Here is a 142922-nt window from a genome sequence, read left to right as displayed (position 1 = left end):
AAACCATGCATACTCTTTTTGCTCTTCAGTTAATCCATCATATCTGTCATTTCATTTTACCAAGGACTGTACCAACTGTTGGTTTGGTTCAGGGGATGTATCATTTCCCTAATTTCTATGTTTGCTATAGATTCATGTAAAGCAGAAACTCCACTTTTGCCTGTTTTAGATCTGTTTTGAATGTACCATTTCCATTTAATGAGCCTCTTGTGCATGTCCAAGTCTGTGGGAAGCTGGGGTACTCATTACCCAGGTCATAACTGGGATTTCAGGCCTAGAGTCAATTGTTCAGTCTATACCAAGGACCAATATGCAGCTAACAACTGTTTTTCAAAAGAGGAATATTGAACTCCAATGAAGGGAGTTTCCTAGACCAAAATCCTAAGGGTACATTTCGACTTTATTGTTTTTGCCATAAACTCCAGTTTGCATATTCATCCTGTACTTGTAATTCCACCAGTCACTTTGCATAGGTCATAAATTTAGGGCCAATGATATAGTAGCCTCGGTCTCTTCAAAAGCTTTACTCTGCTCAAGTCCCCAAACAAATTCATATTTCTTCAGAATTTGTCCTAAATGTGGTATGTGATGTTTCTAAAATCCAAATAATCCTATAAACTTTTGGGCTGTTTTCTTATTGGTGGGGATAGGAAAATTCTGAATCTTTTGTCCTGCTTACAGGAGAGTCTCTTGCAGACCCTTATTCTATTGTATGCCTAAACATTTTACTTTTTGAGCTGGTTCTTGAGTCTTTGCAAGGTTAACTTCCTACCTGTTGCTTTTCATATGCTCGGTTAAAAGCATCAAACTCTTTTCCACTTCATTTACATTTTTCCCTGTTTCATAATATCATCTATGTAGTGGGTTAACTGTATACCAGGTAGTTCTAAATCATTCAAATATTCAGCCACAATCCTATGGCAAATAGTAGTATGCAGATACCTTTGCAGCAAGCAGATAAAAGTATATTGTTTGACCTGTCAAGTGAAAGCAAACTGGTTCCACTGTTTAGAATCTATTGGAATAGTAAAGAAAGCATTGATTAAATCAATAACTGTGTACCAAGTCCCATCATATTTCTAGATCCTTTCTTTTAAGGTAACGGTATCTGGAACAGCAGCATACAAAGTGGGGAGTAATTTTATTCAATTGTCTATAATCCATTATCATCCTCCACGTCCCATCAGACTTTCATACTGGCTAGACAGGATATTCCATTGAGTGGTTGTAGGGACTAACACTCCTGCCTGAATATATTCCTTTTTAGTCTTAGTGATTTCATCTTACCCACCTGACACATGATTCTGCTTTAAAGTAATTCAGAAGATACAGGTAAAGTGATTATTTTACCCACTAAAACTATATTAATTCCTATCTTCCTTATTGCAAATTGGTCTCTCCCTTCAGGTAAATTTACAGTAATATCTACCTACCTACCTATCTACCTACCTACCTGCCTGCCTGCCTGCCTGCCTGTCTGTGTGTCTATCTATCTATCTATCTATCTATCTATCTATCTATCTATCTATCTATCTATCTATCTATCTATCTATCTATTCCAATGATGTATTTAGGAATGGGTACAATTACCATGGTATATATTCTTTCTTAGGTAATTATTCAATTTTCATCATTAGTTTGATTTGTCTGACTGATATTTCAGCCCCTCTCAGTCCTGTGATGGTAATAGAAGTTTCATGTTTAAATTTATCAGGGTTTCCATATATAACAGAGGCCTCTGCCCCAGTATCTATTAGTGTCCCAGTTACAGTAGTTGTTCCATTTTTCCAGTATATGGTTAAACTGGTATGGGGTCTGTAGTCCCATCTGTGTGTTTCTTTAATTGAGCTAGAGGACTTGGCCAATTTCCTATTCTCCCTGAAGGTGTGACAAACGTGGATACAATGATTCTGGAGGATCTGTGGGGACAGTTCTCACTTCACTATTCTGTCTAATATTAAGTCCCTTATCTTGGTATATGTTGTATAATTCATTAGTTGGAATACAATCTATTCTTCCAAAATATATCCCTAGTCTTAATAAGGCAGTACATATTTCTTTCTTATTAATCTATTCTGACTTTGAATCTGCTAGCTATTTGATCTTCCCTCTTAAAGAAATTCATCTTTACCCCATTCCCCTAAGTCACCTAACTATGAAATCATATATATATATATATATATATATATATATATATATATATATATATGTATATGTATATTATATGAGGAACTGTTGTGGGAGTACTATGATAAGTGTTGGCATCTCCAACCATTATTGCAGTTTTCATTGCCTCTTTCTTTAACTTTCTCATACAGTCCCTATGTGAATACCAGAATCTATCTCCACTAGGCCACTTAGAGTCAGTGGGATATTGCTTCCTGCATCCCTTTGCAGCTAAAGTTAACAAATTAGTCCCATTGTTACCTCCTTAAATATGGCAATCCCTAAAAGATTGTTCTACAAATTCCAAAACCTATGAATTTCAAACAATCTATGTTGTCTATCCATACTCCTCCTGCCCCTTAGTCACAGATTCTCACTATCCAAGATACTAATAATTCTCCCATTTTTGGGGGTGAATTGACTTAATATATCTGTGACCTCCTGCTAAGTAAAATTTTCAGTTACTTCTTTAAACAATTTGTTGCCCCCCGGTTCTCTTGTTTTCTTCATAGTTTTGGATGAGCATCCCCATTTCTAGAAACCCCCTTATCTGAATTTGCTTTATCTTCCTCCCCTGTGTCTGCATCACTATCAGGCTCTGCCCATGCAAAGGTTGCATGCACCTACCTCTTGTTAACTTTTCTATTCTTTTTCTGAACTACACTTACAGATGCCTTTTTTTCTGTCACCTGATACTTTCTAACTTGCTCTTCTAAAGGAAAGTTCAGAGGCTGTAGCATAGAAAGCTTCTCATGCAAATTAGCTAACTCCTATTCTACCCAAACCTTTTCCTCCAGCAATTTTTTTCTGCTTTTACATATAATATGATAACTTGTTAACAATGCTCATCCTCTTCAACACACTCCTGCCATTTCTTTCCCCAGTTCTATTGCAAACATCCTTGTAAATCTCTAGGTTCTCTCTTTTGTAGCCTCAATTCCAGTTTTCATAAAGTCCTATGCTTTTAGCTCATCCTCTTGCTGGGGAAGAATAAGGTAAATCCCCCCATCCTGGGATACCCACTTCTTTCCCTATAACCTTCCTGTTTCCAAATAGAGGTTTTATATTTTGCAATCCCATCCTTTTCCCAAAATATATTGACAATCAATACCCACAGAAGCTACTATGCATATGCAGGCATATTGCCAGGGTTGAATAGCAAAGCGTAACAAATTCCCTTCTTCAAAGACGAAAACAAGATATTTATCCAGATACCAGAAAGCCAATTCCACCATGGTAACAAAGAAGTTTATACACATCACCAATCCATGAATCACGGACATCCCTAAGTCTTCCCTCCATTAGACCTCCCCACAAAGAAGCTCCCCTAGGCAAAATTCCTCCCTCTCTCATTCATGCTGGCTTCTCCGCCTCAGCTCTGCCTTGCTTCTACTTCCTGCTCCACCCACTCACCAAGCTCCTCCCACCATGGGCTCCATATGGCTCAGGTTCCATGTGATTCAGGCTCCATGTGACTCAGGCTCCATCATAGCAGTTAGGTGGGTCTGAGCTCAAAGCAGGTCACATAGATCTATTAATGGGCAGGAAAGATCTTCCCATTCCATGAGCATTACAAGTGGTTACAGTGAAGGATAGTACTGTGAACCTGGTGTAGTTTTTGCATTCAGAATTAATCTAGTCAGCAAACTTGTATGTCTACCAAAAAAAAAGGTGAATGACACACTCTTAACAATGCAATTGCCACTTGTGGAAAAATAAACAACACTATCATCAGAGTGTGTATGGCCCCTTAACACTTGGATTGAAATGTAATATTATATACTTTATTTTTCATTAGTTATGCAACAGCATCCCAAACAGGAAAAACTGGACTAAGGATTATCTCAGACATGTGACTCAACTTGAATGTGATGACATATTTTAGCAAAAACAAATTTCATACAGTGGTGATTCTTACCTTATTTTAAATCATCTGGCACATGTGTACAAGCACATGAACTAGGCTACCAAACCAGTCTCCTGAGACACAGATTAGATGATGTTTATTGATTATCTTTTTCCTGAAAGGGAAAAAAAACCTGACTCCTGTGCTTTCATTCTTCATCCCAATAGGAGCTTTAGGACCCAAGATATCTACTATAAGCTCTTCATATATCAATTCCCAAATTCTGTACTGGCTATTTCAGCCATCTCCTAGTCAAATATCAGAGCCCATGGGGCCCGTAGCCTGTATGTTTTATTATAAACATAAGGTTTTATTAGGATTGCTGCAAGAAAGCTCATGAGTTTCTAGGTGCTTTTGACTTGGATTCTGAGTTCTTGAGGTTGGCTCATCTTTATAGGGCCAGAAGGATGAGCTCAATTCAGATATGGAACTAGCTCTGAGGGAAAATTTGATGGAACTACCTAGCTATCTCACAATAACAGGGATGATGGATATGAATGAAAAATTTAAAAACTGAACCTCAGGAAAGGAGTTGAGATTTCAGTTCTATTTCTAGCCAAGCCCCAGGCAAATTTCATTTTTCATCTGAAGGAGGAGATGGGGGCAGGAGGGGGTGGAGAAGAGGGTTAGTGGTATGTGTCACTTTCTTAGGCTCTCTATTTTATGTCTTTCAGAGAAAAAAATATGAGAATTCTGTTACAAGGTCAAAAATAAACCCATGCAAATGGTCATAGAAAATAGCAAGGTTACTAAGAATGAAGGCAGAGTGTTATAGTGAAAAGAGCCCTAAATTCAGAATTAGAGAAGTTAAGTTCTAATCTTTTTTTCCCTTTTTTTCTAAATTTATTTATTTAACTTTTAACATTCATTTTCACAAAATTTTGGGTTCCAAATTTTCTCCCCATTTGTCCCCTTCCCCCACCCCAAAACACTGAGCATTCTGATTGCCCTTATCATCAATCTGCCCTCTCTCCTATCATCCCTCCCTTCCCTTGTCCCCATCTTCTCTTTTGTCCTGTAGGGCCAGATAACTTTCTATACCCTATTACCTGTATTTCTTATTTCCTAGTGTCAAGAACAGTACTCAAGAGTTGTTCCTAAAACTTTGAGTTCCAACTTCTCTTCATCCCTCCCTCCCCACCCATTCCTTTTGGGAAGGCAAGCAATTCAATATAGGCTATATCTGTGTAGTTTTGCAAGTAACTTCCATAATAGTCATGTTGTGTAAGACTAACTATGCTTCCCTCCATCCTATCCTGCCCCCCATTGCTTCTATTCTCTCTTTTGATCCTGTCCCTCCCCAAGAGTGTTGACTTCAGATTGCTCCCTCCTCTCATTGTCCTCCCTTCCATCATCCCCCCCACCCTGCTTATCCTCTTCTCCCCCACTTTCCTGTATTGTAAGATAGGTTTTCATACCAAAATGAGTGTGCATTTTATTCCTTCCTTTAGTGGAATGTGATGAGAGTAAGCTTCATGTTTTTCTCTCACCTCCTCTCTTTTCCCCTCCACTAAGAAGTCTTTTGCTTGCCTCTTTTATGAGAGATAATTTGCCCCATTCCATTTCTCCCTTTCTCCTCCCAATATATTTCTCTCTCACTGCTTAATTTCATTTTTTTAAAGATATGATCCCATCCTATTCAATTCACTCTGTGCTCTGTGTGTGTGTGTGTGTGTGGGGGGGGGTATTGTGTGTGTAATCCCACCAACTACTCAGATACTGAAAAGTTTCAAGAGTTACAAATATTGTCTTTCCATGTAGGAATGTAAGCAGTTCAACCTTAGTAAGTCCCTTATGACTTCTCTTTACTGTTTACCTTTTCATGCTTCTCTTCATTCTTGTGTTTGAAAGTCAAATTTTCTTTTCAGCTCTGGTCTTTTCATCAAGAATGCTTGAAAGTCCTCGATTTTGTTGAAAGACCATTTTTTCCCCTGAAGAATTATACTCAGTTTTGCTGGGTAGGTGATTCTTGGTTTTAGTCCTAGTTCCTTTGACTTCTGGAATATCATACTCCATACCCTTCGATCCCTTAATGTAGAAGCTGCTAGATCTTGTGTTATCCTGATTGTATTTCCACAATACTTGAATTGTTTCTTTCTAGTTGCTTGCAGTATTTTCTCCTTGACCAAGGAACTCTGGAATTTGGCCACAATGTTCCTAGGAGTTTCTCTTTTTGGATCTCTTTCAGGTGGTGATCAGTGGATTCCTTGAATACTTATTTTTGCTCTCTGGTTCTAGAATATCAGGGTAGTTTTCCTCGATAATTTCATAAAAGATGATGTCTAGGCTCTTTTTTGATCATGGCTTTCAGGCAGTCCCATAATTTTTAAATTGTCTGTCCAGGATCTATTTTCCAAGGTCAGTTGTTTTTCCAATGAGATATTTCATATTATCTTCTACTTTTTCATTCTTTTGGTTTTGTTTTGTGATTTCTTGGTTTCTCATAAAGTCATTAGCCTCCATCTGTTCCATTCTAAGTTTTAAAGAACTATTTTCTTCAGTGAGCTTTTGGACCTCCTTTTCCATTTGGCTAATTCTGCTTTTTAAAGCATTCTTCTCCTCATTGGCTTTTTGAACCTCTTTTGCCAATTGAGTTAGCCTATTTTTCAAGGTGTTATTTTCTTCAGCATTTTTTGGGGTCTCCTTTATTGAGGTGTTGACCTGCTTTTCATGCTTTTCTTGCATCTCTTTCATTTCTCTTTCCAGTTTTTCCTCCACCTCTCTAACTTGATTTTCAAAATCCTTTTTGAGCTCTTCCATGGCCTGAGCCCATTGAATATTTATTTTGGATGTTTGGGATACAGAAGCCTTGACTTTTATGTCTTTCCCTGATGGTATGCATTGTTCTTCCTCATTGGAAAGGATGGGAGGAGATATCTCTTCACCAAGAAAGTAACCCTCTATGGTCTTATTTCCCCCCCCTTTCTGGGCATTTTCCCAGCCAGTTACTTGACTTCTGAGTTTCCTCTCCACACCCATCTGGCCTCCAGTTCCACCCAGCTAGCACTTGTGGTCTGAGATTCAAATGCTGCTTCCCAGCCTTAGGGCTTTGGCAGGGGCGGGGCTGCTATTCAGTGTGAGATTAAGTTCAGGTGCTCAGGTGGGGGCAGGGCTGCCACAGGGGGCTCACCCTCAAGGGGTTTATGCAGAGACCTTCAATAATGGATCCAATCTCCTGCCTGCTTTGGGAGCCCCTGTCCTCTGCTGCCTCTGCTGCTGCCTCCCTAGGGGGCCTAGGTTATGGGGACACCCCGCTCCCCTCTCAGAGAGCTAAAAAGACCCTCTCACTGACCTTTGGTGCCTGTGGGTGGAGGGACCTGCGGGGCTGCTGGAGATTCTGTCCCTGAAGCCTGGTGGGATCTGCTCCTCTCAGTGCCGCGTGGCCAAGGCAGGGCTGGGCGCTGCTCTGGGTCTGGCGTGTGATGGACCTTTGGGGTCAGTTTTTCAGGTCTCTCTGGAACAGAAATCTCCACTCCATTGTTCTGTGGCTTCTGCTGCTCCAGAATTTGTTGGGAGTTCTTCTTTACAGGTATTTTATGGGCTGTGGGTTTGGAGCTAGCATATGTGTATCTTTCTACTCCGACATCTTGGCTCCTCCCCCTAAGTTCTAATCTTGACTTGTTTACTAAATACTTAGAAGACCTAGTATAAACCATCTAACCTTTTTGGGATTCAATTTCCTTATTTATAAAATGAAGTTAAACCAGATGTTTTTTAAGGTCCCTTTAGCTTCTTCATTCTTCACAATGTTAATCTCCCCATTAGCACCAGGTTTTTCCTTTTCAAGTCTTAGATAAAAATGGAGGCAGAAGGACTGAAAACTAACCAAAGAAGAGAGTTGTCAAAAAAGAATTCATCTATGTAGTGCAATTCCCCAGTTTGTCTTCATAAAGGGGAAGAAAGTTCCAGAGTGTTTAGACCGACAGGTTTTTGATCTACATGTTGCATTATCTGCTTGTCTACTGCCATTTTGTACCCAATTCTTGACATCCTCCATATCTGGCAATTACTTTGTCAATTTTTTTCATTCTTTTCTATCACATGTGTGATTAAGTAGATTGTCTAGTGATGACTCAGGGTCTGTATACAGGGCCAGTCACACTCAGTTTATTTCAGCTGAATTATATACTATTATTGAAATTATTCTTGAGAGAAGCAACGGGGCCTAAGTATAAAGTGCTGTTGTCAGGGTAAGGAAGCCCTCTGTTTCAGCTCTTGCCTCTAACACAAACTAGCTGGGTGACCTCGAGTAACTCAACTTGTCAGAGTCTCTTACAACTTTCCAAGACAGAAAGTTGTAGAAGAGCTACTTTATATCAGTGTATGGAGTTTCTAAATTAGAAATTCCTTATCCTGATGAAATCATAGGTTCTCCCTCCCCAGGAAGTTATTGGTATTTATCTTTTTAGTTTCATATTGAGGTAAGACTCTGAGGGACAGCTATTTTGAGGATAGATTCATCTGTCATTGCTATTATCACTACTGTAGTAATACGTCTTCTGTTCTTTTAACATTACATCTTTTTAAAAAATAGTATATTATATTTTTCCAATTACATGTCAAGACAATTTTTAGCATTCATTTTTACAAGATTTTGAGTTTCAGATTTTTCTCCCTCCCCTCCCCTCTTCCTAAAATAGTGGACAATTTGATATAGGTTATGCATGTGCTATCATGTAAAACATATTAGTCAGAGTTGTGAAAGAAACAACATATCAACAGGAAAAAAACATGAAAAGAATAAATAAGTGAAAAAAAGTATGCTTCGATCTTCATTCAGAGTACATCAGTTCTTTATCTGGATGTGGATAGCATTTCCTTTGTGAGTCCTTTGTATTAGTCTTGGATCATTGTTTTCCTGAGAAGAGCTGAATCATTCATACTTGATCACATGCTGCTGATACTGTGAACAATGTTTTCCTGGTTCTGCTCATTTCACTTTGTGCCAGTTAGTACAAGTATTTCCAGGTTTTCCTGAAATCTGTCTGTTCATCATTTCTTACAGAACTGTAGTATTCCATTATGTTTATGTACTGCAGCTTGTGCAGCCATTCCCCAATTAATGGGAATACTTTCAATTTCCAATATTTTGCCACCATGGAAAAGGCTGATATTAAATATTTTTGCACATACAGGTCCTTTTCTCTTTTTTGATGATCTCTTTGGGATATAGACCTACAGTGGTGCTATTGCTGAATCGAAGGGTATGTAAGGTATGGTTGCCTTTTGGGCATAGTTCCAAGTTGCTCTCCAGAATGGCTGGATTGGTTCACAACTGTTCCAATAGTGTGTTAGTGTCCTGATTTTCCCACGTTCTCTCCAACACTTACCATTTTCCTTTTTTTGTGTGTGTCATATTAACCAATCTGATAGGTATGAAGTGGTATCTCAGAGTTGTTTTAATGTGCATTTCTCCAATGAAAATTGATTTAGAGAACTTCTTCATATGGCTATACATAGCTTTGATTTCTTCATCTGAATACTGCCTGTTCATGTCTTTTGATCATTTATCAATTGGGGAATGACTTGTGGTGTTGTAAATTTGATTAAGTTCTCTATATATTTGAGAAATGAGACCTTTATCACGGCACATAGTAAACTCAATAAATGCTTGTTGCCTTGTCTTTGCATAGTACATATTCTCATTTGATCCTCATAACAACCCTGTGATGTAAGTGCTATTATATTTCCATTATACAGTTAAGGAAACAGGGGCTCTGAGAGATGATATCCAAAGTCACACAGTCAGTTAGTATCTGAACCTAGAGATCTACAATTTTTTTGGATGTTTAAAAGGAACCCTCATACATGAAGAGGTTGACTGACTACTGCGCCTCTACATGTTTCACCTACTTGAACATTTTGCCCCAGAACATTTTCCCCTGGTGTTTCTATCCTCAGCCTTAGAGTTTAGTTAGATTAGTAGATAAAAAACCCAGTAGATTGTAAACATAAAAAAATCAGCTGAGACCTTGCCCTTAGTTTATTGAATTAAATTGAATTAAATGCTGGTATTCATTTTCAATTATGTCAAGAGTTTAGAAGACACTCATTCATACCTTGTCCTTCATCAGCATTTTTATTTTGTTTGAGATTGTGAAGCCTGTTGAATGTTTAACTGCAGTCTACGCATTTCCCAGGGAAAAGCACAGCAATGTCATTTTTCTATGGTTCTGGCTGGAAGGAGTTTAAGTTGTATTTAAGCACAAAGTATTGACTTTATTTCATTCTGATATTTCTAATAGTTCAGGCTCACCTCTTTGTTGATGTTGGTTCTTGTTCATAGATTCTGTTGTATTCAGCAGTGTTTTAGTATTCACAGGAGAGTTTTAAAAATCCGCACCAACACACCAGAACTCCACACAAACCACCAGAGCATCTTTGTCTTCTCAGCCATCTGGAAATCCCCCATGAGCTTGGGATGAACTGCCAGATCAAGGTCTGGGTCCTGGATGCTTTCCAGGTCCTCTGAGCAGATTGCATTTTCTCTTGCTGGGAGGCAATGTCATGGGGTTGACTTCCCCCTCTATTATCTCTGGCTTCTGCACAGCCTCATTTACTCCTAGTCATTAAGAAGGGAGATGTCAGATTCTTTCAAAGGAAAAAAAACTGCTTTCACAGCCATTTATATGAGAGGAGTTCTATGGAGAAATGTGTTGCATGCAGCCATGTTTAAGTGTGAAAACTTTGCTCTTGGATTCCAGGATTTGTGTCTACGCAGGATTACAACATCATTTCATTTTGTTTCCTTATTCTAATTTCCAGTGATTGACAGAAGGAGTAGAGAACGGATTTGCAGAGACTTGAAAGGGCTTGCTGAGTAGGCTGTTGAATACTGGAAGAACATAGAGCTAGGTATAGATTTTGGTTGTTCCAATACATACCTAGGGATCTAAACATATATGCATATATAAAACATGCTTTAATAGCAAACTACTTCCTGAGAACAGAACTCATGGGTACCCATTTTTGAGTTTTAATAGCTTAAAACTACACTAAAACTTCTGGAATGCTCACTATGTGTATGTATATTTATGTCTGTCTATTGTAATAGGTTTGACACATACCCAGATCACTTAAGGTGGGGGCACCCATGTGGGAAATGCCAGGGGTATGCTTTGAGGAGATAGAAGAAGTGATGAAGGTTAGACATTCTGTGTTGGCTTACCATAGATTTGGAATATACTTTTCTCACTTGGCTGTGTGTCTGGAGCTGTCAGCATTCTTTAAAACTACCTGATCTAGACAGTCTCTTTTATTTCTTTCCTGGGGCATCCAGGATTCAAGGATTCATTTGTTCCCAGTAAGTGACGTCTTAGAGTTCTGGAAAGGGCCTGAAGACCATTTCCCCTTGCTCCTTCTTTTAGGTTATGTGGTGGCCTTGAGAAATGTGCCTGAGATTTTGATTTATTTTGTTTGTCCTTTCAATTCTAGGTGTAAGAAGTGAAGTCCTTGACCCAAGAGTTAGACTATAGAGCCCAAGATTCCAGGCCAGATGTTGCAGTTGGCCAAGTAGGGAAGCCCTGAGAAGCCAACGTCCTGGAAGCTTGTGGGTGGGGGTGGGAGTAAACCTTGGGTTTGGAACTTGGTGGGACTAATGTTATGTGGGAATTGAGTTCATCTGTGAGTTTACTCTTCCTACCCTTCCTAGATACCAAAGTGATGAAGTGGGAATTATGCCTTTGAGTTATTGGGAAAATTTTTTATTTTATCTTTGATGTAAATATTCCTTTATAAAAGCCAACCTGATATAAGGGGATAAATGTGGTATCTGGTCCTTAAAATGGGGGAGAACACAATCAGTGGCAGATATAAGAGACTGACCTTCCCTCCTCTCCCCTCCCCTTTCTCCCTTTAGGTACCAGAGAATTCTGGGGGAAGAGGAGTCCTGAGTCACCTGAGGTTTACTAAATGCTAAGTACTAAGTAAAATAATATGTCATTTTGTCCTCATAACAACCGTGGGAAGTAGGAAGGAAACAAGCATTTATCGAACCCCTTCTATATGCCGAGCGCCTGCTGAAGGCACTGTGAAAAGGATAGACAAAACAGACAAAAAGCCCAGACCCATTTCTTGGGGCCACATGGTCACAGGGGAGGGGGTGGTGACCCTGATGTTTCCCCAAAAGACCCAGACCTATTTCTTGAGGCCGTATGGTGAAAGGGAAGGGGAAGGTGGCCCTCAGGCCTCCCTTAGCAGGCGATGCTACTTGTTCTGATTGAAGGCATTTTTTACCCCTGGACACCACAGCAATGAGAGACACAGACTATCCCACTCAGGAAGTTTTATAAACTACCACCAGTTCAGACTGTGCAGCCAATGGAAGGAGGCTGGCTGTTTCCAAACACATAGAGGATTAACACAGAATGTCCATACCTGCACCAGTCCTCCTGTCTCCCAGGAGCAGATTCCTGGTATATCCCATGTGGGTGCCTCCATCTAGGTGTTCTGGGCATAGGGAAAGTCATCATACTATGATTCCACGCTTATTTTTTTAGGTTGAGGCTAGTGATTTTATAAGTGTAGGGAGCTCCTTGGTGAGGAATCCCCCTCTACCAATGCAGAGCAGCTTATAACATTTGACCTGGGGCACTGAGTTGCCCAAAGTCACAAAGAAAGTATGAGCCAGTGGTAGAACTTGAACTCAGGTCTTCCATAGTCTTAGATCAGCTCTCTAAATGTGCTAATATAATAGAAGAATTCTAAAAAAGAAAGACAACTTATGAGTTTAACTAGTTATTTACATATTTTAGAAATGAACTTGTCTCTGGGTGCATTTTATCTTCTGATAATAACTTACTATGATGCATCTTTATCTTGGACCAGGGACATTTGGCCTGGTCAGCTGCCAAGGAAAGCTGCTGCCATGCCAGAAGTCAGATACTCCCTTTGTTACAGAATTTTCCCTTAAAGCAAGGGGCGAAGGGTGGGAAATGATCAGTCAGCGAGCTGGATGAGCAGATGCAGGGAGAGGAGCAAGAAGGGTACATTGGTCTCTAGCAGTATGAAAGATGATTGAGGACCAGGGGGCTAAATGGTCTGGTGCTGACTATCATTAAAATGGTCAATATAAGAAATACTGATAAAATATTACTTAGGTGTTTGTGTATTTATTTGATTGACAGTGGATCTGGATGGAATATATCATGTATAGAATATATCCTATATAGTTTATCATATAGGATATATATTCTATACCACAAATAGAGCATATTCTATATATGATACAGACTATAGATGGAATATATACATATACACAACTATAAAGATAATAGCTCATACATAGTATCTCAAAGTATGTGACAAGTTTTACATTTAAGATGTCACTTGATTCTCACAGCAACTCTTTGATAAATGCACTATCATTATCCCCAATTTATAGATGAGGAAACTGAGGTTTACAGAATTTAAGTGACTTGCTTGGGGGTCACCGATTTTGATTAAATGTCTTCTGAACCTGAGTCTGGAAATCTGGGAGACCAGGACTCTATCCACCAGCTGGTAGATATAGATTTGTATATACAAAGACATAATTATATCATACATCATGAGCATATCAAAATCTAGCTTATCCATGACCTTTGTAGAAGGGGTTGTTCTGGATAATTGAGTTTTCTGGGTAATAGAGGGTTTACTTTTTAACCACTGATTTATATTTCAGTATTTTTGATCAAAATTTCTAAAATGAATTAACATACCTCCCTGTCTTTTATACATAGTACACTGATCATAATTTAATCTTTTCTCAACCATTCATGGTTATCAAAAGTATCCCCTGAGAGAATGTCATGAGTGACAGTTACACTTTGTTTTCTGTATTCTCAATGCCTGGCACAGTGTCTGGCATGTAGTAAAAACTTAATAAATGATTGTTTGCTTGACTGAACATTCATTATTGTACTGTATTGTATTGTGATGCCCTGATGGTCCTCGATGGATTTAAAATGAATGTGGGTACATAGGCCTGAAGGTAATGAGGAAGGACTGAAGTCAGGGAGACACATTAAATGGATATTAATAATAATATAAGCTAGCATTTAGACAACCCTCTAAGGATTATGAAGTGCCTTTAAAATGTTATCTCACTTTATCCTCAAGACAAATCTGGGAAGTAGGAAGGAGACAAGAATTTATCAAACTTCTATATGCCAGGCATTGGGCTTAGTGCAAGAACACAGAGGTTAGGTGATTTGCTGAGGGTCACACAGTTAATAAGGGTCTGAGGTAGGATTTGAATTCAGATCCTTCTGACTCCAGACCCAGAATTCTGTCCACTGTATCACCTAATTGCCTTCATATTCCCATAGTTCATATGAGAAGTAATGAGTTTTTTAAATAAAGTAGTGATGGCAGCTGGAATGGAAAGGAGAGGACAGAAGCAAGACAGTGTAGGATCCTAAGAAAGTGCTAACCTACATTGACAGGAATTTCCTCACTGGGCACGTCCCTCTAACAGTGAACTCATGACTCCAATCCTTTTCCCTATTCTCCCAAAGAGAATGATCTTTTAGACTGATATGTATAAAATAAACATAATTAACAAGAAATTAAAAGCCTAAATAAGTAAACAGGTGATAAAAGAATACTTCATTGCTTTCTATGGATTCATGGAGGTGGGGGAAGGGGAGGAACTAATAAATAATACCAAGAACTACCATTGATATAGGAGCTTAATGGTTTGCAAAGAACCTTACATATGAGTTTGTGCCAGTGATCTTTGAAATCTTGTGGAAAATGGGAAAGGAGCCTTGAGAAGAAAGGACAGGGACAGCTAGGTGGTACAGCGAATACAGCACTGGTCCTGGAGTCACAGGATCTGAGTTCAAATCTGGCCTCAGACACTTGACACTTATTAACTATGTGACCTTGGGCAAGTCACTTCACCTCAATTGCCTCACTTCCGCTCTAAAAAAAGAAGGGCAAATATTTTTATTTTCAAAAAAAGTATGAGGGTGAAATTTCACTTTGACAAAATTTTAGAATACATTGATTAAAGGGATGATTTGTGAGAATTTGAAAGGAAAAGAGATGATGATTAAATGTCTTCATCAAGCATGATAAAGTATGGCTTCATCAAGAACAGGTCATTCTAGATTAACTTTATCTCCTTGTTTGCTTGGTAGATCATGGAAAATGCCATATACACAGTACTTATTCATAAATTTCAGCAAAATATTTGTTGAAGTCTCCCACAGTACATTTGTGGATAAGGTAGAGAATTGTGAGATATGTTAGGTGGCAGTGGAATACCAATGGGCAACAGAAAATATTTGAGGGCAGAGAACTCTTGGGGTCCCTAAGATCCACCAACATTTTATAGGACACTGAAGTTCAGAGAGTTCCCTTTGCTTTGTGTCATATGAGTGTCAGGGCCAAAACTGATTCAGATTTTTGATGCTAAGATTAGCTGTCTTACTACTACATGACACTATCTCACTAAGGAACTAAAAAATGACAGTGTCTCTGAGTTGGGAGGGGATTCCAGAAGCCATCTAGGCCAACCTATGCCTGATTAGCTCTCTGTAAACATAGCTGACAAGTGTTCATCTATCCTACTTGCACTTGAAAAACTCCTAGCACTTACCAAAGCAGACCATTTCATTTTAAGCCTACATTTATTTATTTGATTTATATAATTTTTTTCATTATTTAATACTTTAAATCTCTAATTATTAAAACTTTTTTTTGCCAGATATCAAAATGAAATTTACACATCTGGAACTTCCTTCAGCTTTAAAGTTTTGATAAACCTTGTTAAAGGCTGTCTGTCTGGGAAATCTGCTCTCTGGGAAAGATTGCTAATAACATCCTATTACATATTAGCATGTTAGCACCATGGGCAAACTAGTGACCCAGCAGAACTCTGAGAAAATGGGACACGGGACAGACAAGTCTTGATTCAAGAGCAGTTCTAATCAAGGTACATCTGGGGAAGACAGAAAATGAGGCCTCAGGGATTAATAGTATGAGAGTGTCTAGAGGGGAGAGGTCTCATAATAGTCTGATCAAAGAGAGAAAAGGAACATGAAAGGATAAAGGAAAATGACTAAAAACATGGAAGAAACACAACTTCTCTCACTCTAAAATTTTTATTAGGGACAGTCTTAGGCATGTAGAGTTAGTAGTCTTCTCATTTTACCAATCAGGGAACTAGATTGTTGAAGTAACTTGCCAAAGGTAACATAAATGGTTAGGGTAGGGGTGGGGAATCTGTAGCCTCTAGGTCCTCAAGTGCCCTTTGGCTGATTCCAAACTTCACAGAACAAATCCCCTTCATAAAAAAATTTATTCTGTAAAACTTGGACTCAGTCAAAAGGCCGCACCCAAGGACCTAGAGGGCCACATGTGGCCTGGAGGCCACAGGTTCCCCACCCTGATTTAGGGGCTATGACAGAAGCAAAACATTGTCCTTTTTATCTTGTCTTACCCCCATTCCCTTTAGACCACACTGTTGGAAAGAGAAGAGGAGGGGAGAGAGAGAGAGAGACAGAGAGAGAAAGAAAGACACACAAAGAGAGACAGAGATATATACACAGAGAGAGAGACTGAGAGAGACAGACAGACAGACACGCACAGAGAGAGAGAGAGAGAGAGAGTCAGTTGAGGAAGAATATGGTGTCGCGTAAAACTCTTAATGTATTTCAAATTAGCCTACTGTAAATACAGAATCTAACCAATAAGACAAAAGTTCCATTCTTTAAAACATCCAGAATAGTGCCATCTGATTTCTAACTAAGCTGGCTTTCTGGAGAGATACACAATGGATAAGACCTAGAGTTTCCTTGTGAGCCCAGAAGCAATCAACGTACACCATAGGATTAGGGTTTGGCTGACCCAGTTCTTCCTCCTATCTCTGCCTCTGAACTTTTGCAGCCCCATAACACTGATCACTAGCTCTCTTTGTTCCCTGTGTCTTCATTTGTAGGTCATTTATTATCCATTCAAGGATACATATGTGTGGGAAAGGAATACAAAGGTTAATCTAGTGAAATGAATAATAGTCTTCACTTAGATTAAAATGATTTAGAAATTGTTTCTCAAGAATTTTAAGATACTTCACTGCAAAATGTGATTCCCCCAAAGAAAAATATTTTATTTATTCCATTTTCTAAGGTTTGGAAATATAGGCTTTAACTGTTTTTCCCCTTTATGTCATATATAACCACCTTCCATTCATAAGTAGGGCATCAGTCAATAGCTAAACAAGGAAGAAAAAGAGATCTTTCTGAAGTAATCTCCATGTCCTTTTCAAAGAACACCAATAATGATGCTTGGTTTTACAACACAAATATGTATTGTGACTCCTTTATGTTTTTTAAGTAGGAGTGGTGTGTAAATGGTATAAAGGTTAAGTACAAGTAGGTCTATATTCCAAAGGCATCCAAAAAAAGAGAATAAGACTTATTTGTACAAAAATATGAATAGCAGATCTTTTTGTGGTAGCTAAGAATTGGAAATCAAAGAGATGTCCATCCACTGGGAAATGGCTAAACAAGTTGTGGTATATGATTGTAATGGAATATTATTGTGCTGTAAGAAATGACAAGCAGGATGATTTCAGGAAAACCTGGAAAAACTTACATGAGTTGATGCACAATGAAGTGAAGAAAACCAGGAGGACCTTGTACACAGTAATTGCAATATTGTTCAATGAAGAACTGTGAATAACCTAGCTATTCTCAAGCAATAGAACGATCCAAGACAATCACAAAGAAGTAATGAAACATGCTATCTGCCTCCAGAAAAAGAAAGGATATTGATTTAACACAAACAGAAGCATGCTATTTTTCACTTTCTTTCTTTCAGTTTTCTTCCTTTTATTTGCATCCTCTTGTACAAAAGGACTAATATGGAAATATTTTACATATTTGCACCTATATTTGATTGTTTACCATCTCAGGGAGGGAGAGAGGGAGGGAAGAAAAAATTTAGAACTCAAAACTTTAAATAGAAATGTTAAACAATTTTTTTTAAAAAAAGATTAAATACAAATAGATGCCTGTGTATTGCAAATTAATTGCCAGATATAAGGACTCTTGCAAGAAATTATGCAAATTCTCAAATATATGCCTCTTGTTACATTGGGATTAAAAGATATTTCTTTCAGGCCTACTCAAAGCAAGTTGGCAATGTTTGGGACAATGTCATGGATGACATTTTGCAAGCCCTAATTCCCAGGGGCTTGAAGTGATTTGACCTTGGTAGTATTATTTGACAATCTGAAAATACTTGGCAAATTGGCAAATGCCAAGGTAAGATGACACCAGCAAGACAAAATTTCAGAGGTTTAGTGATTTCAGTGTGCAGTCCATGAAACTCCTCAGATGTCTTTTGTGGTTGTTATTTTGGCAGATAATAAAATGGGAGGAAAAACCCAATTCAAAATGGTCTTCAGTCCTGTGGAATTCCCCCTTCTGTTCCATATTGCCTGGTGGAAAAGTAGAAAATGGGGACTGAAGGTAATTAGAATGACACAGTTCTTAGGTGGCAAACATTAATTTAATTTTTGGCAGTCAACCTATAACCTTTGTCCCACAACCAACAAATTGTCACACAGATCTTAGATTTGGAGGAGGACCTGGAATGGAAAGGTGGTTCGGTTGTTTTCTATCTGTGTGACCTTCAGGAAGTCACTTCTCTCAGGGCCTAAGTTTTCTCATCTGTAATAATAATGATGATAACTGGCATTTAGATGCTTCTGTAAGATTTGCAAAGTGCTATACATGTGTTATCTCATTTGATTTTCCCACCCCCTGGAAAATAGTTGCTATTAGAATCCCTCATTTTATAGTTGAAGAAACTGAGTCAGACAGGTTAAGCGAATTGCCCAGGGTCATACAGCTGCTACATGACTGAGGCTGGATTTGAACTCAGGTCTTCTGGACTGCAAGTACCACACTCTTACCTACTGTGTCTCTTAATTGTAAAATGAGGGAATCAGATAAGATAATCTCTAAGGTCCATTCTAGTTCTAAATCTAGAACTTCTACTGGAAGAGCTGAACCACATCCATATTGACATAAAGATACTAAAGCCAAAATGCTTTCCTGACTAGAAAAGGTGAAGGACATAATGTAATGAAGATGTCTCTGTGGTCCCTTCCTCTGATTGATCAGTTCTTCCTAGAACCTCCATTTTAAGGAAAGTTACCAGACCAATCATTCATTCCTCCTTTATTACTCTACTGCATCCTTTTCTGACTCTTGGAATTTCCCTTTCCACCATACCCCCACACAGTACTTCTTTCCATCCCCTCCATGTTTCAATTTTTTTTTATGTGTTGGATTCTGCCATTAGAATGTGTGTTCTTCAAGGGCAGAGATTATCTTTATTTTTGCCTGTATTTGTATATCCAGTGCTTAACACACAATAGTTGCTTAATAAATGCTTGTGGACTGAGTAGATTGACCTGACTTGAGACAACAAACAAATTCTCCCCGTGTGAAATTGAATAAATGAGAAGGTGGGCCTTCTCTGTAGGAATGATGGAAGACTTGGACAACAATAGTATAAAATGGCAAGACATGGATGAGTTGGGAATTTCTTCAGTGGAAGGAATTCTTGTGGCAATGAAGTCATGTATTCACCAAAGCACTGAAAGATACGACTGAGTGACCACCTCCTTTGTCACCAAAGTCAGTCCTAGTGGTTAGGTAAGTCACCCCAAACTTGACACCTTCCTTGCTGTTGGGGAAACCAAGTTAGACCCTCATCATAACTTCTGGAGGCAGTTGATAGAAGGAGAGAACAGGTATTACTAATTAGTGTTAGGCAGTAGGCACTTAAATTCCTCTCTCCCCCCACCAGAATTCTATCTGCCTGGCAACAGTGTCCCTGAATCCCCCTGTTCTTGCATTATACACCATCTCAGATTACATGTGGTCTTTTTGTGATATCTGATTTTCTTTTTTAGGCTGCCATTGATATTTATTTGGTCTAGAGACTTCAGCCTATTGGGGGTGAGGCCTCTGATCCTGCATGCCTAAGGAATGTCTGTGACTATCACTTCTTTTCTAAGTCTTTAGAATGGTATTTTGTCATTTATACCATGGAAAATAACGTTGAGGTATAGTTTCTCATGCCTCACAGGTGCCAGATGCTGTCTTCTCTTCTGCCAATGACACACCAGTGTTCCATCTCTTTATGTGTCAACATCTTACTAGACTATGTATAATGCTAAAGTTAGAAGTTAACTACAGTTTTAAATTTAGTATTATTAACATGGTTTTGGTGTGGCTTGTGTTATGCTAATACATAACTTAGTTTTAGGGCTACTCATTTGGCCATCCTACATGGTTCTCCATTGCATTTTTACTCATGCTTGTTATGTACTAAGGCTAGAGACGTTGCAAACAGCAGTTTTCATGAACTTTTATGGATATTCACTAAGGCTAGAGACATGGCAAACAGCAGTTTTCATGAACTTTTATGGATATTCACTAAGGCTAGAGACATGGCAAACAGCAGTTTTCATGAACTTTTATGGATATTCACTAGGATGAAAAAGTTTCTGCAAATGATCATATTCATTCCTAATTGGACTGTGAATATGGCCAGAATGGTTCAGATGGATTACATAGATTTGCTGTGATGCCCTGCTTCATACTGTTGGTGAAGGTAAATAGACTGATAGAGAAACCACCCATCATTCAAAAATAGGAGGGATGCCACTTTTTTAGTGTTTCCTTTGGAAATCAGTGAATATAAAAAATAGTTGAAAAGGGATCCCAAAGTGAGTGAAACATGAGCTCGAAGTCAAGTAGCCAAAGGTGAGAGCAAAGATGATGCCTGAATAGAGTAGAGAGGAGAATTTTGCCAAGAAAAGGGAACTGATGACAAGAGAAAATCCAGATGCAGGATAAGATTCTACAATTCTAGAATTGTAGGGGAATGAGAAGATGCTACAGATACACTTTTGGAAGAAATAGGATTCCTTTCTGGGAAGTAAGGCTATAGTCTGTTGTGGATTCATTTCTTTCTGCTAAATGATAAAAAAAAAACTTGAAAGTAAAGGTAAAAATAACTGATTTGATCAAAATTACAAATTCCTACAGGATATACATGTGTACAGCACCTAGCACATTATGGGTTTAATAAGCTTTAAAAAATAACCAAAGTTTCTTTAAATTAAAAGAACAATGCATAAATGTGATTGATGGACAGCCAATCCATGCTTCTTTATCATAGATTCTACTAGAAATATGAATGCAGCAAAGACCTCTGAATTCATCAACATAAGAAACTATTTCCATTACTGTTCTGACCACCAAGCAGTTAGCAAGATGTAAGGAATCAAATTTATTGGCAACTTCAAAGTGCTGAGGTGGATAAAAATCAAGTGACTTATATAGGATGACACAAATAGTAAATATCAAAGGTGAAATTTGAAGTTTTCCTGCCTCCAAGTCTAGCACTCTTCCTCTAGCACTAGTACCTCTCTACTAACCATGAAAAAGGCACTGAATTCAGCATTCCATTAGAGGAGATACCATATATTAGACCACACACCTGTGCTTTGTCTTATTTCAGAAGTTAGAAAGGGGGAAAGTGAAGAAATCAAGTTACCCTTTGGTGTTTTGTCAGAAAGGAGAACTAGGAATGCAAAAAGCAGCACATGCCTAATCAGTTTAGGCATTAAATTTCTTATCAGTTGTAACACTTAACAAGTCATACTCTTGCCCTAGGGTAAATCACCCAGAAAACCTTGGACAAAGGGAATTTTGTCCAAAAGGAGTACAGATTTGAAGATAATTTTTTGTAAAGATTTTAAAAGTTTTAAAGAATTTCTATATAGGTCAATGACTTTAATTATTTTATTCTGTCACAGTTAATTAGAATACCTCTGTAGAACTCTAAGGGATAGAAGGATTGTTTAGTAATTGTAGTATGTGACATTCACTGTGATTCAGGTCACTGCAAATGTTTCTTGCTCAAGTTTTCAGTGTGGGAGGGAATGAAATATAATCTGGGATCTTAGACTGTCTCCATAACACGTATAACAGGAATGTTGAAATCTAGCAAGATACCTTCCCTGCTGCATCCTCCAATGGCTGGGTAACTCCTATTGATTAATACAAATCCCAAGAGCAGGGAAACTGTAAACAGAAAGGCAAAGGCAATTTATGGTTTCACCCAAAGCTGAAAGAGCAGTGAAGGGATTAAAAGATTATGCTTCTGCTATGTCCTGCCCTGCCCCCTCCTCCCCCAGCTTGATGCTACATTTTTATTTCATAAAGGGACAACCATTTTCTTGCTAGCTGAATTTTAAATGCTTTTCCATATTTAAATAGAGACAACCCATATGTTTCCAGAATGAAAGGAAATCAATTATTAGTGTAGAGCAGGGAAAAATCAATCTCCTCTTTGTTGTATATTGGGTATATAAGATCAGAGGATTCTTGGTTTAGAGCTAGAAGGAACCTTAGAAGTCATCTAGTCCAACTATCTCATTTTATAGATGAGGAAACTGAGACTTAGAAAGGTCAAGTGACTTGGACATGGTCATACAGCTTGCTAGTGCTTGAGTCTGTTGGACATGATACCATGCTGCTTCTTGTAGGGATACAAGGAAAGGAAAGTAGGATTGTTAGCACAAATGGTAACCAGAAAGCTTGGTGCTGAAATGCTGAGTCACACAAGAGGTGCCTCTTGCTGATAGATTTGCTGCTGGTAAAGATGAAAGGTATTTCTGAAGCCATCTTCTTGGAATGCCATCCAATCCATAAAGAGTCTCTTCTGACTCTTAGTGGTTTTACATCAAAGGCCATCACAAGTAAGCTGGTTTTGTAATACTGTCCCCTAGAGTTATTTTGTTCAATGCCCCAAGTTTCAGGGAAGAGGAATCATTTGTTCAAACAATGGAAGTAGATAAACTTTTCTTTTCACTTTTGAAAATTGACCTTCTCCGATGCTTGTGTAGCAGTTGCTTAAATTTATCCTTAAAGAAGCTGGTTGTGAGTGTGTAGAGGATGGGGTTCAGTGCACTATTTATTGGCAGAAAAAATATTACAATCCAAGAAGTGATTGTGCCTAGAGAAGGAAATGAAGTGTTTAATTATGGGAGACTTAGCCTATTTTTATTTTATAAAGGAATATAGAAACATTTTAGGGTCAACACTTAAAATTTTTTTTGAGGGACATATGCAGCCTTTAAATGATCAGTTTTCTCACTTTATTGAAAATCTCTGTGGAAAAGCAAAGACTAACGACTAAAAGATGGGAGTATTTGGCTTCCATCATAGAGAATCACAGATTTCTGATTGGACAGTCTGATTGGACAGTTATTTAGTTCAGTACATACCTGAATGGAAACTTTTGCTACTACACACTCAGCAATTAGCCATACAAACTTTGCTTGAAGATGTCTAGGGAGGGGGAACCTGAATCAGCTTTTGTACAGCTTTAATTATCAGGAAAAGTGTCTTTATCCTGAGCCAATACTTGCTTTTCTGCATATTTCACTTAATTCCTGTCTACCCATGGGGGCAAACAGAACAATTCTAAGCCTCTTCATTTCATAGCTCTTTTCATAACTGAAATCAGCTGTCAAGCTGCTGCCCCTTCATCTTAAACCTTCTCTTCTTTACTGTAAATAAACATGCCCATTTCTTTCAACTTATCTCCTTAGAGCATGTTATTGAGGTTCTTTACCCATCGAGGCTCATCCTCAGAGAAGGAAGATGATTATCCTCCTCTGAACAATGTGCAGCTTATTAATGTCTTTTCTAAAAGTGTCCAGAACTGAATTCAGCATTCCAGATCTGGTCTGACCAGGGCAGAGTGGTGGGTCCATCACCTCCCTGGTCTTAGAAGCTAGTCATTAGTACAATCTAACATTACAGTGGTCAGCACAATGGATAGAGTGCCAGGACTGGAGTCAGGAAGACCTGAGTTCAAATCCAGCCTCAGATATTTTGTAGCTATGTGACCCTGGGCAAATCACTTAACCCTGTTTGCCTCAATTTCCTCCTCTATAAAATGAGCTGGAGAAGTAAATGGAAAACCACTCCAGTATCACTGCCAAGAAAGCCCCAATTGGGGTCATGAAGAGTCTGAAATGACTGAATAACAACAAAAAGATCACATGGAGTTTTTTGCTGCTGTATTACACCTTTGACTCATATTGAGCTTTCAGTCTACTAAATAAAGTCCCAGATATTTTTCAAATGAACTTCTTCCTAACCACGCCTTCCCCATCTTCTACATGTGGAGTTAATATCCTAAGTATGTGACTTTCCATTTATTCCTATTAAATTTCATCTTATTAGATTCAGCCCAACGTTCCAGCCTGGTGTGATTTTTTTACATCCTATGTCTGTCATGTAACATATTAGTTTTATCTCTTCCTAATTTGTGCCATCTCCAAATTTGATAAGTATACAATTTATGCTTTTATTCTAATCATATGTAAAAGTGTTAAATAGTATAGGGCTAAGCAGAAATCTCTGAAGAACTCCATGACCAACCTCTTTTCATGTTATCAAGCTATTAATGAATATTACTTAAACTAATCATCTGACCAGTTCCTGAGCCCACCTCACCATGCTAACATCTAACCCACATCTTTTTCACAAGAATAGTATGAGATACTACTCTGTGATATGGTGGAGAGAGTGTTGGACCTGGAGTTAGGAAGAGCTCAGTTCAAATCCAACCTCAGTCACTTATTTGTTGTGTTATCTTGGGCAAGTCACTTAATCTGTCTGTAAAATGGGTACAATACTAGCACCTACCTAGGGTCTTTGTGAGGATTAAATGAGATAATATTTGTGAAACATTTAGCCCAGTACCTGGTGCATAGTAGTACTACATATGTATCATTATTATCTCGGCTAAAATCTAGGCATTTACAACTTTCTTCTGTCTATAAGTGTGAAAAAAGGAAATGAGATTAGTTGGGCCTGATAATTTCTTGTTGAAGTCAAGCTGTCTCTTTGTGATCATCATTTTCTTTTCAAGATATTCACTGACCATCCATTTAATGATACACTCTATAGTTTTACTAGGGATCAAAGTAAAGTTTAGTGACCCAGAGTTTACAGATTTTTTTTTTCTTCCTTTTATTGAAAATGGGACAGCCCTTGCCCTTCTCAGGTCTTGTGGCTATTCTTACATTCTCCATGATTTTTCAAAGATCATTAACACTAGTTCAACAATCAAATCTAGTAGTGCTTTCATTGTCCTGGGATATAGTTCATGTGGTTGAGGTGACTGAAATTTATCAAGAGAATTTGGGTATTACTATCTCCCTCTCTTATTATGTTCAAGTACACTGCTACATTTTTCTGTTTATATTGCTTTTCTTACATAAAGATGTGAACATTATGGATTTTTTCCCCTAGCAGTATGACTTAGCAAAAGGAACACAGGACTTCGAAGCTGAGGATCTGGGTTTAAATCTCAGCTTTGTTACTTACTATCAGTGAAACTGTGGGCAAGTCACTTAACCTTTCTGGGCCTCAGTTTCCTTATCTATCAAATAAGGGGTTAGACAAGAGGACTCTAAATACCATTCTTGTTCTAAACCCATAATCATGTGATGTAAGATGATTGTGAATTTTGGAACACTATAATCTCCAAAGAATCAAAGTTGTAGGTTACTCAAAGGTCACCTAGGGAACTGCATGGTGGGTGTGAGTAGGATGTAGCTTATTTCCAGTGAGGCTCTGTACATAAAAAATGGGGGAAAAAATCTCACTCAGGAAATAGAAATTCACAAAAAGAATATGGGCTAATCATGTAGTGAGACTGAAGAATGAAGAGCTCGAAAGCTGTACTAATTTCTATCGAACATGAAAAAGGTCTTCAGGAAGACCTCTACCCCACTGAGTAGAGCCTTTGTGGCATATCTGTAAAGGAACATCAGTAGGAATCCTGCTAGATGAGAATGCGTAAATGTGTTGTGATCTGCACCAATGGAGGGGATGGAAATCCACCTTGATGAAATCATAGGTGTATTGAAATCTTCGTTACCTAATCACAGAGCAGTAAGACTGGGGAACCTCTGACATTCATCTTGATTTTATCTACCTTTAAGATAATATTTTTCTGATCATTGGTTGTGCTCAGGGAATAATTTTCAACTTGAACTGTAATACTATTCAGAGAGAAACTCTCCAGGATTAAGAACTGTGGAAGAAACTGTGAACAATGGTTAAAAAGTGACTCACTGTTTCAAAGGACAATTAATTGTTCACATCACTCCGAAATGCATCTGTCAAGTGAATGGGCAAGTATGAACTCCGTCCCCTACCTATTCCTCATACTCCTGAACTTAGATATTACTGCATACCCAAATCTATTAAGCCTCACTCCTCTCCTTAATCTTTTATCTTTCCCTTCCTTTCATTTTCTGTCTTACTTCATCTTTTTCTCAGTCTCTGTCTCTGTCTTTCTCTGTCTCAGATAAATTCACAGGAATTGGAAAGGATGCTAGATGTCATTTTATCCACCAGTTCTTCAGACAAGTAAACTGAGTCCAAGACAGTTAAAGCGATTTGCCTGAGGTGTTGCAGGTAACATGTAACACAACCAGGATTTGAATTCAGGTCTTCCAATTCCAAATATAGCTTTCTATCTATAGATAGTACCATGATACTTCTTTCTCTTCTCTCTTCTACTTTATCCCCTTCCTCAACTTTCATTTCTCTATCTTTGTCTTTCTCAAATGGATTTGTGTTTATTTTCTATTTATCCTATTACTTTCTCCACCTCCTCCACACTCCATTCCTTTCTCATTTTGCCTCTCTCTCACTCTCTCCCCTCCTCTTCTTACATAATAGCTCGCATTTTTAGAGCCCTTGAAAGTTTACCTCCATAAAAGTCTTGCTCCAGCTTCATTATGGATTGGAGGTGAGCCTGGGCTCCTGCAGGCTGCAGAAATGGAGTGCAAGTGTTTACTTTTTAAGGTGGATAAACCTCAAGGACAGAGCAGTGCCAGACTGTTTTTTGTCTGAGGACCTGACCTAGTTGTAATGGAGAGCTTCATCACCAGACTGGTCACAGGGTAAGGAATGTTCTGGTCACAGAAACTCTCAAAGACTTTCCATTGGGACTTGAAAGAGTTTTGATCTGGGCCAGTAAAATGAATGTGTCCAGTTGTTTCCAGCTCTTTGTGACTCCATTTGGGATTTTCTTGGCTAAGATACTGGAGTGGTTTGCCAATTCCTTCTCCAGCTCATTTTCCAGATGAGAAACTGAGACAGACAGAATTAAATGACTTGCCCAGGATCACACAGCTAGTAAGTGTCTGAGGTTAGATTTGAACTCAGAATGATAAATATTCCTAACTCCAGACCTGGCACTTTTTCCCCTGTACCACCTATTCAATGAAGTGAAAATATAGAGGAAACTGCAGATTCCCATAGTCTTTTAAGGTTTACAAAATATTCTCCTTACAACAACCCTTTGTGTCAGGTATTAGGAATGTTATTAACCTTATCTTACAGATGAGGAAACTGAAGCTGATTTGCCCAAGGTCCTACATGTCTACAATTCAAATCCAAGTTTCCCAATTGTTCCCACCCCTCGGTGTTTCCTCTGGGCACAACTTATTCCCATGTCATTCCACTCCAATAAGCTCCTTTGTTCCCTTAGATCACACGTCAATTACTCTGGCATTTTCACAGTCTGGCTCCTACCTCCCTTTCCAGCCTTTTTATATATTATTCATTCCCCTTCAAACACATGATGATCTAACCAAAATGGCCTTCTTGCTTTCTTTACTCATAGTACCCTATTTCCCTTCTTCTTGCCTTGTACAGGCATGGAATGCATTTTGTCCTCACCTCTACGTCTTCAGTTCTGTTTTGTTCAAGACTCAGTTCAAACACCACCTTCTGCAGGAAGGCTTTCCTGATCTGTTTACCTCTTAGTATCATTTCCCCAAATTATTCCATTTTGTGTATACACATATATACATAGGCATGTATGTATATACATACACATTTGTAGATATACACACATATATACACAGGAGCTAGGTCCTCAAGGGCATAAAATGTTTGTTTCACTTGTGTGTTTATTGCATATTGCCCAGCACTTAGTAGGTGGTTAATAAATACTTGCTAATGATGCTTTCTCTACCCCTTATCAGGTTTTCTTGCTTTTTTACGTAGTCTCCCCAGCAACCCACATTTTAGGCTCCTTCTTTCCCTTTGGTTCTGCTCTCACACTCGTATCCTTGTTCCTTCCTTTCTCTTCCCTACCATTTTTTCCTTCTCTTTAGTTTCCTTAATATGGACACAACACAGAACCAAAATATATCATTAGTATTTGTTTTTCCTCATAAAATAAAGCATTATGTTTCCAGTTCTTAATTTAAAAAGCGGCAGAACTGCACTATTTTTCACTCTGGGGGAAAAAAACAATTAAATTTAAATTGCTTTGTATATGTCCTTCAATTATTTTTCTCTGACCAGTGATCCTTGTCAGAATAAAGTTTCTATAATCCTGCAGAGCAGTATCTGCTTAAGGTTTTGCATCGATAATTAAGATTCCCAAGGTTTGTGTGAAGTCCCATTTAGTCAAATAGTTGCTTGGGGTGGAAAGTGCCAAAACCTGGTTTGGCTTCTGGGTAAGGTCTGGGAGTGATAAGATATCTTGCCATAATATCATGGGGACTTTTTGAAGGCAGGGACTGTATCTGTTTAACTTGAAGGTATAGAATTTAGTATGACATCATGCACAGATATAAGGGGCTCTGAAGATGTCAATAATTTACTTTTTTTCTGGTCACTCTCTATAGGCACAACACAAAGTGCAGAGTTTTCATTGTGGATTAGAACCAGAAAAGCTGTGGCATCAAACTTAAATAGAGAAGGAGGTCATTAAAGATACCTTAAAAAAGATCCCCCCTAGCACGCATATTGACTTACAAGACCATAAATTAGCATTATTTATGTTCTATTGCATTTTTATATATTTTGTTAAATATTTTCCACTTACATTGTGGGCCACCACTGCAGTACAGAATACAGTCAGGTAGATATGTTTTGATATTTTAAAAAGCTATTATAAGTCCCTTTAAACTGGCCAGTGGAACAGAAGACCTACTGAAACCCCATAGCTGCTTCTCCTTCAGCTTCTCAGGTGCCAGACCCCTTCTGTCTTCTGATTACCCCAGTTGCCATCAGACACATTGAGTCTCTGAATGATTTCCTGGTTTTCAAATGGGAGGGAAAAACCTCAGTTTATATGGTATTGATTCATCCTCTTTAATCTTCCTTTCCCCCTTCCCACTCACAATATACAAAAGAGGACATAGATGAAGATTTTTTTTCCTCTCTCCCAGAATAGGAAGGAGGACTCACCTGGTATTTCCACTGGGAAGAGGGAAAGAATTTTTATTACAAACACAGGAATCCAGCAGATGGCATCAGAGAACACGATAAAGAAGAAACGATTGGCCAGAGCTATGTCCCTTCCAATATGGGACCTCACGTTGGATGTCTGCAGGGCTGTTTTTTGAATGGAACAGAACATGCTGATGTAGGAAAACATTATGAGGAGGAAAGCCAGCAAGTTCACACCTGGTGGGGAAAAAGCACAGATCTGAACACCTTGCTGCTATCAGACCACAGTGCAAGCAATGGGGTATTTTTAGAGGTGCTGTTAAATGGATCTGCTAAGCAGGTAATGCAGAGAAGTATGTCCTCTTTCAAAAAACCACAGTGCCATGCAGAGAAAATCCAGAGTTAAGAGGATATATTCTGAATCGTCTCTCCACAGATAGGAGATTATCAAATTAGAAGGAAAAAAAATTTCAAATACAACAACCTTCTATGAGGGGATTTATTCCAAGATGCTGCAGTTTAAATCTAGGGGCCTCATGAAGTGGGATCTGCCCTATCACAATTAGAAGAGAAAGATTTTTAAGGTCTTTGGAGCTCCAGACTTTTTCCACTATGACATTGTAAAATTCAGATTGCATTACCAAAGTGAAAATGGAGACATATCAATTATTGGAAATATTCCCCCACAAATGTAAGTGACGTTCTAGAAAGAAAGTACCTTATTAAGAATCATGACATGGCTGACTTTAGAGCTGCTGTTGTTTTGTAAAGAGTAAACAACAACCCTTCATTTCCCTTGTCCTTGAAAGTGCCTAGTACTTGAGTGTTTGGAAAATTGTATTCTAAATCTCATCGAGGTTGTCTGAGGGACAAGGGGCTCACATAAGTTGGCAGAGTTCCCAGGTGAATTGCTTTAGCTCACAGTCATTGTTGATAAACATGAAAGCAAAGAATGCTACGGATCAAAGAAACGTCACATAGAGCTCCTATATTTAATATGAAAGCTTTTTTAGTACGCCTTCAGCTATTTTCAGCACTAAATTTCTACAATAAAACACTTAATAAAATATTTCATCAGCATGTATCAAGCATTTTTATTAAAAACAGAGTATTGGCACAATATAATTTTACTTAGTAATGAGCATGAATGAACCTTGCCAGAAATTCATAACATTTGTGGAAAAATTAAAGTCAAGTGGAAAATATAAAACATAATTTACCTAGAAAAATGCCAAGAGAATACCCTTTGCTTCTGAAATCTTCTGTTTGGTCATAGAGTGGAAAACACACCCCATTTTTTCCATAGAAGTTTCCAAAAAACTCCTCACTCCAAAATGGAATAATAGCCATTAAGAAGCCAGCAATCCAGATGCATATAAGGATGATCATCGTCTGGCGTTTTCCTGGACGAATATTACTGAAGGGAAAGACGATGACTACATACTTCTCTAAAGTCAAATATGTCAGCAGCAAGACGGAGACCTCTGTGGATAACATGGCTAGAAACCCCATGAGGCGGCACTGTAAACTCTCCATCCACAACAAAGCATACTTCTGGTATTGTCCTCTATATTTTATGTCAAAGAATCCAATGAAAAACAAGTAAACTCCCATTAGGCAGTCAGCACCTGTTGAAGGATTTCAATAATGTCATATGTTAGTAGTCATTCCATAGCCTATAATCTCAGCTACTGGGGAGGTTGAGGTTAGGTGATCTCTTGGGCTCAGGAGTTCTGAGTTTCAGAGTGCAAGGCTCATCAGGCATCTGCACTACATTTGGCATTATTGTGATGAGTTCCCAGGATCAGGGAGGTCATCAGGTTGCTTAAGGAGAGATGAACTAGCCCAGGTCAGAAATAGGGTTCCTGTGCCAATCAGTAGCAGGACTGACCAGTGAGTAGCCCCTGAACTTCTAGCTTGAGTGAGCTGGGGAGGCTCAGGCTTAAAAAACCCCCCACAAAACTAAATTAAATTAAAAAGTAGTAAGAATCCATTTCCTTATAGCCATCGATCTAGGTCTACTTCCTGAATCCTATAATTTTGACTAGAAATGAGGAAATATTATTGAACACTTGAACGAGTTTCAGAGAGAACTCCCTTTCTAGATTTCTTTTTTTAATCCCATAAGTTCTTTTAAACAATTTAGATTAAATCTATGATTTTATTGGTATAGTGAAGACTCCATGAGGAAACTTCCTCCACTACTATAGATCTGATGTCTAATTTAGAGATGCAGAGATCTGCCTGTGGCACTGAGACTTGTCTAGGGTCTCGCAAGCAGAGCCCAGGTCTTCTTAGCTTGGAGGCTGGTTCTCTATCTATCATATCTTGTTGGGCTTGCCATAAAAATCCTATTAAAAGCTGCAACTGCTTAAAATGGATATTAAAATGAAAAAGCAATGGAGAGGCATTTGGTATGTTTTAATTGGCTGAGATGTGTTATAAATGACAAATTACAGCAGAGAAGTGACTCAAAAGGGTGTCATCAGAGATGTATGTAGATGACCAAAAAAGACAGGCTGTCACATGAAGATAAGGTAACGGACAGATAGCCTGCATGATTCACTGAAATCCTCAGGATGTCCTCAGAACTCAAGGAAAACTCCCAGAACATTGGTGCAGTGGAATCCCTGCAGTAAACTTGTTGGAGAATATGGACAAGAGACAGCTCTGATAAGCAGGTTTGGAAGGTTTGTAATCTCACGTCGCTAGAGGGAGTAGCTGCACTGATGAGATCGTAGGAACATGCTCTAGAGCTGGAAGGGACCTCAGATGCCATCTGGTCTAATCCTCTTTTATAAAACAGGAAACTAATGTCATCTCGAGGTGAAATGTCCAAGGTCATGCAGGGATTTAGGCAGAGGCAGGATTTGATCCAAGGACCTATGACTCCAAAACCATCACTCTTTCCACTGTACCATGCTCCTTCCCACAAATCCCCTGAAGTGCACGACTGTTTTCTTTAGTATTTGTCTAGCAGATTTTATATCTGTATAATTTCCATTCATATTTTCAGAAATATATTGGGCCAAATCCCACTTCTGACATTTGGTAGGAAAGGCAAAGGAACAAGCATTTATTGTGTCATATTATCCATGTTTTATTATATTTTTATTTTGTTAAATATTTCCCAATTACATCTTAATCGGGTTTGGACTTTGACAGCATTGTGGGCGTTGTCTGTGACTGTATGACAGCTGCCCAAGGACACTCTAAAAGCCTAAAAATAGGAACTATTGTTGTAAATGAGGGTCTGATGAAAGGACTGCTTTTACATAAGGGAGGTAGCACAGTGGAAGGAGATCAGAATTTAAATCCTGCTTCAGTTACTTAACTAGCTGAGTGGTCCTGGATGAATCACTTAGCCTCTTCTAGACTCAATTTTTTCATCTATAAAATGGGAATAATGATAACACCCACCTCACAAAGTTATTGGGAGGATCAAATAAGATACTATAAGTAAGCACTTTGAAACCTCAAATTATGACATAAATGTTAGCTATTATTATTATTATAATACCTTACTATACAATATCCTCCCATAGCCCCTCAGATGACCCATCTTTTCTATCTAATCCCATTTTGTACTAGTGGGACTCATTGGATCACAGAAAGCACAGGAGATGTTCCAATTGCTATAAAGCATGGCATTGATATGGTGATCAAATCCAAGATTTATAATTTATGCATGAATTCCATTTGTTGTGGATTTCCAGGTTATCTTCAATACAATCCCCAAAGAGCTAGAGTTTGAGTCTAATCAAACCCAAACCCCACTTACAGCACAGAATTTTGATGGACATAGCATGGGTCTTATTTTCAGCTCTGATGAAAGACCTCATGCCAATGACAAACAGATTCCCGAAGCAGGTAATGAAAGCTATAACCCAGACAAATATCCTCAAGATGTTGTTAGCCAAGAGGTCCTCATATGAAGAAATACCATCAGTCAAAGGTACACATATTCTCACGTGGGGAGCATAGGAGCAGTATCGAAAATTTTTGAAATAACTGAAATCAAAAGAAAAAAACAACAACACAGTAGCTGTTAGTATAGATCAAGGCTGTAATCTGCCTGCTTGATATGTGGTATCATGGACTTTTTTCTTAGGGAGTCCAGACCTGTGAAGAGTTCCCTGCAAATCTGAAAATTCTTCATTGATGGAGATCATCACCTTACCTTCAACTCATAGACTTGCCTGGGTCAAGGAGAGATTAAAGGAGACATATCTGTGATCACTGTTATCAGAGGTAGTCTTTGAATTCAGATCTCCCTAACTCTCAGGCTGATTGATCTTCTATATCTGATTTCATTTCATCATAAGATCATAGATTTAGAAATGGAAGGAACCTTAAGAGGCTGTGTAATGCAGCCCCCTCCATTTTCTAGTTGAGGAAACTGAGGCTCAGAGATAAGTAAATTGCCCAGCTAATAACTGTTTGAGGCAGGATTAGAACCCAGGTCTTCCTAACTCCAAGTCTTGCACTCTATTTACTTCAACATTTTAAATTCAGTATATAACATTCATGTAATACCTTACATAGAGTGCAGGAATTAGAGTCAAGAAGACCTGCTTTCAGTTTGTCCCTCTGACATTCACCAGCTATGTCACCATGAGCAATTCACATCTTTTCTGAACCTCATACAACTGTTTAAGACTTAAATACTAAATAATAGGCCTGGATGGGATCTGCCTTGGTAGAACCAAATTCTTGATGTCTTAATGTATTCATCTAATACTTGTACTTGACAACAAAGCTACTTATTTACCTCCACCCTATAATTCTAAGCAATGTTCCTCTATTATCGATGACCTGCCTAAAGTACATAGGAACTAACAGATCTTCTCAAGGTGCCTTTGGTGGAGTGAGGATTCAAAGGCTAAGGGGAATCTAATTTACTTATCCATACTGCCTAATTCTGTCACGTAAGGACAGTAGATTCTCATGATGAGGCTGATCCCTAACCAATATTTGAGAATTTGAGAAGCACAAAGAGATGGCTCCTTTGTAAAGAGCTCGTCATTACAAGTTAGGCATTTGCATTTAGATATGCACCTTACATTAAGTTTAATATCATCAATGCACTCACTTTAAGGATGCTGCCTTTTTTCCTTGACACTGACAGGGTAGAAAGTCCTCTGAGAATAGGAAAAGTCTGGGGCTGAGAAGAAATGTCCATCTTAAATATTGATTTTGGGATCAGGGCCTTGAAGGATTTAAATAAATTAGGGGAGGGGAGAGAGAAAGGTTGCGTTTAGATTGCTATATCTATGTATTTTCTAGGTAGAAGCTGGGGGCAGGTACATCTGGCTCATACACACCCACCAAACTCATGTCTTGAATTTTCTCATATATCATCCTGTCTATTTTCATTCAGCCCCTATCCTGAGTTCATCATTTCCTGGCAACCTTCTTCTAAATTTCCTCATCTGCCGACAGCTTTAAAAAGTGCTTCCCATATCGGTCTTTTGGGGAGCAATGATTAATGTGGGCACATAGTGTGCAGAGCTGTATATTAGGAGGCTTGGGATGGTCTGCACAAACCCTTGTCTCGGGAATTTTACAGTTTGATTGCCTTAAACATATCGAGATTAAAGGACTTTTTGTATTTGCTTGGTTTCCTTTCTCTCCTTTGTAGCCTCTAACAAACAAAATTTTTCCTCTTGGCTCTTTTATAATCCCTGTATGTTAATCCAATCCAGTAAATCGTAAGTCTGCTGAGTTCAAGGACTTTTTTGTGTGTGTGCCCCATAGTTGACTGACACACAGTAGGCCTTTAACACTGGCTAATGCATGATGAATTAAATTGAATCGAATAGATCCTGCCAGATGGCTTTTTCTTTGGTTAATTTCCCTCACCAATGTGATTTTGCTGACATTGGAAGATGGAAACATTTAGAGGGGGAAATGGACGGTGGAGGTGTTACAGCAGATTCAATGCAAGGAATCAAGGACTCCAGCAGCTGGAACACAGAAAAGGCCAAGAAATAAACTGTTAATTGTTATGCCATTATCAACATGATGTTCGGGTCAGCGTTTAAAGTGGCAATGTCATCTAGTTCCAAGAAGTTTGCATTCCTGAGAAGATACCACATTCTGCCTGCAACAAGAAGTATTCACCTGACGAAGCTTTAGCAAGAGGAACCTAACCTAAAGTCATAAAGTAACTTAATTGTTAGGAAACCACACTATGGCTTTAAGGATTGCAAAGCAATTTACATACATTCACTCCATTCCGTCTCAGTGCTTCTAACTGTGTGACTATGGGCAAGTCAGTTTGCTCATCTGTTAAATGGTGAAAATAATATCTCTGATACCTACTGTAAACCATGAGGTGGATACTACAGATTCGATTATCATTATTTTAGAGACTGAGAAATTATTTGGCCAGTCCAAAATCAATAGCCAATAAATATCAGGATTGGAACCCAAGTCTTCTTGATTATCTCTCCGATGCTCCAGCTGGTACAATCTTGGACGTGAGAGGGTTGAGTAGGTGATCTCTTGAGAAGCAGTGTTGTGCAATGGAAAGTGTATTGGACTTCTTGTCAGAGGACTAGGGTTTAAATCCCTAGTCTGCTACTTTCTACATATATGACCTTCGGCAAATTACAACCTTTCTGGATCTCTGCTCTTCTTCTGTAAGATGAAGAGGTTAATCTAGCTGGTCTATGATTCCTTCTGGCTCTAAATCTCTGATCCCATATGACCATAAACAACATATTTTCCATCTTGTTTATCTGGTAAATTCTGATCTTCCTTTTATTTCTTTCCATTTTTACATAGGTAATTGCAAAATTTTTGAAATGATGAACATGTATAATACCTTGCTAATGAGAGTTGATTGTGTTAAGTGGCATTGATGCCATTTACATAGTACACTTCACCCAAAGAACTTAATTCATTCCAAAGTATTGTAATGGTGAATTTTCTCTATCACTAGCAGTATCAACACATGGAATTCATATAACATCTTTTTTCCTCAGAGCTCCCATTTAGAGCAGTCAATTGCTCATCCATGTGAGGGGAATTAATTTTTCTAGTTCACCTGAGCAGTGTTTAGCCTGTGACCTCATCTCATGTAATGTGTGACACTGAGATGCCTCCCCATATTTAATGGACCTCAGATGGATGAACATCTTGTATCCAAATAGAAATTTTCTTGCTCGTGGTAAAATTGAACTCCTTTTGAACAGGGTCCAAATATTACAAAATTAAAAAGCTCTTAATGAAAAATATTTTTCTTGCATAGAAACACAATGCAATTATAAATAGGAGACATAACTCATGTGAACATTTTAAAATATTTCTACCAAATTTACCTTTAATATATACAAATACACAATACATACGTACATACATGTGAGAAAGGTTCCTCATGTGTTGAAACATTCTTGTGTTTATATTTGGAATCTCTATCTTTTCCAGGTCCCTGAAAAATATGGTTAGCATACTTACTAGCTGATGAATTAGAATTAGAATTTGAAGTGATTTCTAATTTTTTTTTCTTGTTTTTGATGGTCACAAACTTTATAGTTCACTGAATGAAACATCCCAAAGTTACCAAGTTAATATTATACTATAAAGAAACCACCTAAATTAATGTTTGTATATATATATATGTATATATGCACAAATATATATACAGATGACTATTGTGTACATATACCTGCACACACACAAGATCGTTATGTTTCTGTACATGTTTATTTATTAAGCTTATGTTTGTAGCTGTTGTAAGCATGTCCAATTCTGCTCCTGTGGAATCTCTGGCCTGCTCACTTAAAAGCAGAATGATATGACAGCAGCATTTTTATACACTTCTTTTGATAGCTTCTTTTTAAAATCTATTTTTTCCATTTCTTCTGATTACAATCAGTAGAATGCAATCCTCTTCAGAGTAGAGACCATTTTGCATTCTACTTTTTCTCTTCCATGCCTAGCACAATGCCTGACATATAATAGGCAGTTAACAAATGCTTATTAAATTAAAAAGTTTCAACAACTTCTCTGCATCATTGGCCATGTAATTTATTGGGGAGGAGGGAGTGGAGGTGTGTGAGGGATCAGTGCAGAAGGTTCTGAGATAACCAGGACTTGTTACTTTTCCATCGGTAGGAAAGTGAAGTGAAGTGAAGGTGGTAAGGTGGCTGAGTTCCAACTTCTCCATCTCTTTTTGTGTTACGTTTCTACATTAGCAATAATCCAACATAGGTGTTAGAAATAGCCCTAATCGAAGATTACAGGGATCTCCTGAAATCTCCGCAAGATTCCAAGAAACCCTTGACATAGTAAGGTTCAGAGGGTTTAGGGTATAGATTCCAGAAAAACAATTTATCTAGTGTGCCTCTTCTCTATAAATTGTCCTCTGAAAACTGACAGCTATCTCTTACGTAGCTTATTTGTCCGGGGGTTTCCACTCCCACTTCCAAATGTGTGCAAAGGGAGTCACTATGGAATAATCGATGTAGAAAATTCCTAAAGCCATTCTTCAGTTAAGGATGGGAAGTTGTCAATCAAAAGAGGCAGAAATCTTCCTTTAAAAAAAGACTTGATTTAGATAAAAGAGCCTGATTCTCACTTTACCTATACTTTACCCCATGTAAAGATGTCTTTTTGCCCAGTTAGAAAGATCTAGTTCAATCAATTTGATTCTTTTAAAGGCAGAAATGACTTCTAACAGAGCTATTCAGTTTTAGCTACCGCATAATGACCCAATCCCTCTGACTTCTAGGCCTGCATGGGGTCCTATTCAACTCCCCACCCCTGCAAAAGAAATCACTAGATTTTTACTGATGAGCAAACAGTCTTGCACACATGAATGGACTCCTGGGGAGAAGAGGAAAAAGTTGCTTTTCATTAAGCTCATGATTTCTTCTCTGTTCAGAGACTTGTAAATTCTTGGGCCCAGATCCAGCTTTAATTTCTGATAAAGCCTTCCAAAGGCTGGCCCTTCCTCTGTGTCATCGACAGATTTAGCAGTGCATTTATTGTTAACTGCTGTGTTTAATAAGAACTATAGAGCATGAGTTTGGACAGACTTCAAGAGATAGCGGAGGATAAAAGGGTCTGGTGCGCTATGATCCATGGGATCATGAAGAATCAGACACAAATGAAAAACAACAAAAAGAGTCATAGAGAATGCCTGGTGACATTGAGAAGTTAAGTGATATGCCAGGGTCACACCACCTGTCTGATGAACATTCCCTTTCCCAATCCTCATTCTTCCATAAGATTTGTCTTCTCCTATTAGCATGTAAGCTTCTTGAGGACAGAGATTATCTTGATTTTTCTAATTGTATCCTAGCAGCAGTGCATGGCCTATAGTATGTGCTTTTTTCATTCATTCTTTCATGTTTCAGAGTCAGGACCTAAGCCCAGATCTTCTTGGCCCTAAAGCCAGCTGACTTTCAATAAGAACTGCAGAGAAATGAAAGATGCAATCTTGAAGATAGATGCAGGAATGCATCCAGCTTACATAGTATCCTATGGGTCCTACTTTATGGAAAGAAAATTTCACAGATCAATAACCCTTTCTGGGAAAAGAGAGAGGGAAATAAAAGGATGCACAGAAGAGTTGTAAGGTCCTCACTATTTTAGAAACCCCTTGAGCACAGGGACTGTCTTTTGCCTCTTTTTCTGTCTCCAGAGCTTAGGACAATGCCTGGTACATAGGCACTTAATAAATATTGATTGATTGTTAGCATAATTTGAAACCTCCTTCAGCTGAGCTTTTAGAAGGCTAGAAAATGGCAGTTTCTTAATTTTCATACACATAAAAATTCTGTTTCTCTTATTGACTGAAAAGAATGAGGAATGTACTATACGATGAATAATCGACACTTCTGCAATGTGTTGTGGAAAGGAGGAGGTAGTTTATTTTTAGTATTCTGAAATTATTACATTTTTCATTCTATTTTGTGAAATTGTGCAGTGTTTTCTACCTGAACTTGATCTTCAGGAACACTTCCTACAATATTTTATAGGTTGTGAGAAATAGATTTTAGGGGGTCAATAAATCCTAGATGATAATAATACCCTCATTATTGCTTGTCAATCAATGAAAGGCTTAACAGTCATACAGATATGAAATACCCACTTAAAGGGCATGTTTTCCCAGTTAAAATAGCATAGCCTCAGTAATCATGAGGAATATATTAGAATATTTCACTTACAGAGACTGAAGGTATCTCAGGCTTTCAAAGTGGTCTTCATCAAGATAAGAAAGTGGATTGTAAGACAGATTTCTAAAATAGAGAAAAAGCAGAAAGCAAAAAAGAAGGCATGTTACTATTTAGAAAGTGCAACATGAAACCATTAAATCTTATTCTGAAGGAAAAAAGTTGCTACTTACAGTTTTTGTAGAACTTTCAGTTCTTTAAAAACATGGTGGGGTAAGTCCATGATCTTGTTGTCAGACAGATCCCTAGCAGAGAGAGTGAGAAACCATGACAATTAGATTGTCTTTAAATTGCATTTAGAACAAATATGGTATTCTCTGTGTTGGCATCATAGTTCCATTGGACACAACGCAAAATTTGAATCTTACCTGAAATGACTTTTACTTAGTACTCTACAACATGGTCTTTTGAACGAACTCAGTTAGTTTAATTAAATTATGGTCTCCAGAGTCTGAGGACCTGAGTTCAAATCACACTTGAGATACTACCTATGCCACCTGTTTTCCTTGGACTCTAGTTTCCTCATCTTTAAAATGATGAGGTTGAATCAGGGTTCTAGAGAAGTGATGATAAAGCATGTTACCCACTTATTGACAGAGGTGGTGAACCCAAGAGGAGGAATAAATCATGTTTTTGGGCCCTTTCTAGATTTATTGTGAGGGATTTCTTGTTCCTCTTTCTATTTTTTTCTCCTCCGTTGGGGGTATGATAGGTAGGGATAAGGTAGAAAAGGAAAGAAAAAGAAAGAAAAGGGGGTCGTTGAAGCATTTTTTTAAAATCACAGAAATGTATGGAAGACCAGAAAAACAAGTAGGAAACTTTGAAAGTTACATGTTGAATTTATTTAAAAGACAAGCAGAGTCCATGTAACAAAGATCTCCAGTTTCATGTAGAATCTTTTTTTTCTATTATCCTATGTATTTTTGTGTTTGTCCTTCATTTTTGAAGAGGACCATGCTATCAGGGAGATGATGACATGACTTGCAGTTGACTTTGGTATGAGTGGGGAAGGGCTGTGCAAGGTCACCAGCCTCACTTTCTCCCTCAGAGCCATCTGGGTCCGGTGGTCAGATATTTATCAGGACCACTGGAGATGGCCCAGGATGCCATGGGAGACCTTTGCCCTTTTAGTCTAAGGCCTTTTCAGGTTCTCACTTTGAGTGAGATAATGCCCATTCAGTGAATAGGCCTCTTTAAGTAGTTACTCAGGGGATGGCCCCTTTAATAAAAAAATAAATCAAACTGGGAGGGGAAGACCCTCAGGGTTCCTGGTCAAAAGAGAAGCAGTTACTATTTAGTATTTATTCTAACTCTGTGCTAGGAGGGCAGGGACCTCTTGTCCAATCTATTAGTTCCAACGTATTGTCCAGTCTATTAGCTCCAGAGTGAACTGGGCTTTGTCTTTGAGAAGGAAACACAACCTACGTATGAGGCATACCAGGAAATGCCTGCTTTATTTGGTGTTTATTAAGTTCATAATCTAAATAAGTGATATCTACAACATATAATATGGACAAACATACATGCATATGAATGAATAAATACATAAAAATGAGTGGTTGAATTGCATGGCTTCAGAGGATCCTTCTGGTACCAAATATATGATTCTTTAATCATTATGACCTCACTCCCTCAGACATTTGCCCTTTTTGCTTGGCAGTTACTCAAAGACAGACATGATCTTTATGAATTCAAATATGGTCAATCCAGTTTACCATTCCTCTCCACCAAATCATGTTTATTACTTCTTTCAGGATTCAGTTCAAACTATCTCCTAAGAAGTTTCTCTCCTGACTAATCCTACCTGATGTGGTCTATGTTTTGCTTTAAGGAACCAAATTGACAAACCTCTTATGCCTAGCTTGAGACTATGTATACATACATACAAATACACACACATGCATATATATATACACACATACATACATACACATATACACATATATAAATATGTATATATTCATATATTCAGTACTTCATAAATATTAGCTGACTTTATTCGGGATGCCTATAACTCCTGTCTCATCAAAAGCAGCACCATTCTTCTCATTATTTGGAAAAGGTTGCCATTCACAAGTAGAGTTAGGTGGTAGATGATCTGTGGGATTTTTGTCCTGATAAAATAATCCACAGAACATGAACCATTGGAATCTTCTCTGGTTATCATGAAGGAGTGGTTGAGGGGATGGAACGAAATTAGGATAGAAAAGGAGGAAGTTCTGTATCCTCATCCCCAAAGGTCACATAACAGAGAAATTGCTAGTTATGGCTCTGTCAGAAATATCTTACTCACTTTCATCCATGTTGTAGTTGTTCTCAGTGGTATCCAGCTCTTCATGATCTTATTTGGGGTTTTCTTGGCAAAGATACTAGAGTGTTTTGCCATTTCCTTCTTTAGTTCATTTTATAGATGAGGAAACTGAGGCAAACAGCATTTAAGTGACTTGCCCAGGGTCACACAACTAGTGAATGTCTGAGGCCAGATTTGAACTCAGGAAGACGAGTCTTCCTGACTGCAGACCTGATACTAATTCACTGAACCACCTGGCTTCCCGCTTGCACTCATATCTCTCTATTCACTGGTTGTGGGGGTGGAGATGGAATATTCCTTGCTTCCCATGGCTACTTCTAGACTTTTTCTGTATGTGCATTGTGTCCTCCTTTAAGGTTCATGTTTTTCAAATTTATTATCCAAACTGGCTCTTGAGGTCTGCTATCTACTGATCCCTCCAGGACGTTGTTCTTCCTTCCACAACAAATTCACTACCTGACTCAAAGACCATCTCTCTTCCTCAATCCCTTCCTTCATTCTAGGGGAGTTCAACATAAATAACCTTACTTCAGACTTTTAAATCTACTCAATTCAGATGGTCTTCCCATCATCCACAAGTGTTTTACTTCCTTGTTCACTAAATCTGAAATTCTTTTATCTGATCACAATCTTCTATCATTCTATTTTTCCCCATATCTTAGAACCTCTAACCCTGTTCTTGATCTTTACCTTGACCTGTTAGTTTTTTATTTTGCAGGGGTTTCTCTCCGCTCTGGTTTTACTATTCTCCTTTTTCCTTTCCTAACTCATTGGTCAATCAATTCAACTCTACACCATCCTTTACAATCCAATCCTTTGCCCCCTTCCTTGTCTTACCATTGATCATGCTTTACCACACCAAAACCTCGTGTTACTACCATCTTGTACTGTTGTCATTCGTGTTCATGTGCTGCTTAGTCAATGGTCAACAAACTGACTATTGACTGACTGACTGACTGCCAACATCTGCTGTCTTCACTTATATTCACATACTATTGAATGGAATGAGGAAAAAAATCATGAAACCATCCTAATTGTGTCCACTCCAAATTTATGTACATGATCTCAAATTTGTTCTCTTGCAGCAAGACAATCTTTTTATACCTCCCTAATCATTTCACAATCCCACCCACCACACAAACATTCTTGTCTCTCCTCAAATATCTCACAGTATCCTCTTCCCCCACTTTCTCACTTCATACTTTACCAAAAAAATAAATGAGGTCATTCACTGAAGGCATTGCAAGTATGGTAGACACTTGTGCCCCCATCCTGGCTGAGATGACCCCTGGAACTTCACCTGTTCCTCAGGCAGTTCAAAGGATTTTCTACAGCAAATATACTCTGAATTCTAGTTCCCAACACATATTCTTGTGAGTACCTCTGCTTCCCAATAAAAGAGAGAATGAAGGCCTAATGGAAGAGATTATCTATCTTATTAAGCTTACTACCTGCTTTTTAAACCTGTCCTAAACATAATTTGTTCTTGGTGTTCAGTCATTTTTTCTGTTGTGCCTGACTCTTTGTGAACCCCTTTGGGGTTTTCTGGGCAAAAATACTGGAATGATTTGCCATTTCCTTCTCCAGCTCATTTTACAGATGAGGAAACTAAAGCAAGCAGAGTTAAGTGACTTGCCCAGGATCACACAGTCTCTAAGTGTCTAAGGCCAGATTTGAACTCATGAAGAGGAGTCTTCCCGATTTTGGGTCCAGTACTCTATCTATTCACCACCTAGCTGTACATAAATATAATAGACAAAATCCTGTGTTTATTTTCATGGCAGATATTGATTACCTATACGACATTAGATTGGAATATTTCTAACAGAGCAATAACTAGAAATTTCTGTACCCAAGTCAAGGGGCAGTGATTGCTGACAGTGAAGCAGAAATGAGTGATATCATCTGGAGTGTCTCTATCAGGGTAGTTAGTGTGCCTTGGTACATGATAAGGTTTCTAAGCAGCTGAAGGATGTGTTCTAGGATAAGGCAACTATATAGGCCAATGGGGGTAGAAAAGGCAGGAGATGAAGTGTACCCTGGGATGGTGCAGTTCTAAAAATTTCTAAAAATTTCCATTCAGGGGCAACAGCCCTTAAGTCCAAACCTAGTTATGACTCTGATTTTGAATATCCAATGACCAATGGGACCATTGTCATTACTAAGGGAAAGGCAATGAGGACAATATGTTAGCAGCCCTATCAGTCACTTCAAATTCCTACACATACTACATACAATTTATTTTTATAAGTTTTAATATTTTCTTAGTAGTCACTACTACTTACAGTTCGCCTAAATTTTTTAATGAGGAAAAGGTCTTGTCTGGAACAAAATCAATTTGATTCCTAGGAAGAAACCTGAAAGACAGATCCCGAGTCATTACTGGTTATTTTGGTGTGCTCCCATAATTAGGCCATTCTGTAAACTGTTATAGATCCAAGATTAATGTAATGCTTCTTTTAGCAGTCCTATGGGGAAGGAGGCATCTCTAGATATAGAATACAAACAGTACTGCTGTCTTGTCTCCCACCAAGCGATGTTTGCTGTGAGGAGAACATCCATCATCTTCTCCCCCAGTAAATACTGCTAAATAATATATGATTCAATATATGGAGTATGATTGACAAAGGAAGGAAGCATTTGAATTTTGAACATTGATTATTTTGGTAATTGGATCTTCCCCAATGTAACCTCAAAGATTCTCAAATAAGAGAGCAGAACCACACTGATAGAGGTATCCTGGGGAAGATACTGCTCTTTAAGAGAAAGCGAGATAGAACAAAGCTGAGCCCACTCACCCCATCCTCTTAGGTACCAGCAAATTTTAAATTCTAAGTAACTTGTTTAGCATTTTCTGTTTCTTGTACTTTAGTTTTTCTTTCTTAGGTAAAGGAAGGAAGAAAGAATAGCAGGTAAAACTCACACCGTATCCTCCCCATTTCATATTTTCAGAGTAGCAGAAGTTATTATTTACACTTTGTAGGTGAAGGGCTCTCTTCTCATGCACATTTATATTAATGCCATGCAAAATGGCAAGAAGGGCTTTTTCTAGATATTTGGAGAAATAAAACTGAGTTCAAATCCAGATTCTTTTGGTTACTACCTATGTGAATCTGCATAAGTCATCTCACCTCTTTAAACTTCATTTTCCTGCTTTGTAAATAAGAGAGCTTGCACTGCATAGTGTGAATAGGACATTAGAAGTCAAGAAGCTTTGGGTTCAGGTGTCTCCTTAGGCATTTCTTGGCTGTGCGACTTTAGGTAAGTCACTTAACCTTGCTCACCCTTATCTGTAAAATGAAGGAGTTGGATTCAGTGACCTCTAAGGGCCTTTCCACTATTAAATCAATGATCCTGTGATCCTAGATATATAGGTTAAATCTTCTAAGTAATTACCACCAAGTAACCAAGTGGAATGGATTTCTAACTCATGTGAAGGTTCTTTTTTTTATTGTCACTGATGATAATAGTGATAGTAATAAAAGTAGTATTTTTGTGATAATTTTAGTGATATTTTTAGTGATAATAATAAAAGCAGGAAAAGCTAATAACAGTTAGCTTTTGTATAATGCTTTAAGGTTTACAAAGTGCTTTGCACAAATGACTTCATTTTATCCTTACAACAATCTGAAAGGAAGGTGCTATCATTATCCCCATTTTACAAATGAGGAAGCTGAGGCAGACAGAGATTAAGTGACTTGCCCAGGGTCACACAGCCAGTGAGTATTTGAGGCTGGATTTGAACAGAAGTCATCTTGACATTAGGTTTATCACTCTGTCCATCGTGCCACCTAGCTACCCACTAATGCTGCACTATCGCTAGCCTGAAAGGCAGAGAAAGACTGTGTGGTGAGAGTGCTTAAATGGTAGCCATGAAGATAAGAAGGGGGTTGTCTCCTCAAACTGTCAAAGTCCCACAGATCAGCTTGGCTGGGTTGGGGGCACAAACATTTGCCATACCTGCACTGCTCTTCTTGCTCCTCTCTGCCTCTGGGTTTCTGGCAAGATTCAGCTCAAGTTCCACTTTCTGCAGGCTGTCTTCCATAATCCCCTTTCCTATGAAATGCCTTCCCTCTGAAATGACCTCCCGTCTACTGTATGTATATTTATGTGTATATATACACATACATATATGTATATACACACACATATGTATATGTATATATGTACAAAATATACATATATATGATGTAAAAAAATTTTGGTATGTTGTCTTTCCCACTAAAATGCAAACTTCTTGAGGGAAGGGTCTTTATCCTTCCCCTTCTTTGTATCCCCAATGCTTAGTACAGAGCCTGGCCCAAGTTGATTAATACTGATTGACCCAGTGACAAAAACAACAGAAAACAGGATCTTATACAGAGGTCTAAATGGCTAATAAATCATTTCATCTTTACACTTCCACATCTGAAATGCTGAGTGTTTTTTGTTTTTGTTTTTGGATTTCTTTTCATTTTTATTTAGTAATTTGTTCTTGATTCACAGATAGGTCTGTTATGTACTTACAGCACTGTGAGCTCATCACATGCCAGAAAGGTGGAATTCATTAGGGACTTAATCTGATTGCCTTCCAAATCCCTGAAAACCAAGAAAGCCCATATATCATATCAAAGATCAGAGGGATCCGATTCTAAGCCTCTGCCTGCCCCTCCCAGGCCCATCCTCTCTCCTTCCCTGTCTTCCCAGGCCCTCTTCCCAGTTGCTGACTGCAAGATTAGAGCAATGAGCTCTGGGTCCCCTCTTGGTGCTTTGTCCTTGAAGTCAGCATTAGCACTTTATTTCAAGAGCAGAGGTTGTTTTCCTCTGAACGGTTCCACGTGATAACCTCATCCCTCATGTCATCTTTTCGAGCTTCTTCAGTAACACAGTGAAATGACACATTAGTGCTCTGAAGAGTTAAGGAAGGACTGCCTCCATGTCAGAGGACTCCCTTCTCACCATTCACCCAGCCAGCTGTTCACTCAAGGTCTCCTCCACTCCTCCCAGATGTTGTAGAGCCAGCCCCCTCCCACTGAATCCCTTACAGATTTGAAGATGGTTATTATGTTTTCACTTAGCCTGCTCTTCAGACTAAAAGCCTCCAGCTCCTTTGTTCTTTCCTTGCAAGACCAATTTGTTCTCCTCTGGACACTCTAATTTTTCCACATCACTCCTAAAATGTGTTTAAGATAAACACAGTAATCTTATAAAAGCCTTTGGGGCACCAAATACAACAGAAAGTCTACATTCTTATTTCCAGGCTCTGTTACATTGTCTTTCTGGTAACACAGGCAAGTAGTAAGGTAGGCTTCTTAACCAAAGCAGGGAATTTCTGTTTCATATTAAGCCTGGGTCATCTGTGAATATGTAGGTTTTTTCTTTCTGTTGTTCCTGTTTAGTCAACTGGGGAGTGACTTAAGGTCCTCTAGTCGTGACCATAAGGGTCTTCTGGTGGGGCATCAGAGTGGTTAGGCAGGTTGGGTCAGCCACCCAGAACCAGAGTAGAGGGCAAGGGAAGGCAGGTCCAAGGTGAGCCAGCGTCTCTCTCTCTCTCTGTCTCTCTCTGTTTGTCTGTCTGTCTGTCTGTCTGTCTGTCTGTCTGTCTGTCTGTCTGTCTCTCTCTCTAATATCTCTCTGTATCTATCAGTCTCTCATCTCTCTTTCCATATATCTATCTGTATCTCTCTTTTTCTCTCTATCCTTATATCTGTATTTCCCTCTATCTGCATCTCTCTCTGACCTCTCTCTGTATATCTTTCCATCTGTCTTCTCTCCCTATCTCTCTCTCTCTTTCCTCTCTTTCTCTCACCTCTCTTTCTCTTTATCTCTATATCTATCTGTATATCTCTATCTGTATCTACCTCTAATATCTCTCTCTGTGTGTAATGATCTATCATGTCTCTTCCTATATCTACCTGTCTCTTTCCTTATATCTATCTGTATCTCTTTCTGTCTCTATCTCTAACATCTTCTTTGTATCTTGTCATCTCTCTCTCTCCCTATATCTATCTGCATCTCTCACCTCTCTTTCTCTTTATCTCTCTATATCTCTCTATCTGTATCTTCCTCTATTATCTCTCTCTGTATCTATCGATCTCTCATCTCTCTTTCCATATATCTATCAGTATCTTTCTATTTCTATCTCTCTCTATCCTTATATCTGTATTTCCCTCTATCTGCATCTGTCTCTCTGACCTCTCTCTATATCTTTCCATCTCTCATCTCTCCCTGTATCTATCTGTATCTCTCTCCTCTCTTTCTCTCACCTCTATCTTTATCTCTATATCTATGTGTATCTCTATCTGAATCTACCTCTAATATCTCTCTCTGTATGTACTGATCTCTCATGTCTCTTCCTATATCTATCTGTCTCTCTCTCCTTATATCTATCTGTATCTCTTTCTATCTCTATCTCTAATATCTCCTTCTTTGTATCTTGTCATCTCTCTCTCCCTGTTTCTATCTGTATCTCTCTATTTCTTCCCTTCCCTCCCTTCTTATGTCCCTCTCTTTCCCCTCCTCTCTCTCTACTGTACTAAGCATATAATGTCTGAGAAGTGTTGAAGAAAGGGTCAGAGGATGGGTCTGAAGGGTGAATGTAGGAGAGTTTCCCAGAACACGTAACAGTCAGGAGAAACCTCATGCAGTCTCTAGGGCATGAAGTCAGCAGAAAATGGAGTGTGGACAGAGTTAGGTGGTCAGCCAACAGTGTTGATTCAGGGCTTAGTGGTATGAATCAGAGAGAACAGCAATGCTGCTGAGGGCAATTGAGTCAGGGTATGTTGAACTATGGATCCTGGGCAGTTTGTGGGCAAATCTCAGTGTAGTTTCCCAGAGGACTGGGTTTTCCCCTAGGATGGACCTTGATTCAGAAAATCAGGGAAGAGTGAAGATCAGGGCTTGCTGGTCACCTGAGACATTGTCTATGCCCTCAGGCCTGAATCTCCCAGGTGAAGTTTTTGTAGTGTTTAGAGAGAAAAGAGAAAAGAATCTTATTAGATGTTGTACATGTAAGTATCATGATTCTGAGCTCCTCATTTAATTCTTTATAGGGGAAAAAGTGTCCTGGTTTGGGGATAGTGGTGCAGAGGGCAAGCTGTCCCAGATCATGCAGCAGAAATTCAGACCAATATATGAATAGATCTTTAACAGTTCAGTTGGTTGATTTCTGAGATCCTTTACAACTCTTGATATTATAACATATAAAAAAGCTCTTGTCTATAGCTCTCTTGATACTACATATATTTTCCAGTTGTTATTCAGTCATGTTCTCTTTGTGACCTCTTCTGGGGTTTTCTTGGCAAAGCTACTAGAGTGGTTTGCCATTTCCTTCTCCAGCATATTTTACAGAGGAGGAAATAGAGGCAAACAGGGTTAAATGACTTCCCCAGATCACATAGCTAGTAAGTGTCTGAGGCAAGATTTGAACTCAGGTATTCCTGACTCCAGGCTTGTTGTTACATCTGCAGTGCCACTGAGTTGCACATATCTTCCCCTTCAGGCCCTTTTTTGGGGATGTGGAAGTCTATACAAGTACCCCATGGATTGAGTTTCTCTCATCACTATTGCCTATTGGGTTTTGGTTTCTGGGCAGAGTTCTTTATAATAGCAGAGAGTAGGCAAAGGGCTTGGGGACAGTGAGCAAGTGAAGACTGAGATGAAAGTAGAAATCTACTTCTAGGAAAGGTAACCAAATGAAGGTTGATAAAAATAGATTTGCTTCTAGTCTGAACCAGAGTTCTTGCAACTGAAAAGGGAGGAAGAGAGAAAAACTTTCTACATATACCTGGCATAGTGCCTAGAATATTTGTGGCTTGGTTGTCTTTCAGTCATCTCTGACTCTTCATGACCCCATTTAGCATGTTCTTGGCAGAGATACTGGAAAGCTTTGCCGTTTCCTTCTCTAACTCATTTTACAAATGAATAACTGAGGCAAACAGGGTTAAATGATTTTCCCAGGGTCACACAGCTAGGAAATATCAGAGGCCAGAAACGAACTCAGAAAGATGAGTCCTATTGACCCCAGGCCCAGTGTTTACTGTGCCACCTATCTTCCTACCTGGAGGATAGCAGGGAATTAATTTGTGTTTGGTGAATTGAGTATCTGCTATACCAGATACCATGGAAATATAGTGGGTACAACGTGACAAGGAAAGTAGCAGTAGACAAATCTAGGAAGAAGATGGAGATGGGTGGTGCAGTGGCTAGAACATGGCCTGGAGTAATGAAGACCTTGATTCAAATATGGCCTTAGCCATTTACTGGCTATGTGACCTTAAATAAGTCACAATCTCTGTTTGCCTTAAATTTCCTCAGTTGTAAAATAGAGATAGTAAAAGCATCTACCTCTCAGGGTCAAATGAGCTAACATTTATAAAACATTTAGCATAGTGCCTGGGAAACAGTAGGTATGACATAAATGCTCATTCCCTTCCCTTTCCCACACAGCTCATGAGTTCAGGTTTTTGTTGTTCACTAGTGTCCTACTCTTTGTGATCTGATTTGGGGTTTTCTTAGCAAAGACACTGGAGTGGTTTGCCATTTCCTTCTCTAGCTCATTTTACAGATGAGAAAACTGAGGCAAACAGGGTTAGGTGACTTCCCCAGGGTCACACAGCTAGTGAACATCTGAGGACAGATTTGAACTCAGATGTTCCTGACTACAGGACCAACACTATCCTCTATCCCACCTAGATGCCCTTGAGCTCAGATACTTATATAGAAAAATACAAAATGAAGGTTAAAAATAACTAAAAATCCTAAAGCAATGATGTATATTTCATCTTATAGTTATCATTGAGATTTGATAGGCGAGCACTTATGATTGGAATATATGGCTGTAGGAGGATATAATTTATTCAAAAGGAACAGAATTGGATTTTTTTTTAAAAAAAGGTGATTAAGTAGCATTGTCTATTTCTTACTCATTTGAGAAATCCAGGAATCGATGTGAAAAGCATAGTAGAGATCATTTAGGTGAGGAGAGAGAGAGAGAGAGAGAAAGAGAGAGAGAGAGAGAGAGAGAGAGAGAGAAGAGAGAGAGAGAGAGAGAGAGAGAGAGAGAGAGAGGAGAGAGAGAGAAGAGAAATCATATTGTCTTGGAAATATACCACAAACCACTAAGTGGAGGAAATAATATAGGTGAGAAATTCAGGAAATGGTTTACAGTTTTGGCAAAAAGGGCTGCTATAGTAGTGATGAGGGACTTCAAGAGTCTAGACATCTATTGTGGTTTTCCCTCTGCCAAAAATAGAGCAGTCAATAAATTCTTGACGTGCTTATTGTGGTAATTTTATTTTTCAAAAGATACAGGAAACAATAAAAGAAAACACCATTCCAGAACCATAATGAAGAACTCATCGCTAAAGTGGAAATGATGAGGACTTTAGGGGAAAGAGGCAAACACTACATATTCAGGATTTATGATGGAAAATAAAAGGAAAGCCAGGCATTCACATGGTACCTCGATCTTAGGAAAGGTCAGAGAAAGGAGTGGTTAAATTCCATGGCATAAAATTCTATAAGGATAGTGGATAATAGAGGGAGAGGAAACTCATGAATGTGTCTTCAAAGGTATGAACTGCTTCTCTGTATGTATTCCCTACAGGTATATCTCTCCATTTGTCTACCTTGGTCACATTAATTCTTTAATTCCTTAATTCCTGTGTAACTTTCTCTATGTGTTTACTATGTGTGTTCACTCTTCCCACTGATGTTGTGTGTGTACTTGTGGGAGAGTATACCCTAGGTTTACGGAGTCTGGGGGATATTCTGTTGTTATTTTTCTTACTACGTTAAATGCTTTTGTTTTAAACTAATTGTTTCTTTTACTAATCAATAAAGGTAAACACATTGGTGGGGGCTTACCAGCTATTGTTTCAGAGGATGAAGACTCCTAGGGTACCTTGAATCTAGCTGTCTGCTGGAGGATAATGTGAATTGTGTGTGTGCAAGTGGAACAAGGAGTTACACTGTGAAACGCATTTAGGATCTTCATCTTGGATGCTTTAATGCAGGGGTGTGGAACCTGAGGCACATGTGTATTTCTAGGTCCTTAAGTGCCTTTTGCCTTTAGGATTTGTTCTGTAAAATTTGGATTCAGGACCTTAAAGGCACAGGTTCCCCACCCTTGCTCTAGTGCCATAAAGAACAACTGGATGAAAAATGAGTATTTTTCCCTTTTTTCCCCTCAGGATATAATTAGTCAATTTAAATGAAATGCTAAAACTAAGAAGATGAAATTAAAATTAATATCAAAGTGAAATCCTGCACAGCCTAAAATAAATCAACTTTACAAGTATAAGATGGAAATAGTATCGCTAAATAACAATTTATTGTGAAAAAAGACAGGGTTTTAAAAGACTAAAATTTCAATGTGAGTCAACATTGAACAAAGGCAGCGAAAAAATAATTCCAACCCAGGCTCATAAATTTCCAAAACAAAGGAGGTCATATTCTTGCTATTATCTACCATGGTCAAAACATTCTCAGAGAATTATGTTTGATTCCTGGAGCCATATTTTAGGAAGGAGGTAAATAACTTAGAAATTATCCAGAGGAGGAAGGCCAGGAAAACAAAGGTATTAGAAATCATGACAGATATTGTCTATTTCTGAAGATAATTAAAGTAAAATAAAAAGAATCCATATGTTCTAAAATGTTTATGGAAGCTCTCTTTGTGGTGGCAAAGAACTGGAAGTTGTAGGAATGCCCATCCAATGGGAAATGGATGAATCAGCTGTGGTACAGGATTGTGATAGAACACTACTGTGCTAATAAGAAATGATGAGCTCACTTGTCTTAGAAAAACATGGAAAGACTTGCATGAAATAATGAAGAACAAAATGAGCAGAACCAAGAGAACATTGTGTACAGTAACAGTAATATTGTTTTAAGAACGCTGAGCAAATAAGTTATTTCGACTATTATAGATACCCAAATTAACCATGAAGAACATGTGAAGAAAGATGTTATCTACAACCAGAGAAAGAACTGATACATAGAACTATGTATAGAAAAATTATATATATGTATATTTGTGTGTGTAATAATAGCCATCTCCAGGATGGGGCAGGGATTGAGGAAAGGGAAGAAAAAAAAAGAAATATACATGATAATTTTTTATATATTTGAAAGGAATAGCAAGTTCTGCCTCATAGATTTGCAGTTTTGTGTACAATCATCTTTTTTATTGTACTATGTTATAGAAATATTTTATTCCATAAATTAAAAATAAAATTAAAAAAAAGAAGAAAAAGGACCATCACGCAAGGGGAAATAGACATTCTGTTTGGCCTTCAAAGACAGAACTAGGAGCAATGGGTGAACATTGAAAAGAAGCAGATTTTAGCCTGATATAGGGAAAACTTTCCGTATAATTGGAACTGTCCAAAGTAGAATGGAATACCAACCTAAGCAGAGAGTTCTTCCTCACTGGAAATCTTCTACCAAAGGCTAGATGAAAACTCAGCAGGCATTTTGTTGAAAACAGTGGACTTGATGGTTATTGAAATTCTAGAATTCTGTGATCTTTCCCTTCCTGTTTTTCTTTTGCATGGAAGTAGAGAGTATGGTCATATGGTCCTTTAATTATAACCTCATAGATGTAGCCCATCTATGTAGCCTGGAGCCCATCTAGTCCAATTCCATCATTTTACAGTCCAGGAAACTGTGAGATTGTGACTTGCCTAGGGACATGTAGGTAGGTAGCCAGTTCTTCCTACTCTGTTTTTGTTTGTGTTTTCCTTTTTCTTTTCTCAACTCAATGGAAAGTTACAGTAGGAATAACAGTAGGAGATGGCTCATTTACAATCCATAAAAAGGCTTTTATCAAAGCAAATGATTGAAACAGAAAATGGAGATGGAAAACTAAAGGACATCCGTGAGAATATCTTATTGGATAGATATGCAAAAAGAGCAGCAATAAAACCCTTTTTTTTTAAATTTGAAGAAGAAAAAGAAAATCTAATTATAGAAGATGATACAAGCAATTTTGCTATTACCTTGATCAGTCTTATATAGTATCTTCTTAAAGTCACAGAATTTTTAAAGAATTTTACAACACAACTTCTTTCCTCTTGCTTGTTTTTGCTATATTGAAATGTTTATATTTCATTAATTAATTTATAATCATAAATTAATTTCATTAATTAAAAAAAATTAAAAACCTTAGGGCAGCTAAGTAGCACAGTGGATTAGAGCATTGGGTCTGGGGTCAGGAAGATCTAAGTTCAAATCTGGCCTCAGACACTTACTAACTGGATGACTCCAAGGAAGCCACTTAAACCTGTTTGCCTCAGTTTCCTCATCTGCAAAATGAGCTGGAGAAGGAAATGGCAAACTGCTTCAGTATCTTTGCCACAGATGAGGTCACAAAGAGTCAGACACAATTAATCTAGACAATCACAACAGAATGATCATGATTTCTGACTTGTTAGCTACTATGAATGTATTTCACAGGTTGACTTTTTTTGTTCAAACTTTGGTGTTGTAAACATAAAATCTTTATCACTTCAGTTCTGATTTATTCAGATAAATGAACAAGCAATTAGAATTTTACTTTAATGTTTACTTACATCCAATTAACATGAGGCATGTAGTTACACATCTCCTTGGGGAGGGCTTCCAAGTGGTTATTGATCATAGACCTATATAAAAGAAAGATATTAATTAGAAATAAAATCTGATATCCTCAAACAAAAAACCCTGATCTAGTGGAGAAGTTTTAGTGGTCTTGTCATTCTGAAAACTGATGGACTATTTTTTAAGGACTAGAAGTATGATTTATTTAACTATGTGGGGCACTCTGTATAAAGAAAACTTCTTCCACCAATATGAATTAGAGACTCACAGAATGTTTTTGAGTAGTCTGAGGGCACTGTTAGATTAAATTGTCAGACAGTCTATTAATAACATTTATTAAGTGCCTACTATATGCCAAGGGGGCAATTAGGTAGCACAGGAGATAGAGTACACAGTCTGGAGTTAGGGAGATTCTTCTTCCTGAGTTCAAATCTGGTCTCAGACATTTATTAGCGGTGTAACCTTGTGCAAGTCACTTAACTCTGCCCCCAGTTTCCTCATTTGTACAAAAGAGAAAATGCCTAGATGAAGAAGCAAGGTGGCCTGTGTTACTGGATCAAAGACTATGTGGTAGGGGTAAGAAGACTGGAAGAGTGTGGGTAAGGTAAGTTCTGAAGGGTTCTGAAAACCAAACAGAGAATTTTGTATTTGATCCTGGAAGTGATGGGGAATACTAGGAGTTATTGAGTAGGTTACTGAGTGGTGGAGTGACAGGGTTGAATCTGTTCTTTAGGAAAATCACTTTAGTAGTTGAATGGAGGACAGATGGGAGTGGGGAGAGAACTGAGGCAGACAGACTCATCAGCAGGTTATTACAATAGTCAAGACTGAGGTGATGTGGTTCTACACTAGAGTGGGGACAATGTTAAATCAACAGACCTTGCGAATAGATTGGATATTAGGGTGTGTGTGTGTGAAAGGTAGTGAGGAATCAAGGATAACACCTGGACTACAAGTCTGAGGGGCTGTGGAACAATGGTCTTGCCCTTGAAATTAATAGGAAAATTAGGAAGAGGGTGAGATAATGAGGTCATTTTTGGACACGTTGAGTTTAAGATTTCTGCTAGACATACAGTTTGAGATGTCTGAAAGACTCTTGGAGACAGAAGATCAGAAATCAGCAGAGAGGCTAGATCAGGATAGATAGATCTGAAAATCATTAGTATAGAGATGGTAATTAAATACATGGGAATTGGTAAGATCACCAAGTTAATTAAAACAGAGGGAGAAGAAAAGAGGGCTCAGGACAGAACCTTGGGGGACACCTACAATTAAAGGGTATGACCTGGATGAGGATCCAGCAAAAGAGTCTGAGAAGGAATAGTCAGATAAGTAGGAAGAAAACCAGGAGAGAGTGGTAACCTGAAAACCTAGAGAGAAGAGAGTATCAGTCAATGATGTCAATGGCTATAGAGAGGTCTAGAAGAATGAGGATTGAGAAAAGGCCATTGGATTTGTCAATTATTAGACATCATTGATAACTTTGAAGAGAGAAGTTTTGATGGAATGAGGAGGTTGGAAGTCTTCTTAAGGGATTAAGAAAAGAGTGAGAGCAGAGAAAATGAAGACACCTATTGTAAGTGGCCTTTTAATTTAGCTATAAAGGACAGAAGAGACACAGGATGATAGTAGGGGTAGAAGAATCAAGTGAGGGTTTTTTTGAGCATGACCAAGACATGGGCACATATATATGTAATAGGGAAGGAGTCAGCGGACAGGGAGACATTAAAAATAAATAATAGCATGGGAATGACAGAGGGGGAAATCTGTTGGAGGAGACAGGATGGAATGGGATCTCTTGTGCTAGTAGAGATGGAGAGCTTTGGTAAGGAGTAAGACCATCTATGTGAGATAAAGGTGAAGGAAGGCAGTGGCAACAGGCTTCTGAGTGATATTGGATGAGGAAGAGGGAGAAGATGGAGCTCTCAATAAATGAACTCAATTTTTTTTACTGTGAAACATGAGGCAAGGTTCTCAGCTGAGAGAGTAGGGAGAGGAAAAGCCGTGGGAGGCTTGAGGAGGGATGAAAGGGTTTGGAAGAGCTATTGTGGAGAACTGGATAGTGAGTTGATAAGAGAAGTGTAGAAGTGTAGAAGTATTGCCTACCAGCAGAGAGGGCTCAGTTGATTTGGGATGAATTCAGTAAAAATGGTTGTATGGTTTTCTCCACCTTTGTTTGGTAGCACGTCCAAAGGTGCAGCCTTTGAGGAACCTGAGGATGAAAGTGGTTAAGTGACTTGCCCAGGGTCAGATTGCTAATAAAAGTCTGATCCAGATTTGAACTCAGGTCTTCCTGACTCCAGACCCAGTGCTCTATCACTGTGCCACCTAGATGTCTCAAAAGAAGGAAAGAAAGTAATTAATACAGAGGATGTGACTTGAGGGAAACCTGAATGGCCTAGGAATTGGAAGGTCATGGTATGGAGGAAGAGAAAGGTTTATTAAAGGAAGAGAGAGGCAGTAGCAAAGGTGGAAAGTTAATAAATTATGATCAGAGAAGGGGATTTTGAAATTCTTGAACATGGAGGTAGTGCATTTGTGAGTGATGGCTAAATCAAGGGTATGACCATATGTATATGTGGTTGATGTGGGGTAGAGAACTAGGTCATGAAAAGTGAGTAGATTGGGAAACTGGGTGTTTAGGAGGTTTGAGGGAGAGTCAATATGTACACTAAAGACCCCTAGTGTGAGGGCAGGAGTTGTGGAGTGGAGAAAAATTATGAGCCAGGTACCAAACTCATTGAGGCACCAAGGAGAAAGACCTGGAGTACTGTAGACAATAACTACCAGAATTTTAATTAGGTAGTACTAAAAAATGCATGAACTTCAGAGGAATAAAGGTTTCTGAGTGATAGAGCTAAAGAGAGAAACTGGAAGTGGAAATAGGGAGTAAGGGGTTTTCCAGTCCCTCTACTTTGACATAGGGAAATAAGTGAAGGGACAGTCAGTATGGGAACTCATGGCTATGGAGGAAATCAGATTTTGGTGATAGCAAGAAAATGGAAGGAGTGAAAGGGGAGAGGAAAAGATTTAGGAGGAAAGGAAATTTATTGCCCATGGTGCGGGCATTTCAGAGAGCACAATGGAAGGAATGGGTGGCATTTGGTTGGGACTTTGTAATGGGAGGGTTAAAAGGGATGGAAACAAGGAATTGACTGGTAGGGGATGGGGAATAGGGTTTGGATGATGATCTACACAGGTTCAGAATCACTTGAATATGTAAGTTATGACAGGAATGAGGATGTTCATCACTGAATGGAAGGGATTACTCCTCTTCCCAGAGGAGGCTGGAGATGAGGCTGGAAAAAAGTACAACATATGGTGGAAGACACATGGTCAGTTGGTCAGATGGGAAGTCCCATTTCACTACTCTGAAGATTAGAGATTAATCAGGAGATAGTGCAGAGGGGATGGAAGTCCTACTCTCCACCAACTTCCTTCTTTTTCCCTCAGTGGACATGTGAGGTAGCAGGAGAAAGCACAGGGTCTCTTCTCACTTGAGAGTGGAGATCGGGTGAGTGTAGCAAGAGGGAGAAATCTTGCTAGCAGGACTTGTGGGTGAAGACTGAAGTCTATCCCTGGCCTCTGTAGGAGCCTTCCCTCAGGGTCACATGAAGCAGGAGTTGGACATATAGTGTATGTCAGATGTAAGATTTAGATCCGGATCTTCTCTGAGCTCTCAATCTCCTAGCTCATGGTACCTTTCAAAGAGCTCTTTTAGATAAGAAAATAATTTTTTTTCAAACTGGTCTTTAACTGACATTGAAATAAGAGAACCAGAGTTTGGAAAAGAAACTAAGAATGGGTAAATATAAAAAGAATATGCAATCTCAAAGTATCGTCTTGTTTAGTTTTATGAAATGAAACTAATTACATATACTTATATGTGTGTGTATGTATATACATACATGTATATACATACATACATGTATATATCTAGTAACAATTTTAAAGTATACATAACTCTAAATGATAATTTTCCTTATCGTTTTAAGTATAAAATAATCTACTCTACATAGCAAATTTCCAAGTATTTCCAAGTATTCAGGAACTCTGCTGGGAGTGGGATTCAATTTGAAGTACCCCAGAGGGAAAAATGTAAAGAAAACATTTCTCACGCAGGTTAAGATGGAGGCTATGGTTCATAATAGTGCAGCACCCACTTTGACATGTAGAAAAATGTAATTCCTACAATAAAGAAACATTTTTTTTTACTAGTAATCCATTCCTGTGCATTAATAAACACTGAAAAAGTGCAGTTCTCAGCAAGGTGGTTTTTTTTTTTAAGATGTATTTTTCTTGGATGTGTAGTGGAAAGAACATTGGGCTTGGAACTGAGAGACTGAGGTTCTGGTCCAGTCTCTGACACTTACTATAACACTGAAATTCAGAAAAGGTAAGTGGTTTTCCATGAAGCACACAGTGGATGAATGAAAATAAAAACTACATTTTTCAGTGTTTAGGGATTCAGGAGTGTGCTGGAGTCAGATTTTTAGTGGGATCATTAAGCCTTGGAAACTGGCAAGTACTACAAATCAGGGCTTTGTTTATTGTTTTGTTGCTTGTCTAGACTTAAGAAAGTGGTGGAGAAAATATCAATAATACAGAGTAAACTTAAAAGTATGTCATGCATATATTTCAGCTCCCCAGATATCTGGTTGTTAAACATCTACCAACATATCCTTGAATGTAGGTATTATCTACCTATCAGCACTGTTGGGAGGAAAATGGTTTGTTTAAAGTGATTTGTGAGGATTATTTTATGACTTGTTTTCTTTGCACCTATGGAGAAAAAATAGTGTTGGAACCAAGATCTTGTCAGATTTAAGCACTAAGTATGTGAAAAATGGACACTAGCATGGTAGCCAACTGAAAAAAAATCAGTCACTGGGCTTGAGAAGAAAGCAAGACACCCTCTCTGACTTAGATTCCCTTTATGGGATGATTTATAGGGGGACTGGGAGAGTGGCATTAGTAAAGTATATGAAATCACTACACATTTTGTGAATTATGGACATTTTAATGAAAATGTCGTTCTTTGTAGGTCTGAATCAGGTACTATTAAAAAGAGGGAGAAGTGAATTTGTACTTACAAGAAAAATAAAGAATTTAATCCAGTAAATAACTGCTGTGAAATTCTGGTTATTGGGTTGTCATCTAGGATTCTGACAAAAAATTGAGAAGTTTCAGTGTTAACAGTATTAGTAAACTATAGAAAAATAGCATCAGAAAATAGTTATTAGCAAGGGACAGATGATTCTTTTACTTCTTAAATGCTGAACTGAAATGCTACTTTATTTAGGATTTATGCCCCATCTATTTCTTAAAAAGGGGTTTGATGTCACTTGAAAAGCATGACCATTAAAAAAAAGTAAAAAAGAAGTAGGGAAGCAAATGGTGCCCAGCACCTGAGATGGACTAGTTACCCTCCTATATTTTGTTCTGAGCTTCCAAGGTAGCTAATATAAGAGAGGAAACATATTGGTAGAAATACATGATTTTCCCCCCACAGTTGTACAAGCAAATGTCAGATAAGACGTTAGATAACTTCTACATAGTTTTCAGGGGTGAGTATGGGAGGAAAGCAAAAAGAATTCAACTCATTCACATTGTATGAGAAACCTCTAGTGTTCACTCCTCTGCTTTTAACCATGCTGTCATTTCCCCCTCATTAGAAGACAATCCAACCTCTCGTACTCTGGTACTGATGGACTGATATAAAGTTATTTTAGGAGTAGGTCATATGTTGAAGAAACCAAATCAGAAGTCCATGAGATGAGGGAGAAGGGTAAATTGAAATTGAAAAAGTAAATTAAAATATAAAGTTGTTTTGGTACTGTCACATTTTAAAGAAACCCAAAGTTGTTTTGGTACTAAGTCACATTTTAAAGAAACCTAAATCCAGGGGCCATGAGATTAGTGAGAAAGGTCAGTTGAAGTGAGGAAGTCCTCAGACCCCCTAACCCTCCTTTTGGTCCTGATAATGATAGAGCTAGAAACTTGGGGGGAGTGTCAGGGGAACAGAAATCAGTTGTGAGGCTCTACTGGGATGATGGAGGTAGCTTCAGAAAAAATGGTACCTATTAAAGTAATTACAGTTCAATTCAGTATAATTCAACAAATATTTATTAAAAACTTCCAGTGTGCAAGGCACTGTGATAGATGTTAGGGGTACAAAGACAAAAGCAAGGTAGTGCTCATCTCCAAGGAGTTTACATTTAACCCAAGAGAGTTTACATTCTCCTGAACATGCACTTTCTATATTACATTCTACTTATGGTACACTTAAGTAGAGACAAAATAATTTGAGGAGGGAGAGATCAGTAACAACTAAGAGAATATGAGAAAATCAGGGAATCCCTTATTTTCCAGGGCCTAGACAAGTCCTCTCTGATTTTTCTGGATATAATTATCATGTGCCTATGTGGATCCCCTTCCATCACCTTCACTTCCAGTAGAATGTAAGTTTCTTGAGGAAAAGGACTACCTTTTTCCTTGTATTTGTATCCCTAGTGCTTAGCATAGTGCCTGGCACCTGGTAAGTAATGAACAGATATGAATGATGTGACTTTGTAGAAGCTACCTAGGTTATATGCTTATATGGTGCCAAATAAAAAGTGAATAAAATGACAACAGAAAGAATCCAAAGCTACATAATGGGATGCCTCTAGAAACAGTATAGAGAGGGGTCATATGAACTGGGATACTTACAGCCATGATAACTCATGTAAATCTTTAAACACTCCAGGTCTGAGACTGGTTATACAATTGTGACTGAGATACCTACAACAGAACAATATGGAAGTCAATTGGACCCAAGCTGTTTTGTCCTTTGTGTTAGAATATATACTACTTATGGTGGTTACTTTGTACCTACATAGCTATTACTGAAAAGTTTATGTTGATAGAGTTCTCTGTATATAATAGGCCACTGATAGAGGATTGTACTGAATTGAACAAAAGATGAAAAAAAAAGAACGGATGGGGAGTTATAGAAAACCATTCACTGAATGAGTCATTATTTTAGTGCCTTCCCTCTGAGATGATCTTCACAATATCCTGAATATATCTTGTTTGTATAAGCCATTTGCATATTGTTTGCCCCAAAAGACTGTGAGATCCTTAAGGGCAGGGACTGTCTTTTGCCTTTCTTTGTATCCCCAGAGTTTAGCACTCTCCCTGGAACATAGTAAGCTCTTAATAAATTCTTGTTAACTTAACTTGAATTTGCAGCAATGCTATTATTAAAAAAATAAGGCAGGGACAAATATGATGCATCAGAATATGGTGTGCTGTTTGTTCTTCATTTTGAAGAGGACCAACAACTTCATGGGGTAATGTCTTAAGTTGAGTGCGAATTGGATTTAAGTGAGGCCGAGTTGTACAGAGTTGGCAGCCTTGCCCTCACTTCCAGAGTCATCAAAGTTCAGTTGAAAGACAAAAGTCAGAACCATCGGGGATGATCCTGGATAGAGTGGATGACCTTGGCATCTTCCCTGTTTGCCCAAGGTCTAAGTGTTCGACAGCTCCTGCTTCAGCTGCCTTCATGGCTATTGGAACAAATCATTTTTGTTTGCCCATTCTTCCAGGAGAAGTCTTCACATGCTTGGATAGACATCCCTCTAACTCACTGACTGACTTGAGGCCTATTGGTTACCCTCAATCTGGTTTAGCCCACCTACCAAGATTATAACTGCATTAGGTCACTGTGCATGCTGCAGCTTCTTGGAATCACAGGTGATAGTTGGATGAAAGGTAGACATTAAAGATGAATGAGCAGCCCTGAGAAGGGCTCGGCAAACCTTCACACTGGAGGTGCTAGTCTTCCCTGAACACTCTATATCTTTCTTGGAAATTAATAACAGGAGTACAAAGTTTAAGAGTTACAAGGTGATCCCTCTGCTATACCTGACTTTAGTCTTATCCTGACTAGTATATCTAGTAAGGGTTCCTGCATTTTAAGAAAGAGTGCCGATGACCTAAAATAGGCCCTGAACAGAGCAATAAAAATTATTGTAACATTGGGTAACTGGTCCAAAGGAAAGGTTAAAGGAGTTTGGTTACATAACCTAAAAAATGAGAAGGTTAAGGAGAGATATTAACTTCCTCAGTAAAAATTGAAGTCCTTTATTTTTCATGCTTAATAACTAAGTAATTTGTGGTGTGATCTTTTGCCAGATATTTTTCTATTATCTTCTATCTATCTATCTATCTATCTATCTATCTATCTATCTATCTATCTATCTATCTAATCTATCTATCTATCATCTATCTATCTATCTATCTATCTCTATATCACATACACATATATACATATGTATCTATACGTACATACATATATACAAATACATATGTACATACATATATATGTGTGTATGTATCTATATATATTTACTATAGCTCTAGTCTTCCTTTTTAATTAAGATGATATATAGAATGTGCTAAAAAAAAGTTACTTACAATAATTGAAGTTTGTACAATCCGAAAAAAGCTTTCCTGGATATATATTTAATACAGTTATACTGTAAGAATCTGGTGGGGATAAGACAAAAGAGCACTGTGGTTATGTTTCATATGCTATATTTAAAATGTCTTCAAAATGTTGCTGTGAAGAAAGCACATAATAAATGTTAAATCACTCTACAAGTTTAAGTTGTTAGGATATTAACTCTGAAAAGAATATCCAACTTAGTATCAAGAAATGTGGATTCAAACCCTGTCTCTGACATCCGCCCTGTGATCATGGGCAAGTCTTGCAATCTCTTCTAACCCCAGTTTCTTCATCTATTTTAAAAAAAAGGCCACTAACATCAGCCTTACTTTTCTCACAGGATTGTTCTGAGCAAAGCACTTAGAAACTTCAACATGTTATATAGATGTGAGTTATTCTTATTTTTCTCCTGGCTAGAACAGTGGTGACCTAGCATTAACTTTCCCAGGAGGTCTTATGCAAAAATGACCCAGATTGTGCTGCTTGAACTTCTTGCTGCACAGTTAGGAAGACATAACTGTGGTTCCTTGAGTGCTGCTTTTTGGCTCTGCCCAGTCAAATCTCACAAATTAAACTATACAAGAGAAGCAAGGTAAGGGGGGGGCAGTTAGTGGAAAGAGCCCTAGAATGGGAGGGAGGAGACCTAGGATCAAGTCTTGGCTTTGCCACTGATTAGCAATGTGATCTTGGTAAAGTCATTTATCCTTTTTGGACGTTATTTGCATCATCTGTACCGTGCTGGTGTTGACCTGGATATTCTCTAAGGCTCCTTATTGCTCTGGCATTCTGTGATTCTGTGAAACCTCCTCCCCTCTCGAAAAAAAAGAAGGTGAACTGATACAAGAAGCATACATACACACACACACAGACACACATACACAGAGGAAATGCTTACAAATATACAAATATTGTTGCACAGTGATGATGGTACGTTGGAAATATTTTTCTCATTGGGACAGGCTGTCCACATGAGCAAAAACAGCAATAAATTAGGGGTATGTATCAATAGATCAGTACTATTATTTATTGAGTAATACTGTGTGCAAAATACTGGGATGATAAAGAAAAAAAAAACATACAGAAAAACCACCCCTGCGCTCAAGAAGATTACATTCTAATAGTTCATATATTCTATATATGATAGATTCTATACACACATTCTAATAATTCATATAAATAGGTACATAAATGACATAAGGTAATCTTAGAGAGAAAGGCACAAGAAGCTAAGGGCACTGAAAAGATCCTCTTGCAGAAAGTGACATTTGAGGTGAGGCAGGAGAGGATTGCAGGCATGGAGAACAGCCAGTGCAAAGGCACTGAGATGGGAAATGGAGCATCTTGCGGAACAAGAGCAAGTAGATCAAGAAGTGTATGGACTATCCAGTGGGTAGAGGGAATAAAATGGAAGAAGACTAGAAATATAGGAAAGTACCATTTGTGAAGAACTCTATATGCCAAACAGAGGGGTTTATGTTTACCAAGCCAATAAATAGCCTTTTGGTTGGTCTCCCTGATTGAAGTCTTTGCCCATTCCGGTCTATCCTCTGTTGAGCTGTCAGATTGATCTGTTTATGCTCTTCTTTCCCTCTACCCCCAATACAATAAACTCCAGTCCTCTCTATTACCTTCAGAATCGAATATAAAATCCTATTTCATATTCAAAGCCCTCTATAGCCTGCCCCTGCTCCTACCTTTGTGGTCTTTTTACATCTTAGTCTCCCACCATGTCCATAATCCAGTGACACTGGCTTTCTTGCCATTCCTCACACATGACACTCCATCTCCTGACTGGACATTTTCTCACATCTTCCCCCATGCCTAGAACTCCCTCCCTCCTTATCTTTGCTTCCTGGCTTCCCTGACTTCCTTTACATCTTAGATAAAAGCTCACCTCCTCCAGGAAGCCAATTCTAAAGTCTAATGCCTTCCCACTGTTGATTTTTTTTCCAATTTATTCTGCATATATTTTATTTGTATAAACTTGCTTGCATGTTGTGTACCCCGTTAGACATGGAGCTCCTTGAAAACAGGAACTGTCATTTGTCTTTCTTTTTATCCCAGCACTTAGCACAGTGCCTGGCATTAATAAAAGCTTGTTAAGTAGTTATCAGGGAGCCACTGGAGTTTTCTGAATAAATGGAGGAAGAGAGTGGTATGCCATGGTCTGACATGAGTTTTAGGAAAATATGGTGGGCTGGTGACAACAGTACATTGGAAAGATTTGTTCCTGCTGAGTCAGCCTGCTGAGAACTTGCGTATAATACATTTACATTTCAGAGCTCTTCTATTTGAAATATCAAATTTCATCACAAATTCCCATCACTGTGGGGGAACAGTGAGCATTATTATTCCTGTTTTTATAGATGAAACACTTAAAAAACCCAAAAGTTATATTAATTATTCAAAGTAATACAGTGAACAGTGACTAGGCTGGGAATGGCACTCCAGACTCCTGATTCTGAATCTTAGCTTCTATCTTAAGCCTAATCACTCAATAATGGACAATTGACAACATAATGATATGGTTCATATTACTGGACAAATGATTTCAATTTGCATGCAAAGTTGTATATTATAGTCATCTGTGTTTTTGTCACATTCTTTTAAGATCCATGAAGGTGGGGACTATCTTATCTAAACTTTGAAGTTCCCTGAATATATAAAGAAAAAAATGCTCTTTATACACTGATCCTCATGAATGTTTGGTGAATTGAACTGGATTCCTGATCATCCATCCAATGTGAGGTTAGCATATAGAGCATGGGAATCTCTTTCAAGCTAATTGATACACATAAGTAAACACTTGACTGCTTAGTATAGCCTTGGGGTTGCTCCACAGGGCTTCTCTTTCTCTCCCTATACTTCATACCTGATATTATCCCTTCACCCAGGTGCTGAGCATACTGGGAATATCAAAACCCAGAGAATTTTCCAACGAGCAACTGTTTTGCCTATGTTGGAACTCCAGGCAAATTAAAGCTCTTTTAGGCAGAGTCTATTAAGAGCATATGTGATCGTGACCCATTATTATAATAAGGGGCCAAAATCATGGGGGTTTTTTTTTGTATGACTACCAGATATTCTTCTTTGATTTCATTTGCCCCACCCCCTCAAATATTATATGATGATTTCTCTCTCCAGTACTATGACACCAGGGCAGCTGGGTGGCATGGTGGATAGAGTACTGAACCTGGAGTCAGAAAGACTTCATGGGTTCAAATCTGGCCTCAAGCACGTACTAGCTTTGTGACCCTGGGAAAGTTGCTTAGCTCTGTCTGCCTCAGTTCCTCATCTGTTAAATTAGTTGGAGAAAGAAATGGCAGCCCACTCCAGTATCTCTGCCAAGAAAACCCCAAAATGGGGTCATGAAGAGTCAGACGTGATTGAACAACAAGAAAGCAACACTAAACTGGAAACCACTGGCCAAGTAAAATCTCTTAGAAAGAAGCTCATTGTAACTGGAACTTGATTATATTGTGGTTTGACATGGCATTGTAAAGTAAATCATTTCTAATAGAACAGAGGAAACCATGTCCTTTCTTCATCTCCTCCATCAACCCTAGTCAGTATTAGAGTGAGATACTAACATATTTCAGAACTACAGAATTTGAGGGTCAGAAGGGACCATCCAGCAAAATGTGTGATAGTGGAAAACCCACTAAAACATGCCCAGAAAACAGGCATCCAAACTGTACTTGAAGATTTCCAGTGGAGGGGAACCCATTATCTCCAGGCAGCCCATTCCACTTTGGGATGATTCTAATTGTTACCAAAGTTTCCTGCCATCAAGTCTTGATCAGTCTCTCTGCAATTTCTACCCATTTCTCTAGGTTTTGCTCTTTGGGATCAAACAGAGCTACTATAATCCCTCTTCTACATGACATCCCTTCAAATACTTGAAGATAGTTATCAGATCCCCCCTGAGCCTTTTCTTCTGCAGGCTAACCATCACCAATGCCTTCAGTCAATCTTCAGATGACTGATTCTGGTTGACTTCCTTTGGATATTCTCTAGCTTTTAAATTTCCTTCTTAATCAGTTGTGTCTTGAAGTGAACATAATACTCCACATGAGGCAGAGTAAAGTGAAATTACCACCTCTCTATTCTGAGAAGGTCTGGCCCTCTTCAGGAAGTCCAAGAATGCATTGACTTTTTTGATGGCTGCATCACATTGTTGACGCATATTGAGCTAAATATTTGCTAAAATCCCCAGAGCTTTTCCATAACTGCTGTCTAACCATACTTCACACATTATACATATGAAGATGATATTTTTTGTACTCAAATTCAAGATTTTGCATTCATGCCTCTTGATTTTCATCTTACTGGATATACTCCATTTAGGATCTCCTTGGGTACTGACTCTATCATGCACTATTAACTATCCCTTCCAACTTTGTGTCATCTGCTAATTTGGTAAGCATACCATCTATGACTTTTTTCAAGTCATTGATAATAATGTTAAACAGCACAAAGACAAGGGCAGACCTCTGGCGTACTCCACTGAGTCCTCTAACCACATTGATACTGCCCCCAAAACAACTACTCTTTGAGTCCAGCTATCTGACCAGTTTGGAATCCATCTGTTTGCCTTGTAATCTAATCTATTTCTCTTAATTTTATTTTTGAAAATACTATGAGTTATTTTATCAAGTGTTTTGCTAATACTTAGGTGAACTATGTCCACTGTATTCCCCTCATCTACTAGATTAACAATCGTATCCTGTCAAAAAAGAAAATGAAGCCAACTTGGCATGACCTATTATTGATAGAATCATTGTAATGCCAGTTCTACATAGATACATGTTTGCCATCTATCTCTTTAATAATCCCCTCTAAAATTTGGTTAACAGAGTCTCTTCCCTTCCCTTTTCTGAAAATCAGGACATTGTCCCTTCTCCAAACTTGTGGTACCTCTTCCATTTCCCATGATTTTTCAGACATCACCATCAGTAGTTCAGCAATCACAACTGCTAGTTCTTTCAGGCCCTAAGGATGTAGTTCACCTGGGCCAGGTGACTCAAATTTATCAAGGGCAGCAGTGAGGTGCCCTCTTGTTATTTCCTTACTTATCTTGGCTCTCATTCCTAGTTAGTTATTTTTGTTCTGTCATTTCCATTTTAAAGGTCATTCTCCTTGGCAGAGAAAACAGAAACAAAACACAAATTTAGTAGTTCTGCCTTCTCTCTCTTGTTACTTGTTATCTCAGCCATCCCAAGCAAACATCCTTTCCCTTCTTTGATTGACTTTTTTCTCCCAATATAGTGAAGTCAATAAACATTTATTAAGCATCTGCTATGTGCTAGGCATAGTGCTATGTGCTATATAGGCACATATAGTTCTTTCTATTTGGGCACTGGGGATATAAAAAAAAAAGGCAAAAAATTATCCCTTTCTCTTAAGGAGCTCATGATGTAATTAATGTAAGTAAAAAGACTACTGACAAATTTCATCGTGAACTTGTCTAAAACTCAGATGTGGGTAAAATGTGACTACAAAGGTCAGTATTCATTTTTGTGTTTACAGAAGATTAGTGAAAGGAATTATACAATGAAAAGTTAATTATTTGAATATTTCTGATAACAGCAACAACAGAATTTGGAAAAACACAATATAGGTGCCCCTTAAACATAGAATTCACTGTTACCTGTGATATTTACATTTCATTAAAAGTAAATTCTTTCCAAAAGTCTATCCACTCTTGCCACCTTGTGAAATCTTGACAAAGTATGCCTGCATTGTTAACTTAACCTTGCACACATTGAAACTCTGGTCAAAATGTTCTCTCAAGGTAACATGTTGTATTTCCATAACCCTGCCTTTACTATCAACTAATCCTCGTTGTTAGGAATGTCTTTCTCTTTCTCCTATCTTCAAACCTTGTTTTGCTCATCCCCATTATATTTATTTTGTGATGTTATATATTTCACTTGTCTCTGTTTGTGTGTTGAACCTAGACTATAAGCTCCATGAGAGCTGGGACAATCATCTTGTCTCATCTTTATATCTCCCAAAGCACTTTGCTCAGTGATCTGCACACATTAATTAATTAGGCTTTAATAAATGCTCATCATCCCCTGGTGTGGAGGTACACACACTATAATCCCAGCTGCAAAGGAAGTTGAGGCTGGAAGATCTCTCAAGCTCAGGAGTTTTAGGTTGTATTGGGCTATGCTGATCAAGTGTGCTCACTAAGTTTAACATCAATGTGGTGCGAACTCAGAAAGGAAAAGGGCATGTGGGGTGCTACAGGTTTCCTAAGGAGGGGCAAATAGATCCAGGTCCAAAACAGCAGATCAAACCTCTTGTGTTGATCTGTAATTGAATCTGGCTCTGAGTAGCCCTTGCATTTCCATCCTGAGTGATATAGGGAGACTCAGTCTTAAAATTAGATAGATAGAAAGACAGACATATGAATAGACAGATTTTTATAGATAGATAGATAGATAGATAGATAGATAGATAGATAGATAGATAGATAGATAGATTCATGGTTGGCTGGACAGACAGAGGGATGAAAAGACAGATGGCTAAATTCTCATTGCATGTATGAATGACTCCAGTGTTTGTGTCTGCTCTGGAGAAGTGAAGAATGGAATGAATGAATGAGACAAAGCAGCATTTACAAAGTACTGACTACATGCCAAGCACTGTGGAGTCCTGGACGTTTAATCTGGATAATATAGGTCAACACATCACTTCCTCCTTAGAATCTCTCTTTCTGTCTCTGTCTCTCTCTCTTTCTCCTCTCTGTCTCTGTCTCTGTCTCTGTCTCTCTCTCTCTCTGTATATTATACATATATATACATATATATGTATATACACATATATATGTATATTTTATATATGTATATAAAGTTTAATATCTGGAAAGAACCTTGGAGGTCATCATTCTCAACCTCAGTTTTTGCTGATGAGGAAACTGAGACACAGAGATTAATTGACTTTTTCCAGGCTAGAATAACTAGCAAGTGATTTAGTTGAGATTTAAACTCAGGGCTTCCTAACTCCAACTCAGTCCAGTGTCCACCCATTGTACCACACTACCTGTTTCTTTCACCATCAGTGATCAGTTTTGGAACCTGAATTTACTGGATTGCTCCCATCATTTTTCATTTCAGCTGGCTACGAATCTGCAAGATCATGGAGGGCATGGGCTCTGTCGTATTTATCTTCATTTCTCCCACAGTCCTTAGCACAGTATACTACACACAATACAATTGTTCCTCACTAAATAAAAAATATTTGTTTTGAATTAGGTTGACTTGTTAATCATCCCATAAAAGACGGGGTAGCATTGAAACTACCTAGCTCATCAGTGGAATGGAAAAGGACTCAGACTAGGAATTCTCACTTTTAATTTGATCCTGTAATAGTTCCTTATTCCTTTCTAAAAGAAGAGTTTAGTTTGGGTATAGGAAAATGTGAACACAGAACACTGGCAAATAGTTGCAAATAAGCAGCCAGACAGCACAGTGGACAGTTATGGACCTTAGGAAGAGGAGTTCAAATCCGCTGTGTGATCCTGAGCAAGTCACTTAACCTGTGTTTGCCTCAGTTTCCTTGATTATAAAATGGGGATAATAATATCACCTGCCTTGCGGCATTGTTGTGAGTCTCAAATGAAATAGTATTTGTAAAAGCCTTTAGCACAATGCTTGGCACATAGCAAGTCCTCTATAAATGCTTATTCTCTTTTCCTAACAGACTCTTTTAAATCACAAGGAAGCAATAAGGCCATTTACTACACTGTGTGTTGAAGGCATTTGCTAAAAATAACTCCTTGGTTCATGAATTCCTGATGTTTCAGCTGTCAGGACTTTTTCAACCAGAAACACTGGGAATTTATGTACCTGAAACTAAAGAAAATAAATGCTTTAATGATATGCATGTTCATAGACTGGCTATTTTTTAAAATGACATTTGGTATTCAGAAGCTGGCTCTAAACTCCTTCAAATACATTTTCTTGTTAGTGGTCACATATAACAAGAACCTAGTGTATTATGCTGGAGTTTTTAAAATTTACATAAAGGTCTGTGTTACATGGAAGAAGATGACTTCTGGTTGGTTTCCATGGCAGCGGTGATAAAGTAGTACAGTGAGTCCCACAAATTTTCTCCCTCTGAAAGGTCATCAGGAAGAAAGTGCCATTTTTGTTAGAAGGTTCAATAAGACTTAGCATTTTTAAAGATGATCCTAATAACTGGGTTGGCAGGGACTCTCATCAGTTGGCATTTAAAACTTCACCTTGGTTTAATTATTTTTCAGATTAAAAAAAGGTCCCTCAAAAGGACCTCTTTTCCCTTGTACATTTTTTAAAAAAGCATTGCATGTGGAAATAATACTAAAGAAATCCTCAGTGATCTAACATCATATACCACTCCCTACCTCAGAAATCCAGAGCAACTTTTATGTGTGTTTTTGAGTATAACTCAAAAACCTTCAATGGCTCCCCATTGTCTATAGACATTTAAGTTCCTTAGACTGATATTCAAAGCCTTCTATAGCCTGACGCCAACCTACATGACTCAGTGGATTGAGCTTCTGACTTGGAGTCAGGAAGGCCTGTGTTCAAATCCAGCTGCAGACATTTGTTAGTTGTAATTTTTATGTCTAGAGCAAGTGACACAAAGTCCACCCTCAGCTGGGGTGGGAGATGGAACATTGATACATGGTGGAAGCACAAAGACAATGTTGGGTGATGACACAAGGCCAATATCTGAGGAGTCCCTGCCATGTATCTATTTGTATATTTGTCAGGTTAGTTTTTGGAGGGAAGTTCGTCTTGTCCAGTGATCTGGATTTTTGTTAAGCAATTATTCTTGATAAACAGGCATTACACTCTACCCTGCTGAGATGCTGCAAGTGCAGTCAGTGTCTTCTAAATCTGATGCCTTGAAAGTTCCAGTTTCCTTGACTTAATTTCAGCTTGTTGTTGAGTCATTTTTCAGTCATGGCTGACTCTTTGTGACCCCATTTTCAGGTTTTCTTGACAAGGATACTAAAGTAGTTTGTCATTTCTTTTTCCAGTTCATTGTAGAAATGAGGAAACGGAGGTAGGCAAGGTTAGGTGACTTGCCCAGGGTCACACAGCTAGTAAATATCTGAGGCTGGATTTGAACTCAGGTCCTCATGACTGCAGGCCCTGCTCTGATGCCTAACTAGCATAGTGACTGGTGTAGAATAAGTGCTCAATAAATGTTTGCTGTGACTGCTGCTGGTGATTGCTTAATTTCGTATCTCCTGAGGATATAAAAAGCAGTAAAGGCTCCATTGTTCTCAATTTGGTTGTAATCATGTTGAAAGAGCCATCCATAAAAGCCTTCGTTCACCTCCAAATAGGTTATTTAAACTGGGGCCTAGAAAACCCAATTTTGGAATATGGGAAATTCTTATATTGGTACCCAAGTGGTATTTCAGAAATTTACTTGAAATAAAATGATGAAAACAAAGTGTAAATTAAAATTTGTCTTGGGAGAAAGGCTCCAACCCAGTTTTAGACTTCTCTTCTCAATTTCCTGCTTCTCACACTTTGGTAGGAATGGATATCTAATCCCTGAACCTGATGTACTAGATGGTGGACCAATAATGTAGAAAAAATGCTTCCACATGAAGATGAACTAAAAGGAAATGAGGTATTTTGCCTGGAGAAGAAAAAACTCAAGGGCACAAGGGTTTGAAAGCCAACCATATGCAAGAGGGATTATTAGATTTGTTCTGTTTGGACCCAGAAGGCAGAACTAGGAGCCACAGGGGATGGTTACAAAGAGGTCAATTTGGGTTTGATGTAAGGAAAAAAAACCCACTTCCTTATTATGTAAACTGTCTCCAGATGGAACAGGCTACCTTGGGAAGCAGTGGGTTTTCCCTTCAATACTGTTGTTATTTAGACATGTCCAAGTCTATATGATTACATGGGCAAATCCATGGGATTTTCTTGACAGACACTAGAGTGCTTTGCCATTTCCTTCTTTAGTGCATTCCCATTTTACAGATGAGCAACTGAAGCAAATAGGGGTTAAGTGACTTGCCAAGGGACACACAACTGGTGAGGTCAGATTGGAGCTCAGATCTTCTTGAGGTCCCTTCTAAAGACCTGGTACTCTATCCATTGCACCACCTAACTTCCCTATTATCAAAGACTGGATGACCACTTGTTGGGTGTATTGTAGAGAAAATTCTTTTGGCAATTATGGTTGAAATAAATGGTCACCGAACTCCCTTCCAACTCTCAAATTCTCATTCTGAAATAAGATTCAGAAGAACAAATTTTCAGGTCATTGGACTGTCAAGACTGGACTCATTGTTCTTTGAGGTCTTTTCTAGGTCTAAAGCTAAACTTTAGGTTGTGAATTTGACCTTTTTTTATATTATTTCCTCAGGTAAAATGAAGTATGCAATTAAACATTTATTTGGGGACCTAATGAGCCAACTCCAATAATTCAGATCAATGTACTGCATCCTTCTTGGGGGTCTGATACAGCTGGATTTAGCTACATTCTCCACTTCCAGGGGCTGGCCAAATATTCCACAGAAGAGGAAGTACTCTAATGGTTAAACTATGACTCCAATGGGGTCAGAAAAGCACCCAGAATTCTAGCCTCTGCTCCTCTGCTTTCTCCCACCTCTATTCAAGTACATGAGTTGACCCCTATATCTGGATTACATTCTCCTACTCAACTCTGGTTGTGGAAGTCTATCTCTTCAGCTTTTGTACCTACTTTAATGCCACTTTCCCAGAGGTCTCCAGAGGAAAGTGATCTCTCCTCAGTTCTTTCTAGAGTACTTTGTCTTGCTTTGTCCCTATCACAGCCCATCTTGTTATCATGTTTATGTATTTGTCACATGCTGTTCATGAAATTTTAGGTTTATTGAGGAAAGAGACTTTACACCTTTGTATCCCCAATATCCAACACAATGGTTTGCACGTAGAAGTTGCTTAAGAAAAGACTGTTGAATTGAATTGTCCCAGACTTAAATCTTCTACCTTCTCATATTCCCTAAATTTGAGAACTCAGATTGTAGATGTGATTTTTGAATGGGATGAGATGTGATGGACTTGATGACTTCTAAGATTCTTTCTGATTCTAAATTTGTACAGTTCTAATGGAAAGATCCTTTCTCTGATAGTCGGAAGATCTAAATTCTAATTCCAAGTCTCAATTATTAGCTGTGTGAAAATTCATGTATTTAGGCCTCAGTTTCCTCATCTGTTAAAATGAGAGGGTTGAAAAAGGTGACATTCAAGGCCTTTTCCAAGATTCTGGTTTTTAATTTGTATTTTTATAAATTTCATTTACTTGTAGTATAGCTAGATTTGGACTTTATTCTCGTCATCTTCGAGCTGGACCATTGCAATAGCTTTCTAATTGGTCTCTCTGTCTCCAATCTCTCCCTTTTCCAATCTATCTTCCCCAAAGTTACCAAATTAATATTACTAAAACATAGTTTTAACTATGCCAACTTCCTATTCATAATCTGGAATGGCTCCTTATTGCTGCTAGGATAAAATAAAAACTCTTTAGCATGATACTAAAACTCTGCTCATATTACTTCCCTTCATGTACTCTCTAGTCTAAACTGGCTTATTAGCTAATCTTCATATATGGCATTGGCAGCTAGAGAGTACAGTAGATAGAGTGCTGGGCCTGAAGCCAGGAAGACTCATCTTCCTGAGTTTGAATCTGGCCTCAGACGCTTACTAGCTGTATGACTCTGGGCAAGTCACTTCACCCTGCTTTGCCTTAGCTTCCTCATCTTGTAAAATGAGCTGGAAAAGGAAATGGCAAAGCATTCCAGTATCTTTACCTAGAAAACCCCAAATGGGGTCATGAAGAGTTGGACATGACTGAAATGACTGAACAACATCAGTGAACATGTATGGCGTTGCAGCTCTTCCCCACTCTGTGCCTTGGCAGAAGAGGTCCCTCATGTCTGGACTGCACCACCTCCTTCTCCTCCTTCTTTCTGCCTTGCAGAATCTTGAGGTTCTTCCAAAGCGCTACTCAGATGGCACCTTCTACTTGTATGAGTTTTTTTCCTGATGTACCTAATTATTAGCATTCTCCACCACTGGAAATGCATTTCTTTAAGGCTCTGTAAAATGAGGGGATTGGAGTATGTGTCCCTGAAGTGCCTTCCAGCTCTAAGTCTATGGTATGAAAATGTAGATTTTACATCATCAATAGTTCTAAGTAGTGTTGTCTGTAAAATGCAAGGGAACTTGTATCATTTGGAATCTTTCTTTTTTATTTCAAGTTAAAGAGCTGAGCTATTTAGTTTTGTCATGTAGATAGAGATGTATTAAATAGTCTAGATTATTTGACAATGGATGTTCTCAGAAAACGAATTTTAAATTTTTTAAACTTATGTATAAATTAATTACACATAATCCTTAAACAAATCGGTTCAATCATTTTTAATTACTTAATGGTAAGAAAATAGATCTCTTAATAGACTTTACTCAAAATTGCAAATGGGTAAAGTTTTAAAAATTATGAGGAAAGAAATAGACTCTCAATGAAAATATTTCAATTTCATTTTACTTTTATAATAACTATATTTTGAGTGGCATAATACAGTAAGGATTTTTCTATTAACTCATTTATACATACTTACATCTTCTTCACTTCTGTGTATTTGATGAAAACTTCATCTGGAAGAATGTGTATTTCATTTCTCTTAAGAGACCTAAAATAATATGATAAATAATTAATTGAGTTCAAATCAACTCAACAAACATTTACTAAATGGCTGTTATGTCCCATGTACCATGCTAGGACATTGAGATAAAAAGACAAAAATGCAATTGTCCTTGTCATCAAGGAATGTACATTATTCTACTGGTGAATGACACAAAGTATAAACAAAGTCATTTCAAGAGGTAAGGAATCCCAAAAGGAATGTGTGAGAGTTGATACCTAACTTGTACACCGAAATAAACCAGAATTTCTTCTTTATTATTAATTAATTTTTAGTTTTCAATATTCACTTTTATAAGATTTTGAGTTCTAAATTTTTCTCCCTTCCTCCCCAAGATGGCATGCAATCTGATATAAGCTATGCATGTACAATCATATTGAACATATTTCCACATTAGTCATGTTGTAAAAGAAGAATCAGAACAAAAGGAAAAAGCTACAAGAAAGGGAAAAATATAGTATGCTTCAATCTGCATTCAGAGTCCATAGTTCTTTCCCTGGATGTGGATAGCATTTTCCAACATCAGTCTTTTGGAATTGTCTTAGATCATTGCATTGGTGAAAAGAGCTAAGTGTATCAAAGTTGGTCATCACACAATGCTGCTATTACTGTGTACAGTGTTTTCTGGGTTCTGCTTATCCAGTATCAGTTCATGTAAGCCTTAAGAGGTGGAGGTGAGGCAGGAGTGCTTTGGAGTCCTGAGGGACCATGTAAAAACTCAGTCATCCTCCTCTGGAATTATTTCTTTTTACTAGGGCTTTAGGATGCAATCTAGAACCTTCTGGCCTACTTTTTCCCATTTATTTCCCTTGAGATTCCTGAACTTTTGTTCCTCCAAATCAGTATATTTAGTTGTATAAAGAAATCCTTTGGTAGTTGACCATTTACAGATTAAATCTGTGAAGTTAGATGGTAGTGCTTTTTTTTTATATTGACAGTGCCCTACCATGAGCAGTTGCTATTTTTGGACCCTCCTGGCTTACAGTGAATGTCAATAGTACCAGTTTCTCTTCCAAACAACAACCCTGAGGTTTCTGCCCCTCCCAGCATGATTTATCTATTTATTTTTTCTTTTCTGTTAAAGAGGCCATCCCCCTGACTACTTTTAAAGAGGTCTATTCACTGAATGGGCATTACCTCACTTTAAGTGAGTATCTGAAAAGGCCTTAGCCTAAAAGGCCAAGGTCTCCCATTGCATCCTGGGCCATCTCCAGTCATCTTGATGAATCTGGTCACTGGATCCAGATGGGTCAGGAGGAGAAAGTGAGGCTGGGGACCTTGGACAGCCTTCCCTCACTCAAAACAAAGTCAAGTGCAAGTCATATCATCATTTCTCTGATGTCATGGTCCTCTTTGAAAATGAAGGACAAATGCAACAAGAACCCATACTTCTTGACTGGTATTACTAGAAATAACATCAACTCTTTTGAAGAGAAAGCTCAGGTTCTGTGATCTCAAAGATTCATTTGGTAACTTGATCCTCAGTGTCATTTTAAAGAATCACTTAAAAAGCTATTGCTGGAAATAATGGAAGAAACCAACTGCTTTTCAATATGAATGAAAAGTACCAGTTGTGCCAGCTCTATGTATCTGAAGGTTAACAATTAAATTCAGTGAATTAAAATATAAATTTAGACAATGCTTGGTCATTTTTCTTTTTCTCCCTTACGTGGGTAATTTGTCTAAACTGCAGTGTTTCTACCTCTAACCCTTGCATAAAGTTGCTTTTTTTTTTTTTTTTTTTTTAAATCAGGCAATCCACATGACCAGGCTACCTGTTTGGAATCTTACATAACTTCCCTCATTTCCAGTAAGTGTCAGGACGAATGGTTGATTTCCAAAGAGCAAATAATGCTCCCTTTCCCTTCCCCTTCCCCCTTCCCACTGCCCCGGGGCCAGTGCTGACATACTTGCACATTAATTGGGATCAGACCATAATTAGAAAAGATATTTGAACATCTAACCACAGCCAAAAAGAGAATCTATCAGTCTAACCAACAGCATTCCAAGGAGCGTTTCTGAAATTCTCAACTGGCAGCCTTTGCTAACATATGCAGATGCCAGGGGCTCTCTTTGGTCTCATGTTTCTTGGTCCCAGTGTCCGGTTCTACTTACAATAATGTTACATTGCTGGAAACCAGTGGTACAGATTTTAAATTCACATTTATACATTCTAGTTCAGTCTCTTTGCAGGCACAGCTTTGTGGATATTGCTGTAAATCTAGGGGAGGAAAAATAAAAAGAAAGAAAAAGTCACTTAACTAGGAAAAAAACCTAGTTAACCATAATATTACGTGTACTACATGTCTTTGTTTTAAAAAAATATTTTGACCTTAATAAATAAAACAAGCATTTCCATAACATGGTATGATAGAAGAAAGATGATTGATTGTACATGAAACTGCAAATCTATTATGCATACCTTTGTATTCCTTTTAAATATATAATAAAGATATCATGTAACTTTTTACTTTTTTCCTTCCTCCTTCCTCACCCTAGAGATGGTTATCATTAGACACAAGTGTGTGTGTGTGTGTGTGTGTGTGTTTGTGAGTGTGTGTAAAACCATTCTACATATGCTTCTATTTATCAGTTCTTTCTCTGAATGCAGACAGTGTCTTCCTTCTTTTTTCTCTGAATATTCAACACCTAGTTCCATTAGAATGTATGCTTCTTTCCAGTAGGAATTATTTCATTCAATGCATTTGTATCCCCAGTGTCTAGTACACAGTACTGGGCACATGGTATGTGCTTAATCAATACTCGTTGATGAAGGGCATTTTTTCAGGGACATCCCAAAAGTAAACTAGGGTTATAAAGTGAGCTCAGGGAAAGGCAGTGAATTCCATTGGTCAGGATTACAGTGCCAGCAAGAGGGATATCCAGGACTGCCTTAGTCTCCAGATTCAAAATGGAAATTCTTACTTCTAATCTATATTGTACCTCAGAAATGTGTAAATAAAGGGGAATCATTTAATTCATTCCAACAAACATTTACTTATGGAATGTGTACTACATGCCAGGGTCTATATTTATAGCCCTGCAGTTCTTAAATTGCTGTAATCACCAGAATATTTCCACTTCATGGAGCATCTTTACAAAGTATTTGTCCTAGTTTTTAATATTATTAGTAATGAGAGTTAACGTTGATATAGCACTTGTTATATATCAGCTACTGTGCTAAGCAATTTATACTAATTAATCTCATTTGATCCACAACCCTGAGAGCAAAGTTTTACCAATAAGAAAATGGAGGCAAACAGAGGTTAAATGACTTGCCCAGGGTCATACAGCTAGTGAGAGTCTGAGGTTGGATTTGAACTCAGGCCTGCCTCTAGGTCCAGTGTCCTATTTACTACATCACTTAGTTGAGTGTGTACACAGGTGACAATCCCGTCTCCTTTTGAAAGGAGGCCTGTGGTTGCTCTGTCTTTCCACAACTCTTGCTGCCTAGTCCTACTACTTCTGTTACGTGAGTACCAAAATGCTCTGGTTGAGAAGTTGAAATATCACTTGGGAGCTTTTCATTTGAAACAGGTGGAAAGCTGGCAGACAGCCTTCACTTCTCAGAAGGCACAAGGAAGTGTATCTAAAATCTCCCTGTCTAAACCTTTAAAGAAAAGGGGTGGGGTGAGGGAATAGCCTTTAAGAACTAATTTGGAAAGCTTTTATGTATGTTAATTATAGCCAGTAAAATTCATCATTCAACCTTACTCACTAAGGTCATTCTTACTGATTTTCTAGCTACTGGACCTGATTTGGCTAGATCTGAGGTACCTACCTGTCCCTCCCTGACTTAGCTCTGGGAGTTGGACCCTCTTTTTTGAATAAATGTGGAGTTTGTTGACTTCTTCCTGTTCAGCTAAACTTAAGTGCTGATCCCGGCCTGGTTTTGTTTCATTGCTGTCCTTGGTGTGATAACATCAGAGACTAATCCTTGTAGCATTGACTTTAGGACTGGGACAACAGTGTTGTCTGAGATGGAAGATTTCTTTGTTTTATCCCCTTGTTGATACTGAGCTCACTTCACAAAACCAAGATTTTGTGGTTCATAGGAAAATTCTGCAAAGCATCTAGCCTCCCTCATTCCTTCCCTGTCTTGCTTATTTGTAATGAGATGGAAAGTCTCAGACAAATACTTTTTAGGAATTTGCTGAGCCAATAGACCCTGGGGCCAGATATATTCAAAATCTGATTCCTATTGTTACCTGACCAGGGCATACCACACCTTTGGTTCATCCACACTTTCCAGAGAGAGAAGAGTAGTAGTTTCCCTCCTCAGGGAGCTCTGTTTAGATAACAGGAGTGGGAAATCTGAGGCTGGGAGGCCACATGTGGCCTGAACCCAAGCTTCACAGAATAAATGTTTTGTGTCAAAGGGCCACACTTGAGGAACTAGAGGGCCACATGTGGTCTTGAAGCTGCAGGTTCCCCAGCCCTAGGACTCTAGAACTTGGAAAAACAGCACTAACCCCTTGGGTCTGGATCCCCTGGAAGGAAACCCCAGGGAGCTACACCAACTCACGCACACTCAAGTGTTGGAATAGAAACCCAAGACTGTGAGCATAGTAAGGTCCCTGGTTCTGTAACCTCATCTTATTCTACTATATAAATAGAAAAACAAAGTAGTGCTACTGGATTACTTCAGCTTGTTCAGAGAAAAATGTTTAATCTCTAAGTGTATGTAAGGTGGATTTTAGTGTAAGGTGAATTTTAGCGTAAGTAAGGTGGGTTTCAGTGTGTGTAAAGTGAATTTTTATTTTTATTTCTAAGAGTTCAGTTTCCCAGGATCCATACTTATAACATTCTCTTGTTCCCAGGTATTAGATATGAGTTCCCATAATCATGATTCAAAACATCTCCACTATGCTTGCATGGCATTAGATAATGATAAGTGATATAAATATCCACTGTGGCTGCACAGTGAGATACAGGGATAAGTTGATGTAAACTTGTAAGGCTATTGCTAGCAATGTGACTTCTTTGTCTGCTGCCCTATAAAGCCCATGGTCACTGGTCGGTGAATGGGGAACCTTAGGGTTCAGTGCACAAACTGGAATGCTGAGTGTGTTTGATCGGCCCCCATCAAGGCTTGAGGCAGGCGTAAATCTGTGTTTACCTCACCTGGCCCCCATTGAGGCCTGAGGGGATTTAGGGGAAGCACAAATTGTGCCTGTCTCGATTGACCCCATCGAGAGGTAGGGGTAGTTGACCCCTTCTCACCAGCCCCTTCAAGAAGGGTGATTAGGGAACACTGTAGGAGTTTGTGCTCCCGTTATCAGCAATCCTCTTCTGAGAAAACTAGACTAGAATAAAGTAGGATTATTAACCCCTTCTTAGTGTCCTTCCTGTCTGATCAGATCAAGAGTGAATCTGTGCTAGCAGCCCTCCTGTGTACTGTGTTTATCTGTCTTACACTAGGTCACCAGCATTAGTAAACATTCAGGGACTACCTTACATTAGTAGAAAGTGATTGGAAGCAGCTGGTTCAAAGCTGATAGCTAAACTACTGCCAGCTGGTGTCAATATGATTTATTAAGCCCCCACCCTATATCAGGCATGAGAGGGTTGGTGGAAACAGAGCTGACTTTAGTACTAGGAAGATCCAGGTTCAAGTCTGGCTTCTGACATCTGAGTGTGTGGCCAGCTGAGTCACTCACCTGTCATTGCTCTGGACAAGTATAAGCCTATAAATTATAGAGAAGGTGCCAACCAGTGTTGATAGGATCTGTTTCCTTACCACAGGGTTCCTGATAGCATCATTTCTCAAAGTATAATCTTAGCATCCCTGGGGATTCCCAAGAAAGTTTCATGTCGTGAGAATAATACTAAGACCTTTTAGCTTCTTAAATAGTAAATATCAATAACTATAAATATATACACATGTATTCTAATAAATGAAAGCTTTTTGGAAGATCTTCAATAATTTAAAGACTGTAATGGAGTCTACAGACCAAAAAAGTTTGAGAACTACTACCTAGAACAATTAAATCACAAGTACACAGTAAGCACTGGGGATACAAAGACAACGATGAACAAATTTTATTGATTAAAAACCAATTTTATTAATAAAACTAATTTTATTTATTAAAATTTTAAATAGTCCCTCCCCTCAAGGAATTTACATTCTATAGAGTGTGGACATTTTCAGCAAAGATTATAGCAATAATAAATGAGATAACATAAACTGCTTTCCAAATCTTAAAGCTCTAAATAACTCCTAACTAGTATTTTTTAACAACTCACATTTGTCCCGTACTTTGGGCTTCCCAGAGAAGATCTCCCATAACAAGTGTATGTGTCTCTGACACAAAAACTATGACACGAGTCATGTGTCTAGTACTGGGCCTGGCCCTTGCTCCTAGGGAGCTCCTGGCCTTTTGTGGTTGTATTACCCAATTTACTGAAACTAATCACTTATACAAGGGAAAAATAAGGTGAGGGTGGTAAGAGATTCAGAGGGAGGTGAGCCTAGAATCATATGAGAAAGATTCATTTGGAAATCTGTATCTATATATAATTGAAGTTATACGTGTATACATACATAAATATATGTTATATGTGTGTATATAACATATACATATAACATAGGTGACCCTAGAATCATATGAGAAAGATCCATTTAGAAATCTTTATATATAATTGAAGTTATATGTAGATATACACATACCCATATGTTATATGTATGCATATAACATACACATATGTGTACATGTATATTAATTTCTAAAATCCTCTTTCTTGTATGATTCTCTATATATGTATATCTAAAGTCCTTGCCCCTGACTGGGAATAGGTTTCAGGATTCCTCTTTCCAGGGCCCCTGACCTGGATGACTGAGGCTAAAAGTTCTGATGCCAAGGACAAACGGCTAGCTCATGTCCAGAGTCAGGTTACCCCTGGGGACCTAGATGTACCATAAGAAGGGTGGGATGGCGATGTGGGTTACATACTTTTCTTTCTGGACACAGCTATAGCAGGATCTTTTGGGAATGAGAAAGACTGTTCATATTCGAAGAGTAGGACATGCTATAATTAAATTAGTCAAGGCCCTCTAAGGCTTGGAGGTTTCAAACTGAAGGGACAAGACTCACTGAGTAGATTTGAGCTGTCTTGGAAAAAATATCTCGTCATTGGGAGAAGACTGGCAAAGGAGCTACTTTCTTAGATCTGATCTGCTAGACCTAGGCTCACCTAGCTGAGAGTATATCAGGTAACCTTTAAAATTGTCACTTGCCTAATCTTGTTCAGATAGGGGTTAGACTAGCTGGCTCCTAAGGTCCCCTGTGACTCTGAGATTATGTGATCCTAACATTAAATATAGGTGACCTGTCTTCTGGAATTTATGAAGATTTAGCTTTACTGACTCTGTATTTTGCCTAACTCTGGTCCATCAACAGGAACTGTGTTGGCATGCCCATCTCTCTCTTACCCCCCATTCCCCCAGGCAAATACCTATGTGGAACAAAATAGCTAAGCTATAAAATCTCAATCTCCAGACATATTTCTATGCACTCCCCTACTCCTACCCCTACCCCTACACCCCCCCCCCCCTCACACCACCACCACCACCACCACCACCTACACCCATACCCACACACAAATCTTGGTTATAATGTCACAACTCTGAACCTTTTATCCGATTCCACTTACAACATTCCTGTGATAATTCCATATTGTTAGGATATCCATGAACTGTGTCAAAGATACTGGCCCATCCACTATTGTCTCCTATAAAAGAGTAATGAACCCTTATATTAACTTTCTAGTAGAACTGATATCCAATTATAAAACAGAAATAAGTATGAATATTACATTAAAACTGGTAATGAAGTGAGTTAAATGATTTTTAAAAATAAAATTCTTTTAATTAAAGTGTACAGTCAGGTAGAGAGGAACCAGGAGTTAGGAAAACGTTAAATGGGCTAATTGTTACTATCTATATTTGAAAAATATGCAGATAAGTCCTTCTACAAGTCACTTCATTTCTGTTTGTCTCAGTTTCTTTAACTACAATGTTGTGCTTGAGTTGTTTCAGCCATTTCTGACTCTTTGTGACCCTATTTGGGGTTTTCTTGCCAAGGATACTGGAGTGGTTTGCCATTTTCTTCTCTACCTCATTTTACAGATGGGGAAACTGAGACAGTCAAGGTTAAGTGACTTGTTCAGGGTAACATATCTGAACTCATGAAGATGTCTTCCTAACTCCAGGTCTGGAATTCTATCCATTGTAACACCTAGCTTGCCCTGTTTGCCTTAGTTCCTTTAATTGCAAAAGGAGTATCATAGCAATCACAGGGTTGTTGTAAAGTATTTAGCATACCACCTGGTACGTGGTAGGTGCTATACAAATGCTAATTATCTTTCTGCTTCCACTAGAGTCCAGTGTGCCTAGTGCTGGACTATATGCATGTCTTTTGCACAAAGGTTGATACAGCTATATTCTAGAAGGTACTCCCCCGAAACCAAGGCTTGGTGGCTGGTTTATGATTCTTTTTAGCTAAAGCAACTCAGAAAGACTTGTTTACTAAGGCATAGCAGGGATATTTGTGCCAGTGGAAGAAATGCCTTTATGGATACAAACATATATTCTCAACTTAGTGCAATATATGCAAACCTGTCAATGTATATCATATATATCAATCATAGATAATTATAGGTAGCCTTCCACAACCTGTTCTTTATTACCATTTCTTGACAGCAAATATTTTGATGTTCCATCTTAAACTTGAGACCTACCTTCCTCTCTTCCCCTCTCCCCATTAAATTATAGTCTAGGAAAGCAAGACCTTTCACATGAAACTGAAAATACAGCTGGAAACATCCAAACTATGTGTTCCAGCTTCCTAAAACTCAGTTTTATCAGACGTATGTTTTCCCCAAGTAATACTCATGAGAACAGCCAATAAAAATTTGTAAAGATGATATTTTATATACCAAAGCTGATCTAATATTAATTGAGGGTAAAAATTCATGCCTAATATATCAGGGGCGCTGTGGATAGAATGAATAGCTAGCATTTGAATAAATAAATAAATGAGTTAATTTAAAAAGCATTTATTAAGTGCTTACTATATGCCAAATATTGTGTTAAGTGTAGGGATATAAATTCAAAAGGCAAGACATCACCTGTTCTCAAAAAACTTACTTTCTAATAATGAAAGATAACATATATAGTGGTGTGTTGGCCAAGGTTAGGATAACAAGCCATATTTAATGTCTTTGAACATCACTTCTTATTATAATACATTTGTTGTTGTTTAGTCAGTTAGTCATTTCTATCTCTTCTTGACCTCATTTGGAGTTAGATACTGGAATGGTTTGCCATTTCCTTCTCCAGCTCATTTTACAGATGAGGAAACTGAGACAAACAGGGTTAAGTGACTTGCTAGTTAGTTAGGTTAAGTCACGCAACTAGTAAAGTGTCTAAAGCCAGATTTGAACTTGAGTCCTCCTGACTCCAGGGCAGGCATTATTCACTGCACCACCTAGCTGCCTAATTATAATAACACATTTTAAAATAAAAAACATAATGCATCATAATACATGCACACTTTTAAAATAAAAAAAATTATAAAATGTATACGTAATTATACCCCTGCTTCCTGCAAACTGGATACATAAAGACACCAGTTTTCACCACCAACCAATTAAGGGGTCACTGTTGTAATAGGGAGTTCTCATTTTCCAAAGAGATTCCTTCCATGATATCTAGTACTCTCCTTCTTGCCCATTTAATATGTTCCAATTCACTCATGGTTTTCCAATAGCACCTCAAGTGAGGTATACCTATATTGTTAGGTGACAGATACTCACCACAGTTTTCTTCATCGGCTCCATTTCCACAGTCGTTCACACCATCACAATGAAAAGCCCGAGGTAAGCATTTTGTAAGATTTCCACAGGGGAAAAATCCCTTTTGGCACAAAGGGCTAGCTGAGCTGCCTTCAGTCAGTGTGAACTCTGCAGATAGATTAAAAAACAAAAGACAAATGAACCATGAGACTAAATTACAGAATTGAAACACATAAGGCTTAGGAAAACAGTGTGTCTTCAGAGAAACAAGAGTGCGTCTTCATTTGCTTGGACTTGATTCTAGTGAGAGTTTTTATCCATCAACGTTGCATTTAGAAAAAAAAATCACATTACAAAGGGGATTCAGAGCATTGACAAGGCCATAGGAGAAAGGGAAACCATAACCTGCTTTTCTAGCCAGGAATGCTGAAGGAGGTCTGACCCCTGTACTTCAAGAAAGACCTCAACCTCTCTAGTGAATGAACCAAAAAAGATTCCAAGCCCTAAAACGATCCAAAGGATGGATGTCTTTGTAAGAACAAACAAAAACCAGGACTCTATTCTGTTTATAAAATTATCAAGGATATGAACAAGGTAATCACAAATTTGTTTACTCAACCCCAGAGTTCTAAGACAAAATTTCAAGTTTGAGAGAAATTAATTTCAGAGTGAATAAAAGAAAGCACTGTTTTACCCAGTGGATTATACACTTATGGAAGTTACTGTTTTAAGAAGCAGTTTAATTAAAAAGTCAAGATAGCTTCAGAAAGGAGATAAAGTGGGGGGCGGATCCAAGATGGCAGAGTAAAAGCAGGGACTTGCTTGAGCTCTTCTCCCAAACCCTTCCAAATACCTGTAAAAAAAAAAAATGACTCTAAACAAATTCTGGAGCTACAGAACCCGCAAAAATGACAGAGTGAGACAAATCTCCAGTCCAAGACAGCCAGGAAGGGGATATTGCACCGGACTGGGAGTGGAGCACAGTCTGGTGTGGGCTGTGTCAGCACAGACAAGGCCAGAGCAGGCCTTGGGGGACTGAATCACTGGCAGCTGTGGTGGTCTCCAGACTTCTCAACCCACAAACACCAAAGACAACATAGAACACAAGTGGGGAAACTATGCGGGACCTGGGTGAGGCAAAAGCGTGGTCCAGCTAGGGTCCTGCCCCAGCCTTGGGGGTGGTGGAGGTGGCAGCAGCAGTGGCTGCTTCTGGAGCTCTGGGCCTACATATGGTGAGGGATCAAGCAGCTGATACAAAACCTCTGAAGCCTGGGACAGTACAACCACCCCTACCCCCACCCCCACTGGAAGCAGAGTCCTCTCTTGACAAAGAATTATAAAGTCAAGTATTTGGCTGGGAAGCTGAGAAAACAGCATAAAAAAGCTCAGACTATAGAATCTTACTTTGGTGACACTTTGAAGACTCATCTTCCTAAGTTCAAATCTGACCTCAGACACCTACTGGCTGGGTGACCCTGGACAAATCACGTAACCTTGTTTGTCTCAGTTTCCTCATCTGCAAAATGAGTTGGAGAAAGAAATGGCAAACCACTCCAGTATCTTTGTCAAGAAAACCCCGAATGGACTCATGGAGATTTGGACATGACTGAAACAACTGGACAACAACAGCAACTTCCTGACACCAGGACCAGTGCATTATCCACTGAACTTTCAAGATGAACTATGGCATCTTCTTAGTAATCTATCTTAGGTGGTAATATAGTTAATAATAATAACAACAATGACTGGCATTTATATGGTACTTTGAGGTCCATAAAGCATTTGTTTTACATACATAGTCACAATTTTGAGACAGTGCATCTGAGACTGGGTGGCTAGAATATCATGAAATGACATCTCATTTCTTTTTGTTCCTTTTAATGAACATAATCTACTGGGTGCTATATAGACAAATTACCTATCTGTCAGTTCTATTTATTTCATGCTACTAGGCACCTACAGTAATAAAAAGGGGTCCCTAAGAAGGAACTCTTCCTAAGTTACTTTTCTAATGCTGACATTTCCTTCCCAGTGATGAAACCCATTTGGGGCTTCTTTATCTTTGTTTAGCCACTGTATGCAGCCCATTAATTTGTCTACTCTCTTATTATCAAATGGATTTTTTCAAGAGTCCCTTATTACCTAAACCCTGAGTGAAAGCTAATATCTCTTTGTGGAAAGCATATTTTCTGTCTACTCTGTGCACCATCTGTGGATGTCAAGAAAAGCAGTTTTTATTGAAACCCAATGACTTATAAAAGTAGGGGTCTATGGGGGAAAAAAGAGAATGGTGACTCCGATAGCTTCTGCTATAATCCATGTCTGATTATTGCCAAACACGTTGCTGAGGGGAGATTTTTACATTCAGAAGTCTGTCAGTGACATTTGGGTTTCTATCCTACAATTGCTCTCCTGCATTATTCTGTACACATTTGCTGTAAGTGATTTTCCAAGTATTTGATGACAAACTGAAAGCAGCTGGGCTTCTGTCCTAGCACCCTTCATGTTTTCCAGCAACAACTGCCTTAGACTATTGAGAATGAACAGGTGAGAAGAACCTAGAGATTCTAGTTTTAAGAATAGGTAGATTATTTACTGCCTGGGAAGGAAGAGATGATCTTTTTTTTTTTCTGCATGAGTAACATAGGTCTTCCTATATATATGATATGAGAGGACAAGAAAGGGTCTCTTACAAATCCAATATTGTCCTTTCTTGCCTATTATAGGTTTTGAAATTCTGGAGAAAATATCTGAGATCCCTTTCAATTCTAAAGTTTCACGAGTCTATAAAAGGATCTTTCTTACTCTAATACTCCATCACTGATATTCATTCCAACAAATGAGATTTGGACACGACCCCCTTCTACCTCAATATATGATAGGAATGATCTTAATTTTTTAAAATTATCAAGCATTTATTTTCACTCTCTCTCTCCCTCTCTGAAGGGGAAAGAAAGAAAAACAAGAGCCTTGTACCAAATGTGTATGGTAAAGCAAAACAAATTCCTACGTTGGCCATGTCCAAACATATATGTCACAGCCTGTTCTGCAATTTTAATCCATCACTTGTCTGTAAAAGGTGGATATCATGATTTATCATTAGTCCTCTAGACCTGCAGTTTTTTACTGGATTAATTTTTCATTTGAAAAGCTCAGACTATATAATCCCACCCTGGTTCAGTCTGTTGAAAATATGTAGAGAGGATCTGTGCATTAATAAACTCAGCAGGTCTAATTAACAGCAATAGTGGAAATAAAGGATAAAGTAGAGAAGTGAAGCAGAGCCTGGAAATGGGAAAGTCAAGAAGGAAGAAGGAGCAATAGAAGGGCAGTAAAGGCTATTTTAGATGAAGAGGAGACTCCAGGAAGGGAGAAGTAGATGAGGTGGCAGACACCAAGGTAAGGGACAGATGCTGATGATAGGAAAGTCCAATCAGAGTAGAGAGTGGGTTAGATTAAAAGTATATAGGAGGGACTTTGGGAAGTGGAACCATGATAGTGAAGAAGAGAAAGTGCTGAGTCTTCCCAAAGTTCCCCTCTAAACAACTTTAAAATTAATTCCAGAGTGGCAGAGTCCACAAAGGGTCATAGTGAGATTACTTTTAGCCCAAGATAATGTAGAAAGTTGGAAAGAGATATATGACATGGGGGTGGAGGCTGGTCTAGAACAGCATCATTTCTGGTCCCAAGGGATCAGGGACCCTAAGGAGCAGTATCAATTTCAAGTGAACAGAGTAAGGACCAGAGTCAAGAATAGGAGAGGAGTAACTATACTTTTCTCCAGATCACATCGCCTAAGAAATATAAAAAACTTCAAACACTTCAGAACTAGCTCTGAAAATAGCAGTGCAAAATAACTTGAAGCTTGAGAGAGTTCCCTTCCACCCCTCATTCCAGGAACAGAGCTCACATAAAGTTCCAAATCAAGAAATAGGATAGAAAAATGAGTAAATAACAGAAAAAGAACCTGAACATAAAAAGTTACTATGGTGACAGGAAAGATCAAGATACAAACTCAGAAGAAAACAATGAAGTCAAAATAGTTACAAGCAAAGCCTCACAGGAAAAAAAATGCGAATTGGACATAGGCACATTAGAATCCTGGAAGAGCTAAAAATGATTTTCAAAATCAAATAAGATTGGTAGAGGAAGAATTAGGCAAAGAAATGAAAACAAAAGAAGAAAATGATAAAAAGACAGTTAATAGCTTGGTAAAAAAAGCAAAAAACAAAAAAACAAACAAACCCACAAACAGTACTGAATAACATAACATCTTAAACAGAACTGGCCAAATGAAAAAAGAGGTGTAAAAGTTCACTAAAGAAAATAATTTCTTAAAAATTAGAATTGGGCAAGTGGAAGCTAATAACGCCATGAGACATCAAATAAAAAAAAAAAAGAATGAAAAAAAGAAAAAAATGTGAAATATCTCATAGGAAAAGCAACAGACTTGAAAAATAGATCAAGGAGAGATAATTTAAGAATTATTGGATTACCTGTAAGCCATGATCAAAAAAATAGTCTGGTTTCAAGAAATTCTCAAGGAAAATTGCCCAAATATCCTTGAACCAGAGGGTAGAGTAGAAATGAAAAGAATATATAGATCACCACCTGAAAGAGATCCCAAAAATGAAAACTCCCAAGAATACTATAGCAAAATTCCAAAGCTTTCAAGTCAAAGAATATTTCAAGCAGTCATAATCATTCCAATACCATGGAGCCACAGTCAGGATTACACAAGATTTAGCAGCTGCCACATTAAAGGCACAGGGGATTTGGAATGTAATATTCCAGAAGGGAAAAGAGTTAAAATCAAAACCAAGAATAACCTACCAAGTAAAGCTAAATATAATCTTTGGAGAAAAATATTCAATGGAATAGAAGACTTTCAAGCATTCCTGATGAAAAAAACAGAGCTGAATAGAAAATTTGACTTTCTAATACAAGACCCAAAAGAAATACAAAAAGGTAATCATGAAGGGGATATCATTAGGTACGGATAAAGTTAAACTGTTTCTATATGGGAAGATGATATATGTACCTTCTAAGAACTTTGGCATTGTGAGGGCAGTTAAAAGGACTGTACATAGAAGGTGTAGGAGTGAGTCTATTTTGGGATGAGCTTAAATAAATGGTTAGGTGAGAAAGAGGGATCCCCTAGGAGAATGCAGATGAGAGGAAGAATGGGGGAAATTATTACACAATATTGCACAAACAGAGTGGACAGAAAAAAGTGTGTGTGTGTGTGTGTGTGTGTGTGTGTGTGTGTGTGTGTGTGTGTGTGATGGGCAATGCTTGAACCTTGTTCACATTTAAATTTCTTTAAAGAAGGAAAACACACACACACAGACACAGTAATAGAAAGTGATCTTACTCAACAGGGAAGCAGGAAGTGAAAGTCATGAAAGAAAGGGTGTGTGTGACAAAAGGGAGGGCAGGAAGAAAAGGGAGGGCAGATAAAAGAAGGCAAGATCAGAAGCAGTACAGATTTTAGAGAAGGGATAAGATAAAAAAGAGAGAAGGATAAACAAAAAAATAGGGTGGAGGGAAATTCACAGTTAGTAAACATAACTGGGAATGTGAAAATGTGAATGGAATGAACTCACTCAGAAAATGGAAGCAGATAACATAATGCATTAAAAACCAGAATTCAGTACTATCTTGTTTACAGTAAACACACTTGAAACAGAGAGAGAGAGAGACATACACAGCTGAAGTAAGGGACTGTTGCAGTATCTATTATGCTTAAATTAAAGTTAAAAAGGCAAAGGTAGCAATCATGATCTTAGACAAAGCAAAAAACAAAAGTAGACCTAATTAAAAGACATAAATGGAAACTAATCATGCCAAAAAGAAGCATAGACAATGAAGTAAATTTGGTACTAAACATATATGCACCAAATGGTATAGCATTTAAAACTCTTAAAGGAAAAGTTAAAAGAATTACAAGAGAAAATAGACAATAAAACTATACTTGTGGGAGACCTCAACCTTCCTCATTCAGAGCTAGATAAATTTAATTATAAAATAAATTAGAAAAAACTCAGGGAGATGAATGGAATTACATATTTTATACCTCTTGAAATAGAAAGGAGTGTAACTTTTTTTCAGCTGTACATGGCACCTTCAAAAAAATTTGACCATGTACTAAGGCATGAAAACCTCGTAACTAAATGAAGAAAAGCAGAAATATTAAATGAATCCTTTTCAGATCACAATGCAATAACAATTACATTACTAAAGGGCCATGAAAGCATAGGAGAAGTTAATTGGAAACTCAATAATCTAATCCTAAAGAATGAGTGTGTCAAAGAACAAATTATAGAAACAACAATTTCATTAAAGAAAATGACAATAAAGAGACAACATTCCAAAATTTGTGGGATATAGCCAAAGAAGTATTTAGGGAAAAATTTATTTTTCTTAATGTGTACATTAATAAAAGAGAAAAAACACAGATAAATGAATTTGGCATTCAACTAATAAAATTAGAAAAGGAACAAATTAAAAATCTCCCAGTAAACACTGAAATGGAAAAGCCTGATGGTAGATAGTAGACACAGAAAAAGACTTTGCTAAAATACAACACCCATTTAATCCTATTAAAAACACCAGGAACCAATGGAATTGCCTCTCTTAAAATAAGTAATATTTATTTAAAACCAAGAACAAGTGAGCAAGGATGGACATGACCACCACTATTATTCATCATTGTACCAGAAATGCTAGTTACAGCAGTAAGACAAAAAAAGAAATTGAAGGAATAAAAATAGACAACAAGGAAACAAAATTATCACTCTTTGCATATGACATGATGACACACTTAGAAAAACTGTAGAGAACTAACTAAAAAACTAATTGAGAAAATTAACAACTTTGGCAAAATTGGAAGATATAAAATAAACCCACATAGATCATCACTATTTCTATACGTTAACAACCAAGCAGCAAAAGAGTAAAAGGAATATTCCATTTAAAATAACTACAGAAAATGTAATACTTGGAAGCCTACTTTCCAAGACAAACCCAAAGATTATATGAACATAATTATGAAATATTTCACACAAATAAAGACAGAGCCAAACAACTGAAGAAATATTAATTGCTCATGGATAGGATTAGTTAGTAAAATAAAAATGACAATTCTAGCTAACTTAGTTTGCTTATTCACTGCCATATGAATCAAACTACCAAAGAATTATTTTATAGAGCTAGAAAAAAATAACAAAATTTATCTGGAAGAATAAAAGGTTAAGAGTATCAAAGGAATCAGTGAAAAATGTTAAGGAAGGTGGCATAGCAGTTCCAGGTTTCAAAACATATTACAAAGTAATAATCATCAAAAGAACATGGTACTGGCTAAGAAATAGAGTGGTGGATCAATAGAATATACTAGGTATATATACACAATACACAATAATAAGTGACCATAGTAATCTAGTGTTTGATAGACCCAAAGATCCAAGCTTTTGGGATAAGAACTTACCATTTCACAAAAATTGCTGGGAAAACTGGAAAGCAGTGGCAGAAACTAGGCATAGACCAACACCTCACATCATATACACCAAGATAAAGTGAAATGGATAAATGATTTAGACATAAAGAGTCATAGCATATGTGAATTATGGGAGCAAAGAAAAATGAATCTGTCAGTTCTCTGGATAAGGGAAGAATTTATGACTAGATAAGAGAGAGGGTTACAGGAAAATAGATATTTGTATAGATAAAATAAGTCATTTTGATTACATGAAATTAAAGAGCTTTTGTGTAAACAAAACTAATGCAGTCAAAATGAGAAAGAAAAGAGGAAATGAGGAAAAATGTATAGCACATTTCTCTGAGGAAGGTCTCATTTCTCAAATGTGGAGGGAACTGAGACAAATTTATAAAAATAGATATCATTACTCAATTGACAAATGTCAAAGGATGTGAAGAGGTCATTTTCAGAAGAAGAAATCAAAGCTACCAAGTCAATTGAAAAAATGCTCTCAATCAGTACTGCTTAGAAAAATGCAAATTAAAATAACTCTGAGATAGCTCCTCACACGTATCAGATGAATTAACATGACACAAAAGGAAAATGACAAGTGCAGGAGGGGATGTGGAAAAATTGGGGGGGAGGTGGAGCCAAGATGGCAGAGTAATAGCACAGACTTTCTACAGGGCTCTCCCTAAGCCCAGTCAAATACCTGTAAAAAAAAATGACTCTAACCAAATTCTAGAGCTGCAGAACCCACAGAATGATGGAGTGAAGCAAATCTCCAGCCCAAGATAGCCTGGAAGGTCATTGAGAAGTGTCCATCGTGCCACCCTGGAAGCAGAGTACAGTCCAGTATGGACTATACTGGCACAGAGGGAGCTGGCACAGACGCAGGTCTTGGGGGGACTGGATCTCTTGCATTTGTGGCTGTTTCCAGGCTTTATGACCCCAAAATGCTGAGGACAAATTGGAAAGTCAGTGGAAAAAAACTGTGGGACCTGTGTGAGAGAGTGGAATGGTCTGGCCTTGGCCCCAGGGTGGCAGAGGGAGAAGGAGGTGGAGGAATCCTCTGCAGCTGCAGGGGGTTTCTGGAGCTCTAGGACCACAGATTGTGGGTGGTTCAAGTGACTGACAGTACACCCTCCCACACCTACTGGAAGTAGAGTATCTTGACAAAGAGCTCAAAAATCAAGTAAATAGCTGAGGAAATAAGCAAAAACCGGAAAAAGAATCAGATTATTGAATCTTTCTTTGGTGACAAGGAAGACCAAAACATGTAAACAGAAAACAACAAAGTCAAAGTTCTCCATCCAAAACCTCCAAGAAAAATATGAATTGGTCTCAGGCCATGAAAGAGCTTAAAAAGGATGTTGATAATCAAGTAAGAGAAGTAGAGCAAAAATTGGGAAGAGAAATGAGAGTGATGCAAGAAAATCATGATAAATGAGTCAACTGCTTGCTAAAGGAGACCCAAAAAATGCTGAAGAAAATAACGCTTTAAGAAGTAGACTAACCCAAATGACAAAAGAGACCCAAAAAGCCAATGAAGAGAAGAATGCCCTGAAAAGCAGAATTGGCCACATGGAAAAGGAGGTCGAAAAGGAGGTCCAAAAGCTCACTGAAGAAAATAATTCCTTAAATATTAGAATGGAGAAGATGGATGCTAATGACTTTATTACAAAATCAAGAAATTATAAAACAAGGTCAAAGGAATGAAAAAATAGCAGACAATGTGAAATATCTCATTGGAAAAACAACTGATCTGGAAAATAGATCCAGGAGAGACAATTCAAAAATTATTGGACTACCTGAAAGCCGTGATTAAAAAAGAACCTAGACATCATCTTTCAAGAAATTATCAGGGAAAACTGCCTTGATATTCTGGAACCAGAGGGTAAAACAAATATTAAAAGAATCCACTGATTGCCTCTTGAAAGAGATCCCAAAAGGAAAACTAGGAATATTGTAGCCAAATTCCAGAGCTCCCAGATCAAGGTGAAACTATTGTAAGCAGCCAAAAAGAAACAATTCGAGTATTGTGGAAGTACAATCAGGATAACACAAGATCTAGCAGCTTCTTCATTAAGGGATTGAAGGGCCTGGAATATGATATTCCAGAGGTCAAAGGAGCTAGGATTAAAACCAAGAATCACCTACCCAGCAAAACCAAGCATAATAATATTTCAGGTGAAAAAAAATGATCATTCAATGAAATAGAATACTTTCCGTCATTCTTGATGAAAGACCAGAGCTGAATAGAAAATTTGACTTTGGAACACAAGAGTCAAGAGAAGTATGAAAAGGTAAACAAGAAAGAGAAATCCTAAGGGACTTATTAAATTTGAACCATTTTCATTCCTACATGGAAAGATAATATTATAACTTTTGAGACTTTTCTCAGTATTAGGGTAGTTGGAAGGATTATATACATATAGACAGAACCCACAGGTTAAGTTGAATAGGAAGAAATGATATCTAAAGAAATAAAATTAAGGGGTGAAAGAGGAATATATTGGTAGAAGGAGAAAGGGATAAAAAGAATGGGGCAAATTATCTTTCACATAGCGGCAAGAAAACCTTTTTCAATGGAGGGTGGAAGAGGGGGGAAGGTGAAAGGGGAAAGTGAACCTTACTCTCATCACATTTGACTTAAGGAGGGAATATCATGTACATTCAATTTGTTATGAAAATCTATCTTATGCTACAGGAAAGTAGGGAAAAAGGGGATAAACATGGTGTATGTGGGGGGATGATAGAAGGGAAGGCAAATGGGAGAAAGGTTAATTAGAAGTAAATCCCCACATTGAGGAGGAATAGAGTCAAAACAGAAAATAGAATAAATGGGGGAGGGCAGGATAGGATGGAGGGAAATATAGTTAGTCTTTCACAACATGACTTTTGTGGAAGTCTTTTGCATAAGTACACATGTATAAACTATATTGAATTATTTACCTTCATAGTAGAGATGGGTGGGGAGGGAGGAAGGGAGAGAAGTTGGAACTCAAAGTTTTAAAAACTAATGTTAAAAATTGTTTTTACATGCAATTGGGAAATAAGTTATACAGGTAATGGGGTATAGAAATCTATCTTGCCCTACAAGAAAATAGAGGAGATAAGGATAAGGGAAGGGAGGGGTGTGATAGAAGGGAAGACAGATTGGGGAAAGATATAATCAGAATGTGTTCTGTCTTGGCGTGGGCAGAGGGGAGAGATAGGAAGAAAATTTGCAACTCAAAATCTTGTGGAAATGAATGTTGAAAACTAAAAATAAATAAATAAATTAAAAAAGAAAAGAAAAATTGGGACACCAATTCACTGTTAGCAGAGTTGTGAACTAATCCAACCATTCTGGATAATTTGAAACTATGACTGTAATGCTGTGCATACCCTTTGACCCAATAGTCAATATGGTATTTGCTGCCAGACAACTCCAGGAGAAATGCCAAGAGCAGAATAGAGGTCTGTATACCGTGTTTGTAGATCTGACTAAGGTCTTTGATACTGTTAGTTGTGATGGCTTATGGAAAAAATTATGTCAAAATTTGATTGCCCAGCGAAGTTCATCAGTATTGTATGTCAATTTCATGATGGCATGCTTGCCTGGTTTCTGGATTGTGGACAATTCTCTTGTGCCTTGCCTGTCTCCAATGAAGTAAAACAAGGTTGTGTGCTTTCTCCCATGCTTTTCAGCATGATATTTTCAGCCGTGTTGTCAAATGCTTTCAACGAGGATGAAAATGGCATCAAGGTCAGCTACCGTACTAACTGCAAATTCTTCAATTTGAAAAGGCTATAAGCCAAGACCAATGTGGAGGGAGTGTTGGTGTATGATTTTCTGTTTGCAGATGACTGTGCACTCAATGCAGCCTCTGAAGCTGAGATGCAACAAAGTATGGATCTATACTCTGCTGCTTGTGCTAACTTTGGCTTACCAATTAACACCAAGAAAACATAGGAGCTCCATTAACTACCACCACACCACCATATGTGGAACCATTGGTTACAGCAAATGGAGAGGTTTTGAATGCTGTGGATAAGTTCAATTACCTTGGTAGTATACTTTCCAGGAATGCACGCATTGATAATGAGGTTGACTCATGACTTGCCAGAGTTAACTCAGTGTTTGGGAGGCTCTGAAGGAAATTATGGGAGTGAAGAGGTATTAGACTGACTACCAAACTGAAGGACTACAGAGCCAATGTGCTGATCTCATTGTTGTATGCCTGTGAAACATGGACAGTCTACCAGGAAACTGAATCACTTCCATTTGAATTGTCTTAGGAAGATTCTGAGGATCACCTGGCAGGATGAGGTACCAGACACTGAGGTCCTTACTTGAACGAAACTAACGAGCATTCAAACTCTCCTTCAGAGAGTGCAACTCCACTGGACTGTCCATGTTTGAATGCAAAACATGCACTTGTCAAAAGTACTATTTTTTGGAGAACTCACATTGGGCAGACAATCACATGGTGGTCAGAAGAAGTGATACAAGGACACTCTCAAAGTCTCTCAAGAACTTTGGATTTGACTGTGCAACATGGGAGACACTGGCACAGGATCGCTCAGCCTGGCATGCCTACCTCAGAAAGGGTGCTCTATGAGCAAAGCAGAATTGAGACAGCACAAAGGAAATGCAGGATGCACAAATTTGGAGTATTCACCTCAAATATAAAAATGGACTATTTGTGCCTAACCTGTGGTGGAGCATTCTGAGCTCGGATTGGTCTGATCAGCCACAGTTGGACACAATGAAACTTGACTTTATTGTCGTGATGTCATTTTGATCCTCTTCTATAAAGAAGGACAATAACCAACCATCACTCCTATGTCTATATTCCAAAGAAATCATAGAAAAAGAAAAAGGACTTATTTGTACACAAACATTTATAGCAACTCTTTTTGTGGTGGCAAAGAATCGGAAATTGAGAGGAGGCACATCAGTAGGTGAATGACTGAACAAGTTGTGGCATATGTTTGTGATGGAATACTGTTGTTCTATAAAAAATGATGAGGGAAATGGGTTCCTTATAAATTTCCTGGGGAAACTTATATGAACTGATGCAAAGTGAAGTGAGTAGAACCAGGGGAATATTGTACACAGTAATAGTGATATTGTAAGGATGATCTACTGTGAAAGACAACTGCTCTGATAAAGACAATGATCCAAAGAACTCATGATAAAAAAATATTTTTCCTCAAGAGACAGAACTGATGAACTCCCAATGCAAGTTAAAGCATACTTTAAAAAACCTTTTTTAAATTTCTCTGTATTTTATGTTTTCTTTTGCAACATGGCTAATACAGAAATATATTTGGCATGGCTTTACATGTATAATCAAAATAAAAGCACTTGCCATCTCAAGGAGAGGGGAGAGTTGGGTGAAGGGAGAGAATTTGGAACTCAAATTAAAAAAAAAACTGATTGTTAAAAATTCTTTTGCATGTAATTGGGAACTATTTAATGAAATAAAAAAGAAAAAAGAGATTTTTAAAATTTTTATGTGTAATTGGCAAATATTATGTAAAAAAAGTAATTTTTAAAAGTATGTGGGAGATCAAAATAGCATAGAATTAAAGTTGGAGGAGATTTTTGACAGAGAGAAAGCAGTGAACATCAGAGGGAGGAAAGCAGTGGAGATGGTAGGTTGAGAGGGGGAAACCAAGAGGGCAAGGGTGGGGTGGGGAGGGAGGGACAATTGCTGTGATTCTACTGGCAACCAAGAAGGTAGGAAGATGGGGTTTGGGAAGGTACAGAATTGAACAGAAGAGGGGGATAGGAAACCATTTGAATAAGAGGTAAATGGTTAAGTGAGTGGTGTAAACATCAGAAAAATACAGATTAGATAAATGTGTAAACATTAGATAAATTAGATAAAAGAGAAATGAAGCTGCAACTAGAAGGCTAGTTAGGAACAGGTAAGTATAGGAGGAAAGAAAAGCAATATAAAAGGCAAGGGTTAGATATATTATAAACTCAGTGGATCACAACTGTTTTGTAGACTTCAACTGGCATTAAAGTGATTTTTTTTCCCCTAAGCTTAAAATACTAAAAATGCATTGTTATGCGAGTATTAAATTAATTATAGTACTTGTAACCAGTTCTAAAAATCCCAAGTATAATCTTGGGCAAATCACTTAGCTTCTACTTGCCTCAATTTCCTTAACTGTAAAATGGGGATAATAATAGCACCTACCCCCGCCAGGGTTGTAAGGATCAAATTAGATAATATTTATAAAATGCTTAGCATAGTGCTTGGCACACAGTGGGCGCTACATAAATGCTAGCTATTATGTTGTTGTTGTACTTGACTACACGGATCCTTATCACAGACTGAAACGGGGATAATTATTGTTCTACCTGCCTACTCAGAGGAAAGTGCTTGTAAGCTTGAAAGTTTTAGAGAAATAAGAATCATCACCATCATCATAACTGTCATCATCTTTCTCACTAAACACAGACTTTTCCTGTATATTTATTGATTCTGAATAGATGCAGTAACACAAAGCATGGCTTAGGCCAGAAGACAGAGAAGGAAGACCTGGGCTCAAATCCTCCCTCCAACATATGCTGCTTGTGTGAATCTGGATGTCATCTTTCTCTTTTTCTTTCTTTCTCTTTCTTTCTTTCTTTTCTTTTCTCTCTCTCTCTCTCTCTTTCTTCCTTCCTTCCTCCCGCCCTTTCTTCCCTCTTCCCTCCCTTTCTTCCCTCCTCCCTCACTCCCTTTCTTCCTTCCATCCTTCCTTCCTCCCTCCTTTCCTTCTTTCATTCCTTCCTGCTTTTCTTTCTCTCTCTCTTTTCTCCTCCCTCCCTCCTTTTCTTTCTATCTTTTCTGTCTTTCTGTCTCCTTCTTCCTTCCTTCCTTCCTTCCTTCCTTCCTTCCTTCCTTCCTTCCTTCCTTCCTTCCTTCCTTCCTTCCTTCCCTCTACAATCCATATAAGGAATTTAGTATATATCAGAGAGGTAAAAACAAATACTATGTGAGGTTTAAGGGGAAACATGATTACAACGAAGAATTAGAAAAGAGTTGTGGAAGAGGTTAAATATATATTAGCTTGGCAAGGGAGCACACAACCATCTTTCTAGAATTCTAGGTTGTAGAGAGGGTGTTGACCTACACTGATAGAGTTTCCTCCCGCAAGATTTTCCTCTGCCAATGAAATCATAGCTCTAGTCTCTCTTCCTATTCTCACATTTTAATGATTTCTATTTTAATGATGTTCCAGGGAGTGTCCTTGAGCTTCTTTAGTTAAACATTTACAGAACAAATGGACCTAGTCTTTCTTGAGTTTCTCTTTTATATGAACTCAGAATTCTGTATTTTTTCTTCTACATCCTGCCAACAGTTAGGATACAGCTCTGGATTAATCCTTTTATTATCCTCATCACCATTTTCAAGCCATGATGCTTTTAACAGGAAAAAATGGAGCCACTCAACTCTCTAACCAATCAGTTTCAGAGGAAACGAAGTTTAGTTTTACCTGCAAATGTCAAGGCTGACAGCAAAGTTAACCTCTGGGTACATTTGCTGACAAACTTGTTTCTCCTTTCTCTTATTGCTAGAATTTGGATTAATTTACTCATCGTCACACACCAAATGAGCAAAATGACTTGTATGATGTTTACACTTTGGGAATAATGTGAAATGTTTTCAGATAACACGAGTAAAGGCAACACATGCTTGGTAATGTTACCACTTTGATTCTAGCTATCCTCCTAATACTGGACTCCTGACAATTAGCAACAGCTCATAGACCCTCATGGAGACACAAAGGCAGTCTTTTTAGCAATCAATAATGTTGGTTTATTTCCTTTCATTTGCTTAGCTCCCAGCATAATTGATTTTTTTTTCAGCTACTGACAACAGCGTAGCAGTAAGGGTGCGAAATTAAAATACAGTGGGAACATCTTGTCCTCTTGCCATAGGGACCATTGATATTGACATGGTCTCAGTCAAAACTGAGTCCTGCGTGGGCCATTAGGGGGCAGTCAAATACTACTGCCTTTTAAACAGGCTCAGGCCCTGCATTCAGTGACTGGCCACAGTTTCCAGACAAATTGAATTAGTAGCAATGATCCCAAGCAGCATTATTTTTTAAAATATCATCCATTTGCAGTTTTTCAGTGACTTTATGAGCAAGTAAAACAAAATTTAGGTTTCTAGTTGTGGATACTTTCCTCATGTTTATTCTAAATTTTTTTTTAAAATGGGGATTTCATTAAGCAAAATTGGGAATAAGTGATTGCCTGCAGTCACCAAACAGTTCTTTTCAAAGCACTGATTCTTTTGACTTAAATAAGGTGTTTCTTTGAGAACTAATATTATAAACTTCAAACAGCGAATTCTTAGGTCCTTGAGCACCCATGGGTATTTTGCAAGGCAAATAAATCAATCAAACCTTTTACAATCCACAACTTTGTGCTGCATAGACCAGGCCTTAGATACTGAAGCTAAGACAACCCCTACAGTTAACCAATTTAAGAAAGCTTTTCTACTAAGTCCTTATTCTTGAAAAGAGGGAGGAGGCAGCTCAAAAGGAAAAAACAAACAGAGTTATCAATTAAATGTCTAATTTTTGTATCATTTGGAGGTGAAATGATTTAATATCCTAAATATTATGTCTTCATTTGAAAGGTATTAAGATTTAAAATAATATTCCAGTTCTACTGAAATTCAAAATTCAGAAATAAAAATGTGTCAGGAGGAATTTAAAAAACCCTCCTATTTATTTGAATACAAATATGAGCACAAATTTTGACATTTTCTTGTAAAGAAAAACGAGCTGAAGTGTCTTATTTAAATCTCTACCTTTCCCTTCCCCTTTTAGGTATGAATGTTGGGAGGAGAGGAGGTTTGCAAAGTATTTTCGGTAGATGGTAAACCAAATGATGTTTATCTTCATGATACTTTAGTAAAGTCAATTAAATTTATAATTTAAAATCTGAGGCAGTACCACAGTGATCTAGTGAACATGTAGTCAAATGCATATATTGAACATATAAATATATATTATACATGTATTAAATAAATACAGATACAATTTTTCTTTAAAACTATAGATTTCCTTTATGAAGTAACCTGTGAATCTGTGTACAGCCCTTTAAATATGAAACTGTCTAGTCTTTAAGAGTCATCCAAAATTGAATGGCGGTAAGGACATAAACTTTTTTCTATGGGAGATTATATCAGAGGAGTAGACTCCTTCCCTACAAATTTCTTGTGTAATAATTTCATAGATGAGTTGATATATTTTCTCTGCTTAGAGATATACAAAATAGAATTATGTTAAAATTTAATTTCGTTAGATTAAGGTAAAGGAATTACATTTTGAAAGTTCAAAAATGATCCTTTAGGAGTATTTTTCTTTTAAGACTAGATCTTGGCTTAATTTTTTTTTCTTGAAATAGTGTTTTTTTTTTTCTAAACTCATTTCTGAAAAAGACTTTTTCTCTCCTGGTATATCCTAAACTTTATTCTCTAGAAGCTGGTTTGTCAGAGGGCTCTAATAAGCATAACATATTAAAATCCACACATTCAAGCAAATTAACCAGTAATCCTAAGTTTTTATGCCTTTGAATGAACAAGTTATTTATTTACAAAACTATAACCTTCATATTATAAAAAGAAGTCTCTTTTCATTTATTGAGTGTGAAATAGGCTGAATACTGAAAACTTGTTTCTTTCATAATGAAATGTTAGTGCTTTTGAAAGTTACATAGTTTGATTTGTTTAAATGGAAAATTAATTTTTCCACAAACTAAAAAAATGAAATTATCTAAATAAACTTGAATTTGTAGATTTAAATTTATATTTTAAAATAATTCTATTAGTAATGAAAAAATATACTCTAAGATTTGGTGGTAGATTTTGTAGCTTGGAGTTATTGAACAATGAAAAAATACCAAATGAATATTAAAGAAGGTTTATATCTTTGTCATTGAACAAGGTCTAATTTTATGAAACGTACCAAGTCTTAGGTTATTAAACTGTCATACGGTACTTCAGAAGGCGTATCTTAAAAAGAATAAAAAGTGACTTTTCAAAATAGTTGCTTCATTCTGTACTACTGTAAAAATGTTTCACCTTCAACTTTGACTTTTTTCAATGACAATTTTTTTGATGGAATATCTGTTGCATCTAAAAAAAAACCTAGGACAAAACAAATAATAACTAATGGTAATAAAAGTGCAAACTTATTTTCTGCTAGATACAGACTGCTAGAAGTCATTACAAATATACACATATCTATGCATATGCATCTATAAAATAGAATTGAATAGCAGGAATGTTATTTTCTTTCAGAAATTCAAGTTTCTGGAATTCTAGTCATTAAAACTTAAATTAGTAAGAAAGCAGGAGTCTTACCTTTGACATCTAACAAGATGACCACATGGAGCAGAAATAACATTGCAGTCGATTGTAAGCTGCAGAGATGGATAGCAGCTGAATAACAACAATGGGGTAAACCAATTGAGTTATTTTACTTATGCTCCTTATATCTCAGAAAGCAGCCCTGATGTAGGGAACCCCAGGGTTGCCTCCTATGTTTCTGAGCATGCTCATAGCTAGAAACTCACTGGCACCAAGGGAGATGGTCTCTTGTCACATAGCAGCTTTCTATCAAATTTTAAACTGTAATAGTCTCATTTGATATCTGTTGGCAGCACTATATCCAGAGATTTAACAAAAAGATTTTGACATGGTTTAAGGAGAGAGACTTTTCTTCATTTTATTACTATAATCATTCTTCACCATCATCATCATCATCATCATCATTAGTAGTAGTAGTACTAATAGTAGTAAAAACAACTTTCTCCCAATTGCTACCATGATTACAATTTCCAGAATACATAACATTATTTACTTTACTTGGAATCTTCAGGTTTTAGGTAACGTTGCATATTGAAGTTCTTAAACACAAAATACTTGTTAGTTGGAAATTGGGAGGTAATGCTAAAATAATTCTTTAGCCAAAGTCTCATCTCCCATGTAATGAATGGGTGAAAAAAGAGCAATTAGAGTGAAATAATGGAATGGGCCACTTTGGCTCAGATGCATTTGAAATGCTTTTTGAAGAAGTATGTAGGTCTCAGAGGAAAATAATGTATAGTCTCTGGTCCTGCGTTTGCGGTACCAGCGTTACTTGGATCAGCTACAACCTTCCTGGCTTTGAAACACTTTCTTTCTTGCTTTCCAGCTCCACCCACCAAGCCTAAACAATATTAGTGTACACAAATTTTCCAACTCAGGAGCAGTACAAATTGCCATGCAGCTTTGAGTAAAAATGGAAATATAGAAAAGGACCTTCCATTTCTACACTGACGGCAGTATTCTTCAGAAGCCATCTTCTCTTGATTTCTTCATATAACAATCTTTTAAAATCATCATGTCGCCAGTAGCTATGTTTTTGAACAACATCTGATCTTATTGCCCCTTTACCCTAAATTCTGCATTCAGACTTAATATTAGCACACACACACATCTTTAAAGAAACTGATTTTTGGAAATCCAATACTGTATGGTAGATAAATCAGGCACAGGGTATTTACCTTACTGATGATTTTTTGATTTTTCCAAAAGGATTCACCAGCCACATCCTTTTAAATGATAACACACCAAAGACATTTAAATGTCTGTAGATCAGGATGTTCTCTTCACTTCTCTTTGCCTCAGTTTTCTCATCTGTAAATGAGAAAGGTTGGATGATGTGATCTCTAAGGCTCCTTTCAGTTCTTAAATTCTCTTCTTGAAAGACTGATGAGAGAACACTTAACAAGACTTTCCCAGAAGAGGACTTTGCTGAATTTGAACTTGTGCAGTAATATTTTTCATTCTAGTCTTAGAAAACCTCTATGCAGCATATGGCCTTGGTTTGGTTAGAGGATTTTATTACTTAGAGATACTTATCAAGACAAGTTCTTCATATTTTCCTCTCCTGTATGTTATTATTGACCATGTCACAACAATGTTATGCAGAAAATAATCCTCTGATGACTGGCTACCATCACACAAGAGGATTGGGGTTTTCATTGCTCTTTCTTCTAGTTTTGCTGTTGCTCTTATAAGGAGCTAAAGAAAATTTGAAACAGCAGAGATTTTATTTATGATATGATGTAGCTAGTTTTTTACTCTTTTAAAAATGAGCTGCCCCTCCATCCCAAGATACCTTCCAGATGCATTTAAATGTACTTGAATCTGGTTTTCTAAGCAAAAGGAAGGAGAGAATAAAGAATTTTTTTAAAATTTATTTATTTTAAGTTTTCAACATTCATTTCCACAAAATTTTAAGTTCCAAATTTTCTCCCCATCTCTCCCCTCCCTGCACCCCAAAATGCCGAGTATTCTAATTACCCCTACCACCAATCTGCCCTCCCTTCTAACATCCCTCCCTTCCCTTATCCCCATTTTCTCTTTTGTCCTGTAGTGCAAGATAAATTTCTATACCCCGTTACCTGTATTTCTTATTTCCCAGTTGTATGCAAGAACAATACTCAACAGTTGTTCCTAAAACTTTGAGTTCCAACTTCTCTTCCTTCCTTCCTCCCCACCTGTCCCCACTGGGAAGGCAAGCAATTCATTATAGGCCATATATATGTAGTTTTGCAAATGACTTCCATAACAGTCGTGTAAGACTAACTACATTTCCCTCCATCCTATCCTGCCCCCAATTTCTTCTATTCTCTCTTTTGACCTTGTCCCTCCCCAAAAGTGTTGACTTCTAATTGCTCCATCCTTCCTTTGCCCTCCCTTCCATCATCTCCTCCCACCCTACTTATCTTCTTCTCCCCCACTTTTCTGTATTGTAAATAGGTTTTCATACCAAAATGAGTGTGTATTTTATTCCTTCCTTGAGTCAAATGTGATGAGAGTAAGCCTCACATTTTCTCTCTCACCTCCCCCCTTTTCCCTCCATTGAAGTCTTTTTCTTGCCTCTTTTATGAGAGATAATTTACCCCATTCCATTTCTCCCTTTCTCCTCCCAATATATTCCTCTCTCACCCCTTAATTTCATTTTTTAGAAATGATCCCATCCTATTCAACTCAGCCTGTGCTGTGTGTGTGTGTGTGTGTGTGTGTGTGTGTGTGTGTGTGTGTAATCCCACCAAGTACCCAGATACTGAAAAAAGTTTCAAGAGTTACAAATATTGTCTTTTCATGTAGGAACGTAAACAGTTCAACTTTAGTAAGTCCCTTATGATTTCTCTTTCCTGTTTACCTTTTCATATTTCTCTTGATTCTTGTGTTTGAAAGTCAAATTTTCTTTTCAGCTCAGGTCTTTTCATCAAGAATTCCTGAAAGTTCTCGATTTCATTGAAAGACCATTTTTTCCCCTGAAGTACTATACTCAATTTTTCTGGGTAGGTGATTCTTGGTTTTAGTCCTAGTTCCTTTGACTTCTGGAATATCATGTTCCAAGCCCTTCGATCCCTTAATGTAGAAGTTGCTAGATCTTGTGTTATCCTGATTGTATTTCCACAATACTCTAATTGTTTCTTTCTAGCTGCTTGCAATATTTTCTCCTTGACCTGGTAACTCTGGAATTTGGCCACAATGTTCCTAGGAGTTTCTCTTTTTGAATCTCTTTGGAGGTGATCTGTGGAATCTTTCAATATTTATTTTGCCCCCTGGTTCTAGAATATCAGGGCAATTTTCCTTGATAATTTCATGAAGATGATGTCTAGGCTCTTTTTTTTTGGTCATGGCTTTCAGGTAGTCCCATAATTTTTAATTTTTTTTTCCTGGATCTATTTTCCAGGTCAGTTGTATTTCCAATAAGATATTTCACATTATCTTCTATCTTTTTCATTCTTTTGGTTTTGTTTTGTGATTTCTTGTTTTCTCATAAAGTCATTAGCCTCCACCTGTTCCATTCTAATTTTTAAAGAACTATTTTCTTCAGTGAGCTTTTGAACTTCCTTTTCCATTTGGCTAATTCTGCTTTTTAAAGCATTCTTCTCCTCTTTGACTTTTGGAACCTCTTTTGCCAATTGAGTTAGCCTATTTTTAAAAGTGTTATTTTCTTCAGCACTTTTTGGATCTCCTTTAGCAAGTTGCTGACTTGCTTTTCACGATTTTCTTGCATCTCTCTCATTTCTCTTCCCAATTTTTCCTCTATCTCTCTTACTTAATTTTCAAAATCTCTTTTGAGCTCTTCCATGGCCTGAGCCCATTGAATATTTATATTGGATGTTTGGGATACAGAAGCCTTGACTTTTATGTCTTTCCCTGATGGTAAGCATTGTTCTTCCTCACCCAAAAGGGTGGGAGAAGATATCTATTCATCAAGAAAGTGACCTTCTATAGTCTTATATTTTTTCCCTTTTTTTTGGGTCATTTTCCCAACCAGTTACTTGACTTTTGGATCCTTTGTCAAGAATAGGGTATACTCTGGTGACCTGTAAGATCTCAGTTCCTCGAAAGTGGCACAGTCAAGTGTGTACACTGGTCTGGGAGCAATCAGAAACTTTTGTGCCCAGAATCTGTGAGTAATAGAATTTCCTCTCCACAATCATCTGGCTTCCAGTTCAACCAAGCCAGCACTGGGGGCTGAGATTCAGATAAGCTACTAAATTCCCCCAGGGGCTTTCTTTTGGGGGCAGGGCTGCCATCCAGCTAAGATAAAGATCAGCTGCTCAATTCCTCCAGGAGCATTAGGTGGGGGCAGGGCCACCACACAGGACTGAGGTAAGAATCAGCTGCTTAGTTCCCCCAGGAGTTTTACAATCCAACAATGGATGCAGGCTGCTGTGGGAGCTGCTACAGCCTGATGTGGCCTTTGCTGCCACCTGAGGTCTGAGCTATGGGAAGACAGTGCTCCCTTCTCAGTCAGCTGAAAAAACCCTCTTATTGACCTTAGTGCCTGTGGGTTGAGGGATCTGCAAACTGCTGCTATTACTGCTGAGGATTCCACTGCCAATGCCTGCTTGTGTACTCCTCTGGGCACCATGACTCATGGTCAAGGCTGGGCTGGGGTCCACTCCGCGTCAGGTGTGACAGACCTTTCTTGTTGGCCTTTCAGTTCACCCTGGGCTGAAAATCTTCTCCACTCTGTTGTTCTATGGCTTCTGATGCTCTAGAACTTGTTGAGAGTCTTTCTTTCTTTCTTTTCTTTTTTTTTTTTTTATTAATTTTTAACATTTATTTTCACACAATTTTGGGTTACAAATTTTCTCCCCTTTTATCCCCTCCCCCCCCCAAACCCGAGCTTTCTAATTGCCCCTGTGACCTATCTGCTCTCTCCTCTATCCTCCCTCCCTGCCCTTGTCTCCGTCTTCTCTTTTGTCCTGTAGGACCAGATAGCTTTCTTGACCCCTTAACCTGTATTTCTTGTTACCCAGTGGTAAGAACATTACATTTGGTCATAACACTTTGAGTTCTAACCTCCTTAGCTCCCTCCCTCTCCACCCCTTCCCCTTGAAAGACAGGCAATTCAATATAGGCCATATCTGTTTAGTTTTGCAAATGATTTCCATACTAGTTGTGTTGTATAGGACTAATTATATTTCCCTCCATCCTATCCTGTCCCCCTTTACTTCTATTTTCTTATGGTCCTTTCCCTCCCCATGAGTGTCAACCTCGTATTGCATTCTCCTCCCCATGCCCTCCCCTCCATCCTCCCCCCCACCCTGCTTGTGCCCCTGTCCCCCACTCTTCTGTATTATGAGATAGGTTTTCCTATCAAAATGAGTGTGCATTATATTCTTTCCTTTAGTGGAATGTGATGAGAGTAGACCTCATGTTTTTCTCTTGCCTCCCCTCTTTATCCCACCACTAATAAGTCTTTTGCTTGCCTCTTTTATGAGAGATAATTTGCCCCATTCAACTTCTCCCTTTCTCCTCCCAATATTTCTCTCTCACTGCTTGATTTCATTTTTTTTTAATATATGATCCCATCCTCTTCAATTCACTCTGTGCACTCTGTCTCTATGTATGTGTGCGTGTGTGCATGTGTGTGTGTGTGTACTCCCACCCAGTGCCCAGATACTGAAATGTTTCAAGAGTTATAAATATTGTCTTTCCATGTAGGAATGTAAACAGTTCAACTTTAGTAAGTCCCTTATGATTTCTCTTTGCTGTTCGCCTTTTCATGGTTCTCTTCATTCTTGTGTTAGAAAGTCAAATTTTCTTTCCTGTTCTGGTCTTTTCATCAGGAAAATTTGAAAGTCTTCTATTTCATTGAAAGACCATTTTTTCTCCTGAAGTATTATACTCAGTTTTGCTGGGTAGGTGATTCTTGGCTTCAATCCTAGTTCCTTTGACTTCTGGAATATCCTATTCCATTCCCTTCTATCCCTCAATGTAGAGGGTGCCAGATCTTGTGCTATCCTGATTGTATTTCCACAATACTTGAATTGTTTCTTTCTAGCTGCTTGCAATATTTTCTCTTTCACCTGGGAATTCTGGATTTTGGCCACAATGCTCCTAGGAGTTTCTCTTTTTGGATCTCTTTCATGCGGTGTGCTGCGGATTCCTTGAATATTTATTTTGTCCTCTGGTTCTAGAATCTCAGGGCAGTTTTCCTTGATAATTTCATGGAAGATGATGTCTAGGCTCTTTTGATCATGGTTTTCAGGTAGTCCCAGAATTTTTACATTGTCTCTCCTGATTCTATTTTCCAGGTCAGTTGTTTTTCCAATAAGATATTTCACATTATCTTCCATTTTTCGTATCTGCGCGGTATGTTCTGAGATATCTGTCTTTCTCGAAAAGTCCTTAGCGTCCATCTGTACCATTCCAGTTTTGAAAGATCTATTTTCTTCAGTGAGCTTTTGAATCTCCTTTTCCATTTGGTTAATTCTGCTTTTGAAAGCATTCTTCTCCTCATTGGCCCCTTGCACCTCCCTTGCCAGCTGAGTTAGGCTAGTTCTCAAGGTGCCAATTTCTTCAAGATTTTTTTGGTTCTCCTTTAGCAGGGAGCTGATCTGCTTTTCATGCTTCTCCCTCATCCCTCTCATTTCCCTTCCCAGTCTTTCCTCCACCTCTCTAACTTGGTTTTCAAAATTCCTCTTGAGCTCTTCCATGGCCCAAGCCCATTGGGTGGGCTGGGACACAGAATCCTCGATTTCTGTGTCTTTGCCTGATGGCAAGCATTGTTCCTCCCCATCAGAAAGGAAGGGAGGAAATGTCTGTTCTCCGGTAAAGTACCCTTCAATAGTTTTATTTCTTTTCCCTTTTCTTGGCATTTTCTCCAACCAGTGGCTTGACCTCTGAATGTTCTCCTCACACCCACCTCGCCTCCTAGTCATCCCAGCCAGCGTTTGGGGACTGAGATTCAAATGCTGCTTCCCGCCTTAGGATTTTTGGTGGGGGCAGGGCTACTCTTCAGTGTGAGAATTAAGTTCAGGTGGTCAGGGGCAGGGCCACCTCTCAGGCATAGTTCCCTCTGGGGGTTTATGCACAGACCTTCCACAATGGATCCAGGCTCCTGCCTGTTTGGGGAGCCCCCGTTCGCAGCCGCCTCTCAGCCCCCACCTCCCGGGGGGGCCCGAGCCTTGGGGGCACCCCACTCCCCTCTCAACCCGCCAAAGAGACTCTCTCACCCACCCCCGTCAGTCACCTGTTGGTGGGGGGGCCTGTGCCGCCGCTGAAGATCCCGCCTCCAGAGCCCTCTCAGATCTGTGCCTCTCGGAGCCGTGGCCGCCGCTGCCGCCGCCGCAGGTCCGGGCTGGGCTCCGCGTCTGCAGCGCGACGGACCTTTTGCGAGAGGTTTGCAGGTCCCTCTGTGGGTGGGGGGACCCGCGTGGCCTCTGGAGATCCCGTCCCTGTAGCCCTCTCGGATCTCCTCCCCTCAGTGTCGCGGCCGCGGCAGGGCCGCACTCCGCTCCCCGTCCCGGCGCCCAGTCCGCGGCGCGAAGGACCCCCCGCGAGAGGTCTGCAGGTCTCTCCGGAGCAGGAATCTCCCTCGCTCCAATACTCCGTGGTCTCTGGGTGCAGAATTCGCCCTGGCTTGGTCCCCTCTAGCCGTTCTGTGGTTTGTGTTGAGAGTCTTTCTTCACAGGTATTTTATGGGCTGTGAGGGAAGAGCTAGTGTATATGCATCTTTCTACTCTACCATCTTGGTTCCTCCCCTGAATAAAGAATTTTTAAAAAAATCAACTAATTCAGAGTTTTGCCATCCATCTCCAAAAAGTTTCCCTTTAATAAATTTAGCATGATTTTAAACAAGAATTGTATTCCTTCCTGTAATGGTCTTCTACTCCCCACCTCCAACTCTCTAATTAATTTTCTTCACATTTTTGTGATCTAGATATTAAAGGAGCTTGTTATTCTGTCCAAATGATGAGTAATCATTTCCCGACACTGAAATATTTGTGCATAAACTTTTAAACACAAATAAATACCATATATTTAGTATTTGAATGTGTTTGAAATTTAAATGCATTTCCTGTGCAAAAAATCTCTTAAGTGAGAAGAGAAATGTTAATATTTCAAAGCACTTAGTTTAGGCCTCTTTTGGACATCATTAAGAATTAGACACTCATGCACATTGCTAGGAAAAAGTCACATTTTATTTTCTCATTTCTATTAGTCTTTTTAGCATCATGCATTCACATAGCCTTTGAAATCTTTGAGCATATAATCACAAGCATTTCTTGTCCTGATGCTTTTAACAAATCATTGCTTTCTTTTTGTTAAAGGACACACTGTGTGTACACAGGAGTGTTTGTGTATTTGTTAGAGAAAGACAGAAGGAGTGAGGAGGGAGGGAAGAGAGACAGACAAAAATAAAGAGTCAGAAAGAAAGGAAGAGAAAACAAGAGAGAAAAAGAAATAAAGAGGGAAAGAGAAGGGAAGAGGGAGAGGGGAAGAGAGAGAGAAAGATTGGAAGAAGGAGAGAAAAGGAGGAGAGAGAAGAAAGAAAGAAGAAAGGAAGAGAGAAGGGGAAAGAGATAGCAAGAGAGAGAGAGAGAGAGAGAGAGAGAGAGAGAGAGAGAGAGAGAGAGAGAATCCACTTCTTTACTATAAGAATAGCAAGAGAAACTATAAGAATAGTAACATATCACAATGTATTCCAAGATAAAGTCAAAATGAGTACATGATTTAGATACAAAGGGTGATATCATAAGCCAACTAAGGGAACATAGAATATCTTACCTGTCAAATCTATGGATAAAAGAATTCATGACCAAACAAGAGATAGAGAGCAACATAAGATATAAAATGGATAATTTTAATTACATCAAGTTAAAAGGTTTTGGAATATCATATTCCAAGCCCTTCGATCCCTTAATGTAGAAACTGCTAGATCTTGTGTTATCCATTTCTTTCTGACTGCTTGCATATTTTCTCCTTGACCTGGGAACTCTGGAGTCTGACTACAATATTCCTAGGAGTTTTTCTTTTCAGATCTCTTTCAGGAGGTATTCAATGGATTCTTTCAATACTTATTTTTCCCTCTGGTTCTAGAATATCAGGGCAATTTTCCTTGATAATTTCATGAAAGAGGATGTCTAGGCTCTTTTTTTTTTTATCATAGCTTTCAGGTATTCCCATAATTTTTAAATTGTCTCTCCTGGCTCTATTTTCCAGATCAGTTGTTTTTCTAGTGAGATATTTCATGTTGTCTTCAATTTTTTCATTTTTTGGTTTTGTTCTGTAATTTCTTGGTTTCTCATAAAGTCATTAACTTCCATCTGCTCCATTCTAATTTTTAAAGAACTATTTTCTTCAATGAGCTTTTGAGCCCTCTTTTGCATTTGGCTAATTATGTTTTTTTAGAGCATTTTTGTTCTTATTGGCTTTTTGGACCTCTTTTGCCATTTGAGTTAGTTTATTTTTAAAGGTGTTATTTTCTTCAGCATTTTTTTGAGTCTTCTTTAGCAAGCTCTTGACTCACTTTTCATGATTTTCTTGCATCACTCTCATTTCTCTTCCCAATTTTCCACCTCTCTTACTTGATTTTCAAAATCTCTTTTGAGCTCTTCCATGGCCTGAGATCATTTATTTTGGAGGTTTTGGATGAAGAAGCCTTGACTTTGATGTCTTCCTCTAATGGTATGCTTTGTTCTTCCTCATCCAAAAAAATGGAAGAAAATACCTGTTCACCAAGAAAGTTACCTTCTATAGTCTTATTTTTTCCCTTTTATTGGGCATTTTCTCAGCCAGTTAATTGACTTTTTGAGTCCTTTGTCAAGTGGAGGGTATACTCTAGGGACTTGTAAGTTGTCAGTTCCTCCAAGGTGGCACAATCAAGGGAGAGGAGTTTACTCCTTGCCTGGTCTGTGCTCTGATCTGGGAGCAACCACAAGCTTTTCTACCCAGGATCTGTGAGTAGGTTTCCCTCTCCACAACTGCCTCCAGCTCCACAATGCCAGTGCTCCTCCTCACCCCAGGGCTACCACTCAGGGCTGAGATTCAGATCAGCTTCTTGATTCCCCAGAGTCATTAGGCTGAGGGCTCCAAAAATGGATGCTGCAGTCACCTGGGGTGGGGCTAGAGCAGGACCCTCCTCCCTTCTCACTCAGGTGAAATAGCTTTCTCACTGACCTTTGAAGCTGTCTTTGGCATCTGTGGGTTGAGGAATATGGAAACAGCAGTAGCTAACTGGGATTCCATACCCTGAAGCCTGTTCCAGTTCTGTCCCTTCCATGCCACCAGGCCAAAGCTGGGCTGTGCTCCATGGGCTGTGCTCTACTCTGACCTTTCTTGTCAACATTCCAGGCTTCCTTGGGCTGGAAACCTCTTTCACCCTGTTGTTTTGTGGCTTCTGCTGCTCTAGAATTTGTTTAGAGTCATTTCTACAGGTATTTTATGAGTTTTGAGGGGAGAGCTACAGCAGATCTATCCTTTTACTCTGCCATCTTGGCTCTGCCTCAAATTAAAAGGTTTTGTACAAACAAAATCAATGCAGCCAAGATTAGAAGGAAAGCAGGAAACTGGGAAATTTTTAAAAAATAGTTTCTTTCGTAAAGACCTCATTTCTTAAATGTATAGGGAACTGAGCCAACTTTATAAAAATTAGAGTCATTCCCAAATTGATAAATGGTCAAAGGATATGAAAAAGTAGCTTTCAGAAGAACAAATCAAAACTATCTACAGTTATGTGAAGAAATGCTCTAAACCACTACTAATCAGAAGAAGGCAAATTCAAACAATTCTGAGATACTTCCTCCTACCTATCGGATGAGTTAACTTGACACAAAAGGAAAATGACAAGTATAGAAGGGGATGTGGAAAAATTGGGACACTAATTCACTGTCGGTGGAGTTGTGAACTAGTCCAGTTTTTCTGGAGCACAATTTGGAACTATGCCCCAAAGGCTACAAAACTGTGCATACCCCTTTGAGCTAGCAATATCACTGCTAGATATATATCCCAAAGAGATCAAAGAAACTGAAAAAGAACTGATATGTACAAAAATATTTATGACACCTCCTATTGTAATGGCAAAGAATTGGAAAATGAGGGGAAGTCAATTGAAGAATGGCTGAACAAGGTGTTACATGTGACTGTGATGGAATACTATTGTGTTATAAGAAATGATGAACAGGATGGTTTCAGAAAAACTTGCAAAGACTCATATGAATTCATGGAAAGTGAAATGAACCAAATGAGAAAAACAGTGTACACAGCAAAAGCAATATAGACATTTCCAATAGACTTATGATGAAAAATGTCATCCACCTCCAGAGAAAGGACTGATGGAGTCTTAATGTAGATCAAAGCATAGTTTTTAAAACTTTCTTCCTTTTTCTTGTCTGTTTTCTTTCACAAATGGCTAATATAGAAATATGTTTTGAATGACTGTACATGTATAATCTGTATCAACTTGTTTGTCTTTCAAGGGGAAAAAGGGAGGAAGAGAATTTTGAATTCAAAATTAAAAAATTGTTAAAAATTCTTTTTACATGTAATTGAGAAAAAATAAAATAAAAAAATAGCACATGAAAAGTTTTCTTTTAGGTATGACTTTTCAAGGTATTTTGCTTCACTGCAGAAAGCTAGACTAGAATTGGATAAACTGATTCATTAGTGGCTTTTAATCCTAAATTAAGACCAGTGGATTTCATTTCAACAAACCTGTAGCAATTTATTAGTGCATACCAATCTTAAAAAAATCACACCATACCTTCTGTAATTCAAAAGAAGGAATTTTTGCGAATATAATGAAATATGTAGTAAAATATAATGCTAATATAATTAAACATCACTATAATAAAGTTCACTGTAGAGCAAAGTTCAGTGCAAAGCTGGTATGTTGTAGGCCCAATCCAAAATTACTGAAGGTACCAAGAGTCCTCTAAGGCATCTTCACTCATGAAGATATCTTATACTATGGACTTCTAGGAGAGTGAAACAATAAGACTCTAGTGAGTTGGCTTAGTTTCTGGTTTATAGAAATAACTTTTCATATTTATTATTTTTAAATTATTATTTATATCTTTTTTTTAATACTACATACATCTCATGATAGCCCTCCTCTCTGACTCTCTGAGATAGCCATTCTTTATAACAAAGAAAAAAGAAAAGAAGAAATATAACAGTTCAGCAAAACTAATCAATACATCAGCCAAGGCTATAAAGTTTCACACCCATAGTTCTCCCATTTCTCTGAGAGAGGAGAGAGGTACAGTTTCATGTTGCTTTTTTGGAGTCAAGTTTGCTTATTACATTTCCAAAGCATTTTGTTGTTCTTTCCATTTACATTATTGTAATCATTCTGCCTGCTACAATGGGTCAGGGCTTATAAATGACTGTTGGTTAATGATGTATATTGCTTTCCTGGTTCTACTTAAGTCACTTTGCTTCATAGGATCATAGCATCATACTATAATTTTGAGATGAAATAAGTCATTCCATGTTTCTCAATAGTCATCACGTCCATTGTTTCTTACGTGCAGGGATATTCCATTACATTTATGTACCACAACCTGTTCAACTACTCCCAATCAGTGGTCATTTATTTTATTAGAAATTGCTTTCAACTGAAATGTTAAGACTTACAGAAGAAAGCTCATATTTCTTAAATTATGGGCCAAATAGTCTGCAAATCAAATTGTACATTTTAAGATCAGTGATAGCTCATTCAAGTCAGTTGCTTGAAAATACTGATTAAGTTAATAAATTGTTATTTTTTTCATTTCAAGCACTTGTAGAGGAGTCAATTTGTTTGATGGCAGTGGCAGAAACAGCCTCAAATATGTCTCTGAAAGTTCTTCATATCAACAAAGAAGAGCTAATTTACTCAAAAGACACGTCCCTTTGTAGCTCAATGACTATTTGAGTGCTTGTTGGGGTGGGCTGGGAAGAGAGAAACAATAGTTATCGCCTAATAAGGAAATAATGTTAGCATTTTGCTGAGATGAATCTGTAGACTAACATTTAGATAAAAATGGATATGGCAGGTATAAGATAGTCAATTTGGTGGGTGGTCTGGGTTCTTCTTCATATCAAATGATGACAGATTCCAACAAATAAGTGCTTGAATTATATTTGTACTATCTACTTCCCTACCTTAACAGACTTAAATATGCCAATGGGTGTACAAAGAACTTTGTATCTATGAAGTGCTATATATACATGTGAACTTTTATTTTGATAGCACTGTGTACAAAGCTAACTTGCTCTCTGTGGTTATTTAATCATGTCTGACTCTTTATGACCCCATTTTGGGGTTTTCTTGGCAAAGATACCGGAGTGGTTTGCTATTTCCTGCTTCAGTTCATTTTACTAATGAGGAAACTGAGGCAAGCAGGGGCAAGTGAATTGTGCAGGAGCACACAACTAGTAAGTATCTGCAGCCAGATTTGAATGTTTGGGATTTAGATAAATGGAAGGCATTTTAGTTTAAGAGGGAAGAATGTACAAAGGTTTGGAGTCTGGCATGAGCATGCCCTATTTAGGAGAGGAGGCATCCAGGAATGCAATAATTTCTTAGTAAGGGAGAATAGGAATTAAAGTTGGGTCAGATTATCCCCATAAATGCTAACATGAGGAGTAAGAGATTTTATTTTGTGGGCAAAGGAGAGCCTTTGGAGATTTTTGAGCATGTAGAAAAGAGATGGAATTGGTCATTTAAAAAGGTTATGCTGGTAGTGATACGTAGGAAGTATGGAAATTTCAAGAGAGACTTGACACAACAAAACAAATGAGGAGATTCAATTATCCATGCAAAAGGAGACAAGAGCCTGTACATTCCATTCAGGGAATTAACAATTTACAGGTTGGAGTTAGGGACGGGAATCGAGAAGAATGATGAACAGGGGGTACATGGCTGGAATATGGAAAATTTGGGGCATGGGGTATAGGGACAGAGTGAATATGTATTTGTGCGTGTGTATGTGTGTGTGTGTGTGTGAGCCTATACGTGACACATCACAGAGATTATAGGTAATAATGAATTAACCAAGTAAGAAAAAAACCCTCAAAAATGTGATCTTTCTAAAAAATGTCAGACAAGTTATAGTTTCAAAATGTGACTAGCTTATCGTTTATGCTAATATGCCATGCAGCACAATAATAATTGTACAGTCTTAGAATAAACACTGGCTCTAGACTAGGAAACTTGGATTCAAATCTTACCTCTGATGTTTATTACCAGGTCAAGTCACTTAGTCCTCCTCTGGCTCAGTATCCTCATCTATGAAATGTAGAAGTTGAACAAGATGGTCCCTGAAGTCCTTATCTCTAGACCATGGTGTCCATGTGCTTGTTTGCTTGTGATTTTTTAAAAAGATTTTGATAATTGTATTTCAATAAAATTGTTTTCCTTTATAAAGTATATATTTTATTTAATACATTTCAACATGTTATTTTAAGAAAGGGTCAATGACACGCAAAATGATTAAGAACCCCTGTTCTAGATCTATGATCCCTTAATGTGTTACATGAATATTGCTGTGAATTGTATATGATTAAGAATAAACTTTTTATACAATGTGGCTTGAGAGTAAGGAGGTTGATTCCACTCATAAAAAAAAAATCTGTTTTTCTTTGTGGTTGCATTTGTATACTCAATCTTCCCTAACGTGAAGTGTGGATATCTACTTAAAAATAAGAAAGAATTTGAGGAAAATTAGAGGAACATTAGTCACAGAAGATTATTTTTAAAATTCTGAATTAATGACATTTTAGTGTATACTCTTAAAAAAAAGAACCCAACAAACCAATCTTCCTTATATAGCTACGGGGATATCCACCAATAATGTCAAGAATCTGTGGTTTGATCAGGGTGGGAATTCTATTACACTAATATGGATTGCGATCCATTTATAATGTTATAGCTCTCTACATTGTGGACATCGAGCTGATTAGAACCTTAGATGCCATCTTATCCAATCAGCCACATAGGTAAAAAATAGTAGAAGTGGGAATCAAACATAAGTGTTTTTGCTCTAATATTGATGAAGTGTGCAAAATGGTTGATCTTTGAAAAGAAAAATAGAAAATGTTCCTTTTGCTATAGGATTTGGACAGGTAGAGGGTGGAGGGGAAGGTCATGTATTTTTAGAAGTACTTGTACATGCTACTCCATTTCTCCGATTCCAAACACAAAAATAAGTCCTTGAGCCTTCCTGAAATTTTTGCCAATTGTTTTTGAGTTAACACTGAGACAAACTTGCAGTAATTCAAGGGCTGAATGAAGTGTAAGCAGATGTCTTGCCTCTAGCTGGAACTGAGAGAACTCGTGCAGTATTGTACATAGAGGAGTACACCAAAATAAAAGGAGCAAGGAAACTAAGTTCCTACGATCAGTGACCAGGTAATTAACTCTTGAATAATTAAAACTCCCCCAGGAAACCTTTGCAAAAGGCTTGAATACATTTTGTGGGAATTTTACCCTTCCCTTGAACAAAAGCCCCCACTCAGAAACTTGGAACAAAATTCTCTAATTATCTGGAACACCAGATAATATGGATGCTAAGTCCCCACCTCCCAAGCACACAATTCACAATATTACAGAAAAAAATTTTACTAAAAGAAAACAGAAAAACAAAACAGAAAATCTTGAATGACATGCCATGGTCCCAGAGGTCTTAGGATGTAATTCTTTCTGCTCCCTACTCTGTCCAAATGGTAATCCCCAAGTGAGCATCCTCTAGCAGTGGCTTTCTACATCTTTGCTCTCTGTTGGTGACTCCCACTGTGGTTATTTCCTTCTTTCTGCTGCCCCAGATGCTTCCCTAAGCCCTTGACCCCTAATGTATTTCTCCGAGGTTACCAGCTGGCAGTAACTTTTTATGGCTGTCTATGGAGAAGTCTCCATAGGCTAGGAAATGGAAAAGGACTTTTTGAATTCTCTTACCTAATTAGACTTCCCTGCATCCCAGCTCTAGTGGTAGATTCCCTTGGCTGGAACTGATTGTGATACTTCCAGGCACAAAGATGTGCTCTGGGGAAAATCTAGCATTTATAATATTAATAATAATAAATAATGTAACTATTATTTATGTAGCACATAAAGGTCTTCAGAACACTTTATAAATGTTTTCTCATTTGACTCTTACAATATCCTTGTGCTACTCTTATTCTCATTTCTACAGATGAGGATACTAAAAAGCTAAGGGATGTGCTCTGAGGTAGGATTCAAACTCGGGTATTCTTGACTCTAATTTTTACACTCTAGACACTTCCCAACTTGAGCTTCCTTAGAGCCCTCACCTTAAGCTGTAGGTTTAGGTTGGGTGAATCTCCATTACTAAAAGATATGTGTCTTCCCTTATCTAGTAGTCTACAAAGCATCCCACTTCTTCCTGTAATATACTCACCTTATGCACTTTAGCTATATTATTCAAATGTCCAAAAAGGCTGTCAATAATCACTTCTAGTTATACCCTTCTCTAGGCGAGGGCTTTGTCTTTAGCAGTTCCTAAGGCATTGTTGTTGTTCAGTTGTGTCCAGTTCTTTGGGACCCGTGGACCAATGCTGTTCATGGAGTTTTCTTGACAAAAACACTGGAATGGTTTGCTATTTCTTTCTCCAGCAGATTAAGGGAAACAGAGGTAAAGTGACTTGCCCAGCATCACACAACTAGTAAGTGTCTCAGGCCAGACTTGAACTCAGGTCTTCCTGACTTCAGACTTAGCACACTATCCACTGAGCCAACAACCTGTCTCCCATCTGAAGGCATAAAATCCCTTTTGTGACAGGATTACTAAACTAGCAGGTAAGGGGAATGCCACAAATACAGTTTACCTAGATTTTATCCAAGCTTTTGATAAAGTAGTTAATGCTAATCTTGTGGAGAAAATAGATATTGATGAGGAGATAATACAATCAAGTGAATTCAGCACTAGTTGGTTGGTTGAACTCAAAGAATACTTGTTAATGGTTCAGTGTCAAGATAGTGTTCTCTAGTAGAATGCCCTTTGGGTCTGTGCTTGGCCCTATATGACTTAATGAATTGGATAAAGATGTAGGTGGCATGAAATTAAATGACTTGTCCAGGATCTAACCACTACTAAGTGTCTTATACTAGATCTGGATTCAAGTCATCCTGACTCAGGTACAGTGCTCTATCTACTGTACTATCTAGTTGCAAAAGTAGAATGGGCTGCCTCCAGAAGTGCTGGGTTCCTGCTTTGTGGTGGTGTTCAATCAGAATCTGTTAGAAAGTCAGTACACATGTGTTAAGTGCCTATTATATGCCAGGCACTGTACTAAGTGTTGAGGATATAAAAAGAGGCAAAAGGTAGTCCCTGACCTTCAGGAGCTTACAGTCAAGGCAGAGGCTAGATGCTTGTTGATCGGGTATGGTACAGTGGGTATTCCTTTTGTCTGTGGGTTGATCACTATGGTCCCTTTGGACTTTCATCTCCTGCGATTCTTGGATTTTTTTGAATTACAGTTTATTCTCTTTCCTTGCCAAAGTAATTATCTAAAATAGTCTTAAGATAAAAGAAATGATAAAAACAAGGGGGAAAAATTGCATGGAGTTCAATAAATCAATTGGTTCTTGAATGTTTCATAATTACTATTAAGAGCCTATTTTGATGTCATCTAAATTCCAAGAGTACCAAGGCGTTCAAGGCAAAAGGATTAATTATCCCTCGGATAATAAAATTAGCTACTTAGTGAACAATCTAAAGGTTCATGGTGTATGTAGATGCCAGTTTTATTACCCAGGAAGAAAAGACTTCAGGAAAGAGAAGATCTTAGAAACAGCAAATAGATATGGACAGCAGTTAAGAATATGAAAATAATTACCTACTGGAACCCAATTAAATAAGTCTATTATATTTGAAGATGTGAAGTTCAAAGTAATTTAAGTTGCATAGTTAAAATGATGACTTGAGGATAAACAGTATAATCAACCATAATATCCTCGGAGGTACATTTATGTAGCTGCTGACTTTAGATGAAAAGTTGATGGGTCCAAAATAATTTAGCTTGACTGTGCTAAGAGCTAGGGGAATGTAGAAGTCTATCTATATGCAAAGCTATCCCTAGATACATGATATGGGATAGAGAGCTGGACTTGGAGACAGGAAGGTCTGGGTTTGAATCTGATCACAGATACTAACTCTGGACAAGTTGCTTAATTTCTGTCCGTCTCAGTTTCCTCAGCTGTAAACTGTACATTAATAATAGCACCTTCTTCTCAGTGTTATTGTGAGCATTGTTTGAGGTAATATTTGTTGACAGTCAAATGAGATTGATTGGCAATCAAATGAGATAATATTGTAAAAGGTTTCTAGCACACTGCCTGGCATACTCAAGAAGTTTAATCAATACTTGTTTCCTTCCTTTCCTTTCTTCCTATCTTATAGGACTATTGTGAAACTTGAGATGATATATGTTAACACTTTGCAAACCTTAAAGTGTGATATAAATATATGAACTATTGGCTCAGATTCAATCCAGCTCAGACTCTGTCTAGCTGGGATCCTATCTGGCCCGCTTGTGAATACAAGTGTCACAAATGCTTAGGTTCCTTAAGAGGCAACCCAATTTGGTGAATCTTTAATAAACTTTGTTTTCTTTGCCTTTAAGAAGGCTTGAGTTGAATTTGTTCGAGCATGACCTGGACTATTTGGGGTACCATCACGCCAAAACCTTGTCATTTGTGGTCCCCTGACCTGGAAAAGCTGCTAATCTCAAGTTCTTCTGCTAAAACTGAAAGGTATGTAAGCCTCCCCCCTCTCCCTATCCCCTACTTGCTCTCCAAGTACCTTGGAAGCAGATTTTCAGACCTGGCTTCAGGTCTCAGTATCAGGCAATGTCTCTGAACATTCTGGGCACTAGAGAGTTAGAAACTCAGGTTGTTGGTCCATTGGTTGTGTTTGGGGCAGTGGACCTGGGCATACTCTCCAATAGTGGGTGCCCAATTTTCTGGATTTCCTGGGTACAAGGAAATTGGGGAAAACTTGGTTACTTTTTTAGTGTGTGCCTAAGTCTCTGAACTTTCTGGGCGCTAGAGAATTAGAGACTCACTTGGTCCAGTGGCTGTATTTGAGGCTGTGGACCTGGGCATACCCTCCAAAGCACAATTCTCTGAACTTTCTGGACACTAGGAGGTTAGAGAAACATCAGTTAAGTGGGTGCCCAACTATCTGGATTTCCTGGACACAAGGAAATCAGGGAAAACTCGGTTATTTTTGTCCTCTTTTGTTTTTTTTTTCTCAAGGCTTACTTCCACATCCTCCTTTAAGGAGGCGGGGACTTCCAGACCCATGCCGAGTAATGGGTCAAATTTGATCAGTTCCAAAAAATTCGCCTTTGGGTTGTCTTTTACAAAATTGGAAAAAATTTAGCTTCTCTAAAGAACTTAAAAAGAAAAAGTTGGTGTTCTTTTGCAATACACTTTGGCCTCAGTATCACCTGAAGGACAATGAAGTGTGGCCCATGTTTGGGACTTTACAATGTGACACCCTTTTACAGTTAGAATTATATTGTCTCCAAAAGGAAAAATGGATAGAAATACCTACATAAAGGCCTTTGTCAAACTCTCTTAGGACCCCATTCTCAGAAAAGATTGTAAGATGCTTGTAGTTAGAGCTGCCCCACAAAAGGGAAACAGGGTTTTGGATGACCCCCTGTTTATTGCTCCTAGGGTCTTGGCCTCACTTCCTCCGCTATCTCTGTTCCCAACCCCCTCTCAGTTTCCAGCCATGGGGCTTGCTGAGGTGCCTCCCTCTGCAGCCCCTCTCACTGGGGCAACATTCACTCAGACCTCAGGCCCCACCCCTATGGCAATCTATACAATATCACTGCCTGTAACCCACCCCTCCTTGGGGACTCTACCTCAGGCCCCAACTACGGGCCTTGCTGAGGTGCCTCCCCCTGCAGCTCCTCTTGCTGGGGCAATATTCACTCAAGCCTTAGGCCCTGTTCCCATGGCACTCTCTGGGGCATCTCCCCCTTTGATCCCTACTCTTCCTCAGGTAGCAGCAGATCTTTCCCCTTGCCAGCAGATCTCCTGGCCCTGCAGCCTAATCCAGTTCAGCAGGTATTCCCCAGCCCCTCCCTCACAAGAAGAGGGACTTCCTATCTTTCTTACAAGCCCCTGTCCCCATTGGGCCATCAGGGCTGTTTCCCTTGAGAGAAGTGCCTACCCTACCCAGTGGGACAACCAGGGTGCAGGTTCTGCTCTCTCTTTCAGATCTCACCCAGATTAAAGAGAAACTGGGGAGATACTCAGAAGACCCCACTAGGTTTACTGAGGGTTTTAGGGACATATCCCTATAAATATATGAACTATTGTTTAGAGGTGGGGATAGAGGGGAAGACCTATGATGTACATTTTTAAAATTTCTATATTTTATTTTTTTACTTGCATGTAAAACAATTTTCTAACATTTGTTTTTTTTAAATTTTAGTTCCAAATTCTCTCTCTCCCTTCCTCGCTCCTTGAGAAGACAGATAATCTGATATATAGATTATATGTATATGTGCAGTCCTGCAAAACACATTTCCATTATTAACTGTGCTGTGAAAGAAAATACAGATAAAAAAGTCCCAAGAAAAATAAAGTTTAAAAAAAGTATGCCTTGGTCTGTATTCACTCTCCATCAGTTCTTTCTCCAAGGGTGGAAAGCATTTTTCATTGTAAGTCCATTGGAATTGTTTTGAATCATTATATTGCTGAGAATAGCTAAGTCATTCACAGTTGATCATTTTGCAATATTACTTTTACTATGTACCATGCTTTCCTGATTCTGCTGACTTCAGTGTGTATGAGTTCATATAAGTTTTCTCAGATTTTTCTGAAACTATTTTGTTCATCATTTCTTATAGCACAACAGTATTCCATCACAGCCATATACCACACCTCATTTGGCCATTTTCCAATTGATGGGTATCCCCTCAGTTTCTAATTGTTTGCCATTATAAAAGGAGCTGTTGCGAATATTTTTATACATATAGATCCTTTCTCCTTTTCTTTGATCTCTTTGAGATACAGATATAGCATAATATATTATAACATATAATAATATGTAACATATAGTAATAGTGGTATTTCTGGGTCAAGGGGTATACGCAATTTTATAGTCCTTTGGGCATAGCTTCAAATTGCTCTACAGAATGATTCAGTACTCCAACAACAATGCATAAGTGTTCTAATTTTTCTGTACACCCTCCAACATTTGTCATTTTCCTTTTCTGTCATATTAACCAATCTGATAGGTGTGAGAAGGTATCTCCAAGTAGTTTAATTTGCATTTCTTTGGCAACAGTGATTTAAAGCATTTTTTTTCATATGACTATAGATAGCTTTGATTTCTTCTGCTGAAAACTACCTGTTCATATTTTTTGGTCATTTATCAGTTGGAAATGATTTGCGTTCTTATAAATTTGATGCATTTCTTTATATATTTGAGAAATAAGGCCTTTATCAAGGAAAATTGCTCTAATTTTTCCCTTCAATTTTCTGCTCTCCTAATTTTCATTGCATTGGTTTTGTTTGTGCAAAACCATTTAAATTTAGTATAACCAAAATTGTTCATTTTTTCTTATATTGCTTTCTATATTTTCTTTGGTCATAAATTCTTCCCTTATCCACATATCTGACAGGTAAGATATTCTATGCTCTCCTAATTTGCTTTTATACCACCCTTTATGTTTAAATCATGAACCTACTTTGACCTTATCTTGGTATGTAGGGTGTCTATAGCCAGTTTATGCCTAACTTCTTTGCAGTTTTCCCAACAATTTTTGTCAAATAGTGAGGTCTTGTCCCAAAAGCTGGTGTCTTTGCATTTATCATACACTGAATTTACTATGGTCATTTATTATTGTATCTGGTGAACCTAATCTATTTCATTGATTCACCATCTATTTCTTAGCCAGTACCAGAGTGTTTTGGTGAATACTGTTGTAATACACTTTGAGATTTGGCACTGATAGACCACCTTCCTTCACATTTTTTCCCGTATGCATTCCCTTGATATTCTTCATCTTTTCTTCATCCAGATAAATTGTATTATAATTTTGAGATCTATAAAATAATTTTTGGCAGTTTGATTAATATGGCATTGAATAAGTAAATGAATTTAGGTAGAATTGCCATTTTTATTACATTTACTCAGTCTACCCATGAGCAATTAATATTTCTTCAGTAGCTTAGATCTGACTTTATTTGTGTGAAAAGTGTTTTGTAATTGTGTTCATATAGTTCCTGGATTTGCCTTCGCAGGTAGACTCTCAGCTATATTATCTACGTTTATTTTAAATGAAATTTCTCTATCTCTTGCTGTTGGCCTTTGTTGGTCATACACACACACACCCGCTGATGATTTATGTGGGTTATTTTATATCTTGTAGCTTTGCTGAAGTTGTTTATTATTTCCACTAGTTTTTTTTTTTGTTGATTCTCTAGGAATCTCTAAGTATACCATCATATCATCTGAAAAGGGTGAGTTTTGTCTCCTCATTGCCTATTTTTATTTTCAATTTCTTTTTCTTGTCTTATTGCTATAGCTAGCATTTCTAGTACAATGTTGAATAACAGTGGTGATAATGGGTATCCTTGCTTCACTCTTGATCTTACTGAAAAGACTTCTAGCTTATCCACATTATAGATGATTGCTGATGGTTTTAGATAGATACTACTTATCATTTTAGCTCTGTTTATTCCTATGTTTTCTAGGTTTTTTTTTAGTAGGAATGAGTGATGTATTTTATCAAAAGCTTCTTCTGCATCTATTGAGAAAATCATATGATTTTTGTTATGGATATGGCTAATCATGCTGACAGTTTTCTCAGTATTGAACCAACCCTAAATTCCTGGTCTAAATCCCACCCAGTCATAGAGCATGATCTTTGTGATATATGTAATCTCTTTGCTAATATTTTATTTAAATTTTTTCTATAGTTTTGTCTATAGTTTTCTTTCTCTGTTTTTCACTCTTCTTGCTTTATGTATCAACACCATATTTGTGTCATAAAAGGAATTTGGTAGGACTCTTCTGCCTATTTTTCCAAACAACTTATATAGTATTGGAATTAGTTGCTCTTTATATATTTGGTAGAATTTACTTGTGAAACCATCTAGCCTTGGGGATTTTTAATCAGGGAATTCAATGTTCAATTTTTTTTCCAAGATAAGGCTTTTTAAGTATTCCATTTCCTCTTCTGTTAATATGGCAATTTATGTTTTTGTAAAGAGTAGGGTCAACTAGGTGGGGCAGTGGCTAGAGCACTGGACTTGGAATCAAGAAGATTTATCTTCCAGATTTATCAAATCTGGCTTCTGATACTTACTAGCTGTGTGACCCTGGGCAAGTCACTTAACCCAGCTTGCCTCAGCTTCTTCGTCTGTAAAATTGAGCTAGAGAGGTAAATGGCACACTACTCTAGTATCTTTGCCAAGAAAACCCCAAATGAGGTCACAGAGAGTCAGACATAACTGAAAAGATTCAACGACAACAACAACAATGTGCCAGGCACTGTACTAAGTCATGGGGGAACAAAAAGCATTCCATCCTTTTGGGCTACCCTCTCCTTGTGTTTTCCTTTTTATGGCTATCTTAATAGAAATGGAGTCTAAAAACTTGCATTTGACTTCTAGTTCCATCATTTATGGGTAGTGTGGCCTTGGACAGGTCATTTAGCTTGTTAGAGCCCCACATTACTGATCTGTAAAATGGTGAGATACGGTGAGATGGGATCACAGTATGGAAGTCCTTGACTGATATCCTTAAGTTCAAATCCAGCCTCACACATTTACTAGCTGCAGGACCCTAAGCAATTCACTTAAACTCTGTTTGCTCAGTTTCCTCAACTGTAAAATGAGGATAATAATAACACCTATCACACTTTGACATACATGCGTATTCTGAGTATGTTGTCCAATCTCTCCACTCCCCCAAGTTACTTACTAAGATTACAAGTTTCAAAGTAATGCTAATCTACATTGAGAGAAATTTCCCTTTTGAGAACTTCCCCACCGAAGGAATCAAATATGGACCAAAAAATAAAAACAACAAAAAAGTGAGGATAATAATATTAAAACTACTGACTTCACAAGGCTGTTATAAGAATTAGATAAGATATAGCTCAGCAAATTGTACAGTGCTATATTTCATTAAATTCAGCAAACATACGTGAAGTACTTCTCAAGAGCAAGGTTGTATATGTAAGTTGCTATTATTTTAATCAGATTTCACTTGTTTAAAAAATACACATGATTGAATGAGATGAGGAGAAAAGGGGAGTTCAGGATAGAGAAAGAAGCAGATATGGATGATATCATCCAGCATTCTTCTGTACTTTGAACTGTTACTTGGCATTAGATCTCTGGCCATTGTTAACTGATCTGATACTAATCATTAGCTTAGCCAGTCAGTGACATTAGGGGAAATGGGGACAGAGAATGATCTTTTTACCCCCTACAATAAATGTATTTTTAAGAATGATCCAAAATTATTTTTAGTGTTCTATTAGCAGAAATTTCTTGTGTAAAAACTAGTAATTCCTTAGATCTTGCCATCACTCTATAGTCTTCCATTTCCAAAATATTGCATTCTCAAATTCTCCTCTCTGAACACAATACCCTTTTCTTCTATCTTTTCCACCCCCTTGTTCCTACCACATACTGGCCTCTGATTCGTTAACCCTCCTTATTCTCCTCATCTGTTATTTCTTTTCTAATTTTACTTGTCTCCTTACTCAGCCTAGTTCCTATAATTATCCATTTCAGTAATATTCTTCCCACCACCCTGATAATGCTTCGCTTGCTATTTCTCCCATCAGGATACCTCTCCCTGTTCATTTTCTCAAGCATTTCAGGAGAAAAGTCCTGAATCTGTACTGGATTCTCCTACTTTGAATTTATGGTGATAAGCCTTAGTTTGTTGATTGAGTCTTCACTGCTACCATCTTCTCACCCATTTCTACTCAGTTCACTACTGAATTCTTGAAGAAACTGTTCGAAACCTTCTCATTGTCTTCAAACTTGGCAGCTTCCTCCAACCCTAATATCAACACATAGCCTCACTTTATTGACTTCTCTCCACCTAAAGATTTCTTTATGTCTTCCCTTATGCATTATTTTTTTCTATTATTTTCAGAGGAAGAGATGACTCCCCTTGCCAAGACTAACTCACCCACTAATACTCTTGATCTTATCTTTTGCTAAAGAAAAAATGATCATACAGTCTCTCTTTAGTATGTTCAACTCTCTCTGTTGGTTCCTTCCCTATGCCTACAAACATTTAGATTTCCACTATCCTAAAAATAAAAGATTCTCCCTTAATTGTCCTAGCTCCTTGTGCACCCATTTCTATCCTTTTCTATTAAAAAAAAATCCTGGACAGAATAGTTAGTCTTCACTCACTAATTCCACTTCCTCACCATTCATTCACTCCTTAACCTTGTGTCAGTAGGACCTGAGTTCAAATCCAGCCTCACACATTTACTAGCTGCAGGACCCTAAACAATTCACTTAAACTCTGTTTGCTCAATTTCCTCCATTATGAAATGAAAATAATAATAACACCTACCAACCAAGGTTGTCGTGAAGATCAAACAGAAATATTTGTTAATCACTTAACACATAGTTCCTGCTTGATGAATACTTGTTTCCTCTTCCACAACTCCTTGCAGTTTGGTTCAATGAGATCAGACATATTTAAAAAACACCTATTATATCAAGGACTGGGAACATTTATTCCTTGTCCTCAAGAAATATATTTGCCTCACTATTCTAGAGACAGTGCCCTAATTCACCAGATATAATGTTATCTCTATCATCCTTGGTCTCCTTGATTATTTGACATTGTTGACCACTTTTTCTTCTTGGTGCTATTTTTTCTTTGACTTTTTAAAAAATCCTGAACTTAAGAAACATCAAATAAAACGAACATTTCCATGAACCTTATAGAACAGAAATATAAGATTGGACTTGAAATAGTAGATCTTTATTATTCACAGCTTGCTTTTACTTTTAAGTAGATTTTACTTAAAAGTAAACTCCACCGGATTGTTCTGAGAGTCAACTGAGTTAACATGTATAAAGAACTTTTGCAAACCCAAAAGAGCTTTTAAATTTTATTTTCGTTTTTACTTGTGAAGTCCTTTCATATTCTCACTCGATTCCTCTCGCGACTAAAGGGAAGCATTTACAAGCAGTTGTTTGGGGTCAGTAAACCAGGACTATGAATTGTTCTTTTTTTCTTTGAAAACTTCACAAATATTTATTCAACTATATGATGTGCTCATTCTCCCTCCCCCCCCCATATCTTACCAAATGAATTTCCATTTAAAGCACCAAAGCCACCTTTCTGAAAGCACATATAGTTCAATATTTGCTTCAGAAAAACCTATTTTCAGTCAGCATTAAAAGAGGGCCACACTCAGATCTTCTCACTATTATTTAAAAGTAAAAATTTATTTTTGAGTTTCAAATTCTCTCCCTTTCTCCACCCCTCACCACCCATTTAAGAAGGCAAGAAATAATATTTATTATACATGTGAAGTCATGCAAAAATATTTCCACATTAGACATGTTGCAAAAAGAAAGAAATTTTAAAAAATATGTTTCAATATGCACTCAGAGTTCATTAGTTATCTCTCTGGAAGTGGATAGCATTTTGCATCAGGAATCATTTGCAAGTGGTGTGGATCATTATTTTGCTCAGAGTAGCTAAGTCTTTCACAGTTGAACATTGTTACAATATTGCTGTCACTGGGTAGAATATTCTCCTGGTTCTGCTCATTTTCATTTAAGTTCATATAAGTCTTCCCAGGATTTTCTGAAGCCATCCCCTTTTAATGTGTGAAGTCAAAGGATGGAGAGAACTTTCAGTGTGAAGAGGCTTCTATGTCATAGTAGAGAAATTCTGTAGAGTTCGGAGTATATCCTGCAGAGGAATAATGAATAGTGCTCTGCTACTATCATGTTCTAGCTCTGTGACCCTGCACGAGTCACTAAACTCCTCAGAGTTCCAGTCATCTCTATAACTCTAGTATGGTGAACAGTTGGCCATCTGTACTGATAAAGGGCGTTCCCTTCATTGGGAGCAACCCATTCCAATGAGATTATAGGTCCAGATCAAAAACAAAGACCAAGAAAAGCAAGTATTTTTTATTTATTTATTTTTAACACAGTTTATAACAGATAAAGCAATTCAAACTTTTGGTCAGGTGATACATCTTTTTAAAGCATTTACAATATGGACCACAAAAGAATTTTTTTTTTAAACATAAGCCAACTGAGACAGATAATATTTATGTTGCTAACTTCACATCTCTTGATCTAATTGTCTCCACAGTATTACTAAGAATAAAAGGACCCTAATTTGATGTTGTTAGTCTAAAGTCCTATGCCTAATAGCTTAATTTTAGACAGCCTTGGATGTTCCCCTACCCAAATTGAATAGATCTGGTATTAAGCTTACAAACCTTTTGACCACAGGAAATTGTCACCAAGAGTAGGGATATTGCAGGGAAACAATATCTCCCCAACTTCATGTCTATTCCAGGCAGGAGTAGATTGTCCACTTGCATTCAGTCAGGTTTAAAGTCTGCCAGATGTCAGTGGGGAAATTGAGTCAGGAGAATCCCACCTCAGTCCATGCTGAACAGTTGCTCTCCCACTCTTCCCTTAGATCACCTATGCAGTTCATACCAGCATCTCGTGAGCATACTGGCATCATGTAGTGGAGGCTCGGATCACCTTTCTTGCTTCCCATACCTGGAGTTAGACTCAGAAGAACAGTCACTTAGTAGTCCCATAGCATCTCAAAATGGTAAGTTCCTATAACCAGGTTTAAAATATGATTATAGTTTCACTTTGGCTAAGGAACATCTTTTAGGCAAGTCTTAAGTGGCTTACTTGTCTTTCTATACATGTTCTAGTTCCTGATTAAATGGCAAGTATAAAATTAAATTTACCATTAAAACCTTGACTTTTCCATCAATGCCAAATTTTACCCGAGGTCACCTTCCTCTTGGAAAGTTAGACTGAAATTCTTTTCTCCAAACTAAAGATGTCATTGATTTATTCTCAGTAATTAATTCAGTCTATTGTTTTAATACTAATTGCTTTTACCTCACTTAGTAACATGACCAATTTTTCTCCCCATCACCCCCCTCCCCCCACTTCCTAATACCTTGCATTCTGGTTGCTCCTTCCCTCAATGTACCCTCCCCTCCATCACACCCCACCCCTGTCTTAGCCCCATCTTCTCTCTTTTCTTGCAGGGCAAGATAAATTTCCATGCCCCTATCCCTGTACTTCTTATTTCCTGATTATATGCAGTAAAAATTCTCAACATTCGTTTCTGCTACTTTGAATTCCAACTTCTCTCCCTCCCCAGCCCCACTAAGAAGGGAAGCAATTCAATACAGATTAAACATGTGTTGTTTTGCAAAAGACTTCCATAGTAATCATATTGTGTAATACTAATTATATTGCCCTCTGACCTACCCTATCCCCCTTATTTTTCCCCCCTATAACTGACCTTGTCCCTTCTCGAAAGTGTTTATTTCTAGTGACTCCCTTCTCCCATTTGCCCTCCCTTCTAACATTCCCTTCGCTCCACTTGTTGCCTCCTCTCCTACTTTCCTGTGATGTGATATAAATGTTCATATCAAATTTAGTGAGCATGTTATTCTTTCCTTCAGCCACATGTGGGGAGAGTAGCTTTATTCCCCCCCCTTCTCCCTTATCTCCTCTATTGAATAATATTTTTCTTATCTCTTTTATGAGTTATAGCCTGCCTCGTTTCATTACTCCCTTTCTCACCCCTTTATTTTTATTTTATTTATTTATTTATTTGTGTGTGTGTATGTGGATATCATCTATGTATGTGTATGTGTGTGAGCGTGTGTGTACAATCTCTCCAACTACCCAAATACTGAGATAAGATTCAAGAGTTAAAAACATTTTCTTTCCATGAAGTAATGTAAACAGTTCAGCTTTAGGGAGTATTTTATGATTTTTCTTTTTTTTTTTTCCGCTGTTTACTTTTTCATACTTCTCTTGATTCTTGTCTTGGGAAGTCAAAATTCTAAATACAGATCTGGTCTTTTCCTCATCATGAAATCTTCAAATTTGTCTCTATTACTGAATGTCCATTTTTTCCCTTGAATTATTATCTTCAGATATGCTGGGTAGGTGATTCTTGGCTTCGATCGCAGTTCCTTTGACTTCTGAAATATCCTACTCCAAAGCCCTTAGATCTCTTAATGTTGAAGCTACCAGATCCTGTGTTATCCTGATTGTATTTCCACAGTACTCAAATTGTTTCTTTCTAGATGCTTGCAGTATTTTCTCCTTGATCTGGGAACTCTGAAATTTGGACACAATATTCCTAGGAGTTTCTCTGTTCGGGTTTCTTTCAGGGGATGAGCGATGAATTTTTTCAATATCCATTTTGCCCTCTGATTCTAGCATATCACAGCAGTTTTCCTTGATAATTTCTTGAAAGTTAGTGTCTAGGCTCTTTTTTTGATCATGGCTTTCAGGTAGCCCAATAATTTTTAAATTATTTCTCCTGGATCTATTTTCCAGGTCAGCTGTTTTTCCAATGAGTTCTTTCACATCATTTTTTATTTTTTTAAATTGTTGGTTTTGTTTACTAACTTCTTGGTTTAACTCATAGTCATTCTTTTCCCTGGACTCAATTCTGTCTTTCAATGAATTATTTTGTTCAGTGAGCTTTTGAAACTTCTTCTCCATTTGGCTAATTCTGCTTTTTAAACCCTCCCTCTCCTCGTTGACTTTTTGGACCTTTTTCCAATTGAGTTAGCCTCTTTTTAAATCTGCTATTTTCCTCAGCATTTTTTTGATTCTCCTTTAGTAAGCTGCTAACTTGATTTTTAAGGTCTTCTATTGCCTGGGCCAAGTTTAAGTCCCCTTTGGAGGGAGGGCCTTTGACTTCCTCTGACAGTATGGTTTGTTCTTCCTCATTTGAAGGGATGGGGGGAAATACCTGTTCCCCAAGAAAGTAACCTTCTATGGTCTTATTTTTTTCCCCCTTTTCTGGCATTTTCCCAGCCAGTTACTTGACTTCTGAGTTTCCTCTCCACACCCATCTTGCTTCCAGTTCTGCCCAGCCAGCAGTTAGGGGCTGAGATTCAAATGCTGCTTCCCAGCCTCAGGGCTTTTGGCAGGGGTGGGATGGGGCGGGGCTGCTATTCAGTGTGAATTAAGTTTAGGTGCTCGGGTGAGGGCAGGGCCGCCTCTCTGGCTCAGTTCCCTCAGGGGGTTTATGCACAGACCTTCCACAATGGATCCAGGCTCCTGCCTGCTTTAGGAGCCCTTGTCTGCTGCTGCCTCCACTGCTGCCTCCTGAGGAGGCCTCAGTTATGGGGACACCCCACTCCCCAAAAAGACTCTCTCATTGACCTTTGTCACCTGTGGGTGGAGGGACCTGTGCTGCTGTTGGAGATTCTGCCCCTGAAACCTGTTTGGATCTGCTCTCCTTGGTGCCACATGGCCAAGGCAGGGCTGGGCTCCGCTCCACATCCAGTGCTCGACAGACCTTTGGTGTTGGTTTTTCAGGTCTCTCTGGAACAGAAATCTCCTCCACTCCATTGTTCTGTGGCTTCTGCTGCTCCAGAATTTGTTGGGAGTTCTTCTTTACAGGTATTTTATGGGCTGTGGGTTAGGAGCTAGCATATGTGTGTCTTTCTACTCCACCATCTTGGCTTCTCCCCTCCAAATTTTTCGAAAAGCAAATATTTAAGCATCCTCCACTAAAGTCCTACTCTGTTGCTTCAGATGGATAGGGATGTCACTTTGGGTTCTCCAGAGCTATCCTGGATTTCTAGTAGGTTCATTCCAACTGTGAAGACTTTAAATATGAGTCCAGCAGAAGCTAGGTGGCAGTAGATAGAGTGCTAGGCCTAGAATTAGGAAGACCTGAGTTTCAAATCCAGCTTTAGACACTTACTAGCTGTGTGACCCTGGCAAGTCACTTCACTCTGGTTGCCTTTGTTTCTTCATTTGTAAAATGAACTGGAGAAGGAAATGGCAAAAAGACTCCAGTTTCTTTGCCAAGAAAACCCCAAATTGGGCCACGAAGAGCTGGAAATGACTGAAAATAACTGAACAGCCCCCACCAACAGATTACATATTTGGAGGCCACAAACCATCTTAGCTCTGCTTGGGGAGAATCTTCACAGAAATCTGGAACACCCTGTGGAGAATTGTTTTGGCTGCAGTAGTTCATGAATATATTCTACTAAGGTTTTTTGAGGAGCTGTCAACCTCCTTTGTGGGGAATCTTTGAGTACTGATTAAATCATGGCTCTTTAAATTGTAACTAATGATATTAAATCATATTGATAAATGCTTTTAGATTTATAAAGTCCTTTTGAGATAGATGGTACACATATTTTTATCCCTACTTCAGTGATAAGAAAAAAAAAGTTTTATTGATCTTATATAATTCTAATATGAACTAATTCAGAGTAAAGCAAGTAGAACCAGGAAAATAATATATAGCAATGCAAATGGAAGGATTATCAACAGAAAAAATGAAACTAAATACTGTGTTATAAAAATCACCAAATTTGGATCTGAAGAAGAGGTGGAAAAAAATATACAGCTAACTCTCTGATACTCAGAATATAGTTTCTTTAGAGGAAGTGTGGAGTGGTGGGGGTCTGGAAGACAGCCAGGGGACTCCTCTATTTAAAGCTAATGCATTTTGTTTACCAGCACATCAAAATCATGTTAGTCATCACATGGAAGAAGAAATTCTTAAGGAAATCTAAAGCTTTGACAAATAGAGTAGCATGAAAGAATGTGATGGTTAAATGTATCTCAGGTCACTGAGGCATCTCTGGTTTTTGAAAAGTTTTGAAACTGTTGGACACCAGTTAGGGGGTGGAGCCAAGATGGTAGAGTAAAATAATGGACCTGTAAAAGCTCTCCCCCCGCAGCCCATAAAATACCCGTAGAAAAATGACTCAAATTCTAGAGCAGCAGAAGCCACAAAACGACAGAATGAAAGAGATTTCAAGTCCAAGGTAGCCTAAAAGGACAACAGGAAAGGTATATCTTACCAGTCTGGGAGTGGAGTGCAACCCTCAGAATGCAGCCTACAGAATGCAGCCCAGCCTTGGCCACACAGCATGGCAAGGACAGGCCTGGAGGCAGACCTCAGGGGGCTGAATTACTGGCAGCAGCTGTAGTTCCCAGATTCCTCAACCCACAAACGCCAAAGACAGCTTCAAAGGTCAGTGAGAAAGCTCTTTCACTTGGGTGAGAAGGGAATGTGGTCTAGCTTCAGCCCCAGGCAGCATCAGTGTCCATTTTTGTAGCCCTTGGCCTAAAGACCCTGGGGGAATTGAGCAACTGATCTGAGTCTCAGTCCTGAGTGGCAGTCCTGGGGTGAGGAGGAGCACTGGCTAGTGGAGATTCTAGACAGAGAATCCTACTTGCAGATTCAGGGTAGAAGAGTACTTATGGTTGCTCCCAGACCAAAGTGCAGGCCAGGAGAGGAGTAAACTTCTCTCCCTTGATTGTGCCACCTTGGAGGAACTGAGGACTTACAGGTCCCTAGAGCATACCCTCCCCTCTTGACAAAGGATTCAAAAGTCAAGTAATTGGCTGGGAAAATGCCCCCCCAAAAGGGAAAAAAAATAAGACTATAGAAGGTTACTTTCTTGGTGAACAGGGATTTTCTTCCATCCTTTTGAATGAGGAAGAACAAAGCATACCATTAGAGGAAGATATCAAAGTCAAGGCTGCTTCATCCAAAACCTCCAAAATAAATATGCAATGGTCTCAGGCCATGGAAGAGTTCAAAAAGGATTTTGAAAATCAAGAAAGAATGGTTGGGAAAAAATTGGGAAGAGAAATGAGAGTGATGCAAGAAAATCATGAAAAGCTGGTCAACAGCTTGCTAAAGGAGACCCAAAAAATGCTGAAGAAAATAACACCTTTAAAATTAGACTAACTCAAATGGCAAAAGAGGTCCAAAAAGCCAATGAGGAAAAGAATGCTTTAAAAAGCAGAATTAGCCAAATGGAAAAGGAGGTTCAAAAGCTTACTGAAGAAAATACTCCTTTCAAATTAGAATGGAGCAGATGGAAGCTAATGCCTTTATGAGAAATCAAGATATTACAAAACAAAACCAAAAGAATGAAAAAATTAAAGACAATGTGAAATATCTCATTGGAAAAACAACTGACCTGGAAAACAGATCCAGAAGAGACAATTTAAAAATTATGGGACTACTTGAAAGCCATGATCAAACAAAGAGCCTAGACATCATCTTTCATGAAATTATCAAGGAAAATTGCCCAGATACTCTAGAACCAGAGGGTAAAATAAATATTGAAAGAATCCACTGATCACCTCCTTAAAGAGATTTGAAAAGAAAAACTCCTAGGAATATTGTAGCCAAATTCCAGAGTTCCCAGGTCAAGGAGAAAATATTGCAAGCAGTCAGAAAGAAACAATTCACATATTGTGGAAATACATTCAGGATAACACAAGATCTAGCAGTTTCTACATTAAGGAATCAAAGGGCTTGGAATATGATATTCCAGAAGTCAAAGGAACTAGGATTAAAACCAAGAATCACCTACCCAGCAAAACTGAGTGTAATCCTTCAAGGGAAAAGCCCATTCAGTGGTGTAGAGGACTTTCTAGCATTCTTGATGAAAAGACCAGAACTGAAGAGAAAATTTGACTTTCAAACACAAGAATCAAGAGAAGTATGAAAAGGTGAACAGGAGAGAGAAATCATGAAGAACTTTCTAAAGCTGAACTGCTTACATTCCTACATGGAAAGATAATATTTGTAACTCTTGAAACTTTTCTCAGTATTTGGGTAGTTGGAGGAATTATACACACACATATGTGTGTGTGTGTGTATATATATATATGTATATTATATCTCTCTCTATATATATAGACAGAGGGTGCAGAGTGAGTTGAATAGGAAGGGATAATATCTAAAAAAAATAAAATTAAGGGGTGAGAGAGGAATATATTGGGAGGAGAAATGGAGACATGGAATGGGGCAAATTATCTCTCATAAAAGAAGCAAGAAAAAGCTTTTTCAATGGAGGGGAAAGTGGGGAGGTAAGAGGGAAAAAATGAGCTTAGCCTCATCACATTTGGCTTAAAGAGGGAATAACATGTGCACTCAATTTGGTATGACAGTTTATTTTACACTACTGGAAAGTAGGGGAGAAAGGGATAAATAGGATATGGGGGGATCATAGAAGGGAGGGCTAATGAGAGGAGGGAGTAATTAGAAGTAGGCACTTTTGGGGAGGGGCAAGATCAAAAGACAGGACAGAATAAATGGGGGGCAGGATAGGATGGAGGAAAATATAGTTAGTCTTTCACAACATCACTATTATGGAAGTCTTTTGCAAAACTACACATATATAGCCTATATTGAATTGCTTGCCTTCTCAGTGGGGATGGGTGAGGAGGGAGGAAGGAACAGAAGTTGGAACTCAAAGTTTTAGGAATGAATATTGAGAATCGTTTTTGCATGCAACTGGGAAATAAGAAATACAGTTAATGGGGTATAGAAATCTATCTTGGCCTACAAGAAAAGAGAGAAGATGGGGATAAGGGAAGGGAGGGCTGTGATAGAAGGGAGGGCAGATTGGGGGAAGGGTAATCAGAATGCAGTGTTTTGGGGCGGGGGAGGGAAGAGATGGGGAGAAAATTTGAAACTCAAAATCTTGTGGAAATGAATGTTGAAAACTAAAAATAAATAAACAAATTAAAATTTAAAAAAAAGAAAAGAACTGTTGGAGTTTTCTTTTTTAAAGCACCTTGGGGAAGGCCACATTATGCAATACATAAAAGTGGGATGGAAACAATATTCCTTTCAGTCTTTAGAGAAAAAGCAGTGACTCAGTACTGCTTCAGACATTGTAAAGATGTGTAATTGAATTGTCTACCAGGAATACCTGACCCATATCAAAAACCAGACATGAAATTTCCACCCTTCCCTGTTAGAGTTACAAGGAAATGTTTGGACTAGCTCAGGACTCAGCCTTACATCTGAAAATCTGGAGTTTTACAAATCTTGTAGAAGATTATCTATATTAGAGAAGTATACTTTTCCTCTTTTGTGGAATTCATATTTTGGATAATGTAGTAGAAAGAATATGGAGCTAAAAGTCAGAAGACATGATCAATGTCATTTATAAATAGTTAAGGTCTTGGGAAAATCATTTAGAGGGCTTCAGAGTTGAAAATTACCTCAGGAGTGCAAAAATTTGGATGTTCATCAATTTCACATCATGGCTTACAAATATAATGAAAGATTATTGCATTGTAAATAAATTCAGGAAGCAAAGAAATCAAGTGATGCACAAGATCTAATTCCGAGTGAAATGGGTAGTACCAGAAAAATAACATTCAGCAATGCAAATGGTAAGAATAGCAACTGAAAAAAATGAAACTGAATGCTGTCATAATCATCAAGGATGGCTTTGAAGAAAAGATGAATAACACATCTTACTCTCTTCTTTGTAGAAGGGAGGGACGATGGCTATAGAACATTGCCCATATTATGAGAGTGAGTCAGTTAAATGATAGTTTTGCTGAACTACTTCCCCCCCCACCCTCCACCTCCTTATTTTTCCTTTCTGCATAAGATATGTTTTGCTATGTAGGCGATAGCAGAAGAATGCATTCAGAAATGGAAATTATTTAAATGACATTGATTGCAAACTTTCTGCTCATTCTCAGACTGTTTTAGATAGTTTGTTTGTTAGGAACTTTAAATCTACCCATTAATTTTATTTCTTCCTTCTGAGATCAAACAAAGCTAGCCTAATCCTTCTTCTATAAGATAAACCTTTAAATATTTTAAGACTACTATGGGCACCAGCTAAGTTTTCCCAGTTGTTTTGACCGGTACTCATACAGTTTTGAATCTATTCACTACTCTGGTCTGTTTCAAATCCAAATTGATCAATTCATTAGTTCTTTGTACAACCACATGAGCCACATGAGAGCTTTGGACAGCTCTCCTTTTGCTTCCTCAGTGGAATTATTTGTTTTTTGTATGATCAGAACTTAATTCTTGAGAAACTCTTATTTCTCATCAGTTTGACTTCCTCTAAGAATTTTGAGTCAACAGTACTTTCCTTGAACTTTGACATCTGCTGTCCCTCAAATCTCTGGTATCTGTCTGACCATGCCTAGGCTTTCCCATCATCAAATACCATTTCTCTTTTGTTAAGCAATTCTTGCTTATTGATCAGAAATCTGGGGTTCTACAAATTTTTTTGATGTGAAATCTAGCACTAATACTTCAGAGCTAGATTATTTTTTTTTTAATTTCAAAGAAAACAAAACAAAAATGTGAGTGTGTCAGAGGAAAGGGCATTTATTCTCAGCCTCATATAATCCAAATTACTGTGGGTCTATGAAAAAAATCTGATAAAATACCATCAAAAGGTTCAAAGAATGAGTTGAATATATTTGATCAAGGCACTTTTTTGGTCATATGGTTTAGGAACAGTGGGCATAAGTATCTGTTCTCCATCTCGTTCTCTTTCCTTACGTGGACTTGAAGGACATTGTCTAACTTTGAGGTGAAACATGAGTGGGGAGGAGGTCTGAAAATCCTGAATAGTTTTTTATCTATCTATCTATTAATTCTTAACGTTCACTTTTACAAGATTTTGAGTTCCACTTTTCCCTCTCCTCAAAACCTCATGCAATTTGATATAGGCTATATATGTACAATCATATTAAACCTATTTCCACATTAGTCATCTTGTGAAAGAAGAATCAGAACAAAAGGGAAAAACTACAGGAAAGAAAAAAAAAGAAAAAATAGTATGCTTTGATCTGCATTCAAACTCCATATTTCTTTCTCTAGATGTGGATAGCATTTTCCATCATGAGTCTTTTGGAATTGCCATAGATCATTATATGGCTGAGAAGAGATAAATTTATCATAGTTGGTCATTGCGCAATGTTGTGCTGTTATTGTATACAATGTTCTCCTGGTTCTGTTTAGTCCACTCAGCATCAGTTCACGTAAGTCTTTCCAGGTTTTTCTGAAATCCGCCTGCTCATCATTTCTTATAGATCAATAATATTCCATTGCATTCATATACCACAACTTATTCATTTTTTCCCCAATTAATGGACATCCACTCAATTTCCAATACTTTGCTACCACAGAAAGAGCTGTTATAAATATTTTGTACACATCAAAAGAATATTTGTAAAGCTCCAGATTTCTGATCAATGAGGGCAAATTGCTTAACAGAGGAGAAATAGTATTTAATGATGGGAAAACTAGGCATGATCAGACAGATACCAGAGACATGGGGGATGTAGTACATACATCATTATGTATAAAAAATTGCTAAACAGTGTACATCTTTTGACCTATCTATATGTTCAGTTGTTTCTGTTGTGTCTGACTCTTCATGGTTCTACTTGCAATTTTCTTGGCAAAGTTACTAGAGTGATTTACCATTTCCTTCTTCAGCTCATTTTACAGATGAGTAAGTGAAGCAAATAAGGTTAAGTGAGTTGCCCAGGGTCAGATTTAAACTCAGGAAAAGGAGTCTTCTTGATTCTAAGGCCAACACTCTATATACTGTACCACCTAGTTGCTCATTCCCATTTTACAGATGAGGAAAATGAGGAAATCATAAATTAAGTGACTTGCCTAGGGTTACATAGCTAGCAAGTGTCTGTGGTTGGATCTGAACTTTGATCTTCCTCACTCCAGGCCTCATACTCTATCTACAGTGCTTTCTATTACCTACCTAGTCATAAAATTTGAGATGCAGGTGGAGAAGTATGATTGGATCAATTCACAATTCCTCCAATATTTGTTCATCAATGTGCCTATTTTCCCACAGTCCTTTCGACATTTGTTATTTTCTTTTTTCCTCCCAGCTTTGCCAAGCACAGATTTGGAACCTCAAACTTGCTTTAATTTGCGTTTTTCCAATTATTATTGATTTGGAACATTTTTTTCATGTGTCTATACATAGGTTCGGTTTCTTAAATGAGGTGCATTTTCTCAACTCTTCTCTGGAAGTAAAGTTGGTTAGCATAATTTAATGGTATTAGTTTCATTTTTTTCTTGCTCTTGAGAAAGATATTTTCAAGAAATTACATTTGTGGTCTTTATCTGATAATAATGAGAGGCAAAATCAAAAGAAAACATGAAAGCTCTACAAAAAATCCACTAAATTTATAGACAGTATAAGAAGAGGTAATATAAGAATTAGAGGTCTTCCTGAAAATATAATGAAAATTAAAATGTGACTAGCATATTTCAAAAAATCATATAGAAAAACTGCCTAAAAATACTGGAAACAGAATGTAACTTGTAGATTAAACATAACCTGAGAATACCAAGAGAAAGACAACCTAAATTTAGTTCATAGGGAAGTAAATGAATTTCACAGCTAACATATCAAAGAACAACTTTGCAGATATATATCTACATCAAGGACAATATCTTTCAAATTACTGGGAGAAATGCACAGAATCTCACAGGATTATTCCATTGTTATAAAGAAATAAGAGAAAAATGTAATATAATATTACAGAGAACCAAAATTTGATTGGTGCCTTAATGTAATGCATCTTGACAATATGATTCTAAAAATGAAAGAAATTAATCAGATGTTCTAAAAAAAAAAAAGACATTAACTGTAACCATTCCTTAACAAGAACTCCAAGGTGAAGAGAATATTTAACATGCAGAATGAACAAACAACAGAAAGTTAAGTACCTACAGATGGTAAGGAAAGATGAAGAAATATATTTTCTCTTCTTTCTTGTTTCCTTTCCTCTTAGTCTTTGCTGTTTCATCACACATATGCCCATTTCTAAAGCATGACTGTATTCCAAGACCCTATCCTAGGCCCTCTTCTCTTCTCCCTCATGATGACCTTGTCATCTTTCTGCGAACAACATTCAGAATTATAAATCTAGCCCTTGTGTCTTTCTTGGGGTCTAGTTCTACATCTGTGACCACTGACCATTTTGCACCGCGTATCTTGTAGGCATTTCAAATGCAAACATCCAAAACTGAATTCTACATCTTTTCCCTGAAATGTAATCATCTTCCAAAATTTCCCTATTTCTGTCCAGGGCACCATCCTGTCAAGCACACAGTTTTTTGAACTTGGGGTCATCTCTGCCTCCTCATACTTACTGCTCTCCCACCCACATATCTATTCAGTTGCTAAATGTTGTACATGCTACTAAATTCTATGAGCTTTCTTCTCTTTCTCCTGACATTTTACTTTTACCCTGTGCCAAGAATTAATCAACAAACCAATATGAATTCATTCAGCTCCCACTATGTTTGAGGCACTGAGCTAGGTACTGAGGATACAAAGACAAAAGTGTCATAGTCCTTGACAGGAAAGAGTTTGTATCAGATCAGGGGGGGATGTGTACATATTCAGACATTCATATTCGGAATAAATCCAAAATAAATATAGCATAATGGAGGGAGTGAAGGAGGGTAATAGCATTTGAGAAGATTAGGAAAGGTTTCAGGGAGAAGATGTGGATTGAGCTGAGTCTTAAAGGAAGGGATTCCACAAATGGCAAAGGGATAGGGCAGTTTATTTTTGGAAGCATGGATTCATTCCTCCTCACCCCTGTCTCTTCCAAATCCCTAATTTCAGGCTTAAACAATGTATGGCCTGTGGACTCTATGCTGT

At 38.0% G+C, this 142922-nt stretch overlaps 1 protein-coding gene across 1 annotated transcript; it reads right to left on the bottom strand.

Moving 5' to 3' along the window:
• Positions 1 to 21327: 21327 nt before the first annotated feature.
• Positions 21328 to 103389, bottom strand: RXFP2 (relaxin family peptide receptor 2). The gene is given in 18 exon segments (XM_072611861.1): positions 21328 to 23101; positions 29383 to 29601; positions 30585 to 30992; positions 33146 to 33375; positions 36728 to 36799; positions 39543 to 39614; positions 39722 to 39793; positions 44145 to 44216; positions 46366 to 46437; positions 54414 to 54485; positions 59514 to 59585; positions 61132 to 61203; positions 62881 to 62952; positions 75534 to 75605; positions 77733 to 77838; positions 83271 to 83348; positions 85434 to 85580; positions 103260 to 103389. Coding segments are annotated over 18 exon segments (2214 nt in total). The 5' UTR covers positions 103303 to 103389; the 3' UTR covers positions 21328 to 22838.
• Positions 103390 to 142922: the final 39533 nt, after the last annotated feature.

Source organism: Notamacropus eugenii, chromosome 5 (assembly GCF_028372415.1).
Source record: "Notamacropus eugenii isolate mMacEug1 chromosome 5, mMacEug1.pri_v2, whole genome shotgun sequence".
In the NCBI taxonomy this organism is placed as follows: Eukaryota; Metazoa; Chordata; class Mammalia; order Diprotodontia; family Macropodidae; genus Notamacropus; species Notamacropus eugenii.
This window is presented reverse-complemented; position numbering and strand designations above follow the sequence as displayed.